Source organism: Vanessa atalanta, chromosome 14 (genome assembly GCF_905147765.1).
Source record: "Vanessa atalanta chromosome 14, ilVanAtal1.2, whole genome shotgun sequence".
Taxonomy (NCBI): Eukaryota; Metazoa; Arthropoda; class Insecta; order Lepidoptera; family Nymphalidae; genus Vanessa; species Vanessa atalanta.
Window position 1 is genome coordinate 4168848 of NC_061884.1, and position 140242 is coordinate 4309089.

At 32.0% G+C, this 140242-nt stretch overlaps 10 protein-coding genes and 1 non-coding gene across 17 annotated transcripts; 7 read left to right on the forward strand and 4 right to left on the reverse strand.

Moving 5' to 3' along the window:
* The first annotated feature begins 5334 nt into the window (after window positions 1–5334).
* Window positions 5335–5407, forward strand: Trnar-acg. The gene has a single exon. It is a non-coding gene; the product is annotated as a tRNA-Arg (tRNA).
* A 7026-nt stretch (window positions 5408–12433) lies between these two features.
* LOC125068828 (homeobox protein aristaless-like 4) lies at window positions 12434–39697 on the forward strand. Its single transcript, XM_047678148.1, has 6 exons — window positions 12434–12950; window positions 28319–28485; window positions 29579–29686; window positions 32160–32343; window positions 36028–36171; window positions 39588–39697. The coding sequence occupies exons 1-6, from the start codon at window positions 12434–12436 to the stop codon at window positions 39695–39697; spliced, it is 1230 nt and encodes a 409-aa protein (XP_047534104.1).
* Window positions 39698–42448: 2751 nt separating this feature from the next.
* LOC125068976 (cilia- and flagella-associated protein 61-like) lies at window positions 42449–58895 on the reverse strand. The gene is made up of 31 exons (XM_047678382.1): window positions 58783–58895; window positions 57785–57931; window positions 57306–57440; window positions 57049–57209; window positions 56342–56486; window positions 55627–55762; window positions 55253–55398; window positions 55079–55160; window positions 54370–54584; window positions 53671–53759; window positions 53105–53222; window positions 52757–52868; window positions 52175–52251; window positions 51052–51228; window positions 50860–50938; window positions 50630–50755; window positions 50274–50383; window positions 49836–49967; window positions 49379–49573; window positions 49059–49187; window positions 48351–48511; window positions 48057–48241; window positions 47657–47852; window positions 47203–47372; window positions 46518–46624; window positions 46152–46214; window positions 45280–45415; window positions 44621–44794; window positions 43724–43837; window positions 42868–42984; window positions 42449–42604 (listed from the first exon to the last, which is right to left on the reverse strand). Exons 1-31 carry the CDS (start codon window positions 58893–58895, stop codon window positions 42449–42451), a joined length of 4203 nt encoding a protein of 1400 aa, XP_047534338.1.
* Window positions 58896–59074: 179 nt separating this feature from the next.
* LOC125068769 (REST corepressor 1) lies at window positions 59075–68799 on the reverse strand. 2 transcript variants are annotated; one of them, XM_047678073.1, is made up of 10 exons: window positions 68531–68799; window positions 68099–68236; window positions 67808–68022; window positions 67540–67728; window positions 65880–65992; window positions 65130–65361; window positions 64512–64665; window positions 64196–64348; window positions 63447–63544; window positions 59075–62770 (listed from the first exon to the last, which is right to left on the reverse strand). In XM_047678073.1, exons 1-10 carry the CDS (start codon window positions 68634–68636, stop codon window positions 62678–62680), a joined length of 1491 nt encoding a protein of 496 aa, XP_047534029.1. In that variant the 5' UTR covers window positions 68637–68799; the 3' UTR covers window positions 59075–62677. The 2 variants fall into 2 exon arrangements, with proteins under 2 accessions (XP_047534029.1, XP_047534028.1); XM_047678072.1 differs by having other exon boundaries at window positions 68099–68251.
* A 4499-nt stretch (window positions 68800–73298) lies between these two features.
* On the forward strand, window positions 73299–84806 carry LOC125068623 (diphthine--ammonia ligase). The gene is made up of 14 exons (XM_047677862.1): window positions 73299–73703; window positions 74008–74192; window positions 74353–74426; window positions 74618–74723; window positions 76233–76402; window positions 76669–77171; window positions 77877–78061; window positions 78725–78856; window positions 79455–79616; window positions 80184–80349; window positions 81088–81189; window positions 82077–82261; window positions 82869–83048; window positions 84654–84806. The coding sequence occupies exons 1-13, from the start codon at window positions 73589–73591 to the stop codon at window positions 83022–83024; spliced, it is 2241 nt and encodes a 746-aa protein (XP_047533818.1). The 5' UTR covers window positions 73299–73588; the 3' UTR covers window positions 83025–83048; window positions 84654–84806.
* A 1538-nt stretch (window positions 84807–86344) lies between these two features.
* LOC125068622 lies at window positions 86345–102321 on the reverse strand. Of its 4 annotated transcripts, XM_047677858.1 has the most exons (14): window positions 97008–102321; window positions 96300–96789; window positions 96064–96167; window positions 95885–95986; window positions 94639–94714; window positions 94367–94517; window positions 94000–94232; window positions 93247–93473; window positions 92194–92332; window positions 91136–91301; window positions 90540–90728; window positions 90328–90475; window positions 87757–87866; window positions 86345–87199 (listed from the first exon to the last, which is right to left on the reverse strand). In XM_047677858.1, exons 1-14 carry the CDS (start codon window positions 101873–101875, stop codon window positions 86991–86993), a joined length of 7212 nt encoding a protein of 2403 aa, XP_047533814.1. In that variant the 5' UTR covers window positions 101876–102321; the 3' UTR covers window positions 86345–86990. The 4 variants fall into 4 exon arrangements, with proteins under 4 accessions (XP_047533814.1, XP_047533817.1, XP_047533816.1 ...); XM_047677861.1 differs by lacking the exon at window positions 87757–87866 and having other exon boundaries at window positions 87057–87199; XM_047677860.1 differs by lacking the exons at window positions 86345–87199; window positions 87757–87866 and adding an exon at window positions 87876–89080.
* Window positions 102322–103386: 1065 nt separating this feature from the next.
* Window positions 103387–104617, forward strand: LOC125068625 (N-alpha-acetyltransferase 20). 3 transcript variants are annotated; one of them, XM_047677865.1, is made up of 5 exons: window positions 103387–103566; window positions 103697–103763; window positions 103903–104032; window positions 104255–104391; window positions 104488–104617. In XM_047677865.1, the coding sequence occupies exons 1-5, from the start codon at window positions 103516–103518 to the stop codon at window positions 104571–104573; spliced, it is 471 nt and encodes a 156-aa protein (XP_047533821.1). In that variant the 5' UTR covers window positions 103387–103515; the 3' UTR covers window positions 104574–104617. The 3 variants fall into 3 exon arrangements, with proteins under 3 accessions (XP_047533821.1, XP_047533820.1, XP_047533822.1); XM_047677864.1 differs by having other exon boundaries at window positions 103389–103568; window positions 103648–103763; XM_047677866.1 differs by having other exon boundaries at window positions 103410–103601.
* A 22-nt stretch (window positions 104618–104639) lies between these two features.
* LOC125068624 (protein crooked neck) lies at window positions 104640–107436 on the reverse strand. Its single transcript, XM_047677863.1, has 5 exons — window positions 107194–107436; window positions 106891–107076; window positions 106693–106808; window positions 106429–106585; window positions 104640–106337 (listed from the first exon to the last, which is right to left on the reverse strand). Exons 1-5 carry the CDS (start codon window positions 107230–107232, stop codon window positions 104736–104738), a joined length of 2100 nt encoding a protein of 699 aa, XP_047533819.1. The 5' UTR covers window positions 107233–107436; the 3' UTR covers window positions 104640–104735.
* Window positions 107437–107915: 479 nt separating this feature from the next.
* LOC125068723 (mitochondrial ribonuclease P catalytic subunit) lies at window positions 107916–111653 on the forward strand. Its single transcript, XM_047678019.1, has 5 exons — window positions 107916–108058; window positions 108177–108966; window positions 109214–109594; window positions 110326–110515; window positions 111436–111653. Exons 1-5 carry the CDS (start codon window positions 107998–108000, stop codon window positions 111586–111588), a joined length of 1575 nt encoding a protein of 524 aa, XP_047533975.1. The 5' UTR covers window positions 107916–107997; the 3' UTR covers window positions 111589–111653.
* Window positions 111654–111888: 235 nt separating this feature from the next.
* On the forward strand, window positions 111889–121030 carry LOC125068693. Its single transcript, XM_047677973.1, has 7 exons — window positions 111889–112106; window positions 113113–113290; window positions 113913–114057; window positions 114708–114819; window positions 115588–115770; window positions 120325–120411; window positions 120986–121030. Exons 1-5 carry the CDS (start codon window positions 111995–111997, stop codon window positions 115764–115766), a joined length of 726 nt encoding a protein of 241 aa, XP_047533929.1. The 5' UTR covers window positions 111889–111994; the 3' UTR covers window positions 115767–115770; window positions 120325–120411; window positions 120986–121030.
* Window positions 121031–133052: 12022 nt separating this feature from the next.
* Window positions 133053–135581, forward strand: LOC125068807 (prisilkin-39-like). Its single transcript, XM_047678124.1, has 2 exons — window positions 133053–133176; window positions 134017–135581. Exons 1-2 carry the CDS (start codon window positions 133165–133167, stop codon window positions 135409–135411), a joined length of 1407 nt encoding a protein of 468 aa, XP_047534080.1. The 5' UTR covers window positions 133053–133164; the 3' UTR covers window positions 135412–135581.
* Window positions 135582–140242: the final 4661 nt, after the last annotated feature.

The following is a 140242-nucleotide window of genomic DNA, read 5'->3' on the forward strand; positions in this document are numbered from 1 at the left end:
TAGTACGATTAATATTGATTTAAACTCTATAACATAATTTGTTTTTAAATTACGACCAGAAACATTCCCGAAACATACATAAGATTGGAACTTTAAAAAAAATCGTATGTAATCTGTCACCACGTGTCACCAATAAAAAAGTAAACCGTTCTAATTTCAAATAAAAGGAAGGCGGGGACCGACGCATGCACATAATTAGGCGGTAATTTTGACAGCGGGCTAGGTATAAATTTTCTTGTCAAAATATTTTTGCAAACAATCGACTTTTATATTCAACAACTACGAGGACCACACCCATTTTTAAATAACAAAACAAAACCACAATTAGCATAATAGTTACTTGCAACTGTGTTATGACTACAACAATGAACTATGTCGAATAATGAAATCGGCGTTAAAGCGATCGACAGTGTTTTGAGAGAAAAATATAAGCTATTCTAGTCATCATGCAAATAATTAATTGCGTTTCTCAATTAACCTGCCTAATAAACTGGGGACCTAACATAAATATTTAATGGTAGAAAATGGGCGGAAAGGGAAGAATTATAAAATTACCTCTCAAACGTTTCGCGGCAACGGGAAAGGGTAAGCTTTTAGGAGATTTGCACGTGATTTGCTATTTTACGTGGATTTTCTAGTACAGTCCCGCAGTGCGAGGAATTCGAATCGTTTTTTCCATATATTAACAATAAAAACTTAACAGCATATTTACATCTTATTGCAATGACCGTTGACTAATTTACCTGTATACTTACAAATATTCTACCTATTATCAAATATTTAAATTTAAATCATAAAACAATCAACAAAACGTTTTCGTTTTATCTAAAATCAAAATTATGTTTATTCGAGTAGGCTTTTACGAGCACATTTAAATCGTTATTTAACAGAACTATGTTAAGTAAAGCTACCACCCGTTCGGAATGTAAATTCTACGGAGAATTTTCTAACATTTATTATACAAAGTTAGCTTAGCTAAAAACAATTATATATGTAATATATCCTGTCTGAAAATCGACAAGTATTAGCTCCATGCTTTTATATCATCTATATAATCTTGTCTTGAATAATATGCTTTATTTTTTAAAGATTGTCAAATGTTTTGAATTTATAAATCGACAGAGTTAAAAATATCTGCGAATTTTTATTTCCTTAATATCAAAGTTCTCCCACGTAGTTTAGTTTTTATTTAATTGGATTCAATAAAAATCCTAATTGGTGATCAAAAAATCAAATTTATTTTCGTATACTCAGCATTGTAAAAACAATATATATGTTATAAAATACATATAACAGGTACATACACACAGTATATACAGTTTAGTATTTTCAGTGAATAAGTAGAATAACTAAGGAAACAATTAAATAACAAAAAGAAACAGCAACAATGATAGCAAAAACATAAGTTATTCAAAAAAAAAATATATCTCGAAATTAAAAAAATAAAAATAGATAAGGTTAAATATTTATACATAAACTTATATTTAAAAAATACAGAATGTGTATAATCCCAAGAAGCTGTTATATTCGGGTTCGGATAAACGGCTCGTCCGCCCCGTAGCAGCTATTAAAAACTTATTAAACATCATCTCGAGCAATTACCCCCCTCCACGCACCCCTTTCTAGTCAGGGAAACTTACTGGGATATCATTGGACCATCATACTGCGAGGAATTTTGAAAATTAATCTTCAACAATTTTGCTTCAAAGCCGATCCGTGTACATTTTTCTTTACCTTTTTTATCTGTGTATTTTGAGAGATTATTAAAAAATAATAATCTATATTTACATAAACGATTCGTTTGAATATCGAATATTTATTTCTTTAATAACTAGTACAATGGATTAATTACAAAATCCACAAAGTTTTTATTGATGTATCCATAATGTACAAGAATAGAAAATAAAGAGCGAATAATATATGTCAAAGTAAAATAAAATAATATCACCTAAGAGAAATTAAATTATATAACATACTACAAATTATAGAAACGTAGATAAATATAGAGCTGAGCTCGGAACTCGGATGCGGCCATCCACAGGAAACAGTCATGTCCAAGCTACCAACGTTTTCCTTTCCTCTAAGATTGCTACATTTATGCTAGCTTATGGACATATTTAATTTTAGTTCATGAATTAAGTTTGTTATTTCACACTTATTCACTATAGAAGCATTACAATTATTTATTGATCTTCAAATTAAACGCTATCGGTTCGTAATCATTTATTGAATTTTTAATTGTCATTTTATAAATAATATAGAATTTTTGCACCAAAAAGAAAAAAAAAAGTATATTTGTCAAATATTTCACATTAAATCGATCATGGCATGGCATACAAATCAATTAATACCAAGTCCACCTTTTCTAGTTCTTTAGAAATTCTACATTCTATATGTCTGATATAATATCCTTAACGCTTTACCGGAACTTATAGACTTAATATGAGTACGACTTTAATTTATATTTCAAAATTATTACTATCATGGATGCTAAAAAAAACAAAAGCATAAATACAAAATAATAATTACGTATCTACACTTTGACATGAGGTAAAATTTGTTTTTAATAAATAGGGTAATGATCCAATTCCAAAAATGTTTTCACTATTAGATATTTATCCTTGAGTGCAATTAATATCCTAAAATTTTCACAAACACAATGAATTATTATAAAAATTAGCCTTCGGTCTGTGGTCAAAATTCTAACAATATTAGAAGAAGGCAGCATTATATTCATCTCAATTTTAAGTTATAATTTATCAGGTATCAAAATTCGAACGTTATCTGACACGTGGCTGAAATAACAGATGAAAGACGTATAATTTTCGACCTCTTTGCTGTACCAATATAATATACTTCATAAATCGAACTAACGTAAGGGGTGGAAGGAGGCGGTACCGACACATGTCCCAACAAATGTCACCAATTGTTACTGATTTTCTATAACACAATCCGAACTATCTGTAAAATTATACAAAGCTAAGAAGTTTGGTTATTTGTTTAAAAGCGATAATATCAATATTATCCTTTAGAATGTCTAGAGAAATATATTTTTTGCGTTAAATATCAATTTTATTGAGAAAGATTGTAAGGCGGCGAAGTTGTAACTTTTATTACGGGTAAAACCTTGTTAAGAAGCTAAATTCTACCAAATATTACGAACTTTTTGTTTATATTTATAGTTTATCAATTTCTTTGAACATTTAATGGTTAATCGAAGTAATGGATTCGGGAAAACTTAACTATTCAAGCAGTACTTACATTCATTTCCAGTATACTATTAATATTTACTCCTCTTAACATCCTATATCTATCATGTTAATTAGTTATATATATTGATACGTGTGTTCTTATTTTTAACCTAATTAAATTTATTCTAATGGAAATAACTGCAAAATATTACTTGAAGTGTTATATTATATATAAGTGTTAATATTTTGAATACTAATAAATTATTATTTGCCGTCGAAACACTTGGCCCTTGGAGTAATGGTGCAAAAATCTTCATCAAAAGTATAACACCTCGCCTTATTGCCTCCACTGGTGACAGGAGGGCTGGTTCGTTTTTAGCTCAGAGGATCGGAATTGCGATTCAACGGGGAAATGCTGCTAGCATTCTTGCCACCATTCCACGCGGTCAAGATTTTTACAGTAACTATTTTTAATTCATATTTGTATATATTTAAGCACTTAATGTTATCAATTCTTATAAATCTGTAAAAATACTAAAATCAATAATATAAAATAGTAATATTCGAAGCAAAGCTTAGGGCTATAATATGAAAGGACAATATTAGCCTATTTCAAAAGAAAGCGATTATAAATTCGACCATTTGTGTTCGACCTCGATAACTTTGAAAAATGTAAACTGAGTTTAATAAACATTTTTCTTACTCAATATAAACTGGTGGTTTAATAAATTAAAATATATATCCTCAAGAACCTAAACTAAGAAAAGGTAAGTCTAATAATAATTGAGATACAATAATATTATTAAACTTTATTCGTAATAGAGAGATTGAACGTAGTAATGACTACAAAATAGTATTGTACATCTCTATTCCAATCAGTCAAGTATGAAAGTAGAGTCGAAAAGCAACTGCACTGTGTTATTATTTAACTTAAACTCACTTGGACAAATTTAATTTCATTATTTTTTTAGTCAAATGACAGCCAAAAAAAGATACAAAGTCTACTACATATATTTAGTACAATTGATATTAAGATCAATAATGGAGTTAGTAGCGTCATACAGACATACTTCATATGTATATATGTACTATCAAGGGTCGTCGTTTTGCGTTTCTGTATAATGCTATGAGAAGGGCGAGGGAGCCACTGTCTCAGAGCCATAGGACAACAAAGGTTTCAGTATTAACAAGGCGTAATCAATGCAGAGGGCTTCGAATCTTAAATTACACATATTCATAGGCTCTCTAGTTTTCAAATTAAGCTCATCTAGAACACTGGTCTATAAATACATACATACATACATACATAAGCAGCCCGTAAATGTCCCACTGTTGGGATAAAGGCCTCCTCTCCCTTTGAGGAGAAGGTTTGGAGCATATTCCACCGCGCTGCTCCAATGCGGGTTGGCGGAATACACATGTGGCTGAATTTCGTTGAAATTAGACACATGCAGGTTTCCTCACGATGTTTTCCTTCACCGCCGAGCACGAGATGAATTATAAACACAAATTAAGCACATGAAATTTCAGTGGTGCCTGCCTGGGTTTGAACCCGAAATCATCGGTTAAGATGCACGCGTTCTAACCACTGGGCCATCTCGGCTCGGCTATAAATACGGTGACCAAAAAACCTTGTGCATCCCCACCGACTACGTTCCCCACCGACTACGTTCTGAGCCGAGGTGCGATCTCATAGGAGACACCCTCAGGACGAACGTCACTCTCGAGCCCAAAAGGGTTCACTCTAAGGCAGAGTCGTAACACTCGCCCCAACGTTCGGTGACGCTGTAAAGGCCAGTAGGGCCAACAGCAATACTCAACCATGATACAAAAAAAAAAAAAAAAACCTTGTGCATGTCTAGTCAAAGTCTCACCGTCGCAAGTCGCTACTAATTGGCTAGCGTATTAAATGCTTTGCCACGGTCTATGGACTCATTGAATTGAACTGTATTCTATTTTTAGTAAGTATGTATTATTTTTATCTGTATATTGAGATTTTAAATTACAACGGAGCATTTTTATTACTATTTAGTATTTTATGTTTTTCAAAATAAAAGTACTCAAACATTATAATATGAAAAATATATAAATCGAATATTAAATATTTGTAATATGGATGCTTTTTTGTTACAACCATATATGTGGCCCTGTGGCGCAACGGATAACGCGTCTGACTACGGATCAGAAGATTCCAGGTTCGAATCCTGGCAGGGTCGATCTCTTATATTTTACAAAAATGATGTTTGGTTTATTAAGCTCAATTAATGGCTTTCCTAGTGTGAAGATCTCCTTTTATCACTTCAATATACCAAAAAGAAAAAAGAATAAATAGTAATTGTGTCATAATGATTTTGAATAATGTTTTTGTTATTTTCCGTATCACAAATTAAAATCGATTTACATATACATTTTACGTACTCATAGCTGAATTTATATATAAAAAAGTCTATTTAGAATATCTGAAATATTATATACATACATTTTTGTGATAATAATAATATATAGAAAGATATATTATAAATATTTGAAATGTCTGCTGGATATAGTCAACATCATATAATATATGTTTATTTTCTATAGCTGTGCGTCCATTCGAAAGTTGGGGAAAACGTGAGAAAAGGCATTTAACCTAATGTGATTCATATTAAACTCAATACACAATAAATTAATATCAATCACACTGAAACTTGCAAATAATATTTAATTTAATAAATTGACATATCGTGAACTTATTTTTGACCAATTAATATAAAGGAATCGATTGTCTCGTTGGTTTATGGGCTAGTTTCTAAGGTCTCATATCCAGAGGTCTTCTTGAGCTCAAAGACCAGCAAATCTATAAAAAGTTATAGGGTTTCCTGTTGAAAATTTCCGCTGAAGCCGAAGTCTGGAGTGTAACAATGCTCACATTTTTAGCCTCGCAGAGCACATAAATCTCTTGTCGAAGGTCTTGATATTTTTTTATATATAACTCATACGGAACTCATAAAGGCCGGCAACGCACCTGTAACCACCCTGGTGTTGTTAATGTCCATGGGCGGTGGTAATCACTTTCCATCAGGTGAGCCTCCTGCTCGTTTGCCCCCTATACCATAAAAAAAAAAATACGGAATAGCGTAACTCTTATGATAAGAAATATCTGATGATTAAAAATGAATAAATGGTCAACAAAGTTCGAATTCATAATAATTATTGTTGTTGTCAAACTAACTAAACAATTAACTTAACGATATAATTACTAGTTAAGGTAAAAAAATAATTAAATAAAAAAACTTAAACAACATTAAAAGCCTTTATACAAAACGATGCACATATGGAACTTCTCTTAAACTCCGAAACTTTGATTCCAAAGAGCGGAGAGTTAATTAAAACTACTCATGTAGTTCTGAGACATTTCTCTTATATATTCGCGGAAAATTTTCCCCGAATACGTTATAAGAATCATGTATTTTCAGTATGAATAACTCTTCCACTGATAATTTGCTAAGTACGAGTACGTATTAAGCATAAGAGTGTGTAATGTTTTCAAAGCGCTTTTAAAATCTTATTTAAAACATCACTTAAAATTCATTTTAAAATAAATATACTGTCTAATGTATGTATGTAAAATTTATACTTATAAATTAAATAATAATAATAAAAGCTTAAAACGTAAATTAAAAAAAATATTTTTTTTTTCTGCTTTTAATGCCTTCAATTACATATTTACTTTATCCACATATTGTAAAGATATCAGACCAATATAAAGAACAAGTAATTTTCAACGGATATTTATAAAATTTATTATGATATCCCAAGTCCATACGCGTAAGAAAGAAATCTCTAGTAGAGCAGTTTATTCTTCCAAAAAATAAATCTAATGAATCATATGATTTTGATCAACCAAATTATTGTATATATTTTATCGACTGAAATATATAGAGTATCAATTTCATTGTTCCTCTGGATTCCTCCGTTCTCCGTTCAACACTTTTACTAATTTACTTTAACGACCTATTATATTGAACAGGAAATAAATATTTTTACACAAATAACAATACTGATGAAATGAAATGATACTATTATCTAGTTGTATATAGGTGCAATAACATACTTAGATCGTGAACTTAGGCTACTGCAAGTAATGGAATGGCTAAATATCTTTATTATGTTATTAATAACAACAAGCTACAAATGCTTCTCTAGGTATTTGTAAAACGTTACCAATTCTAAGGATGAAATAATATGGAATCCGGAATAGTAACGGTGATTACGACAATTAAAAAAAATATATCCGGTCCGCTTACTATACTTACACATTTTAAATTAATCCAGCGTAAGTATAAATTTATATAAAATATTTTTTTATAAAATTCTGTATAAAACTACTGATTTTATTTAAAATTATTACTAAAGCTATTTTAAATTTAAATAATCGCTCTAAAGAGTTTTCATAACATTGAGATTCCTAAAATCCACGTAAATTAATTGTCATGCACAAAATCGTTTTATTCTAAAATCAGTTTCAAATAACATGAAAATTATCAGCGATCGCATCGCGGTATAGCGATATTTAAATCATGACATTTGTTTCGATAATATGATACTACAAATGATATTCATAACCAATGATAGTATCGTTAAGTAAAAAGGGTTGATAATATAATCAAATGATATGGGGTTCATACTTTGTAGTCTCGTTTTGAATTTTAAAATGTATCAAGTAAGCCTGTGTTATTCTTATGTCTAAGTATTATACAAATAAAAATAATAAAATTAAGCCAGTGATATATATTACAAACCAAAAATATATATATATTTGTATTTTATTTAAGACTTGCTGTGCACGCGACTTCGCACGCGATTGAATTTCACAAAAAAGTTATCGTTCAGTTCGTAGATTTTACTACAACTTGTACTTCTTGTATTACTTCTAATTCTGTATTTTGAAGCTTTAGTGATATTAAGTCGTTGGTAGGAGGCACCCGACGTGACGACGGAATGGTGGCAAGCGCGACAGTATTTGAACTGCAGCGTGACTTTATTATTACTTTATATATAGTTCTAAAATAAAATTAGCCGAAGTTACTCCTTATTACATTAGCTATCTACCAGTGAGTTTCGCCAAAATCGGTCTAGCCTTTCGAGATATTACCGGAACAAACAGTCAGACCAAAATTGTAAAAAACTTTATTTTTGATATGTACCGTGTATACATATCCATTTAGTAAAAAGCGGTTATTTCAGTACTACAAACAGACACTCCAATTTTATTATATGTATGTATATAGATCTATATCTATATACAGTACCTATATCTATATAGTCTACCTATGTAGACTGACAGGCTGAGCAAATTGGGCAAACTGGTTGTAAGCGGTCACCACCACCACAAGCATGTTGACGTCTGACGAGACAGATTGTAATCTGTCGAAATATTGTGAACTGTGAAATATGATTGCAATTTAATGCAATATTTTTCGCTATATTGTAATCTTTCTGTTTACAATGTGACGAGATAGATTGTAATCTAACGATTTTTGTAATCTTACGGTGACATATATACCTAGAGGGGTCGACAAAGCTCTATCTCCAAATAGTCAAGTCTTTTGACATCCGACTTCTACAATTAATCAATAACACCATTTAAATCGATCTTTCAGAATCAGAGAAAGTTACTCTTAACTAATGTAAAATCATGTTTGTTCGATGTTGGATTTGTTCAGATATAGATAAAGGATCTGGTAGATTACTATCAGATCCTTTATCCGAATCTGCTAGGATTCTCCTGGAATTTTATTTAATGGCTATTAATATTAAATAATATTTAAACAAATGGAAGAAGGGACAATGGGACTGACGTACCTGTGTAGGACAAAAGTCCTAAAATTAAATAAGAGAAAAAGAGTGTGTGCGCAAATATGCACTCTTTATTCATTCACCATCATCATCATTCATATATTCTCTCATAATCCGATGGGATGGCATTCTGTTCTTCCCGAGGCACGGGAGTGTACATTTTTGCAAGTTCCAGACTCAAACTGTTACTGTGAATATATCGTTCGAAAACCCATTACCGAACCCGACCTAGTGTTTGAACGTAGGTCTTCGAGATCTGTGGTCGTATGTCTAGCCACTAGATCAACGAAGCAATCCAGAGGGGTAAATATGAATACATAGTAATTCCTCATTAATATGACATTGCAATAGTCCTATCGTTCTACGGGTATCCGCCACCTCTGGGACTAAAAGTGTTTATGACAAAAAAAGAGTTACTTCTTTGCAATAAGTAACGAGCGGAAATACATACATTTTGGCTTTTTATCTTAATCTAAGTTTAAAGCATATACTATTTCTATTATACATAGTTAAAATATTGTTATATATTTAGACACCTGAAGTATTTTAAACAAATTAATATTTTTATAGGTTTAAAACCTTTTAAAATCTTTTATAATAATTAATAACAAAAGTGAAGGTGTTACGATTAATAATTATTCTGGACCTAAAATCACAATTAGTTAAAAGTTAAATGTATACAAATTTGGCTTAAAACCATACAGCAGATATTGAAAAGGATATATATAATGGGGAAACGATAAGATGATTCAGAAGGTTGCTATAGCAATCTTCTCGCGTTCGTCACTGTCATCAGATATCCTTAAATGTGAATTCCTCATAAAAAATTGCGTAGACGTCTTCTCTGATGACGATTTATTCATTCAGAAACGCAGCGAGTTCCTGTACCTATAATCGAATGAATCTCTTTTTTCTTACAACCATTATTTCCATGGCAAACTCCGTCACAACTTTGTCAGCAAAATGCCAATAACAATAAAATGGAGCACAGAACACATTCAAAAGTTACTCAAAGAAAAATATATGCTTGACGCTTCTTCAACCAGCAGCAACTAATGACGACCAGTCAATACAACGCTTCCTCGACGACATATGATAAATGGCTACAAAAATATAAAACGAAATTATTGTCGATTATTTGTTTAAATTGAAAACAGCATTTTAATAAATCCCCAAAACGGCTTAACGTACCTCAGTCTTCTTGAATTTCCTCATTCCAACGGCTGTAACATCCACAAACGAATACACAAACGATTCAAATTTTTTAAAATACCCTCCCTGCAAACGGAAATATTATTGAACCAAGAAGAAGGTAAAATACAGTCTGTGTTGGCTGTTGAATTTAGGATTGTTCTGGAAAAAATAATGAAACATCTAAAACCTTTGTGGCCGAGTAAGCAAACAATTTCAGACTGAAACTCTGACAAAGAAATCAATGTTTATCGTATCAAAAACAAATGCGAAAGAAGAACCGGAAAAACATAAGTCTTATATTATTAAGGATAGATTTAAATAAGCAATAAAGTTTTTGGGACCTTTGACTGAAAAATTAACACACACCACACCTCCCATAGAAGACTTAATATTGTGCGTGCTAAATTATGCACGTATGCAACAATGCACATTGTAACCGTATCGTCATAAGTTAGTACTTACCTTCCGCACTTGCACTTTGGTGCTAATAGTTTATCGCCCAAAATATAAACTTACATTATATTCATTCTGTACAGGAAACTTTAAAAAAGCATGTTGATGATTTAAAAGACCTAGCTTAGAAAAAACCTATATTTTAATTTATTGATCATTTAATTGGAATTGGAATTGGAATAACTTGCATTTGAGACTGATGTTACTTGTTATTACGAAATTTACTCAAACCGTTCGGATATATCCCCACTCTTAGTTACAGAGTTTTGTACACAATTAAAATTCTAAATAGGGACTACTTTGTCTAAAACAATAACCTATCGAAAATGGATCTTTGCCTCCCCAAAGCAAAAAACAGATTGTACAACTGATTTTTTGCTTAAATATAGACAACTAAAAAAAAATGTATTTTAGCAAAAATACCTTTTCATATGATTTATTTATGAATTTATTGAAATATTAGATGCAAATGCAATTCTTAATTTAGTTGGTAATAAACCAATTAGGACAGGATATTGAAGTGATTTGTAAATTTTTTAAGAATTTTTGGTATGAATATCCTGGTTGAGATATTCTTAGCGTAAATCATGCACCTGTTGCATAAAACCGTAATTAAAAAAAAACTTCCAAATAATTATTTTATTATAAAAACAAAAATTAACAATACTGTATGTAAGTGTTACTACAAAATAATTGAATAATTTGTATTTATAGATGAGCTAAACAAAAAAATATAGTATAGAGAACTATTAGTTTTATTATCAGTTATAGACTAGATAGTCTAATCCTAGACTAATATTTCCCAAATATCCTTCAAATCTTAATGCCATACTTTATTGGGAAATTAAATTAAATTTAAATTCGACGGGTCATGTAAGCATATTATATAGCGGAAAATATTTATGTCAGACTGTCAGTCTGACATAAATATATATTATTTTACAACCAGAGTTGTATCGATTGTATTTACAAACATTCATTCTAATTATGCTTTATTAATATTTTTTATATATTTATCTAATAAAATCCAGAGCAATGTCATTTGAATATGATGGTTGTTAATATTTATTTGAAGAAGTCAATTTAATTAAATTTAAAAGATTATAAGCTAAATATTACAATAAGTTCCTTAACCGGCCTTCACTTGGTCGTGAAGAAAAAAAGGAAAACGCAAATGTTTTTTTTTATATATTTTTTTATTTTGATCGAGTAAAACAAACATCCGCCTTCTTCTTACACAATTAACCACTACTGAGCTTCAACATAACTTCAAGCCATAATTGAATTGCACCACAAAAGCAAAACACGATAAAAAAAAAAAACAAAAAGTCACATCTCTATTTCAGCACATTTTACCTCAAGAAGTTCATACGTGATTTTGTGTTTTGTAGAACAAAACGTGGTACAATGCATAAACTTTCAACGCAAGATCTACGAGAAGGCATGGAGACAATAAAACAAAGAGAAACGTATCTGGCCTGGAGCGGTGCGACGAACTCCGTGCGGGGCGCGCGTCCGCCAATCAGCGTCGCGAACGGCTCGTCCGGGACCGCCCGCCGCCGCCCCCGAAATTTCAACGAGCAACGCGCTGGGGATGAATGAGACGCAGCATCCCTATAAAGATTTTACATCGATTACGGGGGTATGGGAAAGAGCCGTTTCGCTCTAGCCTGAGGGCGGCGACGTGAGGTCCTCTCGCGCAGTCGCGAACAATTAGCGCGCGGGGCGGCGTGTCGGCGGCACACCACGTCACTATAATGTGGTTAGTCAGTGAGCGTCGGGGCCGAGCCGACGGCGACGGCACGGATCACGATATTCGAAGCGCGGGAGAGCCGCGCTGCTCGCTCAGCCAGCGCACCGGCCACAGCACGGTGGAGTTCAAGAGTGCGGCGTGCGCGGGGGCCGTAGAGCCGCCCGCGCCGCCTCTCGCCGCTCTGCCGGACCCACAGCAGTTCAACATCTTCCCGGCCTTTTTCAGCCGTCAGCTGAACTTCAGCAGTGGTGGCGGTAGCGGTCAAGGCTCTAAGATCATGGAGGAACTCAGACCGAACTTGGTGGGCGGTTTACTTGGCGTGCCAGGACTCCTGGACGAGCATCAGTCGGATGCAAAATTTTTACAATCAGGTGCGGAAAGCAAATATACGCCAGACAAGGGCCGAAAGTGCAGCAATGCATCATCATCGTCAGCAGAGGAATTTGGAGGATTATATGGCGGTGATCATGCGGCTACTCCGCCTGCGCCTCCTCTTAGTCGCTCCTTACAAGACCACACAGGTATGTATCCAATTTACTCTTGCAACTAATCGATCGATCGAAGACGAGCTAGTGGTATTTAAGTCGAAGCAAACCATCATGTCCTGCAAATGTTCTTTTGTATAAACATTAGTCATTATAGTAAATAAAAGTAAGTAAAGAATACACTCATTTTTATTATTAAGATTTGCTTTGACATTTTGCTAATGAAAAATTTGCGCTCCGGCTCCACGTGACTCATGAAGTTCGATTCATAAATACACAAATCAGTATTGTTCCAAGCGAAAATTCGCCCTTACCGGCAACACATTGCTGATACATTATACGTAAAGCTGTTCTGTTTTTAAATATATTATTTATATTTATTAGTATTTATATTATCAATCATTATTAACTAACAAAGATAATGTTAAGTTACTGTCGCTTTTCAAATATTTACACAAATTAAGTTACCATTGAGGTATCTTTATTTTGATATATATAAGCGTAACGGGGCGGCTTTTTCGGGCCGGGCCTTTTATTTTATCAAGCCATTCACATTTCCATGTATCGTAACATTAAGAATATATATATTCTATGATATACAACCCTAGATCCGTCATATACAACTATTAGATTAAAGAACAAACATAAAAAGAAAACTTAATGTTTTTAGTTGAATTTCAGTTGATCTTCCTTTTGAATCACTCTGTTTATTTATGAAAATAGCATTAAAATTCGTTAAGTACTTTAAAAGATCTAATCCTACAGACGGCGGGAAGCGACATGTAATCTGTTATGGTGTGACAGCATTATACTTATGTTATATTATTTAAAATTTACCTTCAAATAATAATTTATTTTCACACGGTCCATATAACTTTTCTTAGGCAGACTGAGATATGGTCAGTAAACAGAGGCAGAGTATGTTTTATATTATAAATGAATACCTTCTGTTTTTCAGTTATTTATTATAAATAAATAAAATCATGAACTCAAATTTAAAAATAGCTGTGAAATTTAATATTTATTAAATAATTTGTGTTTCTCAGAAACATATCTGAGTGCATATATTATATGTATATACTACTTTCTTTAGTTTCCTCTATTTTGAGCAAGCATTATTACATCTGGTGTGGGCTGGTCTAGCTGTTAAGGGTTATAGCAGCTAACTTCCTCCTGTTTACACTCCAAGCCTTGGGAAGCATAGAGAGCCGTTTAACGCCTGATAACTCTCGAGTGGAGTTAGATTGCTGTCCCACCAGATTATGAGAGTGAGGGAACAGAGAGGTCGGCTATGTGTACATATTTGTGCATGTAGTGCACGACAATATCTCATATGCATTTGACTAGTTCATAAGATTAAGAACTGTGGTTCGAACCGTTTTTTATTTTATTAAATTATTTTCCGATTGTTAAATAATGAATAACTTCAAAATATGGCTACTTTTACACTTAAAGAAGTACCCGAGTGGTAGAAAATAACCATAGAATTAATATTCGCTGGTGTGGTTGATGTTTCACGTCACATTTCACACTTTGTTTAACGGCTTCTTTTACACATCTATTTATTTCACTAAAGATTTTTTTTTATCTAGTTTTGCCATTTGATCATTATTGTTTTAGCTTACCTACAGTTATTCTTCATTGCACTTCTTTACTTCATCGCTTCGTTTGATAAATGTAGTTTATATATTTTGGTATTGAAAATTATTAGGTAATATAAATTATATATAATTCGATAAAACTTTTCCTATTCTAATTTAATTTTATAACTGAATCAATACGGTGACGTTTCCGTCACTATTTCTAAAACACAATATTACTCTTTTACCCCTTTCAAAAATAGTTATTTAAATCCTCTATTCGAATTCAGTAAGAAAAGAAATATATGATTACTTTACGTTTTTCAAATAACACATATTCATACGTTGTTTAGATATATATGATTCAATAAACAAGATATTTTATATAATACAAATTTGAAAAACAAATAATATTAAAAAGTTTAATTTCAATAACAAATGCGCTCACCTTTTGATTATTTGCATATTGAGTTATATCTAACACAAATACAATTTATTGACCAAAATGAAATCAAAATGAATCCATGTTTACTTGGGCCTAAGCATTTATATAAGCCTTTTGAAGTAGGTACTCCTCACTGGTCACTCATTATATAGATGATAAAAAAGCGTGGAGCTTTGATTTTCTGGGCAGGATTATTACTATAGGTATTTATAACGGGATATTGACCATGATTTTTATTTTTATTTGGTGGAGTCTCGTGAATAAGACATTCGTAGATAATGTCGAAATATCGCGCTCCACTAAATAAAAATAAAAAACATGGCAAATATCCCGTTTCAAATACCTATAGTAATAAGGATATATTATTATATATACAATATACATACATCATTGTATTCAACTATTTTTGTTATTCAACGGGGAAATGCTGCTAGCATTCTTGCCACCATTCCACGCGGTCAAGATTTATACAGTAACATTTTTTAATTCTTATTTGTATGTATATTTAAGCACTTAATGTTATCACTTCTTATGTTATTTGTCTTAAATAAATTTTATAATTATTCAACTATCATTACTTTGTATTTTAAATGTTAAAAGAGTAAATACTGAGCTTTTTGGTGTTTCTTCTCGGTAGAATCTACATTCCGAAAAGGTTGTAGCTTAACTTAATGTAGTTTGTAATGACGATTCGACAGCGCTTGTAAAATCCTTCTTGAATACAGTATATTTTAATTTTTAGTGCCAAACTAAATTAACGTAAGAGCTGCCATTGCACCGCCAATCTTGGAATCTATATGTATGATGTTTTGATCCTTATAGCTGTAATTTATTCATTTAAACTGTAATTCAGAATAATTTTAATAATACTTAGTATTGATGTTTTTATTGATAATGAATATAATCGTAGTTTACAACTGATGATCGGTTATCCCAGTAGATATTTAAGAAAACTATCGACAATAAAATTAAACTCATAACATACTATTCATAATACACTCAATTGCCTCTTGTCTAATGCCTATGTTTTGGCGAGACAAGAAGTTAATATTTAATTGTTAGCATTATCTCTATTAAATTTTTTTTTACAAAAATCTACTTCACATATGTCTCATTTAATGCGTTTTCGTTTATGTCATCGATTTGAGTAGGCCTACTAACGCGCTTCTCAAACGCCTTCTAAAATATTTAATACCTTGACTTAGTACTAATATCATCATCATAAACAAATACGAGACATATGAAATAGACCACATAAAATAAAAAATATTAAAGGATTAGAGTATTACTACGTTTTTTATACATTATACAAAAAAAATATAATTACTATTAGAATATAATCTATTTGTCAGCAGTAGATCTAGCTTTGACACCGCTGGCGAAAAACAAAAGGACTCCAATTTATTTTTAACAATAAATATATATATATATATATTTATTGTTAAAAATAAATATATATATATATATATTTATTATATATATATATATATATTTGTTAATATGAATATATATATATATTCATATTAACAAATATGACCTGTTTCAAACTTGACATAGACATAATAAATCAATTTAGGCAATATCTTCTAATGTAAAATTTAACTTCTAGTTAGAATGTAGTCGCTTTTTATCTGACTTTAAATGACGATTAAATTATTGAACGTTTTTTTTTCTAGTGTTACAAAATGTAGTTTTAGACTTTTATTAAATATGTAACGAAAACATAAATACCTTAGGCAACAATATATTACCCCAAGTTATAAGAAGAAATGATATTTTATGTAGTTATAAATAAATTTCAGAAAGGACTATTTAACTTGGCACAAATTTAGATCTCACTTCTTTTGTCGTTGGAGACAACAACCAAGGTATATATCATAATATTTAACTTGGCTCTCATTTTTTCATTTATGTTTTTGATGGGATTTTCATTACACAGTAGATTTTGTAATACATTAAAACCAATTTTGCTATTTATTGTTCAAATACTCGTAACAACTAGAATCATGAAAAATACTGAAATCAATGTAGCGAGGTAGATTTTAATATTTTCATTAAAGTATTAATTACAATTTCACAGTATTTTTATATAATAATGTACTCTACATTTTATTATAGTCTACTTTTTAGTCATATGAAAAACAAGCAAGTATACTACTGTTAGTGTTCCGTTGAATATTAAAATAGTGTAGACGAAAAATTATACCGTAAAAAAACAGATAGCGGATTTGTTGCATGTACTTAATTATATCTTGGGCTTTATGGTTTATATCCAACTCGACCATTATTCATACGACAAAAATATTATATAATGGTGAAGTTGAGATAAATATATTACTTTTAAGGTAACGTATATCTAATGAAAATCCTTATATAATCAGTTTAGTAATCTGTTGGTCGATCTAACTGTCATTTTCTTCGCAACGATGGAATAAAAATAGTTGTAATGTGCTTTTATAGAGTTCGATTTAATCACGAACGAATGTGCATAAATAAACGAATTGTGGTTTGGAAAGTTGATTTTGGGCAAATTAGGTAATATAATTATGTTTTTTTAAGGGATTCTTGTGGCTTATCAAAAAAAACTTGTTCAAGAAAAATAAAGTAAATTCTTATTTATAATTTTCAACTACACTGTACTTTAAGGCTATACGTGGATACGTGGATATGTGTATGTGAAATGACTTCATTTGAAGTATATCCACTTACATTCATTCCTTTATTTTGATAATTTGGTTAATTGGAAATGGTTATTACTAGCTTTTTTTCATACGTTATCTATGACAAGTTTTTTTTTACTTACATAGTAATACTAAGCAAAACAATATTAAGGAAACCTTCGGCTTTTATTTTTGACGTAATCAATCACGATGCAACCATATCACCTATATGTAATAAATCGGTATAGAACGAGACGTGCTGAACAAACCTGTACAGGTTGAGGGGGTGTAGTTTCCGTGCAGAATCTTTATCAGTAATATCCAATCGAACAAGGCTAACAACGTATAACAACCTGCTACAACATATTGAGAAAAAGGAATACCCGAGCATAATCCCAACTCTTATCTCACAATGTTCAGTATGTATATTTATTTATATATTTGAGCGCTGTAGAACTTATTGTGCTGCTATGCCATCTAGCAGCGAGTTATAACAGAGTTTTAGGTAGAATGATATAAAAATTTTCTCTATGAATATATATATATATGGAGGTGCTATATTTCGAGGTAATCGATCAAACATAGTCGAAGTATGTTAATCTCAGACAGACATACCAACGTCCTTAACTTTATGGTATCCGAAATTTGCCGAAATGGTACCTTTTTAATTAAGATAAATAAAAAACAACACTAATGGCATAATTTTACCATCATTACATAGTATAAAACAAAGTCACTTACCGCTATATGTCTTATGTATGTTTAGATCTTTAAAATTACATAACAGATTTTGATGCGTTTTTTTAATAGATAGATTGATTCAAGAGGAAGATTTATATGTATAATACATGCACAATTTAGTAGAGAAACACTGATATTTTTGGAGGTTTCTAATGTTATGTAGTAAATAAACACATTGTTTGAGCTTACATTGCAAACGCTAGTTAAACCCAACGAAATAGACCAAAATAAAGTACTACAGCATTGTACACCTTAAAAGGGTCTACAAAACAGTCCTGAATGGTATCTCTATCTCTATCTCTTAGGGATGTCTATCTCTTAGGGATAACCCACAAAAACCATTGTTTATCTTTTACTTTTTACTAGAAATAATGGCTTATTTACGAGACAATTTTCAGCAGTACAGCATTAATCCTTATTCAATAAAGTACCTTCAATACAATGAGCATTTTATATAGACCAGTATGACCCTTTACAGCATGTAATTTAAATGAATATTATAAATTTACAACGCAGGGCCGTTGCGGTTTGTATTGTCTAATGACTGAAAAACTGTGAACTTTGTAAGACATTCTGTAGTATATTTAGTATCAGCAATGCAACCGTGCGAAGCCGGGGCGGGTCGCTAATTTCAAATAAAAAATTCGTGTAAAAACCTAATGATAATATCAACACATAATAAGACAAACTAGTATAATTACGGACACGTACTGGGACACTATCCAGAATATGTACGTATTACAATTTCAATTAGAGTAATATTGCAAACAATCGGCCCGAGGCTGACGTCATGAATACGAAATGTCACTAACGACCGCCTCCCCCCGGCCCGGGCGAAGGCTGAATTTTCAAGCGGATATAAACCTCCACTGGATATGTGGGTATATGGGTAGGTAGCATATATGTATTCATACCGCGTTTATTGCTCCGTTGTGGACAAAGTGATAGTCGCTATTCGCTAAATACTGAAACGATTTTATTCGATTTGAATTTATTTAATTCATTATTTATTTTAATAAGTCAACCGATTGGAAATATGTACTGAGTGACTTTTTTTCTGTATTTTATTGGTCACATAACGACCAATTACAAAAAATCTAGATTAAATGAGTTCACTTCGGTTTCAGTCTCAATCGGGAATTTTTTACTACTGTTACTATTGCCACACATACAATTAATATCTTAGCTATAGATATAGCTAATAAAATATATAATAAAGTATTATACATAAATATATATAATAAGTGACAAATTCTATCCTTTTGTATTTAACACAAAACTCACACGTACTTTTCTTAATAATCAAATATTTAAAAATTATACCATTTACCGGCTTTATGCCAGCCCGCCTGGATTCGCCGCCACACAGCAAACTTAGTAATGTTGTATTTCGGTTTAAAAGATGAGTGAGCCAGTGTAATTACAGGCACGAGCGACCAAAAGGGTTTGTTGATGCATTGGCGATATAGTGGGCGGTGGTGACCACTTACCATCAGGTTGCTCATTTACCCCTCAATATTCAATAAATAAGGCGAAGTAATGATAAATAGTTATTATTGAATTATTTAACTATATAATATAAAATTAAAAAAAAACTTTAGATTAAATGTTTAAATAAACAAAACTTACTTTATTAATCTATAATTAGTTTCAACTAGTATCCAAACTTTGTTCTTTATCTTAGCACAAAGTTAATTATAAAATAAATAAATAAATATATATATATATATATATATATATATATATATATATATATATATATATATATATATATAGATGTAATGATTGCACGGGTTTACTGTAACTATAGACTATGTATATAAAAGGTGTAGTGGTTGTACAGTGTATACCCACCCCACCGGCGCGTCACGTACAAGCGCTAACAATGGCCGCGCGAAACGTGAACATCATTTCTTAGGATCCGTAAAGAGAGACTTTAAATATCATTCTAACGAAAAAAACCATTAACTAATAAATTTACCAAACTAATACAAAAACTTTTATGTATTCTCTTTTTTTTTATTAAAATTATTTTATTTTAAGATTAAAGTTCATGTCTTATATTTTTCCTTTAAACGGAATATAAACTTCTGATAAAGAGTCGTTACTCGTCCCTATTTATTACTAAACGCATGTTAAAATATGAGTTTTTTTACTTAAAATAAATGTGAACTTTTAAACGACTTCTGTACTAAATTAAATCAGAAGTCGTTCAAGCAATTGTTCTTGTGCATGAATAAAGAATATTCAAGAACATAATCTTTCGTGTTCATAATAGTAGTTTTAATTAACATAACAATTTTATTTAATTTATTAATTTTTTATTGATACCACGCTAAAACAAATTTAAAATGAAAACAAATCATGTTTGAAAATGTGCTTATTGCTTAATTTTGTGATTCTTAAAAGAAAAATTTCTATGTCTGAGCCTACAACATTGTATCGTTTCACAAATTTTGAGCAAAAATGTTTCTCGCGTCTTAGCCATAAAACACCTTCACAGTATTCATAAAATTGTTTCCGATATCTGTTTTTTTTTTCTTATTTAAATAACTATTTTCGTGTTTAGCTGTTTATTTGATCGAGTAATTATTTTATAAGGCTACAGATCTTGAAGTCTTCCGAACTCCTCAATGTTATACAAAGCAATAAACAAAACAAGTCATACAAGACTTCGCCAAGGCGACATTGCTAATTCTCTGAGACATTTGAATATGCTTCTTCTAATATCCGCCCTAAATTATCTATAATAAAAGCTTGAACAACTGCGGCTATCTTATTACATAAAATACTAGCTACCCACCCCGCCTTGCATTGTACAATTAATTTATAGTAAAAATTAAATTATATAAATAATTACAATTAATTACAATTTATAACCTGCAACATTCTGGAATAATGTAGCTTCTTTTTTTCTTAAAGGTAAACTCTATCGAGTTTCATCTGAATGATTTGTCAATTTGGACCAGCTTGACAACAACTGGCTTCCCTCGAGGCAGCTGATCCCATCTTGAGCCGAGATGGCCCAGTGGCTAGAACGCGTGCATCTTAACCGATGATTTCGGGTTCAAACCCAGGCAGGCACCACTGAAATTTCATGTGCTTAATTTGTGTTTATAATTCATCTCGTGCTCGGCGGTGAAGGAAAACATCGTGAGGAAACCTGCATGTGTCTAATTTCAACGAAATTCTGCCACATGTGTATTCCGCCAACCCGCATTGGAGCAGCGTGGTGGAATATGCTCCAAACCTTCTCCTCAAAGGGAGAGGAGGCCTTTATCCCAGCAGTGGGACATTTACGGGCTGCTAATGCTAATGCTTTTTTCTTAGAATTGGATCATCAGAGAGTATAACCAAAAAACCTCTTTATAATATTAGTATAGATTAATATTTAAACAAATTTATGAAAAGTACAATGAGAACTTTAAATTTTCACAAATGTGTAAGTCAAAATTTTTGGAATAGTAAGTAATTAAATGTTGCTATTTTAAAAGGATATAATATTCGATTCATACACTAATATTATTATCTCCATATCCAATGTGAACTTATTGTAAATTTGTTTTGTACACATCAATTCAACACTAAACTCAAGTAACAATTATGCATACATAGTAATTATATGATACAATGTCTATTTCCGGATATGTAATGGACGTCAGTATGGAGTCAATCAATTCCATGAGATAGACTTCATAACGTACGTTGGATAGAACATGAATATTAATACCCATTTGACAATCTGTCTGAATAATCATGGTCCGTGTACGTCGATCTACCGTTGTTAAGTTTAAAGTAAAATCTTTTTTTTTTATTAATCGAATCTACTTTACTTTTATATCTAGTATAAACTACTTCTGGAATATCAATGTCAAATACCTTTACATGTCCTTATATTTAAATATTAATATTGTAAATGACAATCGTGACAAAAAAATGCCTTCCTTGTTTATTGCACTTTCTATTAGTGAAAATTGCATCAAAATCCGTTGAGTGGCTTAGAAGTTAGCAGAGATGGAGAAAGAGGAAACGACTTCATTTTATACTTTTTATAAATACTTTTAGATAAACTTCTAATTTCGCAATTGAGTCGTTATTATTGTTATAGACTCTCGTAATGAGGGTCGCTTTTAGTCGATAATACTTAAAGTAATGATTATGATTTTATCATTCAGGATAATGCACATAACGCATGTAACTTTAGTGTCTCAAGTGTGTAGGTTTGTAATCTTGAGTATATAACTATTTATTAAAAAATATATTATAACTAAGCGTTATTATTATAAATGCATATTTAAAATTAATTTACCATTAAAAATAAAATACAGTATTTTAAGATATTGTTAGTTAATTTATACACATTAGCTTATCAACACTATTAAAATACACTTAAGCTAAATACAATGAAGTGTTGAAAGTTATGATTTAGTTAAAAATACTTTATTAACAAAATTACAACTATTTTCAATTAAGAAATTGATTATTCAATATAGTATACAACATTTTTTCCACTAATTTCATCAACCACAGGTTTAACTGGTTGGACTTGAAAGAAAAATTTCGTTTTTTTTAAAGGCTTTAAGATTTTTGCTTCTGGAATTACTTTTTTCTTTTCTTTTTCACCATCAGGACTTGTAGAATCAGTGAATCGATCAGAAATACCGTCATCGGTAAATTTCCCAACATTACCTGCGTTGATTAAATCCCTTGAACCTGATGGGCGAGGTCTATTAGAGTTTATATTATAATCTTCAGAAGTCCTACCCGCACATCCTTGTATATTAGAGTTTTGACCTGATTTACAATAAGTTTGTTGATTTATGATATTCCCGTTATATCCTGCCACATTAGGATCATTGGGTACATTGTTTATTACGTCGGGATTCACTATTCCACTAGGTTCAGAATAACCGTTTGGTGGGAAATCTTCGTAGTTGGCATCAACTCCAGCATCATAATCAGCGTAATCATTTTGTTGTTGGATTTTAATTGGATTCTTAGGTCTTAGAAAAGGAAAAAGCTTTCCTCTTAATCTACTTCTTCCCTGAATCCTTTCGGCGATACCCCCGTCGCTATTTTTAAACGTGTTCACTGAAATTATTAAAAAATTGAGTTAATTCATCTTGCAAAGAATTTACTCGCTAATTATAATTTATCTGGTATTTTAATACATCTGATATTTGATGATGACAAAGATTATAATTTAAACATTTATAAATAGCAAATCGATTACCGCGGATTTAAAAAATGAGAGTACAACACCGTTTGGGACCTGATCGCTTCAAAGTTCTATTACAGGGAAAGTAGGCAACCCATATGATTCCAAACAGTTTTGCATCATCAAAAAAGATGGTATATATTCCTTATACCGTAAACCGTACTAGTGAAATCTTCAAGGGGACAACAGTGTATTTTATTCAATAACATAATTGATATATGATATTGACAGTCCTCTAAAATTATTTGATATAGGTAGGCAAACTGGCAAATATGCGACTTGATTGTAAGTGATCACCACCGCTCATAGATATTAAAACTACAAGATATATTAATCATCTCTTCGCCAATGCGCCACCAAGACGAAGAACTAAGAAGTTATGTACCCCGTGCCTGTAATTTACTTGATCTATACTTCGATATTTAATTATTTTAATCAGTTATTAAATATATATCGTATTCATACACATTTATACAAAAAATCTTAAAAAAATATGTCACTTACCGAAAACTAAAGATATAATAAGTAGTTTTGAGAGTATTTCCATATTGAGTTGTGTCTGACGCAAATAATATTTAATGACTAAAATGAAATCATTGTAGTTGTCACGCTAACGAATCGTACCAATCAACCTAATTATTTGTATCATTAAAACTATTAAACTTGTTTGGTAAGTATATTATAAGACGGTTACATTATATCACGGTGCACTTTTATTATTATTTGACATTTTGTTGCGACGATTATTGGAAACAATTCATCTTAGTCGACGATGATTAACGTAAATTTTAACTAATTATACGAACTATGATCCAAGCATCATTCCAAGATTCATCAAAAAAGAATAAGGCGTTGGTAAGATACATAATCAAACGGATAAAATCACAGAACTAAAAACAGAGTTGTAGTTTTATGAAATATTCCTCAAAATTAAACTTTCCTCAAAATATATCTTCATTCAAATGCTGCCTTGTTATAGTGCTACAATCTTATTTTACTTATACATAAAATATAATCTTATAAACGTTATAATATTTAATATAAATGCAAAATTACCGCCCGTCTTTGAAAATACTTGCAAAAAAGATTTTAAGTCACCAGCTGTGATGAATTTAATAACGATACAATATCTATATAAGTTTTCTTTCTAACAGAATATATTCTAGTACAGTTGCATTTTTTTTTTATTTGTAAGCTTTGGTCTTCAATAAGGATGTCAACATGGAGAGAAATGAATATCAATCTTTGTGTATAATGTATAATCCCGGACGCGTGCCGGGAGCGTGCGTGTGTTATTGAGAGACTACCCACCTCAATATCGTTTGTCACCTGTGAAATTGCAACGTCGGTCCACTAAATCCGTTGTTGTCATTTGTCATTATATAATTTACTGTATTTTTTTTTATTTCTATAAAATCAATTAACTTATTTGGCCTGTTTTTGTGACATAAATAAATATCAATTAGAATATATCTGTGACATGAATTTGTATCTGTCGTGCAACTTGATGCTTTTACAATATTTTAATTTTAACTGTGGTAATTAGTTCAACAGTTATTACAATTATAGTTAAGAATTAAATATACAACAGGATATTTAATTCTTAACTATAACTTTAAAAAAAAATCACCAACAAAATAGCAAACTAATATGCGCATAAAAATCTTCAATAAAGAGCCCACTTGACATAATGGAGTGCGCTCGCGCCGCGTCACCCCTAAATCCGATAAACCTATTGTAATTACAGCACACGATCAGCTGCCACTCGAAAAAAAGTTACAAATGTTCAACGGGTTAACAGCAATCCGAATTCGTTTTAAATTTATATTTTAGTGAGAGGACATTTAAGAATAAGCTTACGTGCCCGTTATAATTGTGGACATTCGAATTTCGACCACACACGAGCGATATTACAGAATAAAATCCAAACCCTAAGACATTATATTTTTCGTAAATAATTAATTGTTTAAATTCGTTTTAGCAATATACAGAATGTTCTTTTACTTGAACTTGGCTTAACACGCTACCGCGTGTCTAGATCTCTTACAGCGTTATTGTCTATGGTGGTATTGGTGACCGCTTACCATCAAGTGACCCATTTGCCCGTTCGCCTACCTAGAAATAATAAAAAACGCACTTAAAAGTATTTTTATAATAACTGATATTGATTAATAAATATTTCCTATAAATCGAAAAATATTGTTTATTATTAATAAATTCTAATCCGTACAAATTATTTACATTTTAGTTTGAGGATTTCTCTATAAAAACAAAAAGTAACTACGACCACAAAGTACCCCAATAATAAAAAAATCACTGCCTAAGCCGTAAAGGAATAGTGCAAAGTGGAATGAATCGAGATCTCAATCAGAGGGATTTGCGGCATTTGCACCGATTATAAATCTATTAAGGGCCTGCGACAACATATGGATGCTGGAGGGCGAAGCGACCTGGAGCCCCGTGGAGCGCCAGGGGGTGCCAAATACGTAATAGATTTTTATTTTTAATATCAAATTGCTATTTACTTGATAGCAGATTTGTTGTACATAAATTTAATATTTTACTTAAAATCAAATTTATTCAGTTTCTCCATTCGGGTTAATCTTATTAATTTTATAAGTAATAATTATTATTCAATAGAAGAAAAGATAGTTCTGTTGAAATAAAAAAAAAACATTAAGCTATATATCTATGTTATAAATATTTGATGAAATTTAAATTATTAATAAGGTTGTAAAAAGTACGTTTCAAATCATCCCTTGATGATTTGAAACGTACTTTATATATACTATTGTACGTTATATATTTACTCCGTTAATATAACAATAAGTTCTCATAAACTCATCATTAAAATAAAAAATCTCATCACCATGAAAATATCTACGACATGAATTATTAAATCAAAGCTGAGCAAATAACCAATAGATATAATAAAGTATAAAGCCAGAAGTCTAATGCTTATCCAGATTAAATATCTTTTAACTATATATACGTATAATAACTAAAATGAGGAGTCTAGTTTTTTAGAGGTTACGGTACCTCTTAGTTTTTCCAGTGAAGTCACCCGACACCTTTCGATCGCCACAGATGGTGCTTTTATGTCAATCGTCATAATTAGGGGATTAAGGCCCCCTAATGACACGTTACATTGAATCTTTGTTACACCCCCGAACAAATGTTCCCTACTTTGTACTACAAATAAATATTGTGCGTTGACTTGTCGCAAGTCACTCGTGATTGTGTCACATTAATCTTTTGTTCTCTCTGTAACATAAAAGAAAACCGCAAAACCTAATGGATTTCTATTTCCCTTTAGTAAAAATGTAAAAATCTAACAAGGTTCAAAAGAAATCACGTTACCTTGATTCTATTACGAAAAATTGTTAGGCAGAACCGTAACCGATATATACGCCATCAAAGCCTCTAAAACATAGAAGCGAATAAAAAACAGCCTTTTAAACGTTAAAAGGCCCCGTTTACCGCGGACGCAAACACTTAGCTCCGTGTTAATTAATAAGTAGCTGGGACGCCGTCAAAGGGAATGCATGAATACTTGCCAAACCGACCTCCGACGGAGCTTTTAAAATCTCCCCTCTTAATTCCAATGCTCAGAGAAACCAAAGGTAAACTGATTATGTCGCCAATATGCAATTTTTTACAGCAACGAGCTTAAAGACTTGAATATGTGAGAGTATGTGGATGGGACAGGTATAATAATAATGGGATTTCAGTGCACTCGCTTCATGCAGCTAATTTTGCGAAATGTGAGAGCTATTACATTTTTTACACATATTAGAATAGTTAACTTGGAATGGTTTTTTTTTTCTGAATCTAAAAATTGTAATAAAATTAAAAATGACTTGTACAATGAATTTTAATATTAATAGCTTCACTTATATTATTCTTGTACTTTTTCTCTCATAATAATCAATAGGGCTTATAAATCGTTTATTATTATAACATAACACACACGCCAACAATAAATCACAAAGGATCATTCTGAACTCACGTAAAGAACTTCGTTCGGCTGAAGTGCACGGAGTTGATGCCGAATCATTAGCTGTAACAGTGTTAAAGCAACGCAATTACAATTACGCCGAGCTGAACTTGACCTACGGTAAGGATCGATGCGACCCGCTATGCAAATAAGAAGAGGCTTCTTTGAACCAGACCCGCGCTAAGTGGGGTCGAATGATCAGACCTTATGTAAAAACCTGGCTAAATAGGCATTTGTTTGGTCCGCGGATACGAATTAATGCAACAAAGAATTGAATTCGTTTTCGTTTTACTAATACTATAAATTAATTAATTTCTTACTAAAGGAAAACTTTTGGAGAAGAAATTTTTGTATTACTTCAATTAAATTTGAAAATCAAGTCAAATTCCTTTCAGGATAATAATCAATAGGGTCATATGACCCTATTGATTATTATGAGATTTTATTTTCAAGCCCGCGAAATATTGTTCTTTGTGATTTTTATTTCGTTATTTTGATTTTAACAAAAATATTAGATAACATTTATTTCTTTACAACGTTTTTTGTAAATACTTGACCACCACTCGTTCGGATTGTATATTGTAATATATTTTGTAAAATTTCATGTGCTGATATAGATTCATTAGATTTTTATAAATTATACACGTTACAGTTTTAATGAAAAATCCGTTTAGTTTTAAAAAATTATTAAGTTTTAAAAAAGGCATATGATTTTAAAGGTATATTAAATAATATTTTATTAAGATGCAATTATCTTCAACAGCTGAAGGAGCGTTCAAAAAATTGAAGCCTGAACCTGGCGGGACGAGCACTTCAGGGGGCGCGTCAGCACTCTCCCCCTCTCTAGGACCACAACACGCTGGACATACGCCTACCACAGCGTCCTGTCCCACGCCTGCAAGACGACGTCACAGAACGACATTTACGCAGGTATTAATACCTACTGTTTTGGTTCACATTCAGTGTCCACTACCAAAATTCTGTGCAACTATCTCTGACTCTTTAGAAAAATCAATTCTTAGTGTCAACTTAATTAAAAGCGTCATTATCGAAATTGTTTTCCGGCCAACAAACTATGTAAAAACTCGCAGGTTCCATCCTGACCCCTTGTGCTAGCGTAATATTTACACCCAACACAAGATTTAATCTCAATTGGAGACGTAAATAGGAATAATAGCAATTCCTTTTATTTAATGTTTTCAAAAAACAAAAAAAAAAATATTACAGAAAGTTTTGTTTCTCACGCAATATCCATGTTACTCTTGTAGAGCCTTATATCTAGATATTATCTATATTCCAAAAACGTTTTTAAATTCTAATGCTTAATTGCATTATCATGCTATTAACGACGTGAAGCGACACACTCAAAATGTATTATTCAGCACCTGAACACTGGTATAGGATTTATATACCATTTTTAGTTTCATAAAAAAGTAACGCTATTTTAAATAAAAATCTGGAACGAACATTCACCTCACTGCAATGGGCTTATATTTGACGGACATACATGTTCATGTATAAGCGGCGAAAAATGTAAAATTAAAACCCTAGACGATCTGTTAAAGCGTCACGACTGCTCCGATATTTTCTCATTTTAGCTTCAAGGTACATTTTGAAATAGCCTTCGGCTGCCTTAAATGATTAACGCAGACATTTAAATTGCAGTTAAGTTGTGATACATTTTAGCCACAAACATATGGCTGGTATAAAGTATTAAGGTGATTAAATCCATAAAAACAATATGAATTCTAACCACCCTTTGTAACCACGATTGAACCAACGGTATATCTCTAAGCAAAAAAATATGCAATATGTTGTATTATATACAATTTTGATGCATTTCCACATAAATACTTCACATTTCGTTATAGAGTTTATTTATAAAAATAAAGACTATTATTTTTTATTATTAAAAAAAAGTACCTGTCACAATACCAGTAGTTTAAAATTTTAAAATTATACATAAGATATATTATAACGATAATAATATTTAAATCATGTATAAACTTTCAATCACCACCAGGAACAGTTAGCAGAATTAGAGGCAGCGTTCGCAAAATCTCACTACCCCGACATCTATTGCAGAGAGGAACTAGCGCGAACGACGAAGCTCAATGAAGCAAGAATACAGGTCAGTACTATAGTTATAAGCGATAACACAATAACTATATCAATTTTCTTATTCAGTAATTTTGACGTATTTTGTGTCATTTTCGACCTGTTATTTTATTACCGTTTCGTTTGTTGTATTAAAGCTTAATAAAGTTGAAAACAAGCGGATGACTCGGAACGCCGCCTTTTTCTTAGGTGGAATTGTCGAAATATCAATGATGCGCGAATACTCAGATAATTTAATTTGGAACGTAGGCCGGAGGCGGATTGAATTAAGGCACCATCTGTCGTCCTCGGCCGTATGAATACGAAATGCTTACAGTTACTCGCGAGCGATCCTTATCTCAGTTTTAAAATTGCTCAATCCCCCGGGACACTCGCTATTGATTTGTCCCCAGAGCACCTAAATCGCAGCTTCAGATATTTTATTCAGAGCATGACTTGTGACATGTTCAAGAACGTCTCTATTGAGTTTAAAGTCAAATTTAAAACTACTTATAACTGTTAAGTCGAAATACATATAATCGTACAAAAATGAGTTTAATATAACTTAGCAAATATGAATCCTGCAAAAAAATGATTATTTTAGAAAGATAAAATGTCTACTCAAAAATATGAAAGGTATGGCAAATGTCATTACATAAGAGATTTTTGCATACATTCTGCCGTTAAAAGCTCATGTAACGTACGCACACAGAGCATTTGGAAGTGCCAATACATGTAGGTAAGTAGCTATGGTACCTACACTCGTGCACGCGCGCTACGTAGGAGGCTATTAACGTTCAGGCGACGCTACATAAGAATGTAAACGTTAAAGACGACAGCGACGTCGGGCTCCCTCCTTCTAGAGGAAATTTCGATATAAAAATACAACGTTGCCGGGCGAATGAGGGGGCGTGGGCGGGGGTGCGGGAGGGTGGCCCCTGAGGCATTGCAATCCCATCAAATGGATCCGTAACGAAGTTAGCCGCTCATCCTCCCCGCGCGCCTCTCGACATTGTCTCTGCCCTCAAATGAATTCTACAATTGGAAATAAGAAAATGTTTTGTTGGATCCGTGCTTTTTCAGTTTAAAGGAGACCATTTTCTACAGATAACACGACGCTCGGCTAAATGAGTAGGTACTGACTTGATTTTGCGTGTTTGAAACCACTTTCAATATAAAATTTCGTGTTATTATAACAAGTCATATTATTTTTTTCAATGAGTTTAATATTATTTTAATCGAAAATAACTATTAATTCATATTTGTATGATTACAAAATTTATTTAAAACAACATTTTATTCATTCCGGTGTAAAAAAAAACGGAATTTATATTAAATGTTTTAGTTACCTATATACTTAGTTACACGTTCAAGCATATTATAATATATTTACTTTGAAAAGTGAAATATAGCTTATTTACATTTTAAATTTTACATTTGACATTTGATATTTTTGCTTAAAAGGAAATTGTTAGACAAAAGTTTAGAAAAAAATATACTTATTTAATAAGTTCAAATAACATACAAGCTACAATTATAATACATTTCTAAATATAAACGTATATATTATACAGCAAATCACAATAAATTCATATACACAATAGTCACATGTATATTGTATTGTTCAATTTCGAAGATGCAACTCAATAAGTTGAGCAGAACGGAATTGAAATTCAGTTAAATAACGTTGACATTACAAGACGAATTTCTATAAAAGCTTTATTAAAACTAATACAGAAAAAAACTAATTTAAACTACTCATTTCAACTTGAAGATATCCAATAAGATATTGTAACAGATCGCTCGGAAATTGGTTCGTTTTTCATCACAACGCGCGCGGCGAGGGACGGATGTCGAATTGCGTTGCGAAAAAACTAATATCCCTTTTATGTTCTCTTACCCTATTCTATATACCACATATATCGAATATTATATCGCCCGTATTTCATTAGATATAGGGTTCAAATTAGTAATTACAAACGATGGGCTGGTATGTATCGGTTTATTTATATGGGGAGTGCGTCCGGAGGGCGTCTCCCTGGCCCTCTCCCTCTAATCAGCTGTAATCACCATATCAAAGTACGCACGCCTCATTCCCGTTGACAACACAGATTACGGGGCGATGTTTTTTATTTTGTTTTAGATATTACATGTTACGAAATTATGTCTCTACGTTTTACTTATTTCGAAGGATACCGCGAACAAAACGAAACAGTTTTAACAATAAACACTTTAAAAAAAAATGACAACTTTTGTTTACGGCTAATAGTGTCAAACACTATGTATTTTTTTTTTAATTTTCTTTTTATTTAACATAGATTATAATCAAATAAAAACTATTTGTTTCATATTTATTAATAAAATATAATCAGTGTTTACACATTAACATGTTTTAAGACTTTATTCCGTTGGCAACGATTAAACGCAAATCAATGACAATACATTATATGATTGGTTCGCTTGTTCGGTTATGTTTGTTTTAAAAATAAATGTTTGTTTTAAAACAGGTTTGGTTTCAAAACCGTCGAGCGAAATACCGTAAACAAGAGAAGCAGTTGCAGAAGGCACTCGCGCCGGCCGTCCTGCCGGGCTGTAACGGCATGATGCGGAACATACAAGGCTACAGGGGATACCAACCCTACCCGCATCCTAATACCATCAACAGATATCCACAGGTAACTTATCATCATACAGGGAATTTTACGTAAAGATTATTACACATAAAAATTCATCGCAGGAATGCTGAAATGGGTTAGTTCATAGTGAATTTGAACTAGTGATCGTGGGTATTATCTCATCTTATTCGAGTTTTTAAGGTCACAATTTATTATATATAACTGATGACGTGACCAGCTGTGAAGGAAAACATCGTGAGGAAACCTGCATGATTCGCAGGATCCTGTATTGGACAAAAGTTTGACACATATATTTACTTTGTAATTGAAGCAGCTTAGTTATATAAGCACCAAGTCCTTACCGGGAGTAATTCTGAACAACAGACATTTACAGGCATTCACTGTATGATAAAGGCCTTATTCCACAATATTCAGTTTAGGCAGTCTGAGTATCCTACCGGTTATTTTCGGTACAATTTGTATTCTGAACTTGTAGTAGTTAATGTTTAAAGTTGTCTTATAAAATAATTATTCTACATTTAGACAATGATTTACCAACTAATAAAAATATAAGTATTATCGATGAATACTTACGAATATTTGCGAATAATAATAATCAGTAATCACTATATCCTAACTAAATCAATCAATCTATAAGTTTAAATCTGGCAATATTTTTAAATATGATCTACTTTCTAACAAAAGCGCAATAGACGATTTCTTTGCATGTATATTTAAAAAAAATATACATTTTCTCAACATAAAATAAGATATATATGTATTTGTCTATTGTTAAATATATTTATAACTCTTGCTAAGGAGTCTGTTTAAAAAAATAAATACATAAACAACTCTCCTAGGGTCTCCTGGGATTCAAGTCCATTTAATTATTATTTATTGTCTGCGATATGAATAGATAACATCATTTATAAAGAATTATTTAAAACAGAAAAGTAAAATGACCAATTATTTAAAGTTGTAAGTCGTAAATGTCTTTATCCGATAGTAGAACTTTGTGCAAGACCGTCTCGTGGATAGATTATAAATCATATTAATATATATTAAAAATCTTTCGTGAGCCAATGTTATTACAGGCACAAGTTCTGATCTGATCTGTGATTCCATAATCGGCAGCGCATAGACGATGCAAGGAGTTTTTATATTTCTTATAGTATCTTACTTGATAGTAGGGCTTTGTGCAAGTCCTCCTGGGTAAGTACCACCCACTCATAATAATTTCTACCGCCAACCAGCAACTTAGTATTGATGTGTTCCAGTTTGAAGGGTGAGTGAGCCATTGTAACGGGCACAAGTGATATAATATCTTAATTCCCGATTCGATTCATCGCATTGGTGATTTAAGGAATGGTTAATTTTTTTACAGAGGCAATGTTTATGGCACTGATGACCATTTATCATCAGGTGACCTATTTGCCCATCCGCCAACCTATGCCCTAAAATAGGTGCCAGTATCTTTGTACAAAGTCTTTTCTAGTAAATATTTAAAAAAAATGCTTTCCTTAAACTTTATCGTATGTCCTGAGATACGAATATACGAAGAAATATTAGGCTGAATATTCCTGATTCAAAGCAATGAGATTAAAACTGTAGACTGAATATATTATTCAAACAAAATAATCTTTCAAAGTGACTTTAACTTATATTTTTTACCTCTGAAAATTCTTATAAAGTCATGTCTTCAATTACTTTGGTTTAAAGTCTAACAATTCGAATATGTAACATGCATATTGCTAAACGGCCTCTTATCGTTTAGATTTTATTTAATATATAACATTCAATAAGACATACCTGCATATAATTAAACAATATTGAACAAACCTTTACGGCCTATTGACCCTACTCGAAGTAAGAATAACCTTCAGACACAACATACATTTTGATATTATGTCATAAAAGTACGTAAAGAATGTATGTATTATAGATTTTTGTATTCTTAATTTATAAGAAAATATGCAACAAATGCAAGTAATCAAAGAATGTGTTATGGGAACGATTCGCTCGTTAGCGTGCGGCGCTAATCAGTCGCTCTGATTACGCCATAATGAGATTGCGTCATTGTACGGCCACCGAAAATAATGCAAATAGCAGCCGTCGGTTGCGCTTGTGGACAATACGACTCGTTATGTTCCATACGATAACGGATATGAACGAATGTATTCGACGAATCGATTCGAACTTAATTGATTTCCTTATTTTGTTCGTGATGCAATAAAATAACCATTTTTAACGGCATTTCATATCAACAACGCAATTATTTTATAGTAAGAATTAGAGGCGCCAAGTGGTTTCATCAAAATTATCGATCATTAACGGATCATGCATGTATCATACAATTTGCTATTTATACAGAATGATGCAAATAATACTTCGACACTTAGAATTGTCTACACTAATTTTCCAAACCGAATTAGAAGTTTCTGGAATGAACACGGTCAAACTTACTAAAGCTACTAAAATAGATTTAGATGATCATCAAGTCACCGTCTTATCATTGTCGATCGTTGCAATTCTACTATTTATATCGTTGGTCAGTGAATTGCTATTCGATACTATAATCATGTAATTGAGGTAAAAATATGTTTTTGAGATTTTTTATCAAATATATATTTTCATTAGATTGTTATGATTTGTATTCACACTCCTCGTGCCACAGACACAAGAAGCCGTTGGTTTTACCCCATTGCCATTGCCATTGGTCCCCGGATTGTGAGAGCCAGGCCAGGACAGGCCAGTCGCGGTGTCAGAGGACATTGTTTAATATTTAATAAATATATTTTTTTTAACAATTAACCTTTATATTTCTTTCAATTAAAGTTAATAAGTATATAACCAGTAAATATTTTCTCTTTTTTACGTAATAACAACCCGTAAATGTCCCAAAGCTAGACATTCCCTTAAGAACGCTTAGAGATTGTTTAACAACTTAACTTAACTTTTCCCCAGATTTCCTCATATTTCCCTACATATATAAATAACTAAATATTATCCAAAGATAGAAAGTGGACTCAAACCAAAACAAGCTCTACTAACTTTTTAACTATCGCTGATATATTAACACTAATTCACACTTCTAAGGAAATATATCTTTTATTATATAATGATAGGTATTTTAACGTGTTAAAAAATTTAATTTTATAGCCGTACAATAATGATGATTAAAAATCGTTTCCCGGCGTGGTAATTGCAGTGGTTTCAATATTTTCGTCATCGCATTACCCATTAGCGAAGTGTTGATCGTGATAAATTACAACCGCAGCTGGAGCAGCGACAATTTATGCCCATGTTTCAACGTAAAACAAAACCTACTAGTAACAACATACGCTTATAGCAAGCGTTTTCATTTTTAAAGAGTATATAACTAAATAATTTACAATGTAGACATATATTCTACTGACAAACACCAATACTTAGTATTTTTTGTTGCGGTTAGCCAGTGTAACTATGACTTGTGCCTGAGACCTAACATTTTAAATCCCAAGGTTGTTGGCGTATTGGCGATTTAATATTTCTTACAGTGCAATTATCTTTTGACGATCTCTTAACATCATGTGGACTATTTGCGAGTCCGCCTATATTTGCAATAAAAATAATCGAAACAATAGAACAGACCCTAGCGTCATTAGACACGAAAAAATCTAGACTGAAGAATAAAAAACAATGCATTATTTTTTCAAAACTACAAACCACCAACGAACAATCTTAATAGATGTCAATAATAATTCCTTTGTTTCTTCTACTTAGCACCACGGCAGCTATGAGGAGCTGCAAAAGGATATCTTCTCGCTCTCGCAAATGGGCGGAGGCTCATACCCGATGCCGCAGGGTTTCTCCATGGGTCACGGCGCCAATATGAGCGCCGTCGGCATGCGACAGGATACTATGGGTGAGTGGCCTCAAGTTTTTTCTTTACAACATACATACAGACTAAGAAACTATTTATCGAAACAGAAAGATAGGCATCTTTGTGCATGGGTATATGATCCGCCGGTGACGTTGAACTCCATGTCACATTAATAATAAAAAGTTAAAGCAGTCTTTAACAACTCTTAAGAAGTGCAGATAAAACCGACTTTATTTCTACGAAAGATTAATAAAGTATTTTACAGGTAGGTAAACATTTATTCATATCTACTACATACACACACAAATGAAAATATATTTGTATCATTATGAAAAAAATTGAATTTACGTAATATAATATGCAAAAAATCATGTATATTTCGTATTAGCAATGACTTACTTTTTATGAAATTATATTTGATCTTGAATACATACCTTAAATACAGAATAAAACGTTTTTATATTTTAAACCTATACCATTTTATTATTAAAAAAAAAAAACATTTAATCTGCATGTTTATGACATAGTTATTAAACATCAACGTAGATAAACAATTAGTTGAAGGTAACAAATATAAAAGTAGCAAGTATCAAAGCGATAAGGTTTGAAATAAGACACTAAATACAAAGTTTTATTATTTCACCGGTTGCCGCCACCCACCGCCTAACACAATGAATAATACGAAATTAAATCGAGTACGAACTAAGATGTAAGTTTGAAGTGTAAAACAAGAAGCGGTAGACTCGCGCGGCAGCTTTCATCAACTTTCTATTAGAACCGTCAAGGCAATTATAAAGTTGCGGAGCCCGGATGATCGCAGCCTCGTTTTTATACAAATATCCCTTATAATAATGAGAAAACTTGCTCTTTGCTGGCCACGACTAAGTTCCGCCAGATGATCTCGAAAAGGAAAAAAACTTAATTAGAATTTGTTAAAGTCACGGGAATTCTTTCTTTTGTTCGCTGTAAAGTGTTTTGTCATAGCAGCGTCAAAGCCTAAGTAGGTACTATTAAACTCGGTAAAGAACAATTTACTTCTAGTAAATTGTGGTCTACTGTTGCTTTTTTTACTATTTTTGTTTATTTGAAATAAATAATTTAATTGCTAAAGATTAAATGCGTGCGGAATTACGAGTAAATGTTCAGTACTGTATTGATGTAAAATATTAATTTCAGTGTTTATAATATTGAATTAAGGTTTTAACAATAATATAACACAAAGCATTTTACAATTAATTTCAAATGTAGTCAAATCGAAACAATTTTGTTGGGTGCCCTTCTGAGTCAGAAGACATCTATAATGATATCAAGAGATTACTTTTGAATTAACTTAAGATATTTCCGTTAATAAATGATGTACTTACGTCAGTCGTATGTAGTTGAAGACGCTGGTACGTCTCACTAATTCAATGATCCTTGAGTTTGCGGCCGGAGATTATAAATCTCTGCTACTGAACTCAAGATGTTCCAACTTGTCCTGAATATATTGCAGGTATATTACTTACATCCTAAACTGTAATACAATTTATTTGACTAGATATCATCTTTATTCACAACTTATTTGATAAATCCCGTAACGTCTGGACTCTTAAAAATAGCTATGAGTAACTAGTTATAACCCACAGGAAAGCCGTGGCTTATAACACTAAAATATAATGAAAATTATAGGTATATCTTTAAATATACCTATAATAATAAGGAATAGATATTTTTATGATTAGAAGTAATTATATAAAATAAAGTCTTATTCATTATTCTCGCGGTCTGTTCTATAGGCCAGGTTATGTTCATTATTTGGTAAAAATCTTAAGTTTTCTACAATTAAAACCATATTAGCATACTGAAAAGGCATTTCAATTACTTTATATTAAAATTAAAAAAAAATGCTGTTAATGAAATTGGTAAACTTTATTATTATACAATAAAACTTTCTGAAAAAACTTTTCTAAATTATAATGTAAAACATCAAAATCCATCGTGTTGTGTAAGACGGACAGACGTGAAAAGCTTAAAATTAATTACTGATCATAATAATAATACATTACTTAGTAATATGAATTAGGTTTCATTATCGTTTGCGATGTATTAACCTTAATTTGGACCCTTAAGTGATATATCTGTGATCATTTTCACCAGTTATGACTTTCAATTTAAGAGAGTAATAAAACATTTTTGGTAACTCAAGGCGGCACGTGAAACGAAAACGCCTTAAGCCAGATTCCTGCGTAGAAAAAACGTCCAAGTAATGGAGGCGAGGCATCGTACCGTAGATATTCTAATAAGAAAATTTCCACTACATTTACTTTGGCGGGCGTCCTCGCGGCGTCTTCGCAAATATCTTATTTCCTGCGGCGAGATTGCATCTTGAGAAAACGCGAGGGTCGCCTTGTACCTCTCTACTCTCACGGCCCTCCGGCTCGTCTACATTTATGTCTATCACTATGTGGTAAAGCCATTGAGGGTAACTGCTATCTCCCTTTGCATCTTTATATAATACTTAATAAACGAGCGAAATTTTAATAAAGTAACTTGAAAACGACATGACATTATTCTATATAAACTTGATTTATATATTTAAAAACAATTCAATATATTCGAACATAATGAATACATACAACTGTATATTTATATAATCTTTTTCTACTATCCGAAATTAAAATCGAAATCTTTATTCAATAAATAATTGTTATATTTATTAATGAATTGTTAGTAATTTGCTATGAAAAAGAATTGGTTCAGAACTGAACTGAAGCCACGAAATAAACTTAGCGGAATTATATATTTTTTAATAACCCTAATAGTGATTTGCAATACAGTGAATTACTACTCGAATGAGCTGTTTTATTATGGAGGTATCCTCCAAAGTCGTTAGTTTTGCAGTGTTAATAACCAATCGCAAAATGACATCCCAAAAACTGTTTCAAATTTAACTTTAAGAAAATATTCTAAAATCATTTTAAAGTATTCCACAAAGGCATAAGGATTATCGGTAGATTAACTTATTAAATGATATTGCAGTTATATAACTAATAATAGTATATACACATTTTTATTTATTTAATAATAAAATGCAACGCAAACAGTCTCAAAATTCAGTAAGAAAAAAACAAATGACGTACAAATACAGAAAAGGCGTTATTTACTTAGTCAAAAAATAATTATTATTTATTATATATTTTTAAAGATAGACACGTGTGTGAAAGTGTCAGTAGATAATGTTACCAAGAGTTTGTAACAAATAAAAATCTAGAATATAATATTTAATAATAATTAATACCTATTTCTTGGGAGCGATAAATAACGATTATAAAAATTGTTAATAAAAAATATTTATATTTTAAAAGCAGTTCAAACTAACATAACTGATATACTTAAAACAACAGTATTTGTATTTGTTTATTGTAATTAAAATTAATATTGAGCTTTGCTTATGTGAACAATTTGAATGATATCGGCAGGCATGAGCGCAGAAGACGAGTGGTACAACAAGTCGCTCTCCGCGCTGCGGATGAACAGCGGCCACCACGCAAACCTGGCCGCCGCCCCTATGCTCCAATACCAGACCTAATCGCTGCTGCACGGCGCCGACTACTCCCCGGCGCCGCACGACTACGCGTCCCCGTAGTCGCTTGGAGTACACGCGCGGTCGTTAAAGGTAATGTATGCATAAAGCTTACTGCACACGTAGCGTGATTTAATAAAACGTGATTATTTTTTAAAGCTGGACGTCTAATTCTGGGTTTATATACATTTGAATTATTTTGATATTAATTGCGTAGGAGCGCCCTTGAGTAAATAGGTTGCATATATTGTCAAAGGATAGATATGCAGAAACTAACTCATCTAGCTTAAATCTGTGGTAGCCATTTTATTTTGTAGATATTTGTTTAAAATATTATGTGTAGATTTTATATTTATAATGCATTCATAAAAATTTATAAGTTATATTTATAAATGTATCCAAATTATAATTCAGTTTTTTATTATTAATTAATATATTATGTTCCATTTTCGTGTTCAATTGTAATTGGATACTAATAAATTAGGTTTATGAAATTTAAAAAAACATAATTTCAGATTGGTCTCGAAATTATTTTTGTTGAAGTAATAATAACAGTAATCGAATTAAGACAGTACGTCCACGGACGTGCATAGATACTATGTATAGGTACAAAATAGAACGTTAATTTAACAAGGAACGACTGTTTCTCTATATACGTATATTGTGTATGCTAGTCATATTGTACAGCCATTTCGAATTAAATAATTGATAAGTACATAATATTTTCATGATTGTTGTATTAATTAAGTGAATTATCTCGTAAGATCGCGTTTTTGATTGCTCCTTGCATGTGAACACATATCTTACAAAAATAAGTCCAAATTTTATGCGAAACCATAATATTTCGTAAAAGATTAACAAAAAAATATTCTACTATGTATTTACTATATTATGGTATGTCTGGTTTGTTTTACCTATATATCGTGAAATTGTATGGTACGTGAGTTAATTTATGTTAAAATAAAAATAAGGCAAGGAGCTATCATAAAATGAACTAAATTTTTAATTATTAATTGCAATACAGCCCGTGTAAATATTAAACCGTTTGCATGATACATTTAAGGCGTTAAAAGCTCAACGATATTGTAATGTTAAATTATTATTTAGTCAAATTTTAATATTAAGATTACCTTTCCACGTTACATTTTAAATAACGTACACACTGGCAATTTAAAAGCATGTAGAATATACGGTACATTTTTACCTTTAAATGTTTATGTAAGACTAACAAAGCTGACGCGTCGAAAAAAATAGTGGCCAACCGTTGGCCACTAAGTCTACGCACACTCGTGAATCAGTTTGACATTTGGCGAGTGTCAAGCGCCACTGATTCACGAGTGAGGTGTGGCTGTCACACAACCAAGATAATAAATTTGGTTTGCTTGTTTTAGTTCTTTTATGCGACACTCCAACTAATCAAATATATGATCTAAAATTTTTCATTTATCAATAACATGAAAATAAATATTAAAGCAAGCCTGTCTGTTAAAAAATTATATCAAATTAGCAAATATTTAGGCCGTATTTAATTATTTTAAGTGACTGCGTCTGACTATCACTTATTAAGATTAAATGGGATTAAAATAATCTTTTAAACCGCCAGTTTGTACGCAACCTTAAACCCGTGCCAAATGTTCATACTAAACATATTTGTCTTACGAAAATCGATATTGTAGTTTAATATAAGTAAAGCCACATTGTATTTATCATTTCGACTTTGTACAATATACGAAGGACTATAGATAAATTAAAAGAAAATTCAATGCCGTTTAAAGGCCATCTGTGCATTTTTTTTAATGTAAATATTATCTATAAGAAAACTTGTCTTATAATGAACATGTGTAAAATTAAATAAATTGTCTAAAAGGTATTTTTGTTTTATTTTTAGGTATATTTTATTCATGTATAATTTAGTAATACATTATAGATAAAGCGTAGCACTGAGCATGCTCGAGTCCGGTGACAGATATTCGAAAAACCGCACCGCGACGCTTTCTTGTACTCAAATTTTTGCTCAGACACTGAAAACGAATCATTCAGCTTTTATTTTAAATTTAACTTTCAGGGTTTGAATTGTTGTTTATTTATTTATTTATTATTATAGGGCAAACAAACGACAAACTCATAAGTAATAACTTTGTATGCAAACTATATACATATATGCTAATATTAATGCCAAACAAATTTTGTTACACATAAATCGCAGAACCGATTTAAATTTGCTATGGAGGTAGCTTGAGTCCAGGAGAAGGATATGGGCTACTTTTTTTAATTCACTCCCAGATTGGGTAAATGTGGGTTGATGGTTTGTGTGCTATAGGTAAAGTTTAATAAATTACGCGCGGTTAACACAGCAAACGCAGCTAGAATATTATAAATCTCTATGAATATGTAATTTATAGGTAGAAATTTTTAGAGGAAGACGTATTCAAACTTCGTCGTTCCAATTTTTTGGAATAGTCTTGTTATGTTACTGATGTTGCTACAGAAAACAGTTATTAATAATTGTAGTGTAATAAAAGTAAATAACATTTGAAGTGATGCTAGCTTAAATTTATATAATAATGACAATTAAGTATCTAGGAATGTTATTTTATTGAAATTATTATTTTTTGTTTTAATAAGGTATTTCTTTATGACCGAATGTTCTCTATTCGCGTCTTTGAAAATTTGTACCAACACAATGTTCCATGTTTTTTTATTACTACTAAATACATGAAATAAAAAGAAAAGCAGTCGAATTGAACAATATTTATTTTAAATAAACTCGTGCTCGGGCACGGCGTAATTAGGATTTGTTACAATATTTTTATTGAGATATCGAACAAAGTGGGAGTACACGATACTCTCTCCACCGATAGCCTTCCAGAATGTTGCAGATTCATGTCGCAGCGCCTCGTTTTGACCGCACTCCTGATATCGAAAAGCAAGAATTATTTATTTTTAGCTATATTTTAGTTCGTAAACGACCGCTGGTCTAAATCCGACAAGAATCATTAGTAACTATTTAGAATACGTATAAAAAAAAACTATTACTATCTGTGAATAATTAATTCTAGAAATGTTATTAAATTGCGTGGTAGGTTAATTTATTAAGTTACATGCTGTTCTGTTCTGTAACAGATGTCCATATCTTCGACAAGTATTGAAATAAGATATAAGTTTTTAAAAGTTACCTTGCAAGGAGCCTTGCGCAAAGATGCACTTTCCGACAGAGATTCATGATGATGTTTAGTGTCAGCTTTCCGATCACCAAAGAATTCTTCGTATTTCGTTTTAACCACGTCGTAAACCTTAAGAATTTATATATCAAGTTATTATTATTACAGTTATTACCCTTTTAATAATTAAAATTTAAATAAAATAATAATTTTCTAAACTTTAATAAATAATAATACAATATTTTTGATTTATCCGCTATGACTTAACTCTACTGAACTTCAAGAATGTGTATTATTTGTCAAAGAATATCAACAATAGATTTGAATTCGAGTCATAAAGGCGACCTCTCTCACCGGAAGCATTCTCCTGTATTATAACAGTTCAAATTAGAGCACTACATGATTTAAAAAAAATAGCATTAGAGTGCGCAACCTGTAATGATACAAGTTGTAACGTAACAAGAATCGAGAATTACAGCATACAGTGTACAAACAGCTGCCTCAACTGCATGCTAAAAAACGAATCTTAGATTTGTTACATTACACAAGTGACTTCAGTGAGAGTTCCCCTAACATAAATAGTTTTGTTATGACGTTGGTGTTTCCGATACCACGAAGCGTTTTTAGTGTTGGAGATTTGGCACTCGATGATCAGTAAGTAGAACATAACACTAATATTATTAAATATATTCTATTCACTAACGTTATTAGTCAAGGAATCCTTGGTATAATGACGTCTACGACATGAATAAGCATGTCGATTACACCGATAAACAACGGACATAAGTGAAATCGGAATGCGACAAGTGAACCGATGTGAGAAAATATAAGTCATCAGTATATATATTTTATATTTTAACAAAAATACAACCGTATTTCCTCCTTGTTCGTAAACATCTTCTAAAAGAACAGTAAACGGCTCTTGATATTGGGCTGATGTCCAAGTTTGAGTGAAATATTCATACAAATCATCTATAAGCTTCATCTGCAATGAAAAAAGCGAGATTGTTTATATCTATACTATAGACTAGTAAAGACTATACTAGTAGTATTATAAATACGGAAGTAACTCTGGCTGTTACCCCTTCACACATAAAACACTGATCTGATTTAGATAAAATTGGGTGTGAAGATAGTTGAAGTCCCGAGGAAAGATATATAAATTTATAAATTTTATATAAATTTCGCGCGGGTAAAGCCAGTTATATTATATTATAATAGTATTATAATCTACTAAAATATTTTGATTTAAAATATATTTGTAGGATATTTGGTAAAAAATATTATTATGGTCTACGTCTTCGAAAGATATGGTGTATGAGGCAGACATTGTGTGGAGGCTACGTAGGTATCGTGCAAATTGAGACAACATTTCAACAAAATCACTGAATTTTTTAATAGTTACAAGTATACACAAATTCCAATAAGTCACTAAACACTAAGCAATTCCTAGGCAAGTAGTGTCGTAGCCAACGTTACTCAAGCAACTGAACGGAAAGCATGTTAACCGCTCACGACCCCGACGCTGCCGAGCGTCAACTGGTGGCACTAGTGTTTTGCTTCCGTTGATAAAATGTACAGAACTCCTTACCATGTCCGTATTAATAACAATAAGGCACATTTTATCTTTACACGTCGTATTTGTATTAAATTAGAGTTGTGGATACGACTGCCACCCTTAACTACTAGGTACTGTTACTTCCTGTTATGTACAAAAACCTATTCTTACAGTCAATATATACGTAACATTTCAAAATTTTATACTTACTTTATATCTCCCAAGAAGATTATTGAAATACGCTTCATGCTTTCCATACAATTGAGTGAAAATTTCGCAGGAAAATTGCCTCTTTGAAAGGCAAGTAACAGATTCAATACAATGCAATGCATTTATTTGAAGCCTAAAGTAGTTCTGCCGTTTATCCGTTACCAGTGTATGACCCTGGACGAAATATAATATACAATACAGTACAATAAAATTACATTAACATTTATTGTACATTAACATTTTCTTGGTGGTAGGGCTTTGTGCAAGCCCGTCTGGGTAGGTACCACCCACTCATTAGATATTCTTCTGCCAAATAACAGTACACTGTATTGTTGTATTCCGGTTAGAAGGGTGAGTGAGCCAATGTAATCACAGGCACAAGGGACATAACATCTTAGTTCCCAAGGTTGGTGGCGCATAGGTGATGTAAGGAATGGTTAATATTTCTTACAGCGCCTTTGTTTATGGGCGGTGGTGAACACTTACCATCAGGTGGCCCATATGCTCGTCCGCCAACCAATGCCATAAAAAAAACATAAAACTAAAATGGAAATACGGGCAAGGAAGAGGTACGGTTTTATCGCTTACATCTTCTTGTCATCCTTAAGTCAGAGCAAAGATACTCAAGCCAATGAACAGAGCAAAATAATCAGATTTACCTGATTGGGCAACAACTGTTTTACTGCCATCGGTATATCCCGACCGGGCCTCCGTATCCGCATATAGTGGAGCGGCCCCGGCAATGTCGCTGACTGAACAATGGGCGAATCAAACTTCATTACAGGTTGCCATCGACTATACAAAATATCAATGATTTATGAGAATATTTGCCGTCTATATATTTTATAACAATAATGTAGTGCTTTGTTATAATTGAATAAACTAAGTTTGGTAAAATAACATAAATATTTCGTGTCTGGAACATTATATGCAAAATACAAAATATAAATATATCAATAAGCAAATATATAATAATATAATACATAAATAAAATTTTTACAAGTTCAATTTATTCGCACTATTTATATGATGTGTGACTTTTGTTACAACAACTTAACTATGTATACTCTATTCCACAACAGTAGAAAAGCTAAATAAACAACATTTGACAGCAAATTGACGATATATCATTTGGTCGAGAGCTTGATTAATCTATGATATTCACTATGGATTTGCGAAAATCTTGCATTTTGAACGTCGACGAAACTGTCATTGGAATTTCTGAAGTAAATTTAAAGTATAAATAAATGGTTTAAGTGTAATAGTGTTGTATTATAAAAATATATATATTAATCATAAACTCTTAGTAGTGCACAATATAGCTGAGTTATTAGCAAATCGCATGAAACACGTAAATCTAAGGTTAGTTTATCTTTCGGTTGAGCACTGTAGTAACCCTTTCTGGCACCTTCGCCCTGAATTCGCCACTGTCCTTTTCTATTTCATAATTCGATGGGAAGGCAATCTAACACGACACGACATGAAGGAGTTTAGGTGCATAACATAACAATAATTAATACGTCAAACCAACCTTTTAGTAGGACTGCTCGATGATCGACGAGTACTCATAATACTCGCATGGGAACTTCGACATCTGAAAAATAAAAGTATTGTATAGAGAAATAATCAGCAACTCGAATAACTCACTGGGTAGAACAATTCCAGCTAAAGGTTGCTTTAAGCCGGGTATTTAGATTCTATAAAGTTGTTCTGACTTATTTTGCATGTGTATATAATATACATTCATCTTGGAAAAAGAATAAAAAAATTATAAATAATAAATTCAATAATTCTGACAAACGTATATGTAACAATCCGTGGTAAAACCTCGATCTGAATTAAGCATTTACTTACTACACGTAAACTTTAAAAGTAAATATGTCAATGTAAAATTTACGTTAACAAGCAAGAACTGTATCGTGACGTGAGTTCCGATGAAAGCGGATCGAAATCAACACTGCCCGTCATGAAGGGATCCAGCTTGCTTAAAAAAAGCCTCGCTAACTGCAACATTAATAAATTATCATTTAAATTTATGTATTCTTATCAAAATTGTTCGATTTTCAACAAATGAATATATGTGGCGCAATTACTTGGTGGTTTTGCTTTGTTCATCAAACTGCAATACTTACTCTAACGTATTGTTACCTTGGTTTGAATGATGATTGAGCGAGTCTAATTACATGCCTGTAATTAGACTTAATATGAGAGACTTAATATCTTAGTTTCACAGTTTGGCGGCGCATTGGTGATAAAATGTTTCCAAATGGTTCGTGTAATATACACACGTTATACATATATACACACGGTGCTGCTCACCAGTTCTTTTACTTGAACTTGGCTTGACACGCTACCGCGTGTCTAGATAGGTGGTGGTAACCATTTACCACCAGATGGCCCATTTGACCGTCTACCTATTTATTATATAAATAAATATACACAAATACCGATTCCTATAAAATCACCTTTAGTATTTGCGTTTTTAAATAGATATAATTATTAAATATTTTAGTCAAACGACAAAATACCAGCACAGTTCTATCAACTTTAGGTAATTGCTCGTATTACTTATTAGTACTTACCGCTTCACCAACGTCCTCGGAGCAGTAATATTTATGAAGGTGTTGAGGCGCATAGAGTCGACGCGAATATTTTGCGCAAGGACCGGCGCCAAATACATGAGGATCATTGGTGTCGAACAACGGTCCGACCACCAGACCACCGTCATACACCAAACCACAATCATTTATAGCTGAAAATTTTAATTGAAATGAAGATGTCAATGTTTCAAATCACTATACCTAGAATACTTACATCATTACAATACAACACTTTTGTTTTATTCAAATTTCACATTCAAACACACACACAAATACACACACACAGACACACACAGTTATTCTGATTTGAAGAGTAAGCGAGTCAATAGTATAATACAATTATTATCTTAGAATCCCGTGCTTTTTTTTACCGGTGAATCGGTGATCAACTTTCAAGATCGACTTAGGATATTTATAAAATATATATGGGCAATACCTTTAAAAGCATTCAAATCAATAGCTTTAATCCCAAAATAGAATAGTGCAAAACATGGAAGATGTAAGGCGTGCAACGGCGTCATGAGACGGAGGAATTCTACGCGAGAGTCTTGCTGCGACCAGCCATTCAAATAACATCTTCGGTATATACGGACACCGAGTTTTTCTAAACTAGCTTGAACTCTTTCATCCACCTTAGGAAATATAAAATATTTTCTCATAAAGTTAAATAAAAAGGGCAAGATTGATAAATAGGAAATCATTGATGTCATTCAAACATTTACAAGTATTTTTCATAATTTATTTATTATAAGATTCTTATTTTGACAATATCGTTCAATATTGAAATCTAATAATTATTTTGTCATTTCAATTATTCTTCTTAGTACAATACTTACTGTCTCATTATTAAAGCAGTTAACTCTCATAGCCGTGGTATCTTCTGGTGGGAAAGGTTCAACAAAAGCAATGTTATTCGGTAAAATCCCCAGTTCCAGCAAAGCAGCCATGCAACTATACGCTTCTATACAGTCTCCATAAACCACTACTTGATTGTCTTCACGAAGGCAGCAAGTACTGTTTTCTATGAAGGAGACTAGCTTGGATTAACATAAAGTAAAATAAAGTAACTTAAGATAAAAGTGTATAAAAATGTTGACAAAAAGAATAAAGTATAAACGAATATCACAAACTGAATTCAGATATCATCCACATCAGCTTCCTAAGACACGTATTGGCCTCGAATAATGAATTGATAAGCATAACATTTTCTGGCATATCCGGGGACGTTGGGACATAATCCGGTTTGTACTTTGGGTTATCCATTAAAACTCTATGGCAAGGCTTGCCTTTCCTAGATAGGGAAAACGCTTTGCATTATTATTACGCATTGAAATTATAAACAGCATAAAATAATTCCATTCCATTAATCACACCACGTGATGCTTAATCAGATGGATAACTAAAGATTATATTTCCAGACAGAGAACTGTTTAATGTTCGTCACTGGTTGGATAGCCGAGTATTGACATTTAAAAAACGAGAAGTCTACTTTCGAGATCCGAGAGACGAACGTACTAAGAGTGTCTCCTGGAAGAACCACCTCAGCTTACGATACTGCTGGAATGGAGAAGATTGCTATGCGGAGCGAGTGCAGTAATCGAAATGGAAAACGGTCTTATTAAAATAAAAAATCTACGGATAAAACATTTGAAATACAAAATTAAAATGACAAATATATTTTATGTTAAAATTTTTCTAAGATCTACGATCTTAGTCAGGCGAATAATGCTCTATATCAAATCTGTATTATATAAAATGTTCGAAACATTCTCCTTTTTCTTTATTTTATTTTTGTTCAATAGCTTATTTCGTTAATAGTCATCAAAAAGTATATTTACTCTACTTCCTTAGCCAATTCAATAGAATCCTTCAAATAGTCAGGATGTTGGAATTGCTGGCCACATACCAGGACGAGCTCGTCGTAGAACTTCATTCCACCACCCTTCAAGTGAATACATTTCTTCTTTCTATTGATAAATTATTATTTAATCATAAATCGAGACAATCCTATTTAAAAGAATATTGTCTATATAATAAATATATAATTCAATCCATTAACGGACCTTATAATAATAAATTAGCAAGCTTTTTAATATAATATAAGCTTTAATCTTCAATACCTGAAGAATATTGACAAAATATTCATTATTAAACTAACCTATCGATCTGGATCATAACTGCAGACATGACATCAACATAATAATAAAATGGTAAACTCTTGAGATAGCGGTCAGAGTATCGACCATCGCGCGGTACGCAGGTCTCTGCCGCATGCATGCTATCAGCAACAGTCGGCAGACCGTGCAGAGACACGAGCGTTATGTTTGTAAACGTAAGGTATTCCGCCGTGGGCCTACAAATATATGTCACCATGTTACTCGATCTATTAAATACCGGCTCCTCATTAAAAGTACTTCTAAACTCTTAAAGATCAATTTTATTAATTTGTGCGTTTACCAATATTTAAATGACAACGAAATAATTGTAAATTGAGGGATATACTTTACTGGTTTCACCTCAGTTAAGTACTGCTGATAGTATTTTTCGCTCGCCACCTAGTTCTCTAATAAAATATAGACTTGTAATTATAAAATTGCAAGAATACGTCATCTTACCCTAAAAGTAATGTTTCAATGAAGGCGAGTCCCGTCCGACTGGCGCCAACTACAACAATGCTACTATTGACGTGCACCTTCGGAAGACTAGTCAGAGGTCGTTCTAGTGACCAAAGAGCAAACGGCGTTGCACTACAAAAATTAAAATGTATGAATATTTTTAGGATTAGAATTTCTTTTTAAAAAGAAGTCACAAAACGCTGATACTGTAGAGAGCGTTGGAGAATTTCCGCGCCATCGTACTCCTATCTCCGTTAGTGTTCGCATAGACGCAACGAATCTAATAGACATTCGTAACCGAAAAAGTTCCTGCGGCCCTGCCTAATCTCAATAACGACGCAGGGGCTGTGTGTTAACCTAAATACCACTATAAATTATTCTTGTCTAAGATGTACAGGCTCACAAGCTCTTCAAGTAATATTAAAGTAGTAAACTCACATATCCTTGACTATCTTATCTCCTTTTTTACCAATAACACTAAGCATCAATCGACGCGGCCGCACTGGCAACATGTGACTGGCTAACGACATGAGATTACGACTTGGACTCTGAAATTTTTGTGAGGAAAAAAATAAATTAAAAAATAAAAGCAAAGTACAAAATTTAAAAGTATGACCCTTTCTAATAAATATTAATAATAAATTGTTAGTAATAATGACAACGTCAAATTCGAGGAAAAGTTATTTTTTTTGCCATATTTTAAGTAAATTTAAATATCGGATAGGTTTATTTACATTTGCTAATCATATATAATTATTTGAACATTATATATATCCAGTACTGGTGATACTTACCGCGTCACCTTTAGCAAAGAGTCTGCAAACCCAAAATAAAGTTGTATATTTTGTCTGTCTTAATACGTCTCTTAAATACCATCGACCGTGGGGTTCCATGACTGGTGACATAACACAAGCCAAAATCTACAAACATACTTGTTTAATCACTTTGATATTTCCAATTTAGTCATTATTTAAATAAAAAATTCTCTATTCAAATATAATGTCATGTACACAATCTCACATACCGAAGCATCGGTTCCATATCTTCTAGATTCAGCCTCCAAATTATACTGAGTTCTAATTGAAGTAGCATCTTCTAAAGGTCTAAAAACATTTTTTTAAACAACTCATAAAAATATTTTATAATCTGTGCAAAATTAATCAATGAATTATTTTAAAACCAGGAATGTGTTTTAATATTGTACACATTTATTTACCCTAGCACAATTATCCCAATTGGTTGATTTTGACTTAGAAAAACGTAAGATGACAACGACTCGGACTCAAGACTTGTTTCAAATAGTGCTAACAAATCTTGCTTCCTGGGCGCATGTTCTAACACGTCATTTAAGTTTGGTATATCATACGCTTCCGCTTCACGTACTCTTATATCTCTAGAAAAACAATTATAATTATTATTATAATTAGAATTTTTTGGAGATTTTTTCTCTGAGTTCTCTGAGTATACTTGGTGGTAGGGCTTTTTGCAAGCTCGTCTGGGTAGGTCTCACCCACTCATCAGATATTCTACCGCCAAACAGCAGTACTCAGTATTGTTGTGTTCCGGTTTGAAGGGTGAGTGAGTCGGTGTAACTACAGGCACAAGGGACATAAAATCTAGTTCCCAAGATTGATGGTGCATCGGCGATGTAAGGAATAAATATTTCTTACAGCGCTATTGTCTATGGGCAATGGTGACCACTTACCATCAGGTTTGCTGGTCCGCCAATCATAAAAAAAGAGTTTTCAACATAACATTTAACAAGCTTTTTCGATTATAATTAATCCCCTAGAGAAAGTACTACATGCGCTTGTTGTTCTCACACAATGATACTAAATTAAAGCAATAATAATTTCATAATAATTCCATGTAATTATTAAATAAGGAGATCGAACTGGAACTCGAAATAAAAAAAAAATATTTCGAGTTCCAGTTCGATTATCGATCGAGTCCATCGTAAAGTGAATAAGCCCAGAAGTTAACTAGAACGTTATTTTAAAAATGTTATAAAAATACGATTGATGCCAAAAAAATATTTCTGTATTTATTTCAGCCTTAATTTACGCAGTAGGTACAGCACATCTTCGGCCTATACTGCACTTCCTTAAGATCCAACGAAGTACGCAGTTACACTTGCATATACATGTATATGGACTTTTGGGTCTGATTCCAACAACATTCCTAAAATCCAACCCCATAATTGTTTGTCAAAAACCTTTTCGGCGTTATGCAAGTAATTACGAAAATAAGTAACCATTTATATAATTATATATAAAGAAACCAAAACGTACCTCAAATCTTATACTTAGATTAGTCTCTTATATGTACGTTTTACTTACCCTCTTACTGAGTTAACATGAGCAATATACAAAGTCTCGTTCATAAATCGCATTCGAAAACTGTAAGGCGTTACAAGCTGAAATTACATAGATTTTATTCAGTTAGTTTCAAAAGTTTTAAGGTAACGAGTAAAGGATAATATCAGATTCGAAGTAGGCAGATATCGCATGTTCATAAAAAAGTATTAATCGAAGGAGTCCTTATTGCCAGCCAGCGAGGGAGTAATAGTGTAACACAAAGTACGTAAAAAAATACATAAGTTAAATTATTTCTTCTCATGACCAAATACTGCGTTTGATCAAAATTAAAATATACTTTATTCAAGTAGACTCCAATAAAAGTACTTTCGATCGTCATGATACAAAGATTTGCCTTGGATACTTTTAAAATATCTACTGTAAATGTCACAAACCTTGAAGGATTTCAAATTATTTTTGAACTACATCGACTTTTAATTTCTAAATTAACAATATAATATATATTAACAATAATGTACAACAAAATTATCGTATCTTTAGTCTGTATAATATTTGTATGTATATATGTAATAAACAATTTAATTATAGAAAAATAAAAAATACCGTAAAATGTTCTAGAAGCGGAAAACACGTGTGACTCGATGGAAGACACATAACACAATAATCTCTATCAGGAAATAGTTCATAAGCTGCTTCGAGCATATCAAAACCATATCTAAATCGTAAAAAAAACTATGTGTTATGGCATATTCTATTTTAAAAAAAACAACGAAACAAAAATTATTTACAAAAAACAGTATAAGAGAGAATAATAATAATAATAATTCTTCTTTTAAAATACGTAATCTTTCGAATAACGACTGTTCACTTATTTATTTAATACAACACCATACAAATCATACGCCTAATATCTTTTTAGTTATACAATATTAAAATATGAAACTTACATACCTTTCATCGTAATCAGGATGCATTGCGAATAGTTCCAATAAAAATGCATTGGGGGCACCGGAATAACGAGTAGGTTCCGGTACTTTGCATTGTGCTACTGCATTTGAAGTAGGTGTTGCTATTATTAAAAAACAGAAACAATTGCTTTCAGTGACTTTTAAGACCTTTTAAAACCGCAAAATTGATTAGCAAAAATGTAAACAATTATTTTACAGTGACAATGTTGAAAAAATAATTGTTTTTCTAGATGATATCTCCTTTTTAAGTTATTGCTAAGAATAATTTATCATATTAATTATTATTAAAGCGAAATTTAATAAACAATGAATCCTAAATACAGCATAACCCTATAAACAAATAAATATTATGGTAATTAAAAGTTTATAGACAACTCGAGACTTAATGTTTTCTAAAATGTATGATATATATTTTCCTCGTGAATATAAAAAAACATAGAGTTTTCTATTAAATCTAAATGTATATCAATTAATGATATGTCATAAACGGTTTACAGTAAACAAATGAATGGTATAAATCAGATTCTTTCATCAATGGCTAAAACTTACAGAGTCGTTTTGGTGTTTCTTTGACGAGGTATTTATTTTCAAACACTGATTCTTTTCTGTGTTGAAACTCTTCACAATCTTCGGAGAATCTGTCAATATGTTTGTCGTTTACAGGACTAGCCATTACCGGGGGCGGCTATTTTTATTTAAAATGTGGGCCATAGATTCGCTAAACAAGTATGCTTTCAATTGATTCTGGTATGAAAGTTGAGTGAGCTATGTAATGTAATGGCACAATACCAATAAAACATCAAGATAAATATCTATTTTACAGAGAAGTTTTTAAATTATTATAATTGATGTCGATTTACAATACAAATAGTTGATCTAAGGCATTTTTATTCTAAGCTAATTAAACACACTCTAAGAACTCTGTAGGGCCACGACAAAACCACAGCAGGAGCTGTTAATGCGTGATACAGAAATCATCCCGCACCCTGTCAAGTGCAAAGCGAGAACGACCATCCTAAAACCATATATTTCTCTAATGGCGAGTTAGGAAACAACAGAGAGGTATCTGATGAAACAGATATAGGTCTGCTACGTCATGTGTTATATGTAGTATCATTGCATTGCTAACCACGAGACTGCTCTGTTGACATGATCAAGCTTAATTGAATATCTCTTACAGTTCCTCCAATATAAAACTTAAAACTCAGTCTAATTAACAACTATTTTATATTTTTAAGTAAAAAATACCTTTGTTTCTTTACAAAGTCTTCGTTCATGAAGAGACGCGGCAATCTTAACAAGTCTGTGTCAATGTTCACAATGTCGTACTCCAGTTCATCTTCTTCGTCTTCCAAAAGCTGGAGTATATCTAGTTGCGTGTAAGGGATCTGGTGTGTACGGACCTTTGTTTCTGCTTCCTTGTGAATATCATTAAAGGCATCTTCCTCAAAGACCCAAGTAACCTAAAATAAATATGATTCAATTTGTTGTAAATGGCGCTGCAATACAACAACTTCAACTTTCATATCGTTATTGAATAAGATGTAGATCAAAAAAAAAATTAATAAGACTTGCTGCTTAAAAAATATCTTTGATGAAAATCTAATTATTAGATTAGTCGAAAGACTTACTTTCATACTAATCCTAAAAGTCAATATAAATCTTTTCACATGCAGTTTTGTTGAGAACTTGTAGGATTGTTAATTATACAATTACGCGTCAAATATAAATTCTTTGAGAGTCGATTCGTATACTTTGGACACGCAGACATATTTCTAAACCCAATTCAAAATTGCACGCTACCAAGTTTTCAACGCAAGACATTGAAATTTACATACATTTCGAAAAATATACTGTTAGATAGTCTAAGCAGTATTTTTCGAAATAAATCCACATGGCAACACTTGTAATATATTTGGATCACTGTTTAAAGTACATTTAAAATAAAACTTATTACCCTGGACTTTGCTTCTTTCGTTGCAATATCAGCACTAGATTCCTGCTTAGATTCAAAGACAATTCCAGTTCCTGTAAAGAAACTGACGTGCGATATTTTGCTTTAAATATTTTATTTAATTTTTTTCTTACTTAATTTAATACATTATATTATATAATCGTTCATTATATTTACCTAATAGCGGAATCACGTTCTCGCGGCTTCGGTGGTCTATCAAGATGTCGAAGGCCGGAAAATGAAGAAAGCTCAAAGCTCTCTTCTAGAGCCTCGTAGTTTATCTGAGTGTTAAGGCACATAACACCCACTGCCAACTCTTTGTGCTGTTTCAATATAGAAATAGTGAATTTAAATATGTTCTAATCATAATTACAAATAGCTACTGTACAAAGCATGAATGCAAGGAATGCTGGTAGAAATACAGGCATCATTTTAATTTAAAAATTATCTTAGTTAACCTATTTTTGATAAAAAAAGGCAACCTATGTAATATGTTAGTATCCTGGCTGATTACAACACCAAAAAGAAAGCTAAATGAGAATAGTACATGCCTCACACACAAGCAACACTCTTTCAGACTCCGGATGTCTCGATATGAGCTCGCTGATGTAGAAGTCGCCGTAGAGTTCTCGCAGACGTGTCGAGTGACGCTCTATTATTGGCACTAAATCATCGTTATCTTCTTCACTATTCATAAGTTAATATAGTTTTTCATAAGTAAGGTAATTCATAAGTAAAGTAATTTCAGGAAATTTAAAGGGAGTTTTAGTTATATAGCCAATAAATAAAGCATCGCAGCTCGCAGAACCTAACTGCGAGTTGATATAAACTAGTTCGAAACCAACAATCAAAAACATTTCCAAAGCTGCCAGGCCCAACGAAAATAATATAATATTTCCTATATATGTATTACTAACTATTATAATTTCCTAATAACAGCACAACAGCAAGAAAAATATACCTACATCCAACCTTGTTCATGTAATAAGAAGAAATGGGAAATATTTAGTTGCAAAATACAGTCTCAAAAAATTCCCCGGAACACTGGTCCCTAAACTCGAAAAGACCTTGTTCAGGGGCCAGTGCCATCCCAAGCAGTTCCATGACATTGCAGTTATATTACGAAACTTCAACAAGAGCCAAATTGAACTAATTGGGTAACAGCTGTTGCTATTACTAAATTAGGTACTATTAATTAAACAAATAATTAGGCAGTTACATATAAATATCATAACAGAACAAACAAAAATAATGATAAATTCTAACACTGCTCGACGAATCCTCAACCTAGGGCTGACTTCTCGTCGCTCAGCTACCCACAATGAAGGGAGTTGGTCACCGTGAACACCTCGTTCTATCGCCTGTGATCGCTTAAACGAAGCTTCGGAACGTGACTGACCCGGTACTAACACTAAAAATATGATATTAATACTTAATATAAAATATATTGGGATTTTTTAAGCATACTCTAATGTATATTTGTATATTAAAGTATAATTAAAAATGTAATAGAATATAGCCTAATGGAAAATAAACTCAGAGCCGATTTACGAAAATTGTCGAGTTTTGTCGTTAGTAATTACTTAGAGTCCAAAAATATGCTTTAGGCTAAGAAAATTTTAATTTATTAACATAGAAAATAATACTATATTACTTTTGAAATATTTATTAAGATAAAAGTAATCGAGTTACGTATTTCTATCCAGTTGGTGGTGTTACACTACCGTGCCCGAAAATGCAAATTAATTGAAAAGTTGCTAATCCTGCTTCTGATATATCTCAGGTCATGTCAAACTGCCGTTCCATTAGATTATAAAAAGAATTAAAAATTCACCCCTTTTCGCAAATAATGCATTATAAGATGCACAAATTTGTGAACTTTAAAGTGCTTAATGCTTGTGGGACAAAGGTTTCCATGGTCTAAAATCGGAGCTATATAAATTTGCTGTTTATGTATTTAAATCAAAACTTACGTTGATAATCAATCAATGGTTTCATCATTCCAATATATTGAAGATAAGGATCGTGCATGAATACGGACTTCAGCATGCTATCGACCACTTCACGAGCATAGACTGGATTCCAGCATAACATATGTATAAAGAGTGTATTTCTTGCTTTTAATTCGATAACCCTAATTGTAATACATATATAATAATCTCATATGTAAGAAAATATCGTGTTGTATAATAATAATTGCTTATTATAAAGTTAACTGTTATGTACATACTTAAACTTAGTCCAGATAAAATCTTCCCAAGCACCTGGATTAACCGAAGGTGCCAAAGGATAATCCTTCAGTACTAAAAAACCGACGATTGTTTCGTTAAGGTCTAGCTGGCATATCGATAAAATACATGTTTCGCTAAAATATAAATGTTTTAATTAGTTTAAATTTCTGTATCAAAATTGGAATGTGTAAATTCTCCATTATTTACTGTGTGAATTTTCTGCCTTTTTTTTGGCAAGCAGTTCATTATAATTAGAGTAAAAGTTTTTTTTTTCTTTTTAAATCACAAAGTCATTGTTCGAAGGTATGTAATATTGTGTTTTATTATTAAAAGAATAATGGAAATATGTAAAAAAAAAATTTATTGATTTTTAAATTGTCAGCGTATTCTTTTTATTGTACGCTATATTATATAACAACAAAATCAACTATAATTCAATTCCATATTTAATTTCTTTCATATAATATTGCACACTCACATAAGATACACGATATCGGATTGTTGATAAACACGAAAATTCTTCGACATAGATTCAGTAACAAGTGGCATTATTGCCGGAGCATCTTCTACCAAAGCGAGTCGCAAACGCCCTAAAGGTGTTGCGCGTAGGATCCTAGACACCATGCTAAGTAGATTTATATACAATTTTCAATCAAATTAATTTTGTATATTCTATAACCTATAAATTAAATATTATAAAAATTATTTTATATATTCTAACAACTCATGTTATCAACGTAATTGATGAATGGAATTATTATTTTTTTGCTTTTTCTATCGTGCTAAGAAACAAACTTGACAATTAAGAATTACGAGCAAAGAACCATTCAAAGTGTCATGTTATTATTTTAGAAACTATTATGAATATTCTATTTAAAACTCTTTAGACAGCAGTAGAAAAAACCTGTACAAACAGTACAGTAATACTCAGAATTATGTGTACAATTGTTGCAAGTACAGTCAATTATTCTGAAGAAGCTATTCTGTAAGAATAAACTCGAAACTCACCGCCGAACACGATCATGAACTCAATGGTGATTTGCAATATTTACTGTAATAATTATAGAATCTAGAGGATATAAAAAAATAGCGTTTCACCGTAATTCGTTTGTAACATTTCACTTAGTTACGAAATGAGTTCTTAGTGCTATTCTGGCATTGCTGAAGACAATAAAGGATGGTTTCATTGTAAAGAAAAAACCCATATTCATACAGACTTATGTTTATTTAATATACTTAAATTGAAACATTACGAATGTTAGAAATTCATAGAAAATAATAAATCGATAAAAGCACTGCCCGGACAGAGTCGCAAACAGATGTTTTGAGCTTACACTTAAGAATTAAAAGAACATTTAATAACTAAAACTGATCAATATGCTTAATATACAGAACACATAATATTCTAATAAAAATAATTTAATTCTGTAACAAAATTTTCTACTAGTTCTAATTAGCATCAATAAATAAGATGACTTCATTCTGTGGATTTCTTTGGAGCGATTAGGTTTGCGTGTGCCATTTGAAATAAACTTAATTTCAACTAATGTCGTCAGAGACCGCCAACGGTCCGTGCCCACGAGGCACATGATTACGATATTTATTTTATATTTACAATGTTCCCAGAGGAAAAGAAACCCATTACCAAATCTTAAAAATAAAACATAAATTATAGTTATCGCTAAAATAAAATTAAACTACTTTTGACAAACTTTTACGAAATATCAATTTAAAAAAATCGAAATACTAAAAGTATTTCTTATCCAAAAATATTATAGCAGGCGTTATTATTGTTACTGAAATGAAAAATCAAGAGAATTATTTAAATTACACCACCAAGTCAAATTTACCTATTTTTTTATTATCAGATTAATACAACTTTCTCAAGAATTCGCTCGATATGTCCCCGACATATTACAATAAGACGTAAAAACTTACACGTAAATAATATACAAATAAGAATTAAAAATATTGCTTAACGCAATGTTAGGCGGAATATTATGAATGTACATAAAGAAATACCAGTTTATTTATCGATACCAAAATTAATTTAGAGCGTTTGAAAAATACGAAATTGATTTTCATACTCAAAGTACTTATATACAAAAGTAATATAAATCAGAATGAATACAAATTCTATTTATGGTAACCACATTCTCGGCTCTGTAAAACCAATCATCTTATCAGTGATGTAAGAATATTAAAACTAGTAAAGATTATGCTTTTAACGTAAACGTATTATAATCCAATAATGTGATCATTAAAAGGAACTTAAAATCTAAGCTAAAATTTAAATCTCAAGTCGTCGTTATCGTAAGTTTTGTATGAAATGACATGTCTTTTAGGTGTACAAAAATATCATCAATATTCAATATTTATCATCTATATTTTCAGTACCTAAGAATTAAATTAATCTATTATATAAGGACAAAATTCATTTATGGAGTAATGAGCGGTTTTTTTTTAAGAAGCTGTCATGTTTTTATAAGTTAAATGCGAAATCATTGACAAGTATATGCCATCTAAATCAAGTATAACTATTTATTTATATGGCAACGCTTTTATTACATTATTTCAAATTATTCATAAGCTTTATTAAGTATATTACAAATTTCGGTATCGGTTTGTTATTTTAAAAAAAACAATTCTAAATTTAATTAAATTGTGTTTTGTCGAATAAAATCTTACTATACGAAATGTCTATCATTTTAGCTTAACTAAAAAATCTGAGAACGATTGGACTTATTTAAAATGATATACGACATGAAAAATTCTAGCTACCTCTTAAAAACATTACAGACAATATTTTAAAATTTTAGAAAATTGATATTTAATATTACTTAAATATAGTATAAATTACTTTAAGCATGCGAGTATATGTGAGGTGTGTGATTAAGGCAAGTGGGTTACGGATCAAAATGTACCTTATTTTATGAATCTTTATGTATTAAACTAATCAACTTTAGAATGTATAAAAATCACACTAATATAATTAGCATCTATGTTAGACTTCGTAGTAGAAGTTTTCAAACCTACGCAATAACTGCAAGTATTAAAATTAATACTATGTTCATAAACATCAACAAACACAATTTGTAAAGGATATTAGAAATACTATTATAATTTGTTATTTGTATTTCTTCTTTCTCCAGCATCAGTATTGATGCTTTTTCGTAGAAATAGTTGACAATGAATGTGTTAGCAACCATTTGTAATCATTCAAGCCACCATACAAAATATTTCAACTAGTTTTGTTGACATTTCATTTTTTTGTCAACTATACACTATACAAATTTTCTTTTTGTAGAAAGGTAACTTAATACTTATTCTAGCACTAAGCGTGAAATCATAATTGATTTTTATAATTCAAAATCGCCTTTATTGCAACCCTGCTACAGTCACAAACTGTTTTAACTGACTTTGTTTTATATAAAACAAAGCACGAGGCAAATTTTTGGAGATCTCTGATTAAGATTACAAGATTACATTCGCTCAGTTTTCTCCATAGAAATACCTATTGATATTTTCTACAATAAAAGCATTATTATGTACTATAATGAAGGCCTATGTCTATATTATACAATTCATTCATTATACACATTTCTATATACAATACAGTGGTACAATCTGTACATTTCTATTGAACCAGTTATTAAATTTTTCATTCTAAGGATTATTATCATGATATAATTGTGTATGTATAATATAAAATTATATATGCACAATTATAGTGAAATTCCATATAAATGATTTTATTTATTCTAATTTATTGCTGGTTTATGGTCATTTAACATAAAAATATACATTGAAGTATTGTAAGAAATCTCGTAATATCGATTTAAATAGTTAATAATTATCAACTTATCCATTACATTCTAGTAAAGTAAAGTATTGCTTAACGGTAAACTCCTTAACCATTAACCATTCAACTATCATATATAATGGCTTTAATTATTAAAAGTAATCTATATGTACAAGTATTTATTCCATTCCTAAAGCGTATACCATCTCCACTAATTTCACGACTTCCATAGCAAACCTGATTTGATATTCTTTGAAATAATCCTAATTTTTAAAATATTTGAGACATTATATTAGTCATGTGCTACTCTCTCTTAAATTTTCTCATAATTTGTACATTTACAAAATTATAATTTTAAAATAATCTGTTCTAAATCTCATTAAATCAATGCCACTATTATAAACAATATCCATTGTTCAATTAAAACATTTAAAACTAAATGCTTTGTATCCAATATGTAAATTGGTTTGTCTTATAATGAATTATCTAGTGGACAAAATTGAATGTACTATAAATCATATAGTTATCGAAACTAACCTCACTTTCAGCTTTACATATGTCGACTCTTCAAAATTAATTTCGTCAAATAAATAAGAATTATTTTAAAGATATATTCATTGTTACTTCTGACATAAAACAATTACACACAAAATTTATAATAAATTTAGTGAATAACTATTTTAATTATTATTATTTACATTACGTAACATATATTCATTGTTTAAAAAGTCAAGACATAGTGCTGATGTATGTATACATTTAGAATTTAACTCTTACACGAAGTTACGAGTTTCTGCATCTATTAACTCATTCATTGTAAAATGTATGAGACACATACTTCCCAAAATGGTGCTTTGATAATAGCTCAATTAACATTGCAAACAACGATTATGTAATGCAAATTATTCCATTATTTGTTATAAACAACTCAATATGATCAGTATGCCTGGAAACTCCTTATATTCGAGTAAATACGTTAATATATGTATATATATATTGAAGATCAAGATCATTAAATTACTAGACATATAATTTAGCACTGCCCTACATACATTATTTTCATATAATATATTAAACAGAAAATAAAATGTACAAGCTAATGGACATTTTCTTTTCTGACACAGATGATCTTATGACTTTAAGGGTGTATCAAATATTTGATTTCGATTGAATTATATATAAATTTAGCCTTCAACACACTAGCCATATTAAGTTATTTTTGATAATGATGTGATAAAACATTAATCGTGTTTAAACAATATTCAACATTTTTCAGAAAGCATAAACGAATTATTTTCGAATATTTTATGTCGATAAACGTTTGATTTACCTTAAAGCACATTTTTTATACTGAATGTATAAATAGAATTAGTTCCACGGTCAAATGACCGTTATAGATGATGATTGCACAGCGCAAAAAAAACTACAACCCTGTGACAACCCTGCCGCATTTCGCGTGACTTCGAAGACGATGGCCCACTGTAGTGTTTCTGTACGCTGTGATGATAGTGTCGAGAGATGAGGCTACGTGTGTGCGCGGCGCTGCGGACGGGGTCGCGGCGGGCGGCATCACTTGCTCGGCTTGTGCTTGGGCGGCGTGGTGGGCGGACCGCCTTGCTCCGCAGACGCGCCGATGGCGACGCCCTCGCTGTCCACTTCGGTCTGGATAAATTACCATATTTATAACTTGAAACCATTGAAAAGCCTTTTTTTGTTAACCACCGGAGAATTACAAACTACGCAGTGGCCATTATGATGCACGTGTGTACCCGAAAGCACAAACACTATCCCCATACTATATTCATTTTCATCCGATGAGATTACGATCCAACTCAACAGAAGAGATAAACGACGGCTTTCTGAGGTTACAGGGACGCGGGATAGAACTAACGAAATAAAAAAATCAAGCTGCCACTGAGAATTTCTTAGCCGAGACACACAACTTTAATTGATCCTACCCGGGATTCGAATCTAGGACCTCATACGAACTGCATGCAAAAATATGCAGTCACATTAAATAAAAGTCAATCAAAATAATATAGATAAGATGTACAGGCAAGTGGATGAGAAGATCGGGCTCAGTTGCGCGCCTTGGGGTAGGCCTATGTCCAGCAGTGGACTAATACAGGCTGATTATGATGATGATGATGGTGTACAGGCACAGACATAAATGTCAATTTTAATATTTTGATTTCAAAATAATACAACCTACAAGCTACAGGACATTTTATTTAATTAAATCCTATGCCTATCCTATTTTTAAACTAAGATTCGAGCTTATAGTCGACAATAATAAAAGGAAAGGAAAATATTTTAAATATTATTAAATGTCACTTACTTTCTCATCCTTTGTATTTGTTTGTGGAGAACCGGTGCCATTGTTGGCATTACTGTTATCCACATCATTGTCAGTAGATTCTGTGCTTGTTGTACCTGCTAAAATAAACGAAACTTTTATTAAAAATCCATACATTATATAAATACATAAATCTTTATAATTGTCATACCAATTGTAATGAAATAAATATAATTTTGACAATGACACGGCGAAAATTTTGTAATTAATAAATAATGTCATTCTCCATGACTCTCCATCTCCCAAATCATCTTCATCGAGATAGATTCTTCGTGCATTACTAATTATTTCAAAACAATATTCTATACATTATTTATTTTTCGATTTTATTATATCATCACAGAGTTGAGATATATGAGAACCTTGCAGGTTCAAACCCTTGCAAGCACCACTGAATTAACTTGCTTAATTTGGGTTTATAAAACATTGTGACCAAATCTTCAGTTTATACCGGATGAAAATCGGCCTAAGAGTATCCAATAACCCGGATTGGAGCATCATGGTGTAATAAGACCCCAACCTTCTCCTAAAAACGGAGACGAGCCCTTAGTCCAGCCGTGGGTTGATTACGGACTGTTACTACTACTACATCTCTATAACTTCAAATACCAATTGCATCAATTTTGTTATGTGAGTGTATTCTTAAATTGAATATGATATATATACTTTGTGCCTTAATGTTTGTTAACCTATAATATCAAAATCTTAGATATATAATAATAAATATATACCAGCTTGTATGTGATTAGCGCTCCCGCGGTCAGCTTCGTGCTCTCGCAGGACTGCGTCTAGATTATATCGACGGCGATAGGAAATAAAGAACGTGCGGATGTGTGCTTCTGTCTTAGTGCCCAGTGTTTCAGCAATAGCTTGGAAATCTTTACCTGTAAAATGAATATGCAATGAACCCATATGAACAATCGATTATATGGTAAAATATTAATGAATAACAAGATGCAGCAACTAATCCTTAATCTAGACCAAAGAACAAAAAAGGTAAATTATAAAAGCCTAGAACAGAGGTTAGTTGAAGTCATCTCCACGTACCATATTTTCTGACAGCCGTGACTGCCATCAGTAATTCGTCATTAGTCCAGCGCGAATTAATCTTTGCGGGCGGTTCGCCGGGTCGCAACTCCTCTACGCCTGCATCTCCTACTTTGCGTTTCATAGCACTTAACTGTTGTTTATTTTGTTGAACCTGCATTCAAAAAAATCTATAAAATTTCGCCCTCGCATGAAAACACAAGCAATCAAGTCATTAACATTAGCTAAATGCTAGGCAGGATCGGGGTGTGCATATCTGGATTATCCAAAATAACACTAATCAAGATTCGCAGGACTCTCACTGCATTCAACGAGAATGTTTCGTTTTAAAGCTATTCAACAACAACCAAAAAAAAAAGTATGAGGGCATGTGTGCAGAATACATTTTGTTAAGTCGCCTAATGCAATATTGTTGAAAAAAAAATCTACAACAATCGATAGTAATCTGTTTTAATGTCACATTCTCCACATTACATCACACAAATCATTAGTAGCATCCATGTTAGATTAACGAACAATAATTTCAGTCTCGGTCAATGTCAAGCTAAGCGTCGGTGTCAACGTAAGGGTGAGAATGTGTAAACTACATAGCGTCATGGATGGCGGGTTGCATCTTACTTGTCTCTTGAGCGAGATAATCTCTCTGTCCATGGCTTTGAGCATAGCCTCCCCCTGATTGACAAGGCCGGGCTGCGCGGGCTCGCCGGGCTGCGGGCCGGTGGCCATGGCCACGAGATCGTCGTGATTGATGTAAATGCCTCGCGGCAGGCGGTGCTTGTACCGCTGCTGTTTCGAGCCGGGCCCGCGACGCCCCGAGGGCCCGCACAGCGGTCTCATCGTGCCGGTGCGTCTGTCACATCACCGCGAACGTTCAAACAATCAGATCCCTGGCACCGCCCTACTATACTTTCAATTATTCTTTCATGCAATTTCTACGAGTGATTGCCAGTTATATTCGCCGATTTAATTTATACTGCACGCGAATGTCGTGTCATCTTAGGAATCGTAGAAATATTTAGTCGTTATATCATTAGTTTACCTCGCATATAAAATAACGACTCAAATCGGTTAATCGTTAATTTATTCCTCATAAATGTAACGATTACTAAATCAGCCTGGCGGCCAATTTGTTAATAGAACTACTAATTCAAAATAATAAGTAATCGAAAACCAAATTAAAAAAAATGACGAATTGATAAAAAAAATTTTAAGTCGACTAACAAAGTACACGACCGCGACACCAATTGTTATAAAGGTATAGTAGAATAATTTTATAGTCTTTATATTGACTCGCATAACAATGTAACCTTACTCGCGTAAGATGATGATGGATTGAGATTTCAAAGTGAATGTTGTTTGTTTACCGACCTGGCGTGCACGAGGCATGCCTGGCACAACTTGTGCGAGTTGTGCGGCGTGGTCTGCGAGCACAGAATGCCGCAGACGGTGCACCACTTGCCCGCTTCGCCGCCGCCCTCGCCCTAAACCCCAATCAATATTTTACTATCCTGCTACCTGACCTAATGTAACCTAACCAAACTGAGCTGGAACTCCTCACACACTTCTTTTAAAAACCCTTCATTTAGAATATAAAACGATATTCTGCACACATTTACAACAAAAAAAATTTGGGGGCTGTTAAAGGAAGCATGCGGGAACACTTGACAGGTGAATGAGGAACGGGTGGGAGTGCTAATTTAGTAGTTCTTACAAGGCTAAGTATAATGAGCACATGGCATCGTGCTTAAAGATTAACAAAATATGTGCCTTTACTTTTATTTTTATTAAAATTACAACAGCATTCTCCTGTTTTACCGACTTATTACATGTAATAAAATTATGTATTATTTAACATTAATATCTTGATACTGTCTAACGAAAACAGAAGATTACATTTTTGTTTTTGTGACACATCATGAAACTGATTTGTTATAAATGAACATATGAATATGATATAAGTCTGTTTGTAGATAAAAATGCAGAGCAGTTAAACTAAAAAATAAGCAAAGTCTAAAGCAGCAAATTAAATAATTCAATCATGAAAATAATGTAAGGTTAGCTATTTGAACTAAGTTTGTAATATTGTATTGCAGATGAACTATATAGATATTTATTATGTATTCTTTTATAATAAAAATGTTCATCACTATTTAAATGCATTTTATCAGAAAGCATCTAAACTATTTGAATACAAGATGGTTTTCATGGTTCAAATAACTTGTTTTCTCTATAATGAGTATAATGAAAATTTTGGTATGATATGACACATGAAGCAGATGCTGTCGCATAACAAACAACCGCAAACAAAAGATACTCTATGACTACTATAGTGCGATGATACAGCAGCTTGGCGGTAAGAGTACATTTGGGAGTCCAGGAATTTCGAGAACCTTCACAAGGAATTCTGACAAACATCAAATTATGAATGACAACACACCAATAACAGATAATAGTGAATAGAATGGAAGAAGACATTTAACATCCAGTTATTGTAGCAACATGGTCATACGCTTAGTGGGGGAGCGACGAACCCACCTCGCCTTGCTGGCCGGCGCGAAGCGAGGGCCCGCCGCCCGGCAGAGGCTTGCCTCCGCGGACAATACCACGATGTAAAGTCCACTTCTGTCATTACCAACACATATTACATCCAAAAAATGTGCTACCCAGGCTTCTATTTACAATATACTCAGTCGACATCATTTACGTTGAAAAACAGTGGAATTAAGTAAGAGATTTCATCTCATTCTCATAAGTTTTGTGTATTTAATGTAATGCTTCAATGAACGTATACTATTCATAAACAATATTATATCTACTCTGCATTTCTATTTACTAAGCAACCAATGACTATATTTCTATAGGAAATAATCATTGGACAATCCAGATACACTGTTTGAACTTGCAAACAAAGGAAGTCTTCAATTTACTTTTATGAAAAAATAATGATAAATCTGCATTCTAAATGACAAAGAACAAACATTTAACAAAAGCAATACAAACAATAACAATGGGATGGAAACATACATACCTTTTCATCATTATCAGAATCTTTATCTGAACCACCTGGTTCTGAACCTGCCCCAGATTCTCTCTTCCCACTTCCAGAGCCTGTAGGATTACGACCTTCACTCACAACATCCATCAAAGATGTACGAGCTCTTGTCTTTTTCCATGAATAATAATATTTTACTAGTGATGCAATTGACTTGTCAGGCAACTATAATGAAAATACAAATTAGTTTCAAGAATAAATGAAACTATTCGGTGATATACAATATAAAATTATTACTACTAACCATTTGTCTTATTCTGTGAAAACTTTTACCATGAAACTGAAAAGCTTGTTCAAACAGCACTTTGTCCTCCACTGTCCATTCATCAGGAAAGGGTGTAAAATTAGCAAGGTCCATTGAAGCTCGATTGAGATCATGTTTATGCCAGAACAACATACCAAGTGCCTGTTCACCATTATAACCATATTTTTCTTTTGCTATAGTAATGTACTCATCCACTAAAAAATTAAGAAAATTATAATAAAGAAAACAGAAATTGTAACAAGTTATTTGCACCTAGTGAATTTTACTTACATTTAATATCTGATATATCAGAAGTTGGTGACCAAACAAGTAAAGCTCTGTCTGATATTTGATCAGGTTTTCTTTGCTCCAAGGGTTCCAACTCAGGACACACTGCCTGGTAATCACGCCCCACTCTTATTTTTTCAGCTGCAAATGGCACTACTGCTTGGTTTTGGTGTAACATGTGTTGATGAGATGAGCGCAGCATGAAGGCAGATGAAGAGAAGCATAAAAATAAAGCATGATATGAGTTTGTTAGTTATTAATCACCACGGCGATTAGACAAATATAAGCTGTTTATTAAACAACTTGACGCGTCAAATTAAAGCGTATGCTAACACTGCACAGATCTTTAAACAGGTACCAATTTATGCTGTATGAAGCCCCATATTATATTTCATACATAAATATTTTTATTACTTTTATTGAAAAATGGCTTACCGTTTTCGTCTTCAGAACTAGAATCAGGGCTGCCGTGACCATTCGGGCTTGGCCCTCTCGAACGCTTCCCGTTTCGAACATCATTACTTCTTTCAGCCAAAACCATGATTACTTATTTTGCACACTATCACACCTATTTCACTATATTTCTACAAAATGTAAAGGTCCATAGATTAGTTATTTTTGCTGGGGCTAATCTAGGACCAATAAAACTATATGCACAGCTTAGCACTTCAATTCAAACGTGATTCAAACCACCGCATCAATAATCTGACAAACCTGCCGTAGGATGTACTAGTTCGTTTAATTGCGTCTGTACTTTAGGCATTCACTTTTTAACATACCCTAATAAACTATATTTTATATAAAAACGATGAAATCCTAGTGTCTTTTAAAATATAATACATACAAATGATTTTATGTATACAATTTACAAAAGCTTTATATTAATATTTCAATAAATAGGAGGAAAATATTTTAATGTATAATTTTTTGTTATAGCAATACTACAATTACAGACTTTGAAAAACGAACCAATAAACACTGAAATGTTATCATTTTATTCTTTAAATACTACGCTATCTTCCTTGTAATAATAATCGTTACTTACTGCAGTAATATGTGAAACGATACTTCGTGTAATTATATTACATTCTCCGTTAATGTAAAACTAATAGAAATCGCTTACAATAATCTTTATATTTCACATTCGAGTAAGAGATGGCGCTTAAATATATATTTTTAAGTAATATTTCGAAACGTAACTGAAGTAGAAGTACATACAACGTATAACGTAATTATGCAAAGATTTACAACTTTGACTGCATGTTACAATTAATTACATTTAGCATAAAAAAATATAATTTTGTTTACAAAACGCATTAAGTATGTATGCGCATTGAATAATTATTTAATTCGATTGATATTTTTTTTTCATAATATAATTTAACATATCATAACATAGCATAGGTAATAAAAATCAAGTTTGTGTTATGAATATTCAATTCTAATTTTAAATTATACTTAATAGAGCCTTGAATATCAGCATAAGCAATGATTTGTGTAAGTAAGAGTAATTTATCGCTTTTGTAATGCAATTTAATTTAATTTTGTAATGGTTAATTAATATTAAAAATGAAAAGGTTAGAGTTTTCGATTTAAGAATTGACATCTATTTCTAGGGCAAATCGAAACGGAAAAATTTATAAATGGCCGATTATATGTAAAAGACACTTAGGTATATTTATCCCCACTTCACAACTAAAGGCAAAGTTACTTTCACTTTAAAAAATGTAAGGGACTCTCATGAACGAGCCGCGTGAATTACGAAGCAAAAATCCCAAGAAGGTATACACCTCAAAACTTACGAAGCTATGAACATAAATTATTATTGATTATATTACATACTTCTAAGTGACCTGCAATTGTTTCATAACAAAGCCAGGAATTTTGTATATAAAGTTCATTAAAAAAGATATATATATATAAATATAACGCATTAAAAATGTGTTTTAACATAATATAAAAAGCATATAATATTCGTAGAACAGTGGTTCAAAATTATAAAATTAGCAACTACATGTTAGAAAAACAAAGATAGATAATCTAATCTAACAGTGCACTAGCTATCCGTCCCTACTTCGCTTAGAAAAGTTCGTCCAGTGATATTATTTTATTTTGATTTTAATTGTTCCGTGCCTTTAGTCATATCTTGTTATTATTAAGATAAATATAAGTACCTACTTTTAGTTTTATATTATAACTTAACTGTTTTTTATTTTAAGTTTTGTAATAACCTTTATAACATAAAAGGCAGATGGAGCGATACAGGATGGATATTTGTTACTCAATTACATCAAAACGGCTGATCAGACTTGAATGAAATTTACCACAGAGATAGATTATATAATGGAATAGCAAATAAGTTAGTTAATTTAAATTGTGCCTTGTCTTCAACGTCGAGTCCATCCACTTCCTAGCGGCAAGTGGCAACGTAGAAAGACGAAGGTGAAAAAATATATTTGACAAACTGTCGAATTTTTTAGGCTAAAAGTAACGCATCTCTACTTCTTTATGGTGCAATAAAAGCATTGGACTTTTTATATGTATTATGTTTATTCGAAGGTTTTGTCTATGATCTTCTCCCATAAAACCCGTGTTTCGATTATCGAAACTTTTATTTATCCGTCTCGGACCCAATTGCTTCGAACAATCGAAGTTCTACTATAAATATTCTGTACATGTGTGTGTAACTGAACTCTTAAACATTCGAGCCGTTTTAGATGTTTTGAATAAGTTACCACCTGAGTGGTTTATAAGTTGGGACCCGATATATTTCGTTACAATTCGGAAGTAAATATAATTCTTATTTCACCCGAATGAAATAGACGGATACTCAAAATAAATATACTTTTTTGTTAAAATTCAGTCACCAAACTAAAAAGCGTGCTAGAATCCTATAAGGACCTTTTAATGACTTAATTAAGTAGGTAATTAAGTAAGTAACTAACTACTCATTATAGAATGTGTAGTAATAGAAATGCTACTTAACTTCAGTAAATACTAATTAACCTTAGTATACATACTAAGTTAGGTTCCTTAGAAGGCGGAACAATATAAGTAGTTTGTAAATCACCAATACATTTAACGTACCCTTAAATATAGATTTGCTTTTCATTTGTGTTAACTGGAGATGAACTATTAATCATAACGGTTTAACCTTGGTTAAAAAAAATCTTATAGTGAAATACTTTTTTTTCTGTAATGGTTTTTTGATGCCCTTATTGATGTGTGAACGGGATGTGGGACGAAAATGTGTAACGGAAAGTAATAGAAGTCCGCGCTATTTAATTTGACATATGAGCGCACGTGGTGCTGGGCGTCAGATGATACCAACTTATTTTCCGAGATGATATAATGTCAATATTGCACGTTATAATAAGGTGAGATGTCAGATTTTACACAATAATTAGGTTTTCTTATATATACATATAACGTACGCAATATAGAAAACGATAAGGGAAGAAACAAATAAATAATTTAAATGATTTATTTAAATGACATTCATTATGTTTTATCCATTTTTATCACGATGTGTTTGTTAAAAATATGATCGGTCATGATTCTATGCCGCAGTGGCAGACCACAATTTACATGTATACTTATACGTATCAAAACCACAGCGGCAATCGGCACCACTTGTGAACCGCAAATTCTCGCTTTAAATAGTAAACCAGGAAACCTCTGTTAAGTAGTAGATAATCTTTTCTGTGACGAAGCATCAGCTGTTTAACAAATAAAATATAAATAAATTAGATATGGTAATATTTTCAATAAAAATACCTGTCATATTTATAAATTCGGTACAACGTTGACTATATAATCCCAAGATTGTGTTTCAGAAGTAATTTTTTAAAGATTACTGGGCCCTTGGCACAAGGTTCGCCCACACAAATCCCTGTTAAAAAATAAATAAAATCTGTTTTGCGGTTTGAAGGGTGAGCGAGCCAGCTTAATTACAGGTACAGGGAGATAACATTTTAGGTTCTAAGATTAGTGGCACATTGACGTTGCCTATGGTCCCAATTTTGGAAGGTGGCCACAGATGGTGACCACTTTCCATAAGGTAGCCAATTTGCCATTCCATCTAGCAATTTAATATTTTGTTCACACGACACGATTGCGTCGTATCCCTAATTGGGAACTGCACCTTTATCAATTACAGTAAATATTATATGCATATTTTATGTTTCTATCTATTATCTATTCTATCTATTCATTGTTCTTTCTTTATATATGTAAACAATCAATCAGTAAAAAGTGCTTAATTTTTTTATCGTTAATTAGCCCTTATATATAGATATTTTTCATATTCCTGTTAGTGTTGTAGGAAATCTACAAATGATTCATTATTCATCTGATGGTAAGTCATTATAAGTTTTTACACCTACACCCATAGACACTGGCACATTAACAATTGACAAACATAAATCACTCCTTAAACTTAACGATTTGTATTAGTATTTGAATACTAGATACTAGGTACTCTTATTTCAGGATTCACAATTTATTATACTTTTAAAATATTCGTCAGTCCCAATGATATTTTGCTGAATAATAAACTCAAAAAACTCAAATTCCTTTAACTGCGGGTAACTGCATGAATAATAATTTATCCATGCAGTTCGCTATTAAACGAACATTAAGGTTTTATCGTGACAACGCAATATGAATCCTTCTCCAATATAGTCCTCACTTAATTATAAAAAAACCTAACAAAACAAACAATTCGAATGTATTTCATTATGCTGTAAGTTCCGTACATCATACGTAAATTAAAGAACTATACAATAAATTCGGGTTGTATAATTTTTTATAGTAAAATTAAGAACAGTATTAATAAAATAATCATTCGAAAAAAGTTAAATGAAAAATTTGCCATTTATTTTTAAAAAATCAATATGTACTTAAATAAATACACTAGTATTTATTAAAAACAATTATTCAATAAAATTACTTATTTAAGTTAAATTGGTAAGTATGTATCTAGTAAAATGTTGCCATTTGTATTCATTACAAATCTAATTTATTGCAATGTTTCTTGATTTCGAGTAAAATTAATGGTTATTTAATTTTTATATTATTTTAATGAGGCTAATTAATTTTTGTTATATTTTTATAAGTCGTAACTTTTTGATTGCATAATAATCAAAAAGTTAAGAATCAAGACCAACATTATCACTGTTACAAGGGTGACATATCATATCACACAAATGACATTTTGTTGAGCTTAAAAGTAATTTTTTCTTATTTCCTTCTAATTAAATAATGTTATCTTAATTTAGATAATGACTACACTGTGATTTAGTTTTCTCACTGGCTTGCTGTGAAGTGGGCTGAAGTGGGAGATGAAATGCTTATTTAGCATAAAATATGGTGCTGTTGTGAAGGATACCGCATTGTGAAATAGTCGTATTGTTTTTGCACAAAATAGTAATTATGATTGTTATGTAATTAATGTAAGTTTGTAACTGTTCGTGATATTGTACGTTTACAAAGATGAGGGCGGTCGCGTTAATAAGCGGTGGAAAGGACAGCTGTTACAATATGATGCAGTGCGTCGGCGCCGGGCATACGATTGTAGCCCTGGCCAACCTCCAACCGATACATAAAGGTTACTATTGTCATATAATATACCAATTTAGATTAATTTTATACGTATCTATAATTTCATATATCATTATTGTATGTTTATAAGATGTTTATGAAATTGTTATTGCAAATGAAAACTATTTATAGGTTTTTACCAACCTGTAATAAATAATTATGTATACTTAATCTCTAACTAATCATTTCAATAATAATTAAAATTGTTACCATATTTAAATAAAACAAATAATTATTTCAATTTCTAATGAATATTAGTGTAACAACTATAGTTTCTAGTTATTTAATATATTGTATAACTTATATTGTAGATGAACTTGACAGTTACATGTATCAGACTGTTGGGCACCAGGGTATCAACCTTTATGCTGAAGCAATGGGACTACCTCTCTATAGGGAGGAAATTTCTGGTGTTGCAATCGATCAAGGGCGAAACTATAAACCAACCGATAATGATGAAGTGGAGGATTTATACAGACTATTGTTCAAGATAAAGGTACTGTAGAATATGGAAGAATATTCATACCAGATAAATATTTTGAAATATGATAAAGTGATAGAGGCTTAAAAACCAATTATTTTAATATATTATTGTAAATTTATTAAGTATATAATGTAAAGTTAATAAGAAATATATATGCTCTTTTTTATTGTAGGGTGAATTAGACATTGAAGCTGTGGCCTGTGGGGCTATTCTATCAGATTACCAAAGAATTAGGGTAGAGAATGTGTAAGTACTATTTAAGTTATCAATATGAATAATATTTTAAATGTATATAGCATGTTTAATTTATCATTATTTTACAATTTAAAAGAGATAATAAGAGCGGAATTGAAAAAAACATAGTTTATTGTTTGATTTTCCATAACACTTCATGCACTTTCTTATTTCAAATGTTCATTTGGTACAAAATTTTTTAGATGTCAAAGGCTCGGGCTTGTGTCACTTGCTTACTTGTGGCGAAGGAATCAGAAAGAACTACTTCAAGAAATGATTGCAAGTGGTGTTGAAGCCATCATCATCAAGGTTAAATAATTATTTTGTCTATTATACTAATTATTATGTTATTCAATTTTATAGTAGTCAAAATATGTTTTTATTTTTGTATATATTATTAAAGCAATGAAACATAATAATTTGTAAATACAATATTTTTACAATTCAAATTATGCTAACTAAACATCAGATTGACTCTATAGCTTAATGTTAATTCAAATAGACTTGATTTGAGATGATCTGGTAACATCCTTAAAAGTTTAGAACATACATACAAACATATATGTCTATATTCGACCGGTTTAGTTAAAAATAATTATATTTACTATGATAGAATTATTTTATTGCAAAATCATTTTGTAGTGTTGCTTCTATATTACACAATGAAGGTCTCCTCCTTTCCTCCTACTGTCTAATTTAAGCTAGGTCAATTAATGAGTCTTATATACATATATAGTAAACTATATATGTACATCTATATAATAATTGATCTTCTAATTAAAGCTGTGCATTGATGGTAAATTAGTGACTTAAATAACAAATTGTTGACAAACATTATTGTCATGTTTTATATTATGCTAAAATCATTTTCAAAATATGCAGCATTTTTGCTCTAAGTTTAATGCATATTGGTTTAGTAATTTTTCCAGTTTGGCAAGACAAAATAACGCACTCATTTAATAATGTAGGTAATGATTAAGTAGATAATAATAAGAAGTTAAAATATTTAAAGTTTTTGTTGAAATAAATGACACTCAAATGTTACTGACATTGATTTCCTCTTCTTAATAGTTTCATAATTGTTTGTAATTAAGATAAGCAAGTGTGTTTTACTTCTATTTAGATAATATCTGTGTCATATTTTAATATATGTATGTGTGTATGTTTGTGTAATCTGTCTTATGTTATCATAACTTCGTAATATTGTAAATATATAAAGTTACGATTTGACAATTGGATATCTTTAAACTTTGATTCTAGGAACAAGATACAATGAATCAAACTATTAGTACATACAGTAGGTATATTTTCCAAGTTTTCCATATTGTAATTGAATATATTTGAATGGATTCTAAGTAATTTTATAAAGGAATTAAGCTATCAGAATTTGATAAAAAAAACTTAAACCTTTCACCCTTTTTTAATAAATATTTAGTGTAATTTATTTGATTTATTCAGAGAAGTTGCTTCAATAATGATTTGTAAAGTATTTCTAAATTATGAATCCAATTGCGTAAAATGAATTTAATAAAAATATAATTAAAACGAATTTACATCTATACTAGAAAATCAATTTGTTATCTCAATATTAATAATATATCTTTGTTTGTAACAATCAGTAACAATGTATTCATGTTTTATGCTCTTGTTTAATTTAATTAATGTTTATGGTTTTTGTCTTATTAAAAATATTTAAAAAAAAATAAGCTGTAATAAATGTTCAGTATTTATTATAATTAAAAACATTGTATTGTTTGAAGATTGCCTATGTGTAAACAGCATTGTTAAAAACATTGCAATATACTTTGATCAATTCAGGTGGCAGCCTTAGGTCTGGATCCCAGAATACACCTGGGTATGACAATCAAAGAGATCCAGCCCCACCTTCTAGTCATGCAGGAGAAGTATGGACTCAATATCTGTGGTGAGGGCGGCGAGTATGAAACTTTTACCCTAGACTGCCCATTATTTAGAAAGAAACTAGTTATGTAAGTATATTTTATATTAGATTTCATTGTATTATATAAAAATTAGATGTTTTGTTCTTATTTGTAATTGATTGTTTACTTGTAGTTGATACTTTGAAAAGTTAATAATGCAAATACAGAATACAAACTGTCCTATTATGCGCCATGCAATTATATAATTATAATGATAAATTTATCTTTTTATGAAATGCTTAGCAAAAAATTAGAAGTAAATTAAGAAAAGACACTCCATGTAAAATTTTCAATTTGTCAATTTTTCTTTACAGAGATGAAAAAGAATTGGTAATACACACGGAGGACCATGTAGCTTCAGTTGGGTATTTGAATTTAAAACTACATCTAGAACCTAAAAAAAATTGCGATGGAACAATAAAACTACCTCCAACAGTGAAAAGCTCATTAGATTTTATAAAAGATTTGAATGATACCGTGTTTAGCGACATAAGTGATATAGAACTAAGTGAAACAGAGTTAGAATCTTTCGAGAAGTTAGAAAAGGAAGAAAAGATAAAGCAGAACGAACTGAACCCATTGCTCACTTACTCCGGGGACAGCCCTGCTCTTCTTCAAAGCATAGATACGGCTGATAGTAGTGATTCAGTAGACGGTTACTATTACGATGAGATGCATGATCCGGACGATATGCATCCAGTTTTAGACCATAGATCCATATATGGTAACAAGCATGGATGGTATTTCATCGGAGGAATTGTCGGTGAAGGTGTTGATACAGCTGTAGCCACCGCCGATGCTATGAAGAAACTCATTAGTAGGTAAACTTGTTCAGGAGCTTTTTCTGATAAATGTGCATTTTTTTTTATTTTGTGTAAAGAAATATTCCGTTGCTGATCTTAGTTCCTTATCCGTATGAGGACAAGGCTTAAGGCTTATTCGACTATACTGCTCCACTATGGGTTGGCAGATACACATGTGCCATTTTTTTCTACCGACACATGGAACATGCAGGTTATCCTTACAATGTTTTCCTGTCAGTGGTGCCAGGATTCAACCCAGAATCACCGTTTATGAGCTGCGTGTTGTAATCACTAGACCATCTCAAGTCAATCTCGACAATTTGTGCATGTTCTTGTGTAATAATACATTTATAATTAATCAATTATTGTATTGTATCTTATCTTTGACATTTTTATCTTAATATTAACGAAAATTTACTATCTGTATGTAATAGCGATTTATCATGTAATTATGAATTATCACGTTTTCAATTAACTCCTGAATTAACTTCATAATTATATTTATAATTAAATAATGATATTTTTAATGAATAGAAGACAATGTTACTTTCTTATCTAAGAAATAATTTATTTTAAAAAATATTCATAAAGTTACACCATATAGTTAATAAATATGTTAAACGATATAACATATAGTAATTTAAAAAACAAAATAGTTTTATTGAATTAAATGTCTATATGGATAAAATTATCAACGGATATTATAACAACAATTATAGGTTGTCTCGACTCTGAAGGCTTGACCTTACCTGAAATATGTTCTGTGAACATATATATGCGGGACATGGAACAATATGCAGCACTGAACGCTGTCTACGTGGAAAATTTCTCCTTTCCGAACCCTCCTACGAGAGTATGCGTACAGTGCCCTCTACCGAAGAACGTTGGTCTCATACTGGACGCGGTGAGTAAAATAAAAAAAAAAAGTAAAAATTAGGTGTTGAGCAATTATTTTACTTGATTTTGATAAGTCTGAATGCCCTAAAACACTGCATAAAATAGTATTTACTCCAATAATTAAAGAAGATAACTTAACAAACCTTAGACTTACCTATTCCATACGGTTTGCTAATAGCTCTGCTATACTGCTATTAGTTCTTTATTAATATATATTTATATATCATGTGACATCATTCCACTTATATCATATATGTACGTTACATTAACATCATACGTTAATTAATAATATAGATTAGTTTAGATCTCGTCCAGTCATTTCAAGGTCAAAATTATTTATATACTCCTTCCGTTGAAATATGTTTTATTTTAATGGTAAATTTAATCCAATGTCTAATGTGTAGGACGACCTCCGTGGTCGAGTTGTGTACACCGGTTTTCATGGGTACGCCACTCCGAGGTCCCGGGTTCGTTTTCCGACCGAGTCGATGTAGAAAAAGTACTTTCGTTTTCTATGTTGTCTTGAGTCTGAGTGTATGTAGTACCGTCGTTACTTCTGATTTTCCACAACACAAGTGCTTTAGCTACTTTCATTGGGATCAGAATAATGTATGTGATGTTGTCCAATATTAATTTGTTTATTTAATGTCAATATTTGTATTGTTTACAGGTTGCGTATAAACCAAATAACGTTAAAGATCAAGACTCAGACGGTTGTTCCAAAGAACGTGTGACCATGCATGTACAGGGTATATCGCACTGGGCGCCGGCCAATATCGGACCTTATAGTCAAGCGGTTAAGGTTAGTTTTTATGATACAATTGAATGAAAATAAATATTTAAAAAAAAATGGTTCATTACAGCAAAACGATGTTTAAGTGATATTTGTTTTACATTGATTACATGTGTTCGATGACTTAAAATCTACTATACAATATTGTGTTTTGTTTACTACATATGAGTGGACTGAAGGTCAGATAAATAATAAGGAAATTACTCGAATCGGCGTTACGAATTAGCTCGTAGATTTGTATTATACATTGATATACATCCAGGTAATTATTGAAATTCACGCTAACTAGACTTACTTAATTGTTCAGCGATCTAACTTAAATTTTCACATTGACATTGAATTTAACACAACAGCTGTGTTAAAGCCCGCTATAAGAAATTTACTCATTTGCAATTTAAATAAAAAGTTCAAATTGTGGCTACAATTTAAACTTTGTAAGTACAACTTTGTAAGAACAAACAAATATCACCTGTTGAGTATTCATGGGTAATGATCGCCTTCATACGCATTTTTACGCTGCCTGCGCACACCTAATATGATAGTGACTCCAAACGATTGATAGTGAGTTGCACCCAGACGAGTTTACACAGTCTCCTCGTGTGGTCAGGTGGGCGAGGTCGTGGGCACGTGCGGGCAGATCGCGCTGGTGCCGGGCTGCATGCGGCTGGCCGAGGGCGGCGCCCGCACGCAGTGCGCGCTCGCGCTGCGGCACCTCACGCGCGTGCTGCGCGCCGCGCACGCGAGGGCGCACATTCGCAGCGTCGTACAGGTGACTGGAATATTAATAGTAGCACTAGTACACGTGGAGCGATTGATCAATCGAATTATAGTTATCGTCGCCTCGACCACTGTTTAATTTATATATTTTGCTAAACAGTGGTCTCGCGCGGTTTCAAACGTTACTTCTTCGCCCCCGTAAACAAACCTAAAACGCATTTTTTTTCTACTGGAATATATCTAGAATAGACTAGAATATTCTAGTCTATAGATATATCTATAGCTATAACAGATTAATTTGCAGGTCTAGGTTCAGGCATATCTATTACCGGAGGCTTTAATTACAATATTTCAACATTGCATTATTATACTGATCAGTGTTTATTATTATTCGGAGTAATTAAACTTCCATACTCTTAAGCGACTCATTTCATTGACATGAACCAATATTACCCTGTGAATAATTTGTACAAAACGTCAGCGCGGTGTAAATAACTAGTAACGATACCTTGACAGTTTTATGAGAAAAAACGAACTTAATGTCCTTATATAAAGAAAAGTAAATATTCGAGACACGCTTTGAGTATTGGGTAGCGTTGTGACGCAGCGTGTTGCGCAGAGCGTGTGCTACGTGACGTCGCGCGGCGCGGCGCGGGAGGCGCGGCGGCAGCTGGAGCGGCGCACGGCGGGCGCCATCGTGCAGTGCGCGGTGGTGGAGGCGTTGCCGCGCGGCGCCGCCGTCGAGTGGCACGCCTGGGCGCACACCGACAACAACCGCTTCGAATGTGAGTCGCTCGCACCCGACACACGATACACACACGCCGTGACACGTAGTATATATTTTATTATGTATAAGCCAAAGATTTGAAATAAGTATCTATATAATAGTAATCTACACATTTGCCACGAACCTCTACTCAGCTTATGACCAATTGCACGGTATGATCTAACTTTAAAAGCTCAAGAGCGCTTATTCCGATTGCCGCCTGTCAATTTCTGTCATTTTTAAGTTTGTGTGCGTGTAACTGCGTATAGCTGTATAATCACAAGTACCATAGTCAAACCAATCGAGATAAAGTTTATTCGGTATATATTTTCTATCGGGTTTCATAATTAATTACTGAAATAATTATAATATATTGGATATAAACACAACACACACGACACACACAACACAAATAAAACAAAAACATTGAGTCAAATCTATTGTCATGCTTGGTAAGCTGAAAATATTACGATGTCTACGATTTCTTAAATAATTTTATTATCAACTTAACTTTTTAACTTATTGTCCAACTTTTGTATGATACGCAAGTTTTACAAAAATGCATTTGAAACAAATAATTCTTCAATAATAATTATCTTCAAAATGCATTTTGAACAAATAATTTATGAAATATCATTAATGTTTAGTGAGTTTTTTAATATATGAAACGGTGGATGTTTTTTATTCTATATAGCAAAGCCATCAATTATAAGTTTTTTATAAAACATATAATTTTGTATTTTATTAATTATTACAGATGAAGAAACCGGTTGCAGCGTTGGCGATTATAAAGTCGCTATAACGAGAAGGTGGAATTACGAGAATACAGTCGCTGCTATCGTCTGCTATGTTGCCACGGGTATGTGAACAGTGACCACTGTAATACGAAACGAACGTATCGAATGCATTTGTCTAAGCGTGACACACTAATTATTATTTATATATTTTTGTGGAAACAAACAGTACATACAACCACAAATAAATGTTACATTTTTTTATGTTAAGTTTGAAAATAAGGATTTTTTTGAACAATAGGCACATAAAAAATGTTGTACATAAATATTGCCTTCTATAAATAGGGAATGTAGAACTTTGTGTCAATAAATAACAGGTAATATACTACATTGCTGTGTAGTGAGTGACATTTCGGTATGATTCTTATTATTATGTCAAACTTAACTTTGAACTGTATCGAGAATGTATGAATATATTTTTTTTTACTCACCCTTCGAGTCTCAAAAGCATGGATTTCTAACATTATTTATAATGATGGTAGAAATAGCTAGCTAACATCATCTTGAAGCGTCCTTCAAGCACCTAACGTAGTTTATAAACAAAGTACTTGCACGTAATGGCAAATTAATTAAACCACATAATTACCATGGATAGGTATTTTGTTTATTAAAAAGCATACATTTTTAGCTTTATCGATGATAATTTGTTTAAAAAAAAAAACGAGCTTTATAGTAATTACATATCTGTTACATCTGCCATCTTACTTACTACTATTAGTAAGCTATATTCCGTCGAAAATGAGTCGCTACCATGACGATCATTTGTCAAATCAAACAGCGCTCGGTTCCCCGTATTCCTGTTAAACATTACGAACCCTTTATACGAAATCGAACTTTTTCGCAAAGTGAAACTGGCACTTTGCGCAAATTTACTAAGGATTATACAAAAGATATGAATGAATCTAATCGATATCAAACTTTGCTTTGAGTGTGTGGATTGTACGACCCGTAGGTTCGTCTCCGTCGACGTGCCAGGTGTCGTTCCCGGACGCGGAGGCGTGCGCGCGGCACAAGCGCAGCGCGGGCGGCATGTCGGCCGCCGACCTGGACGACGTGCTGGAGTACGCGCTGCGCAAGCTGCTCAACGACTGCACGCGGGACCCGCTGCCCGCGCTCTACGTGCGGATATTCTACCAGGTACCGCCCCCTCGGAAGATATACCCAGATCGCAGTCGAATAACCCACTCGTAGTTTTCGATATAAATATTATATGCTTTAAAAGTTACAATGTTTGCAATTAAAAAATTGTAAGTATTTTTTATCGCAGAACAAATTGAATAGTTCAACTTCTTTATTGCTATTAATTTAAAAATTCATTTAATTTTTCGTAGCAGTTTAATCTTGTTTTACCCAAATAAAATAAAATATAGTATGCACGTTTTCAATATATAAATAAATTGTAATTATGAATACGTTAGTATCTACATTCCAAACCGGTGGTATGTTTAAGTTTAATTCAATCATATAAAATATACTCGCAAGAGCCTAAACGAATAAAGCATATCGAAGGGGCTAGGCGTCGACTTGTTATCCAACATGATGATTTTCGATATTCCCATCAACTATGAAGCTTTTCGGCTGTCACGTGTTCGTCTACGTCAAATATCGTACATGCTGGCAACGATAAAAAAGAAATAAATCCCAATGAAACTATTTGATGCTTCGACAAGCATATTTTGTTTTTGTATGAGTGTATGTGTACGAAGTGCGATCCGAGTTGTAAGTGCGAGCGCGGTGGCGGCAGGTGTGGGGCGCGCCGTCGCCGGAGGCGCTGCGGCGCGCGGCGCGGGCGGCGGGCGAGCGCGTGGGCGCGCGCGTGGCGCTGTGCGCGGTGCCCGTGTCTGCGCTGCACAACGCCTTCACCTTCCTGTCCATCAGCGGCCTGCGGCTGCAGGAGTGATCGGATGAAAACGAACGTTGATGCGTACGCTCCTCTTTCTATTGTTGCGTCTCCGATTTATGATAGATTTCGTCCTGAGTCTTAGATCATAGATATTACGGTAATCGACCACTCTTTCCATGTAGTTGTTTGAGATTGGTATAATTTCAATCGAAATGGTATATCGATTACGCAACCTATAACAGTACAATATCGTCAATGAATATAATGGTTAGCGAAACAAAGAATATTATTATAGGATTTCTTTGGATTGAATTGTTTTCTTTCATAAAATAGTATTTGATCACCAGAGTATATTTGCAAATTACCAAGATTAATGTAATGTAATGTACGTACAAAATGCCAATGCTCTAGAGAGCTATATTTTTGTAACATTGGATTTTATATATCTAACTTGTACAGCCCATTTCGGGAAAAGCCACCTTTGTACACTTTGATTTTATATTTTAATCTGTAATAAATAAATTAACAGTACATTATCTAAACATAGCCGTAATTGCTTAATTTTGTAGCTGTATTTATGAATAAATGTATCTATAAAAAAATACTACAAATAAATTACTATTGGAGACTCAGTAGCTTAACGATGGATAAAAGTAGAATATTAACAGTATTTGTATACTTACATATTCCATGCGAATTACTGATAGTTCTGCTGTATTAATTCTACACATGTTTGAAATTTAAATCCAATTTACATTCACTTGTAGTTAATTTTTTGTCTGTTATTTTTTTTTCATTTAATAAAACATAGTATTGTCACGACTACATAACTTTGTGAAATTAGTTAATACTACATATGTACCTTAAAAATTATTTAAATATAATTAAGAACTTTATAAAATTTCGGATATGACAATGTATGAAATATGTTTCGGATAAATATTTTATATCTAAAGGAAAATATATTAAAAATTAAAATCTTATATAGACTTTTCAATAAAAAAAAAAAACGAAATATATCAAATTGAATATAAAAAAGTAAAAATCTGGCAATTTTTATTTCGAAAAACATTCATTCTTGAGCGTCACATTCAGTACTGTAAGCTATTGTAAGCTAAAAATTAACGAACCTTAGATTTACTTATTTCATGTGGTTTATAATATAGGCACGACTATATTATGTACTGCAAACAGTTCTTGATCAATATATCTTTATAATACAAGGCTGTCCTACTAACATCCATTTTAATTTTACTGCTAAAGTTCCTGTTCAATTTCATAAACATTAAAATCGCCTTTTTTTTCTAATAATTGTCAGGTTATTATTCAAGATCTCGCTTGACCAATGATATCGCGTCAATTCAATGTTGTTTGTTTGTTTGTCTTTACTTCTGGTGGTTGGTATTGTTTTTTATCTACAATTATCTTTAAATCTATTTATAATAGGTTAAGAAAAACCCGTTCAGTAACCTTTTTTTCTATGTTTGTCAATCGATTTTCTTTTTTTAATATGTGTTATCGATAAAAAAAAAATGATAACACCAAACAGCTTCTGACTTTTTATTAGTATAGTCGGTAATGCGACTGTCTCTTCTCTCGTAAGCTCTCATCGTGAAATATTTATTTGTAATATTTTTTTGAAGTCAATAATTGTTGCTAATATTTATTTCATGGTTTTGTTTTCAGGTATCCAGCCCATGAAATACAAATGCAGATGCTTTATTGCCGTTTTAAAAATATATTTGCTGAATATTTTTCAGTGTTTATAAAATTTTGTTAATTATGCTACCGAGTTTACCATATTTTAAGTCAAATTATATAAATTATTTTTATTGCATATATTTGTGTTTGATTTTCTCAACATAATAAAAACAAAGGGTCAAATTAAATTTACTTTATTTTTTTTACAAAATTGACCGAACAGTGCGAGATTTCTAGAACGTTTACACTTGCATTAAGTAGACATAAAAGTTATAATTATTTCTCTTACAAGTAAGTCTTATTCACCTGTGTCAATAAAGCAATGCGGATTTATGGTGTCGAGACACCGAAACCAGTTGTGTATATCATAAAAAAGTTACATGATTTGATGAAATAATCAGTTGACATCATTTTTATCTTAAAATTGTCACTAAGTAAATTATGATTAATAATAAAGAAAGCATAATTATAAACTAAACTCGATACATTACACTTAATCAGTATTAGTTGAAGTTACTGATTATATTTCTAATACAAGTTATAATACACAACAAACTGGGGATAGATTGCACTCAGCAGTGGTTAAAAGACGATAGCGCGCAGAAAGTATCGTAAGTACAGAGAACGCATAAACTTTATAAAATGCTCCTAAGATGGTTTATGCTTCGATATTCATCAAATTTTAAAGTCAATGTATTATAGAATTGTTTTACAAAAAAACTTAAACCTTTTTTTCACTTCAAAACTGAACACCAACAACATTAGATTTGTTGTTGTATCGTAATAAAGAATTAAACCAAATAAATCTATTTTATTTAAATGCCAAATAGATATATAATAATATAAAAATGCCAATAAAATTATTGGCATAACTTTTATTAAGATTTATTGAAAAACAAATTCTATAAAACGTGACTGACAACCGTACTATAGGATTAAGTCAATCCTTACATATAATATAACAATGCAGATTCACAGGACATTGTTTCGAAAATATGTGTAGTAGTCTTGATAAATCTTGAGCATCGCCCAGGAAATTAATAATGCCTAATTCGTCTATTTAATACTATATAAATGGTTTGAATAAATAATTTCTCATAATCAAAATAAACATACTATACTCTGCTATATAATTTATTTTATAATAATCTTTAATCATTGGGCTTGTACAATTTCCAGGGCGAAGGTTAATAAATTAGAAGATAAAGGTAGCCTATGTTTTGTACTTTGAAATTAAGTCAAAATGCTAGCTAGGTACTGGGACTGAAAAAGAAGAGATTATCATTAGGATTTATTTATATAAAGACTTACAATTTAAAGTTTCGTAACATAATTTTATTATTAAAATCTTATTTCAGAACCGGAATAACTTGCTTCTGTTATTCAACTAGCATTTTGTCTTAAGCGAAATAAATTGTCACTTGGAAGAAGAGCTGCTGGATTTCACTCGTATAATTAAACTAAAAAAACCTAACGATCTAGTAATATAGTTTTTAATCAACAATGTATTTTAACAGTAAAAATTAATCATTATGTGTCGGTAATCGGATAAATTCTGTAAATTTTTATTTATAAGTAAATAAATTCATTTTGGACATCACAGTCATCCTCAAGTGAATATTCTCATATTTTTCGTTTATGCTCGATTATAGTATATAATACATATAATTATATATATATATATATATATATATGAATAATGATTATCGGGTATAAGTTGTATACAGTTGTATCCATATAAAAGTAATAACTAAAATAAATACCTTATTAAGCAAAATTAACAATACCCTAAAATTAACCTAAAATCAAAAAGAAAATGCGCACTGTCTTCTTTTTTTAGATCATTTTTGAAATGATTTGCTATCTTTTGCCAATCACTAAACAAAGAATTTGCATTACAAATGCATTAAAAGGCAGATTTTTATAATATACAGTTTATTTTCCAGTTTTCGAGAAATTATTTGCAGAGAAAACATTCTAATTAAGATACTTTCCTTTATATAAACCACACACATATAAACAATAATGTCAGAATCGATGAAATCATTTCCATAACAAAACAACAGCACATTACTCGATCTCTCGTACCCTATTCTCCTTCGACATAAATAACACGGGGACGCATACATGATCTGTCTCGCTAACATTAAAAAAAATATTAATATTAAAATAGTATGATTGCCCAGCTACCCATATAGTGAAGTTAGTATTAAATTACTGTACAGTTCATACGTCGCCACGTATACATAGCCTACGATTCAAAGTCATATTACCGAAGCGAACGAGAGTTAGACGTAACGAAGTACCTACGCTATACATATATTAGGGGGCGCCGTCGTCGGGGCGCAGACGGCTCTGCAGGTACTGGCGGTGCGCGTACTTGTTGAAGCGGCGCTTGGCCATGAACAGCGTGGCGATGGTGCGCGGCGCCAGGCGCACGGCGGCGGCGCGCGACGTGATGCCGCCGCGCCGGCACTCGCCGCACGTGTAGTCCAGCACGTGCAGCGCGCTGCCCGTCGCCCTAACGCACTCTGCGGACACGCCACTCGCTCACACTCCGCTCGTCTCGCGGCGTCGGCGCCGGACGAGCTCGTAATCGCTCCGCTCGTAATCGTCTTACATGTTTACATGTCATGCTTTCCTCTATATTGTCTTTCTAAACACATCTAACACGAGACTTAAGCTTCCTATATTGTGACCTTTAAAGTGTATGAAACTTCATCGGATACAGACTGTGGTCGGCGAAATTTACAATGAAGTATTGACATCGAGAGTTAAAAAGCGAATATATGGTAAAAGCGTAGAATATAAACGTACATAAAAATCTTATGTATAAAATGAATTAATGTAACCATGCGTATCGATGCATTAAAAATGGAAGCGTAAAGCGTAAACATGAGGATACAGTCGTAAACTCTCTAACGGATATTTAGCTGTATCCTCGTGTTTGTCGAAAGAGAACAAGCTTAACCCTGGACATGATGCGACTCGCGCATTAAGCGTCGCTCGTCGCAGTACGTCCGGCGGGTTGCGGGAGGGTCGGGTGGTGGGGAGGGGGGTCAGCTGGCGCGCTACGGCGGTGACGTACCTTGATGCAGTTGCCTATCGCAGAGCTTACAAATGACGAGCTGCATGGTCCCCTTTGGCCCGATGAAGGAGCGATCGCACAGCGGGCAGTAGCGACCGATGCGATACGCCCTACGTACGCACACACACATACGGACCGTACGCGCACAAGCACCGGAACACAGAAACACGCCATTAGTATCAGTCGAGACCTCGCCGCCTCCACTTTGTTACTTCTCATCCGATGGCTCGTTTTATTATTCGTTTTATTTATATATGTGTTACTTTTGTGAGGGTAAAGTGTAAACGTTTTAATAGCAGGAGGAAAATTAATCAAAAGATAACAAATAGAGTAGCCCGTGTTACAAAAAGAAGATACTGGGACCCGTAGACTTTGAAACACACACACGTTCTAAACCGATCTATCATAAAACAGTTAATTATTTTACTTACAAAAAAATATACAATAATAGTTAATATAAATCCACAAACTTCTAATAAAATCAAATTATTTTTCGACAAAATTAAAAAAATATATAATTCGAATATTTTTCATCTGTGTCAAGAGCCAGAAAAACAAGTAACAAAGTCATTTCAGTTAGTGATTGCTTCAATAATGACATCGAGAATATTACGCCCGTGTTAGTTAAAAAAAATATGGAATGAAGTTAGTTGGTATTACAACGGCTGATGAGATGTCGACATCCATTGCCTAATGATGGAAATATTAATTGAGGCAACATTATAAAAAACTACTGTACTAAAAAATTAATATAATCAATGAAAATAATTGTTGCATCAATTAGATTAAAAGATTGAATTAAATTACCAATAATTATAAAAATGAAAATAAGACAATGAAGTAGGTTTTAAGCTGACACATTATTAAATATTGTAATTATAATCACAATATAACTGTTTTTTTATCAAAGAACATTATGTGACTCTACTTTATTGTCATACAAAGATTGTTTGTTCAATAATAATAATTTAAAATTTAAGCACAATGAAATAGTGCCTAATTTACTGAATATGAAAAAAGAACAAACAACCTTCGTTACTTAAGTAATTATTGAAATAACTTATATGAAGAGATGTGGAGCATGCAACTTATTACTATTACCAAATTCTTCTAAGCAATAGTCAACCATCTTATTTGTGAACATGAACATCAGCATTGAGCAGATGACCTTTTTATTATATAGGTACTAAAACATGAAATACCATCAAATTTCATAAATCCAAATCTAAGTTTTATTATTTAGAAGAATTGAGTGGTGGGGGATATGTGCTGAGTAAGAACGCTGCTTGGAGTCATTAAAGAACATTATGCGGGGTCAAAAATGCTACAATATACCAGAGACAAAGCGGGTATCGACAGAGTGAGACAGGAATGGGAGAGCTTGTGTTAGTCAACATTGAACACGCATGAAATGACGTGAATACACAATGTCTACCAAGACCAGTTAACAAATTACACATAAATCATCGAAACTTTGTAAAAAATCTTTGTACTTTTCGTCTGCGTCCTTCGATGTTTATGCAACTATGGGTTCACGTTTTGTTGTTGCCCCTCTTGATTTTACTTGAAAAACAATATCGAATAACTTAAGTATGGTTATTCTCAAGTCTCAGAGAAACATTATATTAGGGAACTTCATTTTGTATACAATTATTTTTATACATATTTGTGCTTGGTGTATCTTACTGACGTTTTGATAAAAAAACAGAATCATAACTCATAATTATGGATAAAAGTCAAACAACTTCTGTATTATTACTGACATATTACTTCCTCATAATTTATCACAAAAATATGGCACTTTCTTTATTCAAAACATTTCAGATTCTGTACTATAAATACCTATTTTTCTATGTAATTTTAAACCTAAAACCATTTATGTCAATTAATCCACCATTTTTTATGAGGTAAAACACATTGGTGTACTTTATAGAATTCGGAATGTAAGATAACACAAATACATTAAAAGGGAAAATTTTTAACAAGGATATTCGGGAGTCGAATCTCTTTATCAGACTCCTTGGTTTTTTAAATTTTCACCTAAATATTTTTAAGTCATATTTTAAATAGCAAAAATGTTTGTAGTTAATTAACTTTTATTTCACTCGAAGTAAAATAAAAAAATATCTTTAATACTTTAAATTGTGCATTATTTTTGCCAGTTAATATATGATATAATTTTTTGGGGGGACATCATTTCATACGAGGCTACGTTTTATTAGAAAAGACATGAAAATTAAGACACAACTTTGTCTTATCTAAGAGACTGAGAGTAGACAAAACTTGACGTCGTACATAACGTCGTATGAAATATATTTTATTGGTTTTCTATAAAACTACTTAATACACACATTCAGCTCTAACTGTGTAATTTGACGGTCGTACGTATTAAATGTAATAGTAATATTTATTTAAAATTGTGAAAATTTTTAATTCGATTTCGACATTTAAAATTAGTTTCTAGGCATAAATAAAAATAACATTTAAATAGTATTGCGTCATCAGTCAGTCAAACTACGTGGTCACAGTTAGAGCCGGTCGTGCGTCGGGTTCGCTGCGAGCGATAGAGACCTGGCGCAGGGCGTGCACAGCGAGTGCGAGTAGAGCTTGTGACCGCCGGGGCCGCGCCGGGTCTGGTGGTGCCACTCCGCGTCCGGCCCGCCCGGCTCGCGCGCGCCGCACGACTTGCACACGGCGCACTCCACGCAGTGCCAGCGACCTGCGGAACGCGAACGTTAGTGGCTTCGGGGCGGGAGGCCGAGCGTCGCCGGCGAGGAGCTCACCTGTGGGCACGGCTTGCAGCCCCACGCAGTAGATGTGGAAGCCGCGGTCGCAGAGGTCGCAGAACAGCATCTTGTCGTCGTCGGCGGGTCGTGCGCAGGAGCAGCACGTCTTGCACTCGGCGCACTGCCACGCGTACTCGCGACACTTGCGGATCGTGTCCGCGCTCAGATCCACGCACGACGGGTGCACTGGAAGAACATCGACTGGCTGGTCTTACTTCGATATAAACTAGGGGAACTCCCAAGCGATAAAACTAAACATAGAAATCTTTTTTTTGAGCACCTTATTAACACACCTAAATTAACTGATCCTTACAGTATATCTTTGACTTTAAATATATGTAAAACCTTTAGATTGATATATTCTCTGAAAGTCACATTAATTCAATCAATAATCATTTGAGATTATGAAGGTGATAACAACAATCATCATATTGATCATAATTATATTACAATAGTGATTACACAAAAAATACAGTAAATTAATTAGTCACTATTCAATCTTGTTAATGGAATAAAAATTTAGCAAGTTTAAAAAGCAAACAAGCAATAAATTGGGAAAAAAACATATTGTGCAAGTATTCAGCCATACTCACGCTTAGCGTTGCAGTTGGCGCAGACGAGGAAGCGCTCGTGCGTGTACTTGCGGTTGGCCTCGAGCCGCAACTTGCACACGCGGCACGTGTCCACTTCCTCGTCCTTGATGGCCGCCGTCGAAGCCTCCGCTTGGCTGCTTCTTTTGGTTTTTGTCAATTTTTTTCGCTGCAAAAAAACATTAACAACTTACTTTGTAATAAAAACATAACTCTAGATAATTTCGTCGTCATTATCATATATTTATCACACTAAAAGCATAATGGAATAAGTTTTGTTTGTTATTTGATTTATCTTTCTCAGACTTTTAAAGATAATTCATAGAAAATATTTCTGTGTCAATAAAAGAGGCAAAAATTAAGCTCAATAGCTAGAACTTATTAATTTTAACCAGTAGTTTTAGAAGTATTGCGATATATTTAAATACGCGGGGCGTATTATACGATTTAACATAGTACGGGCGAATAGATTGTCTAATGATTTTTTTTACTCATTTGTAGTAAAAAACATCTCGGAATAAAATACGTATCTTCGTGATAGGACTTCGCACTAACCCGTCTGGGTAGGTACTACCCATTCATGATATACTCTTGCCGCTAGCAAAAAAACTTGGTATTGTTGTTCCGGACGGAGATGAACACTTACCATCCCGTGATTCATCCTTATTTTACCCGTATGAAGTCGAGGATGATTGACACATCACGACATTATAATGTTTTGTGTGTGTATAAAATTAAATTTTAAATCTTATACTAACTACTGAATAAAATAACTCTGATTCGATCATCACCACCATACTTCGCTTGTTCTTGATGACTTTAACAGCCATCTATATACTTGACTCCCTTTCTCGTTCGGGAATGCTGATGTATTGATTGTCGGCACTATAAGAATGGCTGAGACTCTCAAATACGTGACGGTATTTATAGATGAGCTTAATAATAAGTCCCTTGATTGGCTATTAAGACATCCCACGTTGAGAAGGATCACTGTCACCTCCACTGAACTACATTGCAATATACAAGCCATAGATTGTCTCGTAATAAGTCATGCGCCTCACCTTGGCGCTCCTCAGCAAGTCGTGGTCCGACTCCGACGAGGAGCAGCGCGAGCCCCACTCCGCGTCGGACTCCGAGCTGGACTCCGGCGGGGAGGCGGGCGCGGGCGGGGCTGCCAACGCCGTGTTCAGCGGGAAATATCTGGAAACGGATATCGGATCGGTGTCATCGCGTCTACCGTGTCGTATATGAAGCAGAACAGAAGTCAAATAATCTGGACCCCAATTAGCAAAATAATCGTTAATCCGATATAAATTAAAAATATCTAAAAAATATTGATCACCTTAGACAACCCTGTGTCACGTATTCGTAGTTAAATTAGATTATAGTAGCGGGACGCTATGATGGCCGTTTTGACGTTTGCCCGCTCATGAAGTTTCGTATTTAATAAATAGTTACATCAAAGGAGCAAATTGTTGTTCTTTATTGTCAATAGTGACGTGCAGTCAGTCATAAAATTTATCGAATGTGATTTCTAAACTACAAATATTAGGGTACCGCTAAGATAACTTTTTTTTTTTTGCGTAAACGTGTACGTCACACTCGACCTCGTAGTCGGTGTTATATTTGTGTTGACAGTAAATATTTTATCTATTTTATAAATTATTTATTTTATTTTATTTATATATGTTTATTGTAGAAAATGATAATAGAAATAATATTAGTATTCAGAACAGGCAACAGAACGTACCTACATCATTACATGGGAAAGACGAAAGAGGATTTCCGGTCATGAAATAAATGTGAAAATAGATAATATTTTAGAAAATGAACTTATAATTAATGTGACTCCGATTGGATGATATGGATATGGACGACTCCGATTAAATATAGCCACTAGTGTTTTTGGTTTCTTTTTTTTTATATATTTTTTTAAACCTTTTTAGTCAGATACTACTTGCAACAAAAACTTGAATTAAATTACTTGCATAAAAACAAAGATTTTAATGTATTATATCGATAATAAATTTACATTTCACATCACTTTTTTAATGTGTCTAAACGGCCATCGTATCTTGCCGCTAGAATAATATATTTAGGAAGTTTCGTCCCACCTGAGGTCCTGCGGCGCGTAGACGCGGTAGCAGTGCTGGTACTGGCCGGGCAGCAGCGCGTGCGGGTAGAACCCGTGCGGCGGGCGCACGCGCAGCGCGGGCGGCGCGGGCGGCGGGCGGCGGCGCTGCACCGTCAGCGACTGCAGGTCGGCGCAGGCGGGCCGCCTCAGCGCGTTCATGCGCGCGTTCCACTCGCTCGCCGACGCGATGGCCGCCGCCGCCATGTCCTGCGAGATGAGAACGCACTTCGTGACTTCTCTGGCCAGTGTCGTTGCAGGCCGGTGAAAAACAATTCGAAAACACGGTCAGACCACTGTTAACACTTCATTTTGTTAATTAACATAGCTAAATTTCTTTTAAAAATTGATAATCTACAGTGTCAAATTAAGTGGTTATAAATATCTGAAATATACTATTTCAGCTGTAACCACAGATAAAATCATACAGTACGTTTTATATCTTTACGTACATACAGTAGACTAGACCTGTTATTATATTTATCAGCTATTATTTTTCAAATTATTGACTATGCTTATTAAGTACCAGTAATTGCAAAAAATTTACTTGTTACTGTAAATGTACCTATTTTATAATTGTATTTTATAGATAGTAGACCTGAAGCGCGAACAATACAGAAAGCTACTCTTGCTACTACAACTCTACCCCTCGGATACCTTAAAACCGTGTTTTGAACTGAATCGTACCCAAACTTCGAAGACGCAAATATGTATTAATTTATTCCGCTAACTGTACCTGTCTAGTTTTCTCGGGATCAATTTTCGGCAGTTCCGGTTTTTGATCGATGATTTTTTGTTCCTTCATTTCTGTCTTTTCAATTTTAATTTCAGCCTTTGTTTCATCAATCGTGTCTTCTGCCGGTTCAGCGAGCTGCTTCTCGCGTTGATGACATCTGAATTCCTCATATTTGTGCGGGTAATCAGAAAGCATTATATCTAATACTTCACTGGCATCTACTGCCGTTATACCTAGGGTAAAAAATCACAACAAGTATTATGTGAAACCATATAGAGACAAAAAATATCATGTAAAATAAATATAGATTTATATAATTCAGCCAATCCCTTCTTAGTACCTTACATTCATTAAAAATTTTACTTACCAAGATCACAGAGGGCTTCCGTGACTAGTCCTTTGCTAAGCACATAGTCCCTCTCTTCTCCGGTAATAGTCCGTCTTTTCAATTCTGGATATCGTCTCTTAAAACTCTTCACACTCAGGAACATCGCAACTTGCTCTTGTATCATCATAACCTAAGAATATAGAAATATTTATATATAATAATGTGGTTTTGTAAACTGTATAGATTTATTTATTAAATCATCGTATTTACATTACCATATTTGTTTAGTAATTACTTTCTAAAAGTTTTACCTGAGGTTCTCCTTCCGACTTTTCAGGCGGTGGCCATGTGTATTCTTTAACATCGGCAGCCGTCCATACTTTATTACTGTAAAAAAAATCTCTTTTAGTAATAAATATCTTTTATCATAATTCAACTAATTTTACTTGAATTACTTTTTAGTTTTTATACAATAAATTAATTTAATACAAAAATACTATTTTGGCTTTAATATATGAGTAAAATAATATTTTATGAAATAAACTGTTGGATAACCTAATAATTTCTATATAAACCTTTACACGGGTGCAAAGAAATTAATCCTCGTGATACTTTTAATAGATATTTATGTAAAGTACCATCTACTATAAATAGAACATCATTATGTGTTTGCAACCAAACCTGGCTGATAATATATTGACACTACACATATGTAATTTTTGGTGTTTAAAACATATTTTTGCATTTCCAGAACAGTTTTTTTACTGAATAAATGAAAATATCCATTCAAAGAAAATGTTTTAAAATGCTACATAATTACTGTATAAAATTTTAATAAGGATGTAATATTGAACGATCATACAGACTGTTTATTGAGATGACTAGTTTAATAAGATTTTAGGTCTAATTAGATAATATTTATTAATCACTGTACCAACATAGTGAATGAAAGTAACATTATTATTTTAATGTATTGTATATAAACATAGAAATAATAAATAAATATTCAATTATTGTAAATATTTTATGAAGAACATATCTTTGTATAAAGTAAATTACATACAAAAAAATTACTTTGTAATCTATATTAATAAATTATAAATGCAAAAGTAAATCTGTCTGTTACTCTTTCACAGCCAAATTACTGACCGAATTTGATGAAATTTTGTATGGAGCAAGCGTAAATCTCAAGGACATAGGCTTTATACCTAAAATCTACCAATCAACCCCTAAAACGCGAGCAAAATCGTGGGCAAAAATTAAATTTATGAAATATATCTAACATATATTTCATAAATTTACGTACTCTAATAGCTTATGGTATTTAAGGAATTTGGTGTTGATTACCATTGATATACATTGTTCACCATCCATCATGACATATCACTATGAAGTATTATTATTTAATAGATTGAAATTAATTTCATAACTTTAATTATTTTACTCTGTTAATTATTATGTATACTATAAACAATCTTAGATAATATGTCTGTTGCACAAAAATGGAATCGAAATATTTTGGAATACAAAATATTTTAATATGCTTTCTTTTCTTACCTATCAAATAAATCTGCAAATTTAGACTTCCTTATTTTGCTACTATCATTGGTCGAACTTTTAACAGAACTCTGCGAATCTTCGTCAAGTAAATGTGAGGGCCTGAAAATATTATGTTATTGTTTAAAGTTTAATGTAACAAAATTAAAAAAGGTCAAGAGTTTATTATCTCAACATACTTAGCGGGAGTAGCGTTGTCATCCATCATGCAAGTCTCTTCTTCAAACAACTGAACAGTAGTAGTCGCTGGACCACACACTCTTCCATAAATCCCCATAGTTTCCTGTCAAAAATATTGGTGGTAAAAAACCTATTTTTTGGGAGATTTTTATTAAAAAAGTAAAGAAAGGAAAAGGAACCTACTAGATAAGTGAGATATATATGATTTTGAATTAATTAGAAATATATTTATTACCTTCATGTACATTGCACCTCTACCGCCGCCTCGGCCTCGGCCGCGACCGCGCGGGCTACGTGCAGCTGCCGCGCGACCTCTTCCTCCGCGGCTGCCTCGTCCACCTCTGCTCCCGCGACCTCTTCCTTCGCTTATCATCTCAGCCGATTTTAAAAATGGATCCTCCATTTTAGGTAGTGTCGTCTCCAAAACAACTTTTAAATCTGGAGAGCTGCCAAAAAGCTGCAGCTCCGTCGAGGAATTTCGTCTTCTACTCGTCAGGGGTGTAGAACATACGGAGGGCATTTTATCGAGCGCTTCTGTCATACGTGGCAATTTAATGCGCGAGCTAGTGGGATCTATTTCCTCTTCCTGTTTTTGCTCGATAAAAAATTTGTTTGCAGCCTCTACAACAGGCTCTGCTGTAGGTGTAGAATTCGGCTCCGTGTCCAATCGACGACCTCGCCCACGACCTCTGCCTCTCGGTTTCACAAGTATCACCGGACGATCCCTTTAATAGATAAAGAATATTTTTTTTACTAACAATTGTACTACCTTAAAATTAAACTAAAATTAATATTGTTTACACCTTTAAAGACGTATAACTTAGAATGTTACACACATCAGATATTAATTTTAAGTGCTTAGTGATAAGTTGATGGTGTTATTTTTTTCAATAATAAATAATAAAAAAATAAATAAACAAAGATTTTCATAAAATTACTTTACCTAGATAATCGAAGTGATCGCTGGGGTCGTTCTTCGAGTGCTGTGACAGGCAGGTTGATGACCGTTTTCGAACCTTCTGAAACAGGTAGTTTTCGCGGACGTCCACGCTTTTTAGGCTGTGGTGTCATTTCAACAGGTTTAGGAATGTCATGTAAGAAATCATTAGATTTTATATTGTCCACTTCTAGAGGATCCCGAGCCATTTCTTCAGGACCCATACCAAAATCTCGAGATTCAGAGTTATCATTGAAAATCATTTGAACCTCGGGTCTACTTTTTTCAACGGATATACTCTCAGATAATAAATCTGGACTACAAGTCGAAGTACTCGATTTTAAATCAGGGCTCAGACTTTGGTTGTTTTCGGTGTGATTAAGGTCACTAAAAGGCATGGCTTGTAACTGTTTTGCTTGTTTTGCTAAAATGTTATGTATTTCAGAACTTCCATTTTTAGCACAATTTTCATTATTTAAGAGCGAATGATTTCTAGCGCCTTGTTTTATCTCCAAAGGTTTTACAGGTGGTGATACGGGTGATGTTTTCGCAACTATAGGTGTAATTGTTAAGGATTTATTAGACAACAATTGACCAAGCTTTATTCTCTTTATTTCAAGCATAGAATACTCAGATTCTTTGCTGTGTGGTGGGCTTGTTTCAGTTGTTGAAGGTCTTTTGCCCATGTTTCGTTTTGCCAATGGAGACTTTTCTGAAGTCTGTAATATTCTTGAGCTCCTTAATCTTTTACCCATGGGCATTGGAGTATCTGCGTGAGGTTTTCTTCTGCTATTTATTAAGTTCTTTCTTTGATGAGCATCATTCATCATTTCATGAGTATTTTCAGGTGAATAAGATTGTTCAGATTTTTTCGATTCTTCCGTGATAATTTTTGCTGATGCTCCTTGATCAGTTTTGTTAATTTTTAATATTATTCTTGGAGAATCTTGGTCAGGACTTTGATGGGAAATTTTATCTGAAATATTAATTTCAAGAGGTTTCGTAACATTTTCATTAGCTTCTTTACACAGTTCCTGCATAGAACGGACTTTTAAAGGTGCTACACTACAGCTTACATCATTCGTTCTAATGTCTTTTATTCGACTGCAGTCAGCTGTATCATTTTCTGTTTCTAACTTATTTTTTTCTAAAAGTAAATCATTTTTAACATTTATATGTTTTGAGGGTGATTTAGGGGAATCCATCAATAATGATGATGAATACTTGGCAGTATTCATTTTATTCCCCATATCTCCATCCAGACTTTTTTCTTTTCTAGTTTCTAATAATTTTTTAAGTAAAGTACAGTTTTGCCTCATGGGACTGTTTCTTTGTTTGACTCTTTCAATGGGATTTTGTGTTATTGAAATTAAATCTGATTGCAAATTAATTGCATTATCATGTGTATTCCTCTCTGTTAGTTCATTCTCTGAAGATTCTTTCGAATTTGTTGGCATAATATGTGAAGAAAATTCTGCCATATTTGCCTTTGCTTCTGGTGAAAGTGGCTGAGTTACAGTTTTCAATAAGTTGTCACTTAAGACAGGGGTTAAAACTTGTTCTTTAGTACAAGGCAAGCTTTCTTCAAGCAAAGTAATACAGTTTTCGTTTAATAGTGATGATCCTGAAGGTCTCTCATTTGTACTCTGCTCAAAGAACTTGCAATTTACATCAGTTTCTTTTAATTCAGTATTAATGTGATCTGACGACAAACTTACTTTAGATACTATAGAAACAGAGTCACCAATGTTATTACAATGTTCATGATCATTATTTTTATCAATAGTATACTGACTTTCATTCACAACAGATTTTCTATTTATTTTCATTACTAATGGAGGATTTTTTGAAGGAGTTTCTTCAATTTCGTTTGATGTTGATGATTCTTTTTCTTTTATTTCTTCAGGCTTTAAAACTGGTTTTATATTTAATTTAGTAATTGTTGTAGAAGTTACTTTTGAGATTTCTTTTTTAGGTGATAAAGGAGATATGTTTTCATCAGGTTTTATTAAAGGCTTAATGTTTAATTTAGTAATCACTGGTATATTTTCTTCCTTCTTTATGCTTGGTCCTGACTCTTCCATATCATTTGGTTTACATATAGGCTTAATGTTAATTTTTGTAACTATAGGTATTTGATCAGCATTATCATCGCTTGAGTTTCCTGTTTCAGAGGATTGATTTTCAATATCTTTGAGAGAATCTTCATCTAATGGCTTAACAATAGGCTTAATATTAAGTTTAGTAATAACAGGTATACTATTTTCATCTACATCAGTTTTTAAAACATCACAGTCTTTTTCTTCAGAAGAATTTATTTCTGGGCTTTTTAAGGGTTTAATATTCAATTTTGTAATCTTAGGTACATCGTCTTTACTACAATCTATTTCGCTATCTTTAGGTTTCACTATGGGTTTAATATTTAATTTTGAAACTACAGGAACTTTGTCATCTAAGCCCTCAGCTAATGTAATATTGTCAGAAGGTTTTATTACAGGCTTAATATTTAATTTTGTTACTACAGGAAAATTTTCAGTGTTTTCATAAGGTAGCAACTTTTTACTTTTAGTTGTAACTTCTGGTTCAGACTTAGAAACTGGCTTAATAGTTATTTTAGGTACATGAAATACATCTTTAACTTCGACACTGCTTGAAAGAGTCTCTGTTGATATTTTTAGTTTTGGTATATCAGGAGGTCGGAAGTTTTCAACTGCATTTTCTGTTCCTATTTCGTCTGGAGGTTTTATGATAGGCTTTATGATAAGTTTTGGACTAAGAGGTTGGCTTTCACTTTTAGCTACTGTTTTGATAGTAAATTTTGGGATTTTATCAGGCTGTGTATCTTCTGGTTGACTTAAAATCACTTTCATTTTCGTTGGAGAAGATTGTTCTTGAAGATCACAATTTTGTACTGTTTTTATTGTGACTTTTGGTACATTTTTCTCAGTATAGAATTGTCCCTCAGATTCGGTGCCAGGTTTACCAAGTTTAATAGTTACTTTAGGCACTATTTCTGATGATCCTTGATCAGAAGCAGATGCTTGGTCAGATGTACTTGTGCTCTCATCATTTTCAGAATACTCTGACTCTGATATCTCACTACTACTCGATTTTCGGTGAATCTCATTTATTCTTTCTGGCTGTTTAATAAGAGGTTTAATATTTAATTTAGTAACATGAGGTATTTGTTCTACATCTTTAACATCTGGTTCACTGATACATTCTTTTGGAGGCCTTATGGGTTTTATTGTTAATTTTGGTACAGGAGTTTTGATTTCTTCTGTATGTTTGTTACTCAATTTAATTGTTAATTTAGGTACTTGTTTTGTTAAGTCTGACTCCTCTGAATTTACACTAACATCCCCACTAACAAGATTTTCTATTTCTTTAGTTTCACTAGTTGATTCCGTAGATTCTGAAGTATTTGTAGTAGAGAGATTAATTTTTAATGGTGGTAATCTTTTCTCAGTTTCTGAGCTATCCTTTTCAGGTAAAGCAACAGTATGGCTAGTACATACTTGAGCTGCATCTTCACTTCTCTGAGAAGTCTCTTTTGTGCTTTCAGGTAATACTTCCAATTCCTGTGGAGGAGATTTTTCAGAAAATGTTTCAGGAATTGTATTGCAAGGAATAACAGATTCTAATGTCTTGTCTTCACTTGCAGACTTTACACAAGGCTCTGTAATTATCAGTGACTCAGTAGAAGTTGATTGACATTGATCAATTTGTGCTTGTGTCTGTTCCACATCAAGTTTTTGATCAGTCAGGGTGCAACTTGTTTGTGGAATAATTTTTTGTCTAATAAGTTTAATTTTTTTAGTAGGACTGCTCGATGTTTCTGCTTTGCAGATACTAACTTCACTTACACTTCTAATCTCTTCTGGCTTAACATTACCATGTACAGAGGGCACAGCATCCGAAGAGCTAGATACATCTTTAATGATAGAATCACTTGCCTGTTCGGATGTGTTGACATTAATACTTGAGTCTACCGTAGAAGATACAGTAGAGTCTGGCCTGTTTGGCAAGGGACGCACAAGTCTACGTCGCAATGGTGATCTCGTTAAAGATTCCACTGTAGGGACTTTTCCCTCACTAATACTATTGTCACTTGACGTTGATTCTGCACTTTCCACTATAACATTGTCTCGAATATCACTAGATGTCACACACTTCACTGTCCTTTCACAAGGTGAACTCTCAGTTTCTTTTACACTTTGCACAGTCTGTACAATACTGCTGGAAGGAATATTTGGAACAGAACTGCCCTGAAGCTCTTCTGAACATGATACTGCATGTTTTTGAGTATCTATTGACACTTCCAAGTCATTACTATTAAGTATGGATGAACTTGTTTGTGGCAATTCTATACAACCCACTTTCACATCTGCCAAAACTTCACTTTGCGATGTCAGATCATTGGGTGAATTTAATTGTAAGCTTTGTTCTTCTTCGATTTTGGCACTTGTGGCAGGGGCTGAATTTTGGGATTTTAAAGAACTGTCATCACTGTTTATATTATCTACAGTTATATTAGAGTCTCCTCCGCCGGCAAATCTACTGTCGGTGTCGTTTTCGAGGGAAAAGGGTAAACGCTTCGGTGCTCCGGGTCCATCAACAATCTCGTCTATCATATCCAAAATCGCTTCCGTGCTTGTGTTGACATCTTGCGTCGACGGAGACGGAACGCTGTCCCCATCAAAATTTTCCTCCGACATTGCGGGGGTTTCACATGATGTTCTCGGTTCAGATGGGTCCTGCTGTAAACTACTAGTTGCATTGACGTCCTCAATCTGACCAACGTCCTTTTCCCGCGCCGATACACGGCGGGAAGCGTTCGTCGCGGCGCCCGCATCGTCTTCTGAACTCTCCATTATCTACTATTTTGCGACGCTGTCATATCTGAAATATAAAACGCCCGCTAGATGATATTTACGTTTCAAACGGGTAACCTGTCGACGTGCGAGCTTGACAAACCACAGGCACCATTCTAATTCACCATAACGCTAAAAAAATATGTTCACGGATCCATGGTGTAGATTATTGTACCTACACATGTACTTTATTCTCATATTCACTTTAACGTGTTGTTCAATCACGCACAGGGTCTCGGAAACTAATCATTCAACAGCGTAAACCGGCAAACAAAAAGCTTGTATACGCCATTTTTAAAACCAAAGACATGGCAGGTTTAGATGTATGAGCCAATAAAAAATATCTTATACGGACAATTCGGCCATTGTCGTGTTGGTAAACTGCAAGAAGCCCATAGATCGCTCCACTTGAGCTTTTAGCTTGTAAAAGAGTAATAAATATGCGTTTCGACATGTGGTAAAACGAGTAGGATAATAGTTATTTGAGAGTAGACAATAATATTTTGTATGGCAACAAACCATTTTATTCACAATTTTGATTTCAAAACTCGTTCATTTTGTACTAAAAATAAAAGAAAATGGAATTAATCTATACTTTAAAGCAAGGTTACTTGGATTCTTGATATTTACAACGCTAACTTTTATTCGACAGTATCGAAACCAAACATTAATCATTGGTAGCTCAACCAGCTTAATTGGCGCCGAATTTATATAAATTTTATAAGGACTGTAAAATTACTATCTTGGATCATAGTTCAATATCAAAATTAATTTATCATAATTGCATACATATTTTTACATCCCAAAAAATTAAATGTTCATGATATCGGTAATTTAACAATTTATTTCTTTTAAAGTTTTAAAGCTCTTCCCAACCACAAACACGATTAAATTGAATAATTTAAAAATGTTACTTTCTAAAGTTGGTTAAACGGCCCTAGTCAATGTGAGCCTATACGAGCCTTGTCGTCTATTGTTGGTGATCCTCGGACACCTCGTGTAAATCTACAAATGAGGCTATTTATTCACACACCGTGATGCTTTGAGTGTACACTACACGGCGTGCTTTCACAAGACAATAACAACACAAGCTGCTTCGATGGTAACGCGCGAACTTTTGATCTTTGCTGAAAAAATCATAAGACTTATTCCCATTTTAAAATACTCATATAATATTTAAAGTTGTAGACATTATTAATTTTATTTTTAATACACAATAACATACATTTTGTTTTAATTAAAATTATATAATACATTTTTATTCCGTTTGTCGGATAAAATTTTCGGAATTTTTGTGATTGTTTGAAATAAAAATACAGTAATTAATTAATTATTTATTCTTCAATTAATGAATACATAAAAATGAGTAATAACATAAAATAACTGTCATTGTATATTTATATGGATTTGTGCTACAGTACATTTTTGTGTTGGCACTTAGGAACTTAGTATGTATTTGGCTGCTGTAATTATCTGATATACTTTGTTTGTCTGTGTATGTTATATACGAAAAAAAAAACAAATTGTCTCTGTTTAAACTTTAAACAAGACATTAATAGGTTACAAAAATTAAATTTAAGATTAAAAAGACTATTAAAAATATTGAAGCGCCTGAATTCGATTTTGAAGAAACTTTCGAGATGACGACAATTAGGCCATTTACATGTGAAGATATGTTGCATTTTAACAAGGTGTCGGTAATAATTTCATTACTATAAGAGCAATGGTAAGGTAAAATAATGTTGATTTATATGATATAATTTATTTTTTAGGAATCTTGACCCTTTAACAGAGACTTATGGTCTATCTTTTTATACCCAGTATTTAGCACACTGGCCTGAATTTTTCCTAGTTGCAGAATCGCCCAGTGGGGAAATAATGGGATACAGTAAGGAATATTTAACATTTGCATTATCTTATAAAATTGAACATTGCAACTTGATCCTAGATTAATATAATATAACTTCAGTCATACATATTTCGGTTAATGACCTTTATAATAGGTAGGTTTAAAAACTTATTTTCAGTCATGGGAAAAGCAGAAGGCCATGGGGAGAATTGGCATGGTCATGTAACTGCCTTGACTGTCAGCCCAGATTATAGACGATTAGGCATTGCAGCTACATTGATGAATATATTAGAAGAGGTGTCCGAAAAGTAAGATTAAATAAGCTTTGAAGCCAATTATTAGCTGTTTGACCTATAAATATGTTGTCTGATGTATTCAAATTTATTGTAATTAAAGTACTGTAAATAGATTGTATTACTATTATCTGTACTATTTGCAAATTCAGCTTCAATAACAGTTATTTGAGGCATATAAAAAAAAGAACAATTAGTGATTGCTTTTACATATTAATTTTAAAAATATTATTGCAGGAAAAAAGCTTATTTTGTTGATTTATTTGTGAGAGTGAGCAATAAAGTGGCAATAAATATGTACAAGAACTTGGGATATATAGTTTATAGAACAGTACTGGAATATTATTCAGGAGACCCCGATGAAGATGCATATGGTACTAATAATTTTACTATGAATTGAATTTTAGTAAGAACATAAATTATGTACATTTTAGTAATAGATTAGTTCTATTGTTGTTTACATTTTACAGATATGAGAAAAGCATGTTCAAGAGATATTAATAAGAAGTCAGTTGTACCTTTAACACATCCTGTACGGCCTGAAGATGTTGATTGATTTAGTTCAAAATGAAAAAGAAATAAATATTTTGATTAATATTATTATTTGTTTTATTAAACTTTAATTACTAAATAAAATGCAGAAAAATAAAATACAGTAAATTGAGAAATGAAAATCAGTCAATTCCAATTTTATTACAATTAAAATCACAATTTATGACTAATTTTCAGTGTTGTTCTCATTATCTTCTATGGGGGTATGAGGTGAGTTTTCTTTTTCTTCTGCTTGGTTATCATTTGGTTCTGAGTTTTCTGGTAGCACTTGTTTTTTCCGCCATTGTTTTGCAGCTGCTAGAAGTTTCAAGTTGGGTCTGACCATTTCATCTTCAGGGAAAATGTAATCAAATACTTCCTCCCATCCTTCTTCCACACCACCCTCACTGACAACCTTCTGTCTCTTTTTCACTCTTCTAGGCATTTTAGCTAAAACTTTTTCAATTTTGTCAGCATCTCCTGCTTCTGTTTCAAAATCTTTCCATGCTTCTAGAAGAAGAACTCTGGATTCCTTCTCACCAGCACTTCTAAGACTGTCATTTGCTCGCTCATATACACGACGTGCTAAATCAGTGTTTATATTATCAGCATTTTCTGAATTCAACTCAAATTTAGCATAAGAGAGCCATACTTTCACATGAACGGTTCTCTCTAACAGTCTTTCATAAAGATGTCTTGCTTTGTCTGTTTCACCTTGGGAAACTTCAAAATCAATGTAACTTTTCCACAATAATTCAGGCATATCAAGTCTTGGCTGTTTCACTGCAATCTCATAAATAGCTCTTGCTCTGTCTATATCACCAAGTAAAGTTTCTAGTTCTGCAAATTTTATCCATGTAACACAATTTTCTGGACCATATTCCAGAAATTTCTGATAAAGAATTCTGCATCTATCAAATTCTCTGAGTTGAATTTCTAGATCTATATAACCCCTGTAAAGTTTATCTCTAGGACAGATTCCAAGTGCCATTCCTAATGTTTTTCTGGCTTGCTTTAAATATTTGCATCTAACTTCAAATTGAGCATACATCAACCAAATTTTAGAAAATGTAAATATTTTATGTGGTATTAATTCTAAGCAAGTTTTATAAACTTGTCTTGCACGGTCTATATCTTCAGCTTCTAGTTCTTCGTATAAGGCATAATTAATCCATAAGTATATGTATCTTCTCCAGAATTGTTTATCTTTTGATGGTGGAACATTTGCAATAGCTCTCTCATAAGTGTCCCTTATATCATCCACATTTCCTTCGTTTTCAACAAGCCTTATGTAGTCAAACCAGGCATCATAGTTAGTAGGATTTTCTATTACCTCTTGTTCATACATATATTTTCTTTTATTAACAATAACATCTTCAATACCAGATCTATCACCATATTTTTTCTCATGTATTGTATAAGCCTTGTACAATTCTTTGTTTCTGTCCTTAGGAATATGATCTAGAGCATATTTGTAAATAACTCTGGCTCTATCATGCTCTTTTTGGTTCTCTTCAAACTTTGCAAAGGCTATAAAAAGTCTCTCATCTAATTCTTCATCTCCAAAGAATTCTACAGCTCTCTCATAAATTTTTCTTGCACTATTTATAAAACCATGATTTTCTTCAAACCTTGCATATTTAATCCAATGTTTAACATCAGGATGTACCATGACAAACCTTTCATATATCTGCCTAGCTCTGTCTAGCTCTTTGTACCGCAGTTCAAAATTAATGTATGTTTGCCAAGCTTGTTCATCTGGTTGCCATTCCATCCATCGCTCAAAAACCTATGAAATAATAAGTTAATATATTTATTTAAAAATTATTCATAAAATAAAATAATTTTTAATCAGCATATTCATTAATTAAGAGACATACTTGTCTTGCTCCAGCTACATTTTCCAACATTTCCTCCATGTAAGTATATTTGTACCAAAACTGGGACACTCTTGGGAGTATTGTCACTGCTCTGTCCCATAAATTCCGGGAATGATTTACTTGTCTATTTCGCATTTCCATTTCTGTATACTTCAGCCTAAAAATTAGAATATAATATGAAACATAAAATACTGCAACTATTTGATACATTTATATATACATACATGTACAAATATATATATTTATAAAGAGACTATATATTACCAAAGGGTAACATTTCTGTGATCCACATCCAAGGCTCTTTCATAGATTGAACGAGCTCTCTGAACTTGTTTTTGTGATTCTTCCCATTGAGCATACTTGAGCCAATTTCCTATAACCTGCGTAGAGATAAACAAAAATAAGTTAATATTTATTATTTTAGAAAAATTTAAATATTTTCATAAATCATATCAATCATACAAGTCTGTTCTTGCGAATATTATCCTCAAATGCTTTTCGTTTACGGTGTTGGTAATCTCTTAGCTCTTCTGGATCAGAGATTTTCTGTTTTGGCGGCGGGGGTAAAATTTCCAAATCTCTCTCTTTAGCTTCACGTAAAAGCTGTTCAGCTGTGATTTGAATTTCAGCAGGAGCTTTATTTTTAACCTAAAACACAAAAAAATAGTATTTTATTATTATATTATACATGTTTTCATTTTATTTTAAGATTGCAAACAGATTAGTACAAAAATTGTAACATTAACAGTAAAATGTTCAATTTACCTTAGCCACCTTGGGCATTTTTGTAGTTTTTCCGTCCATATTTGTTATTATTTAGATAACCTGAACAGTAAATACCTTATAAGTCAAGTAAAAATATATATTTTGTTTTAAAAACTGAAATATTGTTTGTAAAAATGATTGTTGGTTCAAAATATTAACGAATAAAATATATACGCTTGTATTTGTATTTTGTAAGTGTGTTGTATGTAAAAATAGGGACAAACTCTCGTAAAGCTTGTGACACTGACAGTTTAGTTCATATTGATCATATTTATGACGCCATCAACCATAGAGTTTACAATCACCAAGTTTTATAGAGTCAAAGGAAATCTATATACGTTTCACTTGATTTTTTCTTTCATCATCTTTTAAAAAAATATACTTCTAATAACTTTCCAAGATTAATAGTTATATTTTAAAAATTCAACGGGTCTTCATCCTAGGTACTTTCGTATCATTTTTTAAAATCATTATTGTTATTAATTTACGAAAATATTCAAATTACGAACTTTATGAAATTTACGAACGAAATAATTAAACAATGTGTCCCCATTAACTAAGAGAGTTCTTTTCACGTGTAAAATATCATTGATATAATATTATTCATTGTTATAAGTAATTATTTTGAACTTTTTAATTAAATCTATATTTTAAATTATGTCAAGTTGTCTATTATTTATATATAATTAGTATTTTTTATCTATGATAATAACCTCCAAATTCAAATAAAAACATTAAAAATTAAAACACTTGTAAAAAATATATTAAGTTGTGTTGTGATTTTGATTGAATTCGAAGAAAAAAATGAGTATTATTTTTAAAAATTTGATGTTATTTCGTAAAGGCTTTCAATTGAAAAAATCATGTAAGTTATATTTTTAGTATACTTAATATGTTAAACAATTTTGTTTTATTACAAATACTAAATTAGTTTACTTACAAATAAATATAATTAACCATAATATAATTTTATCGCTATGCAGATATCAATTTTGCGTCACATTTTACAAATCAACCACTTTTTAATCATAATGAACAAATGGAAATTCTGAAGACGATATCAGGAAACACAAATTGTGATTGGACTGAATTAAAAAAGAATGTGTTGTGCAAACAGGGTGCTTTAAACCAGAAGAATATTGATGCTGTTATATTAAAAGCCCTGGTTACTAAAAAAAAATTTGATATTGCTTTATCTTTTGCTAATTATTTAAAATCCTCTAAAAAAGAATTATCATTAGGGGCAATTAATGGTCTTTTAAATCTTTATTACGAATACGCAAAAAATAATGACTTATCAAATGAAGAAAAAGAGTTCATTTTAGATACATACAACAGTTTGTACAATAAATACAAAGTGCTAGATACTTCTACTTGTGAAAAATTACTACACGCTCTTTGTTCCATAAATGAGTGGAAAAAATGTATGAAAATCCTAGATGATATAAATTTAACAGGAACTCCAAGTCATTCAGCTTATAGTATTTTAGTAGCTACATTATTTAAAAATAACAAAAGAACTGAAGCCTTAAAAATGAGTGAAAGATGTACACAAGATAATAGACCGCTTCAAGATATCGCCTTCGATGAATGGATTAAGTATATATTTAGAAAATATAAGGATAAGGATGTTTTATTGAAATATCTAAATGAATTGTGTTTATACATATCAAACAACATTGCAGTTGTATCTGTTGTAACTGCTCAGAAGTTGAAAGAATCATTCGAATATTTAAATTGGGATGGAAACATGACAGAAATAAACCAACATAGGTATGTAAAACCTATTCAACATAATATGTGATATGTATTGGTTAATTCAACTGTAAATAAATAATGTATTATGCTGAAGTCAAAACTGCAATGATTTTCAATAAAGTTTGAAATAGCTATGTTTCTATTATTGCTTTATATTATTGAAAAATTCTCATTAATGTTTAATTTACGTGGTTAATATTAAAAAGACATGATAGAGTATCTGTTTTTACTTGATCAATTATACAAATTCTTTTTTTTTCAGCGGTAAGTGTAAATGCTGTAATGAAACATTAGATTGCCTGAAATTATCTGAAGAAGAATTTAGTATGTTACAAAAAAATGTCAAAGATAAATTAATAGTTGGTTCAGATCTGTTTCTGAAAACATCACCCGATGAATTGAAAAGATTTTTAAATTTCGTCGATAAAACTGCTCCATATGATGTAGTTTTAGATGCTCTAAATATTGCTTATACTGTCGGTAAAAATGACATCAGTGAAAGAATAAGAGTTATCGGGACCGTTATAGATTATTTTGCACAGAAAAAAATGAGGATACTTCTTCTTGGTAGAAAACACATGCTAAAATGGAGAAAGTTCAATTTTGTGATAAGAAATACTGAAAGTTTCTTTATTGATAATATGTAAGTTCAATTATAGTCTAGAATGTTTAAAAATACCTGTTCTGGTTCTTTTTACTATAGTCTGATGTAAAATTTTATCTTGATGAAGGAAAGGAAAAGGATTGATGAAGGAAATTTTTCTAAATTTGTGTAATCAAACAAGAAAACACAAAACTCATCACCTTTATTACATTAAAATTAATTAAAATTAAAATTAATAAACCAAATAAATTTTAATTAATCATTATAATTTCACTTTTCAAGACTTTAAAGATACTTAAAATAATCTTAAAATATGGTGTGTGTTTCTTGTGATTTTGTTGTTTGCTTCATGACGATAGATAAGTTTACTTAAGATCTAAAAGCTCACTGTCGCATTTGTTATTCTAAAAAAGAAGTAATCAATTTTATAAAGAGTAACTTTCTAATAATTAATTCTGGACAATTTTCATAAGCAAGCATGTTAATTTTAATAAGGCTCCGATTTGAATAATAATATCAAGAAATAGCTTTATTTAATATCCATGTAATTAATTATATATTTATAAATATAGTCGGAACCCCCTACCTCTATAAGTTAAATGACATTAATTAGCTGTCTATGAATAATTGTATGCATATTATTGATTAATTTCTATAATTTTTCATAATGAATATATAAATTTCCAACAGCTTTAGAAGACTTTAAAACGTATTTAAAATAAAATGCTTATTAATAGATAAATATTATTACATAAAATTTAACATTTCAGTTCACAGGATGACCCCTATTTTATAACAGCAGCGATTTTAAGCGGCGCTCATACAGATATAGTATCGCGAGATTTGCTCCGAGGTCACAGGTTTCTAATGAAACAGGACCAGTTGAAACAATTGTTTCAGAGGTGGCAGTGGCAGCACCAGTGGATGGTATTTGTGCCTTCATATAAACCAGTGATTCAGGTAATTCAGGAAACTACCTACTCGTGATCGATAAAATTTATTTGATTATAGTGAGATGATAGTGTACATGTATATGCAATGTGGCTATGATGTCAACACATTAAATGATACCCCTATATATGGCGTTTTAAGACCAAACACACAAAAAAAAAACAATCAAATACATTCATTAACTTAGCCACGGGACATATTTTTGTTTTGATTTCCTTAATTTACAACACCCTGTAACATAATCAGAGATATTGTTACATAAATACTAGCGGGTCAACAACTTACGGCCAAAATAGGTCAAACGTTGCCGTTTTGAACTATTCATTCATAAGTTTTTAAGCTAGAGTAATCCCGGCCTTAGTCAAAGGGGACTTTGCGGGGAGCGGGTGAACGGGTACGTCCGACGTTCGCGATGCGCGGCTTTGCGTTTTTTGGAGTTTGGTGTTGTACTTTGATTGTGTACATTTTCGTGTGAATTATTTTCTTCGAAAATTTCCCTTTTTGGTTATTCGTGTATTAAGTTTATCGAAAATTTGATCAGCCTTACGTAAACGAGTATTAATCGTCGTTTCATTTAATGTGATAACGTCGGCGCCACTCCGTTTATACACTGTTTAAAATTAATAGGTATACATTAATTTTGATAAACATCGATTCAAAAGTGCTCATATATATATATATAAGCACTTTTGAATCGAATCACTTTTGTCTTCGTTAATGGTATCTTTTGAATTTATTGACAAATATGCTAAAATTTTCTAGAGACGCAATTTTGGAACAGATTACTTTGTTTTTTTTTTGTGTAAGAAATCATGAAATATTTGTATAATACAAAATAATATTGGAAAATATATGTATATTAGAACCTAAAAGATTTCGGCGAAATTTCAAATTTTATGTACTTAATGTATTATTTTCTATTCTTCTAGGCACCTTTAAAGTTTACGCCCATTGCACAGAAAAATAGAAACGGGTGGCATTTACCATATATTTCGGATAAAACAGCAACTTTAGGACAAGTAAACAATGGAATTCCAGATTGTTCATCTTGGCTCTGCTTAAGACAAAAATCTGTTAATTAATAAATTTAGTTTATTTTTTTGGTAATATTTGTTGTAGCTTAATTTTTTAAATTAATTGTATATTTAGAAACGTAATAATTTAAGTTTTCTATTTTTAGATGTTGTATCGTTTATAAATAAACTTTTTATAAAAGTTATTTTTTTTTTGTATTATTTAAATTTGTTTCTTCAATCTCTTTAAAATAATAATAGTTTATATATTTTCTGTGCATGTGTATCATTTCGTGATCATGAAATTGAAATGAGGTTATTTGTAAATAGAAGCCTATTTTCTTTGTTTAAAAATAAATTAACGTCACATCTTCTTAAAGTCATATGCATTAGGCAATATATTTTTATAATTATTTATATACATGCCAAAAAGCAAATTAAACATTTAAATTGCCAGTGTTCCAAAGCATTAAAAATGCCTAAGAATAAACAAAATTTGCAAGAGCAACCTAGACAGACATCGAGAATGAACAGCCTTACTTCCAAGTCCGATCAAAACGTTAAGGTTCTGAAAGATGTTAACCCTGGTAAATATGATTCTTGTAGTAATAGACCAAAGGTTGCTGTTTCGGAGCACGTTCTTCCGATATTATTTTTAAATTTAGAAATTGCCAACAGCGGTATATTTCTCGGTCCTACATAATAATTTATGTCTTTATATTTGAAAAATCTGTTTTGTTTTTTGCCTAGCTTACAAATTAATCTCCCTTCATTTTTGCCCTGGGGCTTACTAACCTTCAAATCTGGTCCCGGGTATATCACATACCAGTTGATCACCACTAGTCAGTCAGCCCGTAGACATTGAATTGAAAATTGTAATAATTAATAACTATTCTTTACATCGTCAATCTGCAACCAACCTTGGGAACTAAAATTTCAACCCTGTTTTCCTTTTGCCACTGACACGAAATTATTTAAAGATGAGACCGTGTTTAAGCCCGCGGATTTAGGTTAAAATCTGTGATTTAATCACGGGCAATTCGTCTTCCAATAATGTGTCTAATTATCAGATACCACACCTATGTCTTATAGTATGTTATGCCACCTTTTATACGTTAATGGTGCTATACTATAAAATCCACGCCACTTGCGTGGATGCCAGCAATAACACCAGCGTTTTATATATAGATATGTATAGGTAAGATCTTTTTATATAGCTTTTTCTGAAAAGTAAGTATACATGTTGAATTTTTTGCCGTTTTGATTATCTTCATATAGTCCATATATATGTAGTATAAACCTATAAGTACTCGTGTATAGCTTATACGATATATATATATATATATCGTATCGCTTTATAGTGATGGCAGCTAGGGGCAGTGGTGGGGGAGTAGGTTAAAGCCAAGGTCGAAAAATTTAGTGATCAAATATTTTTTACATTCGCGGTTATTCGCGAACATAAAAATAAATATAGTAAATTGATATATAGTAAGATTTTTATAGCGCAAATATGATGCTGATGTATACTGAAAAAATGCAACTGATTTATTTCCTTTTTTCTCAAAGTGTTTTAAAACAGGATAATTTTAATAGAGTCTCCAATGAAAAAAGCGGCACGTATTCGACGAAACATGGAGCGGGTTGAGATGCTTGCACGACCGACTGCTCGACGACTGCGTTCTCTGTGGGATGAAAAATGTGCTATACTACCTCGTGAGAGGAGGGATAAAATTAAAAGCGCACTAGAAGAGGATTACTTCCTCAGTCCAGAGTAAGAAAATATATTAAGACTGGTTTCCAGAAACCATTTAATTATATTCTAATTTATTGCTTCGTGCATCACCAGCGAAGAATATCGAAATACTAATTCTTAATTAACTACCTTGTATTCGCTTCGCCGGGTATAAATTACGCTTAATGACTGATTTGATTAAAATTCAATAAGATTTAATTTTAGCTATTTCCGCGGTGTGGTGTAACAATCATCCAAACTCACCCATTTTAATATTCATAATACTAGTAAGAAGTAGGTTAAACAATGGAACACAAAATCATTATATCTAGAGGTATATTTTTGTGAAGAATTTTTTAAAACAACCTTTTTCTGTTATACTTGAATGATAAACCGTTTTTTTAATAAAATTCGATATGTCAAAATTTATTAGGTATTGTATTTTTAAACAAATGTTAAAAATGTGTGTATCGATCCAAAAGGATGGCGTAGGACTCTGTCGTATATCGTATCTATTCAAAATTTATTGTTATACTTAATTTTTATTCAACTAAAACTGTCATGGCAATTTTTTTTTTACTTCTGACTTTTGTGGAATGGTAGAAATGTTCTGATTTATTTGAGTAAAATACCATTTGAATATGAGTTTGTTTCTTCATAGACAAACGGAGCAATATTTCCAAGCACTGAACGAGTCGTCCAAAATATGGTCTGGTCCTGGCGGAATGGTTAATCGTAAGGAGAACGTGGAGAGATCCCGCGAGTTGCGTCAGAGACAGAAGTGGCTTATTGATTTTAGTGCACAGGTTGTACTTGCTCATTAAAAACAATATAACGATTGCATACATTACAACATTTAGCTATTTTAATGAATTAATTTTTTTTCCTTACATTTGAGTTTTGTTTGTTAGTAAACGTTTAAAAAAAACATTATCATCTTTAAGACAATACTTATGATTTTTCACTAAATAGGAAAAATACTTTGTCTGTATAAAAGATATCCTGTTATCGATTACTTACTATTTCTAAATTTAATATTTTGTTTTTAAACTCGATACAAATATTGTAATAGTAATTATGAGAATTCATTGCATTTTTCACTTTGTAAGACCTTATTTGGTAGGTATAAGTACTCATAACTTTTCGAGGTACGAAATGTCTATTAGTTAATTAAAATTGGTATTTTATCAAGAGACAATCTTGGAAATAGTGTTAATAATTAGTTTTTTTTTTAAATCTCCATTACGTGTCATATTTTAAACTAGATCAATAAATTCATTTTCATAGAAAAGTTGAAAAATAGTAGATAGGCGACATTGTAATTGAAGGTTATTGTATTTTAAAATTATTATTGCCTGGTTGTAGAAAATCATGTACATACATATTTAATGCTCAACGATAAATTACTAATCAATGCCATAAACTAGAATCATTATATATTTAAATGTCTTCCTAGGTGGCGTACCGTCTCTGCGATTATATCGCTAAAGGACAAAAGGAAATGTTGGTTTCGAATAGATTGAGAAGTATTGCCGATGTTGTGTTAGAAAGGGTGGCCGAAATATTAGGTCAGTGTAAAACATTATTAAATAGGTCTAATATCTATAGAACATCAATCTGTACTTCTGTAAACTCTTAATAGTATAAATTGAAGGCGGTTTCCGCCGTGTAGGTATACGTTAAGAACATTTAAAGTACGCAACCAATGTTAAAGCTGTTTTAATCACTAAACATAGAGATTTAAGAGAATGGTTTATGTGTATGATTGGTACAGTCGGGGTAAGAAAAGGTTCGTCACCTTAAGATCTATTTTCGTGTGCGCAGTATGAGCAATAATCTGCTTTACATTTTAGGGTTAACCCACAATAACAGATTTTTATGTTTAACTTATCCTTTACTTTTTACGATAAATAATAGCTTATTTATAAAGCGATTTTAAGCAATACAGCGGTAATTCTTATCCGATTAATTACCTTGAATACATTGTGCATTTAATATATATTTATATATATTATAATATGTATGATATAGCCTTGAACTGACTGAAAAAGCTATGAACGTTGTACTTATATGAAGACAACAGTGTCGAATTAGTTATAGGTACTGAATGCGTGTAAAAATAGTAAATAATGACATTGAGCCTTATCTCAAAGGTGGAAAAATAATAAAAATAATACTATAAAATCAGATTTCTAGACAAAATATTCAAAGGATTTTGTTGTTAAAAAAAATTGTATTAAATTTAAGCCATAAAGACAATATTTTAATTACGCATATTTGGAATCCCTATTCAATTCTATATCATTTTATAATTAGAGTATACTTGTTCCAAACAGGAGAACCTAAGCCTTCCCGTACACATCCCGGGCGTCTCGCTCGTTTCATGGTCGCGATTTCCGACCGTATCGCTGTTTGGATTGAGAACGCGGTGTATCGCGCTGATGCAGTAGAGCCTTGCGAGTCTGGTGCGGATGAGCACATGCGACTTGATACGGAAAAACCACTTATCACCTAATTATGTAAGATTTTTTATAAACAATTTCCTCTGTATTCCTGTTGTAGAAATACTTAACTTTTGTAGTTTCGATGTAGTTTCAGAGGACATTTCATTTACTGTTTACCGTCTTATATTGTTAGAACTTCATAATTAAGAAGACTTCGAAAATATTTTTTACTTTTTAATTTGTTGTGAATCAAAATGTAAAATCTTCATTGTAATATAACGGACACAAAATACTTATCAGATTTTAATAGTGAAGAATGACTTTATTTACTGTCTATAAAATATTGTTTAGATTCATTTCATTTAATATATTAATATAGTTCTTCAAGGATAGATTATAGTTGATATGACGTAAGTAATTAACAGCTTGTTAATGTAAGGCTAAGGCCTCCTCTCCCTTTGAGGAGAAGGTTTTGCAGCTTAATCTACCACGCTGCACCAATGCGGGTTGATGGATACAGATGTAGCAGAATCTAATCATTAAAATTAGACACATGCAGGATTCCTTATGAAGTTTTCATTCACTTTCGAGCACGTGATGGTGATGAATTATAAACACAAATTAAGTACATGAATTTAGTGGTGCTTGCCTGGGTTGGAACCTACAATCATCGGTTGAGAAGCACGCGTTCTGACCACTGAGCCAAAAATCGTATGAAACTAATGTTTTTATCAGTTTTTGGGTCAGTGGTACCAATGTTCATGTTTGCTTGTCATACAATTCAGATTAATGTATGAATATTATACATTGCATGTAACTAATTATTCAAAACTGAATTAGTATTCACTGTTGATGCTAATGTGATTGTTAATCTGTTCTATTTGTTAGATTAAAAGATAACTACGGTAAAAGGCACCTGGTAAAGATTGAATAATTTAAAATAAAACATTTTTTTTAGAACGGCTTCTATTGATTTATTTACAATAAGTTTTACGGGTTATTTCTACTATAGGTAATTATTTTTTATATAAAAAAAATCACTGAGCTCAATTTCTTTAATAAATACTACTATACGATACGACTATAATAATTAAAATGATTATATGATGTGCATTGTTACATAGCGCAACTGATTTACGACCTACATATAATATATTAAAAAACAAGCATTTCGTATAAGGAAAGGAATACGTTTAAGTTACATAATTGATTCACATCGTCGGTAACGTTATCATTTTGTTTACATGTTAAGATATATTTAAGTTAACTGAGGGTTATTTTAAATAAAATTGAGTAGTAAAGACTTGCATATGGGCCACCTGATGGTAAGTGGTCAACACCGCCCATAGACAAAGGCGCTGTAAGAAATATTAACCATTCCTTACATCACCTATGCGCCACCAACCTTGGGAACTAAGATGTTATGTCCCTTGTGCCTGTGTTACACTGGCTCACTCACCCTTCTAACCGGAACACAACAATACAGTGTACTGTTATTTGGCGATAGAATATCTGATGAGTGCACCCACTCATCAGATATTCTACCCTGATGGCCAACAAGCTACCAGACTTAGCTTAAGCGACTTTAAGCGTCAATAAAAAATCGCAGGACTGATCCTGACATAAAACATTTAAGTATTTATTTATATACGTATGCGTGAATTCGAGTGTTTGGATTTTTGTTACTCAATCATACTCGAACGGCTAGACATACATATTCTACTGAAATTTGACATAAAAATCTATTTTTTATTACGGTTACATTACGTTTCGGACAATTTGTTTATTAATAAACAAAAACGTTACTATATAGTTTACATACTTCGTGGAAGGTGGTTCAATTGTGGTCTGGCTTTGTACAAGCTAGTGAATACTTCTCACTATTCACGTGCACATGGTCACCTCGCCATGTAAAGTAGTAATGTTCGAGCTATTATGATAGTTTTCACCAGATATGGCGACCGAGCCGTGACCGATTGTCGCCCGTCCTCACACAATAAAAAGTCGCGGTTTTAACGCAACAACCGTCTTAATAGTTATGTATTGAATTGTATAGAGCGAGCGCGGGACAACGAAAAATTCCATTTGACGGCTACCATCAAAGTTATAGCATTATATAATAGATGAAATATATTCTCAAGTATGTTACGAAGTCAACGCTGATGACGTCGATACAAAAGCAGTACATACTTTTTTCGTACAATTTAATAATATAAAAATGACGCCTGGTACCTTAACAAAACTGCGACCGCCGCCGCTGGGCGATTGTAGACCGTAAATATTGTACTTGTGTATATTCAGTTATCAATTTTAATGAGATATGAATGCTAGAGAATATCCTCAAACATAGTATCATATTTTCACTATACATAGTATCACTATATTATAGTATTTTTGATTAAAAAATATTTATTTAATATCAATACCAGGTAGTTGGCAACCGTTTGGTCTTACGATAACTCAATTACTGTAAAGAGGGTAGCCGCGTCAAGACCTATGGTATGGTAGATGACGACGGCGATACACGGTCACGGTATGATCGCCGTGTCGTGTGAAATATCTTTTAATTGCGCATACATTACTATTTTTGAATGTGTGCGTGTAAAAAGGCACACATCCACAAGAGTAGAGTTAATGTGTCTGGACGGTGGTGACAACTTATCATCAGGTGGACCATTTGTCAATCTGCCAACTTATGAGCATATATATGAAAAAAGAAACCATAAAATGGACACGAAGTGAAGCAACTGTCAACAAGACACGGAAAGAAATATGAGAAATATATTTTGTATGCAATTGAATTTGACTCGTAAAGCTTCAGAAATAATGATTTCTAACAAATAAGGCGTTTCGTGTTTTTTTATAAATCTTAGTTATTTATGCCTGCTTGCAAACAAAATAAGGTAAAATGTTTTAATCTTGCGTTAATCTTCGCTCGTTACAGTAAAGACAGGTTAGGTATGTTAATAAGTTATGAGGAACGCCTACATTTCAATCTTGTTTTGAATAAGTATTTCTTAGACGCAAACAAAGACAATCATGTCAATGTGAACTCCAATATAATAACGTGTATGATAATAATGTAAAAATACTATTTTACGTAACTAGATCTGACTCTATAAGCTGTTCATTTTGTTCGCTTGTAAATTATAAATAACTTTTGAATATATATTTTTATGAAAAATTTAAATTTTTGCTTGTCCTAATATATTTTTTTAATAGATTTTGTACTGAATACGGATACGTTATTAATCAATTTTATAATCGTATGTTTGTATGTTGTAGTATTATATAAGAAATGTCACATAAATGTCCCACAACTGGGATATTTATTTTCTTTTTTTAAAGAGATTAGGACCTTAGTCTTTAGTGTTGCTCTAATGCTTGATGGTGACTGGCAATGCGAAGATGTGATTTTAATTTAATATATGCATTCTTCGATTACCATCATCATCATTTATGAAAACAACTAATACAAAATTAAACTGTATATTCATTTTTTATTAGAGAGGGATTGAAAATATCATTAGCGATGTGGAAGGTAGGAAGACGTACGTCATGATAGGAAGGCCGTTAAAGTGACGATTGTTCATTGGATTTATTATTTATCGGTGAATGTAGGTTAGAAAGCTAGAGATAGATTATCTTTGCCTTAACAATCTTCCAACTCACTTTAAATTGCCGCTAGGCAAATTGGCCCAGAAGATATAGTTTAAAAAATATAAAATTAAGCGAATGAACGCCTTTTATGGCGTTTGATTATAATTGGATTATAATTTCCAATAATTCGAGGGTAATTATTTGAAGAGGTGAGCGTTAGCTGATTGTGTCGAGGTGGGTCTTGCTGTGAAAAATAAATATTCATTTTGTCAAGTTCTGAACGGGTTTTTTTGTATGTATTGTATGTATTTTTGCTCACATTCAGTCTCACTACGATTTTGGCGATTGTCACTTATTTTGCTTAATTTTTATGCTGCTGTCCGTGCTGCGTAGTTAATTTCGCAATATAATTTCATTAGTGCTACTATGAGTCAAACACCATCTATATTGATCGATCTACGATAACTTTCAACAATAAATTACCAATTCTATGAGAAAAGCAATTTGTGGTAAATTAAAGTGAGACGTGTTAATTATTTCGTTTATGAGCAGTGTAGCATACAGATAAAATTATATGGACATTATGATCACGTAAAGCTGCGTCGATTGCGTCGATTACATGAAAATAAATTCATTTATAAGGACTCCATAAGTGTGTAAGATACCTTATTACTTTAGAATTCGAGTGATTTCCCACAGTTTTCGCAGCGATCGTTAATCTATACTTAATTTTTTCATTACTCAATATCGAATACGATTACCTTAATGAGAAATTATGGTTATAGCCCGAATACTAGTAACGAATGCCAACAGATGTTTATTCTGTCAAAGTTGATCTAATAAATTATTATTGTTACCATATCTGTAACCGATTAGCTAGTACGAAGCGAGTGAACCATTTTTTCTTGAAGACAGGTATTTCATTAGCCATTCAGATCAGTATTGACCTTAGGAGGTGGTTAGGGATACCTACTGTAGGACTGGTTTGCGACCTTCTAGAGCCCTATATAATGTGTCTGTCTTCCGTAGATCAGCATAGTTTGCACTCAGAAGGCCTTTGAGCAGTTCTAGTGAGATCTACCCAACTTATTCACAACCATCAAAATGAAATTCCTCGTACGTATACATATTTTATTTTATTATTATTACATAAAATATTATAATAAAATTAATTAATAATTGTATTTTTTATAAATAATAAGCCTCATGTAGCTAATTAATGTATCGAAGACAATATATTGTAATTTATACTTTGTTTTATTGAATCTATAATCAAAATTGCGACATGCGAGTTTTCTAGTATTTTCCACATTTTTGAAAATCAACTATTTGTCCATCACCTAGATCTAACTGGATGCAGTTAACATTGGTATTATTTGTATCTCATTAGTGCAACAATGTATTCTCTATTCCTATAGCAAAACAGTGATATCCACAAGTTTACTGGAAACATGATATTTTTTATAAATTTAGGGAAATTTTGTTTTATCAGAAGTCTAGAATAGAATCTAATTCACTGTTGTTGTTACATAACTGTCAGTCAATAAAACCTATACATTGTTGCATATATGGTTTGTTTCTGTTAAACTATATGTATTCTGGCATCGTTCATTCGGAGTTGAAAATGTATGCAATTATTGTTGGAGTCTCAAAATGATCCCGTTTTATATTTAAAATAAATGTTTTATAGGTGTTCTTCTTCCTCTGCTTCGTTGCGCTGACGGCTGCTGCCCCTCAGCTGGTTTGGCCCGGCTACGTTGCACCCGCTATCGGTTCTCGGGTAAGACATACACTTATAAAACCCATATTATTGACATAACTATTGGCAGGAACTGTGTTATTTATCGGGACAGATCACGCTTAATATTTAATATAAAGACAAACAATTTTAGATGTTGATTTTTTCTATATAATCGAGCTGATAATTGTTGCCAAAGGCAATACGTTGCAATGTTAGTAGTTCATTGATAATAATGATAAATAATTGGAAAAGACAAAATTAATCATGAATATCTATGACTACAGTCAGATGTTCGATATCTGATCATTGAATGAATCTGTTAATAATTAGCTGAGTATATATGCTACTTCAGAAACGAAATTGTTAACTGTATACTAAATACTATGCAAAACTACACTTTTCTGACCGTTTACAATACTTTTGAATTAAGCTGACGTACTCTTACGAGAGAGCCGAGATGGCCCAGTGGTTAGAATGCGTACATCGTAACCGATGATTTCGGGTTCAAACCCAGGCAGGCACCACTGAATTTTAATTCATCTCGTGCTCGGCGGTGAAGGAAAACATCGTGAGGAAACCTGCATGTGTCTAATTTCAACGAAATTCTGCCACATGTGTGAATACACATGTGGCCAACCCGCATTGGTGCAGCGTGGTGGAATATGCTCCAAATCTTCTCCTCAAAAGGAGAAGAGGCCTTTAGCCCAGCAGTGGGAAATTTACAGGCTGCTAATGCTAACTCTTACGTAGAACATTTCGATTTTAGAATATAATTTTAATTTGTCTGATTTCAATTTTGTCTTAATTTTTTACTCATTGCTTAATCATATTGCAGACCGTTGTAGCTGGACCAACTGTTGTGAATGGATTCGACGGATTCGGTCGCTTCATTGCCCCCGGGTATGTCGGCGTCTACTAAACAACATCGGTTATTCTAAACAATCTATAGATAACTAGACAACCAGCTTTACCCTGTCCGGACACTATCGAAGTAATTGGCATATCCAAATTGTTATGTATACATAGCTCAATAAACGCACTGTCATTTTATTTTTTTTGTTTTATTACTTACCTACATTTTTGTATAGTACCCACTATATCTTCTATCTATCTATCTTAAAATATCCTTATTACATTGATTATAAAACTTAATTAAAATTATAAAAACATTCCAATTCTAGATTACTTCTGAATAATCAAAATTTATTTGCTAAGTATATTTTAAGGCAAAGATTAAATATTTTATTATTTTCTTTGTTTGTAATAATTAATCCAAAAACTAAATGTGTAATGATAAGCTAATATATAAATAATGTATAATTTATAAACATCACACAATCGACCCATCAAAATTATATTTAGTTATATTTATTTGTTTAATATCAAAAAGTTTTGTGATTTAATTATCAAAATTCGTTTAATACGCACCAACGAATATTATTTTCAATTTTAGACAGATTATGATAGTTAATAATTAAATATTACACATTATTCTTCTTAAACTTAAATTTTTTTATATCTCGAAACTAGTCTCACAGAATTAACTGTTGAGTTTTCCTTCGATTCTTAGTTCTGGAAACTTCATTCCAAATTGGTAGCATTAAAATAACTTATTTAATTAATTCAGATATATAACAGATTATAGAATGAAAAATTTGAGCTACTTTAAATGCTTCAATAGCTACGTAGTCAATACAAAAACTATGCATTATAAAATCATGCTTAACTTAAAAGAAGAAAGAAAAATGCGGTCTCTATAATCGCGGTGACCATTATGTAGGCAAAGCGTTGAGAAAGTATTTTATGGTAGAAATTGTCTCATCGTTGAGACATCGCCATATATGGAGAATTTATTTGCATAAACGACGCTCATATAATATTTTATTAGAAATATAAATAGTTTCCATTATGTAACGATTCGATTATAAAGTATTAATATAACAAAATATATGTAATTTAGATCTATAGAAATGTTAAGTTACCGAAGAATTTGTCATAAATTTTTGTTTTACTATTTCAACTCATACCTAAGTTTTCAGAAAATTAGATAGTATCGGTTAAAAAAACGGTTGTTCACGACTCAGAAATTATGATAGCATTAAATAGCAATCACAGGCAACACTGTGATCACTTGTGAGTATTAGTGCAATCCCACGACTCTGTTCGTATACTTTTTATATCGAGAGAGAATGTTATGGTATATAACCTGTTTATTAAGTTCCAAGATATGAAGCATTCCAAATGTTATAGGATCTGTGATGTCACGCCATTGTATTGAAATTTATCTTTAGAGTTAGTTCCTGATGCGCGAAAAGGTCAAAGATAATACGTAATAATAATAACATCTATCTAATATAATAAATACGAAAAATTGTTTTTAGGGTGTAAACTTTATTTCGTTCAAACAAAGACGCAAAAGTGTAATTAAGATAGTTATTAAAAAGTATTGCAGCTATGGTATTACATAAGTTCATATAATATAGTATTAATATAATTATTAATGATATATCAACACGCATAATACAAAAAAAGGCAAGTTGTTAAAAGTTTTTTTTTTATTGCGTTGGCTTAAGTTGGCGAACGAGCATATGGGCCACCTGATGGTAAGTGGTCACCAACGTGACATAGACAATGGCGCTGTAAAAAATATTACGCAGTCATCGCCAATGCGCCCCCAACCTTGGGAACTAAGATGTTATGTCCCTTGTGCCTGTAGCTACATTAGCTCACTCACCCTTCAAACCGGAAGTACTGTTGTTTGGCGGTAGAATATTTGATGAGTGGGTGGTACCTACCAAGACGGGCTTGCACAAAGCCCTACCAAGTAGTATAGCTGTGGGGGAAAATATAAAATAATGGCAATGGCCATGGCAAATATAAGTATAAAATAATGGCTTTAAGGGCTGGTTAGATTCTAATGACATTAACATGACATCACATAATCGATTTATTTACTATACAAATTGATAATGTAATCAATTAGTATACCAAATAAATTATTTTTTATTTCTCTGAGCAAGAGCTAACAATTGTTAATATTGTAATCATACAATATTTTCTGTAATTGTAAAAGTATTCCATGTGTAGAAATGGCTCCGTTACAATTACGTTATGTATAGATTGCTCGATTCCAATTTTCAAGTGATAGTAAAAGTGGTCAGTTGACTTTAATGGGAGTATAACAAACGCGACGTAATTTTGTAAATTGTTCTGTATCATATGAAATATATTCGCTAAATTTGTGATACAATTTCATAATTTTATTTACAATAGTGTCGTGGCTTACTTTTTCTAAACATAAGCAATAATATTACAAAACTATTGACAAGTATCGACTCAAAATTAGTACATTTCTTAATATAGACAAGCTTGATTTTAAGTGGTACAGTTCCCGAAATTATTATTGTTTATATCATTATTAATTGTAAAAAATATAATTAATCAAATTAGAAATATACATATGAACGAAAGTTGAGTTTACTTAAAATACTATTTTGAAAGGCTTATATAATCTGTGCCGTAATTTAAAAATAAACAAACAAGTAAAAGAGTCTGGGTAACGTTGTTAAAAATTACAACTTTAAATGTCTTTCAGATTGATAAAATTAACGTCCGATTTACAATTTGTATGAAACCTAAACAAAAAGTGAAAATAATATTTTTTTTTCTTTTTATTGTAGTACATATAACCTACTTCATAGATAGTTTTCTCGACCTTAATCGCAAAAAATATATAAAAGCTCCTTTTAAGGTACCTTTTTATAAATTTGTTAGCCTAATTCACTTAATCTTAAATTTAATTTAAATTTATTTATTCCGTTAGATGGGATGATGTAAAAACATACAATTTTTTCTACACTTGCAAAACATGAGTCACGATTTTCTTACAACAGTATGACAGCGCTTTTAAAATATAAAGTAGCCCAATTTTTTTATAATAACGGATGTAGCAGAAGGTTTATATATTTATCGAGTACCAGTTTTGAGCAATACAAAAGATAGAAAGGACGGTCATCCAGTTACATAATACGCTGTAATAACCAATAGGAACCAATTGAAGGAGACAGGACTTTTGGAAAGTCGAGGAAGTTGTTACACTATTATTCAATCGCCTTTGTACAATTGGCTATAGTTTTAAATACACTTCGCCTTTCCGGGTTCAGATCACCGTGTGATTCCGGTCACTAAGATTTGTATATAAAACTAAAACTTACATAAACAATATATAATAAAAAAAAAATAGTTACGGTAATTTCGAAGAATAATACTGGTAATTTACAAAACGGCGTAATGAAGTGCACTTTATACTTGGTTTTGTCTACTACAAAGATTAAAGGCTTTGTGGTATAAAAGCTACTCAAAGTGATAAAATATACATTAATTTAGAATAACAATGCTGTCAATAAATAACATACAAGTTGATAGTGTGTATCATAATAAAACTTGCATAATTCTAAGCCTTATGAGCAATATTATGCTTCGTATTATGTGACATTGACAGAATATTTTGCACATAATTGTTGCAGACAAATAACGAATAGGTAAAATAAATTGGTCTTAAAATAATCCTAGTCGCGCCCAATTTCTGAAGCCGCGATAAATTTAAGTGCGTTAGTACTATTAGTTGAGTAAGAGAAATTTCTGTTTTTGGACAGATTTGAGCAAATTTTTAAGTTGTATATAAGTAAATAACCGTAATTTACACTTTCGCTGTATAATGTTATACTTAATTGTATGTAGTTACATAATATCCTGAGATTAAATCTATTAAATTCTTAGTAGAGTACTTTAAAATATTATTATCTTCTGAAAATAAATGGTCGAAAATGATGTTAAAAATCATTAAGAATTTAAACATACGTAACGTTACTAAGAGCTGTGATATATTACAATCAATAAAATATTACACATTTCTAATAATGACAATCTTAAATTAGTAAAAGTATATATTTTTTACACTAGTTATTTACTAGTATAAAAATATATATAAATAATATACTCGTATTTTGGATGCTGTTTATTTTTATATTTTTGATGTAAATAACATGATTGTTTTATTTGCTTATCGAAGTAGGTATGTTTGGTTTAATATGACATATGTATATATATTAATGAAGTTAACTGAATATAGTTGATATAAAATCAATTCCACTTAAGCTAAGAAAGAAAGAAATAGTTAAGAGATATATGATTTTAATATATTTAGAAATTACAAGAGCAGATGTGCATTTATGATTATATTACATAACTTTAACTCATTAATGTTTTCCGCGAAAAGTTGTAAGTGACAAATTACTTTTAGCGAACAAAGTAGTAAGCGTTAAGCATTATTAAATTGTACAGAAAAAAAATAAGTTACATCAAAACCGACCGCAATAGAAAGTCGGCCAAATGAATGCTATTCCTATTACTAAAACTAGTTATAATCTCGTCGGTTGTATCATGAGTTTAGGAATAACTTCTCTTAAGTATTTTTTCATACGTGATGATCGGATATATGTACTATTATAATGAGTACATTAGGCTACTATATACAAAAACGATGTCCTAGTTGCTCATAATACTGTAAGTGTTCATACTATACGCGTCAATCTGAACGGAAGAACGTACATTGACTTGTCTAACATCAGCCGCTTGTAATGACTTCCTAAGATTATAATGTAACAAGCAAGGTCTATGAGTTGTTCGCAATAAAACGTTTCTAACCAAAGTGAATCCACATTTCCACTTGTAAATAAATAATAATAACTAAAAGTAAAAAAAATAATAGAATTACTTATCTATAACTATTCATCTGTATCGGACGATGTTATTTATGTAAGCTTGGTGTGGTAACATTATTATTTATTTATTGTAAATGGAAACGTTAACAAGTTTCTAGGTTTAATTGATCTTTATTGTCAATATACAATATTGAAATTCATACAGTTATTGTGACGGAACGATCAAGGAATATTTCTTTGTCTGACAAGTTCCTAGTACAGTCATGGCCCGACATCTTTATTTTTATTATTTAACAGTTTAGTGTTAACTGCCAAGTTGAAATATATATTTTTTAATATTTAAAAAAATTGTCAACAAAATTCAAGTCGATGTCGTACTCATTTCATATTTGCGACGCAATATTTTTTTAAATTAAATGTAAATATTTTATATGCATTATTTGATATTAAATTTATAATATTAGTAATATATAACAGCCATTAATTAAATATAGTAAATAATTAATCTAATTTTAAATTACTGTTTTCTAAGTTGTTTATTTTATAAGATATGTACATAAATATTGCAAATTGAGGAACACTTGTCTTTGTTGCTCAACTTCCTGGCGTCGTATCAAGATGAATCATGCCTCAGTTTCTTTTCGAGCACTCCGCAATAAAAACACTCCTTAACTTATTCGCGTCAGTGAAGTTATTACGTGATCTGTATTTAAATTGAAAATGTTTCAAATAGAGATTTACTAAATGCTTAGCTCATAATAAATTAACATACTAACTACCTGTTCCAAGCACGCTCGGCTAGGCGTAATTTATAATGTAAAATTATTATTTTATGAATTCTAAGTAATTAAAAGCAAGTTTGTTTATCAAATAGCTGTAATGTAAAATCATCCTATCTTCTTAAAGAGATAGCGAAGAATGTTTGGGTCCTATATATTATACTGCGGGGTTTGTACGTTTGAATGTAAATGCAAGATAGTAATGTCAAGTTGAGGTTATAATGTTCAACGTTGCCTAGCACGAGATACTCGTATAATAAACACATATGAAATAAGATTTCATCCGACTATCTTTGGTTTTAGATTAAGATTTACGAATTCTATTATCACGGTGCAAATCAGTGTGAATTGTAACTTATGATTAAATATATAATTATATTAATATATGTTCATGGTTAAATGAATCCATTGGTATGCCGACATTTATAGGAATCCCCCTCGCTGTTAGAAGTGAACAATTTACATACTAATTATGTAATCAATAATTATGTATTAATTAAGATTGTAATTATAAAAATTTGCTAATCACTAGAAATGTAAAAGTTTAATAATGGTTTACACTCTTATGCATTATTTATTTTATGTAATTGTTTTTGTAATGAGTTACCGTGTTTGTTGTGCGTAAGATTAAAAAAAATGATGTAGATATTTTCGGTAAAAGCATCGTTTCTAATCTTTAAATAAATGTATAGCTTTATACAACTTCTTTCATTCATTCATTCATTAGGTTAATTTGCGAAGCAGCAATAATTAATAGCAACTAATATCGCGAACTATGAAACATACATGAGTTAGTGTAGTATCCAAATTTAACATACTTGAGTGAAACCACGAGTCACAGCTAGTAATTTATAAACGTCAATTATAAAGACGTTTACAATTTATAAGACAATGTATTGTGGGATGGTTGACGTTTGGGAGATTTTATTTTATTATAACTAAGTGGTTGTGTATATGAAAATAATGGAAGCAATAAATGCTCGGAATGCTCAGAAGTTATGTTAAAATAATTTAGTTGGTATATGATCAATACATCAATCATATGATGACCATCGATACGCATCGTTTAGCATTTTCGTGAAGCTATATTTATTTGTTTAACCAAATATATTCGCAAAAAAAAACAAACGCATAATTTTATTTGATTAATTTACACATTGACTTAATTTTAATTTACACATTGACTAACGCAGCCAATAATTTAAATATGGAATATATATTAATTAATATACAAAACGACATCTACTGCTGCGACCAAGTAAGCAAAGTATGGACGGTTAATGCTATTTGCACACAACTGGATGGAAATATACTTATCGTATTTATGCATTTAATCAAACTAATATAATCAAATAGATCGTTTTTACAATAGCGTGTTTGGACTATTAGTGCAAAAATACACGATCCACCACGCCTAGTTAAATGGCGTCATAATAAAAACGCTAAGAAAAGGTTCTAGACAATAGAAGGGAACTTTATGATATAATTTTAATGAAATGTTTCTACTTAATTCTTAACTTTCGCATTGATATTTTTGAACCGGTCAGGAATTAAAATGTTTGTGAAGCTCAATTTTTGAAATTAGAATTACAAAACCATATTTAGATTAATAATCTAAATTTGTCAATAAAACGTTAAATCCGCGATAAAAACTAACTTTAATGATATGATAATTTCCGTAATAAAGTAGTTTATTATATTTAATGGGCCGCTAATAATGTTATATTAAATTTAACGCCTACCTTAGCAAGGCACTCGGCGCTCTAGGCAAATAACAAGATTGGCGCCCATTGAAACAAATGTAAAGCGCGAGTGTAATTTGTTTTACATTACTGATTTAAATATTACATTTATTAAATAAATGATTTCATTAAAAAATCATTTATTTAAATATTTTATTTGTTTTTAGTGACGTTAGTCTAGATGCAAAGTTTTCTCTCTCTCGTGTAGAATACAGGCACGCCGCGATTTTCTACTGTTTTTGTAGTTATTAGGTCAAGATTTTTCTTTTAATCTTGATGGTGTTCTACAAAAGTTTAAGTTATTCTTATTAGGCAAAAATCAAATATCAATATAGTAAATAAAATTTTAGATTCTGTTTTTGTTAACAGCAACATCCTCTATCTTAAAAGGAATAAGGCGTATTTAAGAAATTAATTGAACGAACATGAATAGAAAATTATAGATAGCAAATTATTCATAGACAATATTTATTACTTATTGTAAATTACTAAAAAATATTTTTATGTCAATTTTAGATAGCTAAGCCTATTTTTTGTTATTTCCAACTTGAATAATACTTTCAAGTGCATGTAAATCGTCAATGTCTCGAAGGTCAAGTCGCTAGCATATAGCGCTGGAGATCCTGAAGTTTTTGGATAAAAATTCTTGATTTAACCAATAGAATCGGTTTTTTAAGAATTCTCAGTATTAGCCTGGAGTTTGGAAGTTGATACTATTTACACTCCAGTGTCTTTAATGCCTCGTAAGCCGTTGGTCTCGTGTCTGATCTCTCTTGGTCGTTTGAGATCGGAAAAAGACTGTACCTAAGATCGCGAGAGTGGAAACTGTTACCAGAATCGGTCAGGAGAACGTCCTATATCACGTATATTTCATTATATTTTCTGTCATTAGAATACTTTCATGGACACGAACGAACAAATTTAATAAATGTAAATAATACATTTGAACGGAACTATCATCTCATAAAAAAGGTACAAAGGTTTTTTTTTTAACTATTTGTAATAGCGGAAAAAATTGCTAGTAAAAAAGGAAATTATAAGACACGGCAATCACTTCTCATGGTTTTATTAAAATTTTATATAACGTACTTTAAGCCGATCGAGCCACTGAGCTTGATAAAACGTGAATCAAATAAGAAAATAAAAATGTAATTGCTATTGAAATCACTTTTTAGATACGAAGTAGGATCAAGCCACAGTGAATATTTTATAACAATTGAATGGATCGTATAACCTATAAATAAAATATTATATTATTATATAAGTTAAGTGCATAATTATATATATAAATATATACTAAGACTGTAAGTGAGAATTCAGAGTTCGTTCAGCGAAAGTTCTAAGAAAGGTTTTGTTATTGACATTTTTAGGTAATATTAAAAAAAGAGCTTATTTAATGTGTTTCTGTTATTAGTATAATATATGTATATTGTACATGTATACTCTCATTCCTATTAATCTTAATTAGTAGTCTCTACTACTACCATTAATCTCTATTAATAATCATCTAAAACAATCTATTTTATATTTATTGTGTCAAGAATGTCTTTTGTTTTGTTTATATAATGTATTGATAAATTCTATAACAATGAAACGGTATGAATTTGAAATTTGATCAATTGAAGACAATAGTGTTATGTAATATGTATTGTCTTTATAAATAAAAGTAGTTTATTGAACAATGGTTGTATTCGGAGGTAGTTGAACGTAAAATACAAATTTGTCTATATGTAGGTTAACATCGATCTTTGTAACATTTCAATTATTTTGATGTCGGGGTCTATGTGTATGATAATATTAGCTTTTATTTGATATGTCTTTATAAATACATTATTTGACATGTCTTTGTAACTAACAGCCTGGAAATACCTCATTATTATATGAGGTATAAAGACGACAATTCAGCGATGCTTGCCTATGTTTGAAGTTTGAACCCAGATTCTTATTTAATGTTATGGTGCTTTAAGCACTGGGCCATCTAGGCTAAATGATTTATATATGTATAAAATAGCGATCAGTATTTTTACTTTCGCTGTGTCTTAGACTCTATCGAATTATTTTCGATTACATTGGTAGTGTAAATATATAATATAAAAACTATAATTATATGTTATATTGCAACAATAAATTTAATTCGTTTTGAGAAGGCTACTCAGGCGTTAATTTATTGTATAATATCTCGAGCGAGTTCATTGTAATGTTATCGCGCTTTTCGTAACTGATTACATTACATTATAGCTAGTAACAAATTAAATTGTAACAAGTTAAATTATACAACGAGTAATTTGCTATCCTAGTTCCGTTTTATATTATTAATGTAACCGATACGTTTCTATTCCTAGCTTATACGATTTCCTACATTAGCTTATTATTACAGTCTATGTAATTTAAATCCCATATCTATGTTGTAAGAAAGATATTGAATATGTTTAAGTTAAAATGTACAATAGATGTTTAAGAATAATAGAGGTGAAGTATAGTTATAGAGGCGTTATATATAATAAAAAGGGCTTATACATATTTAATTGAAAAACCATTAAACTTTTATTATCACAATCCACTTATAACAAAAAAGAAAAATAATACTGAATTTTATATTATATACATATTTTTAATTATGTAAATAACAGGCGGACGTGGTCACTACCGCCCCTAGACATTGGCGCTCTAAGAAATAATACATTACACCAATACGCCGCCAACGTTGTGAGCCAATACGTTACATCCCTTGAAATTTTAATAAACTTCAATAATTTATAAACTAAACAACTATAAACAATAATTTAAATTATTTTGAAGAAAAGGTTGTAAGGATAACATATAACATAATTTTTACTTCAATATTTATGTTATCTATTCAGGCGCTTTGGAGCTGTTGTTAGTTAAGGGTAATAAACTATCTGATTATATACGAGTATTATACATCAACTATAGTCGTTTACTTAGTTTTTTCATATTTAATGTCGATACAAAACATCTGTAGGCGAGTTCTTTGAAAAGAAAAATTACTTTGCTGTTCACGCCTCGTGATGTCAACAGTCACGAGAATGAAAGTGCATAAGAATATTACAAATTCTGTTCACATCACTAAGAGATTCTGCAGATGGGTTTGAATTTATCCACAGCAACATATTTGGTGAGAAAAGCACGAAGATAATAATTAAAATTAGTGTTTCATGTAAGTTCGCATCCATTAAAATTTTCAAAAAATTTTGGTAGTATTGAAGTATCTCAAAAAATATTCATCAGAACACGCATATACGATATGTATTATAAATGAGAAATATTTAAATCATTAAAAGAAATATCTGAAATTACTTTAAATAAAAGTATATTTTTGTTCGTATAAAGCAATCTGTTGTTTTGTAAAGTTCCGTAAAGTACTGTACTCTTTATTTAGATACAACAACTCAATTCTATATTTGGCTTCATATATTAAAGTCTTAATTAACTGTAAACTTGTTTATGTTCCATAAGTGTTACGTGCAGTTCGTCGATCTTGATATTTGACACCCGCGCCTCACAATGTTCGAAAGACGCTCAATAAATGCATCTAAGCGTGATCAGGTGACGCAATGCTTCCGGTCTCAAGTATTACCTCATTGCTGGGCTCGGAAGCCCGATGGCTCGCTCCCATTCTTTCAGCCGGTTCAGTGAAAGGGTCCTCCGATACACTTTTACCCTCCCGAAGCGCCTGCGCACAAGCGGGTGCTGGCCACCAGTCGCTGTCTTATAAATTCGGTGAAAATACTGCGACATCACATTACAAATTCGGCGGCTGTAGCAGTCGGCCGTCCGATCAGTTTTATCAACGTTTTAGTGTTGTGTTCGAAAATAGTGATTTAGTTTCGTCAACTTGCCTAACTTTCTTATAAGCATACAAAATGAAATTCACGGTGAGTGCGTGTTTTGTGATAATAAACATTTATAGAGTCAAGTGCATTCGTAGGTTCTAATAAGAGGATGTATTAAAAGCTGTCAATGAATACGTTATATTAAATAATTATTTTCTTTCAATAATGTCATATCAAAAATATCATTGCAATTAATATTAGATAGAAAAAAATATATGTGTTTTATAATGCTGTTATTTCTATAGGTAGAAAGTTGTTGCACACAACATAAGGTACTCGAGTTTCTAGTGTTAATACATTTCGTTTTTTTTTTTAAATATTGCACCTACTCATTATTAAAAAATAATACAATACATATCCAACAAAATTTTAATACAAGTAAAATTTAATACATATCCAACACGTTCATCCAGTTTAATTAAAATATTCTTAAATTATAATATTTTATGAATTACGATATAATATTTTTCCATTAAAATAGTAATATTAATTTGTTTTCCACGCTTAATTTCAAAATCAATATTAAGCGTACCTAACTGATGCTTTCTATGCATATAACTCGCACCACGTTGATGAAGACTAATTGCATGCAAATTGACCCTGCATGAGCTTAGGTTATTTTTTATACGAAGTAAAAGCGGTAAAAGTGAAAATAAAATTTATAATGGCAGTTATAATCTTGAACACCGCCATGCGGGTTGTTGTTTTGTATATGGTAGAAAACAAGTTTTTTGATACGTACCATATTTGCATTAATGAAAGTAAAATTGAATTTTATTGAAAATAATTAGGCTTCCTTGTATCTTTTAGTTGTATTAAAATCTATAAATATCCGTATACTATTTTAGTATTTACGACATGTTGTTATTTTTATTTTTACAGGTAGTATTCGTAACTCTACTAACCATATCTTCAACATGGGCTATAAAAGCAAAGATAGAAGAACCTAAAGATAAAAGAGAAGCTTCTGGCAGTTATTTACCACAACACAGCGGCCCTTCTCATCATTACAATGCACCCGGCTTAAACCAACTGGAAGCCAGCGCTGTTAGCATCGGAGCCGGATACAGCGTGGGTGGAGCCAAACCAAGCTACAGTTTCGGTGATCAAGGTTCAGGAGCAACATATCAATTGCAACAAGAGGGTCTGCCAGGCAGCGGTCACGCAACTATTCAACTTGCACCGATCACTTTACAACCAAGTCACGGAGGTCTGGTATCTAATGATCTGTCTCAGTTGATGAGCCAATTATCCCACGGAATTAACTCTGGAGCAATCGCCCTTCCGTCATCAGATGGTCAAGGCCAATTATATCAATTTGCTGGTCAAGGTGGTCATGCTGGTCAAGATATTGCACTACCTCAATTGAGTTACGGTAGTCCGAAATTCCAGCAGTATAGCTTCGGTGAACAAGGTCAAGGAGGCGTCCCCGCCTATGCGCTCGGTACCAAAGGTCTCGGTACATTTGGTTCTACTGGTCCGGTTTTATTCGCTCCTGAATCATCCGCTAATCAAGCCGCTTACAGTTATGGGGCACCAGCATCTGGTCATTCATTTGAAGGTGCTTCATTGCCTGGAGGTGATTCAGGACATGCTTTTCCTGGTTTCTCCTTTGGAGGTTCTGGACAATCATTAGGAGGATCTTTAAAGGGTTTCAATAGTTATGCTGCACCTGGTAAATCGAGCTTTAAGCCATCCACATTTTTGGGTGCTTCCGTTCAAAGTGATTCAGGTCTCACGCAATCTCATGGAGCTCCGTCCTTTGCCAATTATCAAACTTCTGCCGGTGGTCACGGTCTTAGCTCGCTGGGGTCAGGTGGACATGGCCTAAACTTTGGATCGTTAGCTGCCTACAGTGGTGGTTCAGCTAAACAGGCTGCTCCCTCATATTTGCCCCCAAAATCCGAAGGATATGGTTCTCTAGAGTCAATCGCATCGGCTTTTTCTGCTAGTGGTCAAATAGCTTCTCCTCCTGCAACTACATACGGAACTCCTTCAGGATCTTACTCATCAAGCAATGTACATTCAGCATCTGCCCCTAGTCCTGCTTACTATGTTACATCCCACAAGCAATCCTCCCCCAGTTTCGGTTCAGGAAGTTCATCATACAGAGGTCCTGTGTCTGGTCATAGTTCTTTTTCTTCCGGCCCTAAATACAGCTTCGGCGGACACAGCAGTTCCCGTTACGCACCTCCGAAGGATATTCAAGGTTCTTACAGCGAATCTTCATATAATACAATCAAATACAGCGAGGAGCTAAAGCCCAGACATCACTAATTATAATTTTATAGTTTCTCTGAGTATATTATAAAAATAATGCTGTAAATAATTGCCTCGTGTGTGAATTGATATCAGGGTGAAGCGTGATTGTGATGATTTAATTGAAATTTAATCAAAGTGTTACAGTTTTTTTCGGACACTATATTTGTGGTACAATTAATTAACAATATGTAAAAAATATTTTAAATCATGCCCTCCCAATACATATTGAATACTATAAGGAACCTTTCCATTTACTAACACCGTTATAATTATGCTATGTGTTTATATAACATCCGCATCTTTGAAACTAGTTTTGATCTGGATGGAAAATGATTAAGTAGAGTTCAATGACCATTATCAGACGTTATCTTTATACCGTGAATACGAAATGAATATCTGTGAATAAAGTTAGTGTTAGGATTGTTTATTTATTGTTTACAAGTTAACTAAGGATTGTTATTTTTTTAAATAAATCATTGTTGAATATATTTTATTGTTTTATTATACTTTTAGATTAAGAAAACCAATTCTTATCTTTAGAATACAGGACACGTGATATCGTAGCTTAAATAATCAACATCTGATATGCATCGCTAGTTTCACTAATAAGAAAGTGAGGGAAATTGTATCCGATGTTACTAAAACTAGCTGCTTTTATTCAAAACGATTCATTTAAACCTATCAATACATTTGTCCATTAAATATATAATTTAATTTCATACTTTTATTGTTTATTACGAAAAAATATTATACGATAAGTTACCTTAAACTAAAAAAAAAATAGAATGAAGATGATATTAATTCATGTGTTTATATAGTTAGGTGGACTGGCAAATAGGCCACCTGATGGTATGTGGTCACCACCACCTATAGACAGTAGCAATGTTAGAAATATTAATTATCTCTTACATAGAATATTAATGGGTCACCAACCTTGGGGACTAAAATGTTATATCTGTTGTTTTTTTATTTACACGCATTAAATTGGAATTCAATAATACATTTTGCTGTTTTGATAGAATATATGATGAGTTTGTGGTACCTACCAAGATGGACTTGCATAAAGCTCTACCACACAAGTAAAATTCATAGTTGTTGTATAATATTGGTGGTTAAACTTTACCTCTACAAACTAATACCAATAGAGATCCATTGTTAAGATACTAATTGTATTATACAATTACTCTCTATCGTTTCATACGCATCCATAACGTTGATGGCGTATATGGTAATGGAAATAGAAAATTTATATTAATTTAGCGCTTAATATGTATAAAATATTATTTATTTCGATAAGGATTAATTCCGCATAATAAATACATAGAACAAATGTAAAGTTATATTATATTTTTTTAAATATATATTTTTGTTTTTGTAGCGCACCATGCTTTTCTATTCAATTAAATTTATATCATTACCTAAACATAAATTAATATATTATACCATACCACTGTCATACCACTACGATGAAATTTAATTTTTGCACGAATTTAGAAACCAGAAATGTAGTTCGCTTTCTTATAATACTAAAAGGCTTAAAGTTTTTATCACACTCACGCACAGCCAGGGCACGTTATAAGGTTCAAAGTCTAGAGATAATATCACAACACTTAATAGAGTTATTTATGTGCAAAAATTATGTGCACTTGTTCCAAAACCAAATACAGACTACTTACATATCACTCTAACAATAGTGTAGATGGCCCAGTGGTTAGAACGCGTGCATTTTAACCGATGATTTCGGATTCAAACCCAGGCAGATACCACTGAATTTTCATGTGCTTAATTTGTGTTTATAATTCATCTCGTCCTCGGCGGTGAAGGAAAACATCGTGAGGAAACCTGCATGTATCATGTTTATGATTAGGCGGACTCGCAAATGTGCCACCTGTTTCTAAGTAGGTAGCTATCACAGCACATAGACATTGGTACTGTAAGAAATATTAAACATTACATACATATATCGACTATGCACCAACACGCAACCAACCGTTGGAAATAATATGTTTTGTCCATCGTACTTGTAGTTACTAATTTATCTATCATTTATGAAAAGTTCGCAAAGCCGTGGAATATAATAACGACAATATTGGTTACAAATTTCGTTTTTTTTTTGACATAAAGACGTCACAGTATGAACTAAACAGGTGATTCATGCGATTCACGTCTCCACGGTTGACGGCGCATGTATTCCACTGGTAAAACGCGTTCACTTCCGAATTCTCTGAAATCATTACGCAACTTGTTTCTTTATTTAGTTTTTATTGATTTTATTTCATATAATGACAGACATTACATTTGAATGAAATACAGTAACCGGAACTAAGAAATAAATTGTTATAAAACATTAATATTGCATTAATTCATAAGTTTTTTATCTTTGGAGATAGAAATTAGAAAAAATATAAAAGAACGGATTAATGTCCATAATATAGAGTAGTGAAATGTAGAGATATAGAGAGTTACTTTATAAATTAATACAGTGTATCAAATGTGGTGTTAATAAATAGTGCTGATAAAATATACTTATAATTTATATAAATACAGATAAATTAAACTGCAAAAATGCAAGTAGGCTGGCAAATGTGGCATGTGGCAAATGTCACCTGTTGGCTAGTGATCCCAACCGCTGAAAGACATTGCGCACCACCAACTTTGGGAACAAAAAAGTAAAAATATCTCCGGATATATTGTGCCTGTATTTACACTTGTGCCTCACTCGTTCTTCAAACCGGAACACAATAGTACGTAGTGCTGTTTAGCAATGTAATAAGTGATGAGTGGTTGTTACCCACCATCCGGGTAGCACCGTTAGCCTTGTAAAATACAAGTAAAATATAAGTTATAAACTCATTTATTACTTAAAAGACTTAAGTGAAAGCTAGTAATCATCCTAATACTGGGCGAATGCCTTTTTTTTATTTATTCAGGACAGGGTTCGAGGTTATTCCACTAAACTTCTCCAAAGGGGATTACTAGATATACATTATACATATAATGTTAGCATTTCGGAAATGTTAGGTTTACTTAAAATTTTTTCGTGACAGCACCGAGCACGAGATGAATCATATTCACAAATCAACCTCGTAATTTATTGAAGCTTGACTAGCAGAAGTAGGAAATTATCATCATACTTCGACAAAGAATGAGCCATATTTGAAGACTACTAAAATCCAGACCGTAAAAAAATTGATTGAAAAAGTGATTGATGTTTTTGAGACAGATGATAAGATTTTAAAAGTAAGCTCAATGAACTCCTAAGGTTAGTTTTTCGACTTTGAGCTTGACAAAAGGAACAAAGTACATTTTAATAAGTCGACGTCTGAATTTGTCACTCAAATATAGTCTAAATGCAAGTCAAATGGCTAAATTCTAATATTCATGCAGTTAAGCAGAAAGAAGGCAAGCGTGACCACAGAAGGATGCCGTCGCTTGCGACTGTTGTTCGGGAATACATCAGGTTCTTGGTATACATTTAGAAGAAGATGATATGAAAGAAAAGACAAAAATGAAGTCCTTGACATTGATGTCTCTCGGTCAAAACTCTATAAAAACTAAAATGTCATGTTCATTGAACAACATTCACTTTTAAATGAATGTGGAATGCTCTTAAAAGAGAAGTGTAGATGTTAAATTAAGTAAAATTAAAAAATTATGGTCGAATATCTTATCAGGTTATAAAAATTTATTTATTTAATAACTAAATAACGGATTAATATTTTTTATATAGCTGCATAATGTGAATAGTTATTGAATTAAAAAGGTAGCGCCATCTATTGTAGTGACTGAAAACTAAATAGATACGTGAGGAGAAGTCAATTTGTGTAGTGATTTCTTATATTAAACGTAGATGTCGGCAATATAACAAATGAATCATTGCTTAAATAACATTTAATATAAACATTGATCCAGTTAACACATTATAAGGTTTTTATTATTAGCAGCCCGTAAATGTCCCACTGCTGGGATAAAGGCCTCCTCTCCTTTGAGGAGAAGGTTTGGAGCATATTCCACCACGCTGCTCCAATGCGGGTTGGCGGAATACACATGTGGCAGAATTTCGTTGAAATTAGACACATGCAGGTTTCCTCACGATGTTTTCCTTAACCGCCGAGCACGAGATGAATTATAAACACAAATTAAGCACATGAAATTTCAGTGGTGCCTGCCTGGGTTTGAACCCGAAATCATCGGTTAAGATGCACGCGTTCTAACCACTGGGCCATCTCGACTCTTATTATAAGGTTATACAGATTTAACTATTACACTTTGGTCAAATTAGGTTGTCCAATAATCATATTAGTAAGTCAAAAAGATAAAAGTGCATAAATGTCCGGAAATGAAAAAAAACTATTTTCATTAGGCATTCGAGCTTAGTTCGCGTTGATATCTTTATATATAAGATTTTTTGTATTATTATTTTCAAACGTAGACTCGAATTAACAAACTGTATATATGTATATGTAATTTGACTTGTTTTCTGTAGCTGACAACGTTACGTATTGCTTTTTATATAAAACTAGCGATCAGCCCAGGATACGCAAGGGATCATTTAAAAAAAATTATCTCCATTATTAACAAAAATTACCTCTGTATTTCTTATAATAAAAATGTTACCACCGCTAAATTGTGTTATTTTAATAACGTAGGAGGTAAATCTTACAATTTTTCTCACTATAAATTACGAAATCGATTTTCATTACCCTGATCAATCTTTCAATAACACAAAAACTATATGATGACATTTTGACATCTATAATTATAATTCTGGATTTAAGAAATATTTGACCTTTTGCTGCATTATTTTGTTTTTAGCTTACAACATTTAGGCATGTGACTAGGTTTA

What these genes read in the sequence shown, in the direction of transcription:
- LOC125068828 (XM_047678148.1), top strand. Translation starts at nt 12,434, where the DNA reads ATGTGGTTAGTCAGTGAGCGTCGGGGCCGAGCCGACGGCGACGGCACG. An exon ending in CTCCTTACAAGACCACACAG is followed by an intron (nt 12,951 to 28,318) that starts GTATGTATCCAA and finishes TATCTTCAACAG; the next exon opens with CTGAAGGAGCGTTCAAAAAA. An exon ending in ACAGAACGACATTTACGCAG is followed by an intron (nt 28,486 to 29,578) that starts GTATTAATACCT and finishes AATCACCACCAG; the next exon opens with GAACAGTTAGCAGAATTAGA.
- LOC125068976 (XM_047678382.1), bottom strand. Translation starts at nt 58,895, where the DNA reads ATGTGCCTCGTGGGCACGGACCGTTGGCGGTCTCTGACGACATTAGTT. An exon ending in TCCGATATCGTGTATCTTAT is followed by an intron (nt 57,441 to 57,784) that starts GTGAGTGTGCAA and finishes TTTATATTTTAG; the next exon opens with CGAAACATGTATTTTATCGA. An exon ending in TGCGCAAGGCTCCTTGCAAG is followed by an intron (nt 42,605 to 42,867) that starts GTAACTTTTAAA and finishes TTTCGATATCAG; the next exon opens with GAGTGCGGTCAAAACGAGGC.
- LOC125068769 (XM_047678072.1), bottom strand. Translation starts at nt 68,636, where the DNA reads ATGGTTTTGGCTGAAAGAAGTAATGATGTTCGAAACGGGAAGCGTTCG. An exon ending in TTCACAGAATAAGACAAATG is followed by an intron (nt 67,729 to 67,807) that starts GTTAGTAGTAAT and finishes TTTTCATTATAG; the next exon opens with TTGCCTGACAAGTCAATTGC. An exon ending in GCATGCCTCGTGCACGCCAG is followed by an intron (nt 65,362 to 65,879) that starts GTCGGTAAACAA and finishes GTGATGTGACAG; the next exon opens with ACGCACCGGCACGATGAGAC.
- LOC125068623 (XM_047677862.1), top strand. Translation starts at nt 73,589, where the DNA reads ATGAGGGCGGTCGCGTTAATAAGCGGTGGAAAGGACAGCTGTTACAAT. An exon ending in TTTAGAAAGAAACTAGTTAT is followed by an intron (nt 76,403 to 76,668) that starts GTAAGTATATTT and finishes TTTTCTTTACAG; the next exon opens with AGATGAAAAAGAATTGGTAA. An exon ending in CGACAACAACCGCTTCGAAT is followed by an intron (nt 80,350 to 81,087) that starts GTGAGTCGCTCG and finishes TAATTATTACAG; the next exon opens with ATGAAGAAACCGGTTGCAGC.
- LOC125068622 (XM_047677858.1), bottom strand. Translation starts at nt 101,875, where the DNA reads ATGGAGAGTTCAGAAGACGATGCGGGCGCCGCGACGAACGCTTCCCGC. An exon ending in TTTGCAGATTTATTTGATAG is followed by an intron (nt 94,715 to 95,884) that starts GTAAGAAAAGAA and finishes TTTTTTTTACAG; the next exon opens with TAATAAAGTATGGACGGCTG. An exon ending in CGCCAACTGCAACGCTAAGC is followed by an intron (nt 90,729 to 91,135) that starts GTGAGTATGGCT and finishes ATGTTCTTCCAG; the next exon opens with TGCACCCGTCGTGCGTGGAT.
- LOC125068625 (XM_047677864.1), top strand. Translation starts at nt 103,516, where the DNA reads ATGACGACAATTAGGCCATTTACATGTGAAGATATGTTGCATTTTAAC. An exon ending in ATGTTGCATTTTAACAAGGT is followed by an intron (nt 103,569 to 103,647) that starts GTCGGTAATAAT and finishes TTTATTTTTTAG; the next exon opens with GAATCTTGACCCTTTAACAG. An exon ending in TTAGAAGAGGTGTCCGAAAA is followed by an intron (nt 104,033 to 104,254) that starts GTAAGATTAAAT and finishes ATATTATTGCAG; the next exon opens with GAAAAAAGCTTATTTTGTTG.
- LOC125068624 (XM_047677863.1), bottom strand. Translation starts at nt 107,232, where the DNA reads ATGGACGGAAAAACTACAAAAATGCCCAAGGTGGCTAAG. An exon ending in AAATGCCCAAGGTGGCTAAG is followed by an intron (nt 107,077 to 107,193) that starts GTAAATTGAACA and finishes TTTGTGTTTTAG; the next exon opens with GTTAAAAATAAAGCTCCTGC. An exon ending in CACAGAAATGTTACCCTTTG is followed by an intron (nt 106,586 to 106,692) that starts GTAATATATAGT and finishes TCTAATTTTTAG; the next exon opens with GCTGAAGTATACAGAAATGG.
- LOC125068723 (XM_047678019.1), top strand. Translation starts at nt 107,998, where the DNA reads ATGAGTATTATTTTTAAAAATTTGATGTTATTTCGTAAAGGCTTTCAA. An exon ending in CTTTCAATTGAAAAAATCAT is followed by an intron (nt 108,059 to 108,176) that starts GTAAGTTATATT and finishes ATCGCTATGCAG; the next exon opens with ATATCAATTTTGCGTCACAT. An exon ending in ACAGAAATAAACCAACATAG is followed by an intron (nt 108,967 to 109,213) that starts GTATGTAAAACC and finishes TTTTTTTTTCAG; the next exon opens with CGGTAAGTGTAAATGCTGTA.
- LOC125068693 (XM_047677973.1), top strand. Translation starts at nt 111,995, where the DNA reads ATGCCTAAGAATAAACAAAATTTGCAAGAGCAACCTAGACAGACATCG. An exon ending in GATTACTTCCTCAGTCCAGA is followed by an intron (nt 113,291 to 113,912) that starts GTAAGAAAATAT and finishes GTTTCTTCATAG; the next exon opens with ACAAACGGAGCAATATTTCC. An exon ending in TTATTGATTTTAGTGCACAG is followed by an intron (nt 114,058 to 114,707) that starts GTTGTACTTGCT and finishes ATGTCTTCCTAG; the next exon opens with GTGGCGTACCGTCTCTGCGA.